Here is a 144,179-nt window from a genome sequence, read left to right on the forward strand (position 1 = left end):
GTCTGCTCCCAGCCTGCCTCCGCCGCCAGCTGCCTCCAATAGCTGATAAAAGGGAGAAGAGATGGGGGAGAGAGAGAAACAGAGAAAAACAGAGAGAGAGAGAGAGAGAGAGAGAGAGAGGGGAGGGAGAATGGGAGTAATTGTGCAGTCTTTTCCCCTTCCTCAGCTCAGGGTTAAGTTTTGATTAGAAATTGATGTGAGGCAGTTGTCTTCCACAGATGGTACTCTGATAACAAGGCTTCTGTGTTAGAAGTCCGTATCGGAGACATGTTATGTTGCCGTAACACTAAAGGCCAAATGAAGAAACCGATCACATTTATGGGGGGAAATATGAGAATGAGCTGATATTCTTGAAGTTTCTCTCCATTTCTCTATTAAAGAGTTCCTTTATAGGGTATAATTGAAGTGTTATTGGGGATCATTACCAAAATAATGTGTTTCATGTCACTGAGTTTCTTTTTGTGTCAGATAGGAATAACCCATTCTTTCAAAACAATAATGAGATTCCTATGGTAAGAAATTACTTGGGTGGAGAATTGATGCTACCTAGAAACAAGAAATGAGAGTAAAGTGAGCTAATGAAGAAACAATTACAGAAGCAAAATGGAATTATTTGTGCTGCTTTCTTCAGCAACCCAACACATTTTAGCAGAGTGCCTGTTGATTCAGTCATAGCCTCTGGAGTCATACCCACAAATAAACCCATTTAGTCTAATAATAATACACTACATGACCCAAAGTATGTGGACACCTGCTCGTCGAACCTCTCATTCCAAAATCATGGGCATTAATATGGAGTTGGTCCCCCCTTTGCTGCTATAACAGCCTCCACTCTTCTGGGAAGGCTTTCCACTAGATGTTGGAACATTGTTGTGGGGACTTGCTTCCATTCCGCCACAAGAGCATTAGTGAGGTCGGGCACTAATGTTGGGCGATTAGGCCTCGCTCGCAGTCGACGTTCCAATTCGTCCCAAATGTGTTTCATGGGGTTGAGGTCAGGGCTCTGTGCAGGCCAGTCAAACCATTTCTGTATGGACCTCGCTTTGTGCACGGGGGCATTGTCATGCTGAAACAGGAAAAGGCCTTCCCCAAACTGTTGCCACAAAGTTGGAAGCACAGAATCGTCTAGAATGTCATTGTATGCTAACATGGTTTCATAGAACATCCTCTTAATACTGGTACTGTATACCAATGCTCTTTTGGTCACACTTTATAATAATGTTCAGTAATAAACCATTTATAAGTATTTTGCTAACAGTTTGCTTAGCATTTATTAATCATTACTCCCACATTTGTAAATGTTAGTAAGCTAGTTATTCACACATTTATAAACAACTTTATTTTCTGTCAAATGTAGGGCTTTGGATAAATCTCTGTTTACATATGAAACATCTTATCTGAGCTCTCCCCATATAGATCAAAGGTAAATTCAAGTATAAAAGCAATGCTTTTGTATGTGATGGTTATCTTGAAAGATATATATATATATATATATGAGTTGAAACTGAGTTATCGGCTGCCATAACAAAATATCTTAACATTTATGAGAATATCTAAAAGAGAATGGTTTACCATCACAGTTAACAACTGAGGAAAGGTATGACAGATAGTAGCATAATATAACAATGCCTTTCAGCCTTTTCATATACATTCAGCATGTATGACATACAGTGGGGAAAAAAAGTATTTAGTCAGCCACCAATTGTGCAAGTTCTCCCACAAAAAGATGAGAGAGGCCTGTAATTTTCATCATAGGTACACGTCAACTATGACAGACAAATTGAGAATTTTTTTCCCAGAAATTCACATTGTAGGATTTTTAATGAATTTATTTGCAAATTATGGTGGAAAATAAGTATTTGGTCAATAACAAAAGTTTCTCAATTCTTTGTTATATACCCTTTGTTGGCAATGACACAGGTCAAACATTTTCTCTAAGTCTTCACAAGGTTTTCACACACTGTTGCTGGTATTTTTGCCCATTCCTCCATGCAGATCTCCTCTAGAGCAGTGATGTTTTGGGGCTGTCGCTGGGCAACACAGACTTTCAACTCCCTCCAAAGATTTTCTATGGGGTTGAGATCTGGAGACTGGCTAGGCCACTCCAGGACCTTGAAATGCTTCTTACGAAGCCACTCCTTCGTTGCCCGGGCGGTGTGTTTGGGATCATTGTCATGCTGAATGACCCAGCCACGTTTCATCTTCAATGCCCTTGCTGATGGAAGGAGGTTTTCACTCAAAATCTCACGATACATGGCCCCATTCATTCTTTCCTTTACACGGATCAGTCGTCCTGGTCCCTTTGCAGAAAAACAGCCCCAAAGCATGATGTTTCCACCCCCATGCTTCACAGTAGGTATGGTGTTCTTTTGATGCAACTCAGCATTCTTTGTCCTCCAAACACGACGAGTTGAGTTTTTACCAAAAAGTTATATTTTGGTTTCATCTGACCATATGACATTCTCCCAATCCTCTTCTGGATCATCCAAATGCACTCTAGCAAACTTCAGACGGGCTTGGACATGTACTGGCTTAAGCAGGGGGACACGTCTGGCACTGCAGGATTTGAGTCCCTGGCGCCGTAGTGTGTTACTGATGGTAGGCTTTGTTACTTTGGTCCCAGCTCTCTGCAGGTCATTCACTAGGTCCCCCCGTGTGGTTCTGGGATTTTTGCTCACCGTTCTTGTGATCATTTTGACCCAACGGGGTGAGATCTTGCGTGGAGCCCCAGATCGAGGGAGATTATCAGTGGTATTGTATGTCTTCCATTTCCTAATAATTTCTCCCACAGTTGATTTCTTCAAACCAAGCTGCTTACCTATTGCAGATTCAGTCTTCCCAGCCTGGTGCAGGTCTACAATTTAGTTTCTGGTGTCCTTTGACAGCTCTTTGGTCTTGGCCATAGTGGAGTTTGGAGTGTGACTGTTTGAGGTTGTGGACAGGTGTCTTTTATACTGATAACAAGTTCAAACATGTGCCATTAATACAGGTAACGAGTGGAGGACAGAGGAGCCTCTTAAAGAAGAAGTTACAGGTCTGTGAGAGCCAGAAATCTTGCTTGTTTGTAGGTGACCAAATACTTATTTTCCACCATAATTTGCAAATAAATTCATAAAAAATCATACAATGTGATTTTCTGGATTTTTTTTTCTCAATTTGTCTGTCATAGTTGACGTGTACCTATGATGAAAATTACAGGCCTCTCTCATCTTTTTAAGTGGGAGAACTTGCACAATTGGTGGCTGACTAAATACTTTTTTCCCCCACTGTATGTCTTTAGTGCTGCCTGTGAGACCTTGTGCCAACATTACGCTAACTAATAACCACATACCTCATTAGGTAGGTAGAGGTTATGGGAGCGATATGAGAGCGTTCCCCCTGGCACTCAGTTTAAAGCACACAGCCACAGAGTCCGCCAAAAACCAGGGGCCACACATTGTGCTATTTAGAGCCATATTCCAATATGTCAGGTTCAGACATCCATGATTGAGATCTCCTGTACAGTACAGTAAGAAAAACTTTTCATGAAAGTTGAGCAACTGACAGCTTCTTCTAACATGGTGTCATTTTCTCTTAGGTATGAGCATGTTGCTTTTAGATGAAAATGTTGTTAAGCACAGCTGCATATGTTGAAGAAACTGTATTATCCTTGTAGGTGCCTACTCACAGGTGGCAGGTGTTATTTTGCTGCACTCATAATACCTTCTGACAATTAGCACTTATATAGAGGAATCACCTCAGCTAAGAATGAGCAATGTGTGGATTGAGGGAATGAGAGGAATATGTGCTCTAAAAAAAAATTAAGGGGAAAAATACAACTCTGGGGTTCTCCAGGTTGCAAGTTGTCAATGGCCTCACTACCAGACCATCTTCATTGTGTGGGGCCCTCAATGTGTGTTGCATCTCTCCCTGGGGTTAGGCAGCCTTTGCCACAGTGCCACTCTAGGAGAGAGATGCTTTCAGTGAGGCAGGGGGCTGCTGGTACTGTTGCGTGCTGTTTTTAGCCCAAGTCTGCAGCCTCATTAACGCTGGCTGGTGAACACAGAGACGGAGTGACCAACTGGAGACCAGCATCGTGGTGTTAGGGGTTCAGTTGTTTGCGTCACTGGATGAAATACAGAGGATGAAAAGTTCTAAACATGACACTCGGCAAAGACAATGAAAAGGGAGTCCTATATTTTCTCCATTCTAAGAATTTAGGCAGTGCATTTTACATTTTCAATAAAAAAACACATACACCTATTGAGTTTTTGTGGTATAACACACACCCGCTTTCACATCAGACTTCATAAATCAGCTTTCAACCAATTTACTAAAAGGATATTCAAGTAAAATCTGATATCTAATGATGCTTCACAAGCACTATTACACCCTGACCATGGTATCAATATTATTCGGTTTAAAAAAGTGATACTGTGCACCGCCATCGATTATAATTTTTGATCTTAAAAGCAACATTCACTTTATAATAATAGTTTCTGTCTTTTATTTCTCATCAGTCTACCTCCCTGCTGAGACCATTCCTTGGATTCCTCATTATGAGTTGGGTTAATTAGCCCGGTGCCAGTGTACAGCTTCTTAGGGAATCCATTTACCCATTACTCCACACACACGCTGTGCCTCTTTCTCCAGTCGGTACAGACAGTATGGGAGGTGTGTGTCAGGTTATGTTGGGTGGGGTCACAGTATACTTCGGTCACATTTTTGTTTTGAACATTGTGTTTTCTGAGGTTGAGGTGTCCTCTGTCAGTGTGAGACTTAAAGCTTGTTAGCTTCCTGATCAAAATCCCATTAGAATAACTGGAGTGCTGACATTCCCACAGCCTGTAGTAGTTAATATGGCCATCAGAGAGAATTCATGCCAAAGAAAGGCAATTATGAAGGGAATTAGCAATCTTTCATCCATAACTTTAACATTTCACTGAAATACAGATACATTTGCAGCGCTTCAACTTTAAAGGTACATTTTTTACAGGGTGGTGTCAGCATAATGATTTAGACATTGTTAAATTATGACATTTTCCTCCTCACTCATACGTCAAAAGTGTGATTTTTTTGTAACGTTTTTGCCGATGGACTGACACGTTACATTACAGTGGTATCACACCAGGGTAACATCCAAAGAACATCTTACATAAGAACTTGTTGATTTTGTGGTTATTTAAAAATAGAAGTATTACCACATAAATATGTAAGTACAGTACAGTACATTCTCGCCTGATAAACAGTGATAATTAGCACTGTAATGTAAAGTGCTATCTTTACCATTTCTTGTTGGCATCAAAGCAGTTAACACCATGTGTGAATGAAGGAAACTACATTCTAAGAATAACTGGCCGACATGTTTAGTCTCTCAGGGGAGCTGAGAACCAAAAAGAGGGAAGTTGAGATTTTGGCAGAGACAAATGCATCGGAAAAAAATTGTATCCTGACATTTTGATCAGCATCAAGGCAAATGTAATTCATGAAGTAGAGAGAGATAGAGAGTCCCTTTCCAATCTACAGTTATTTTGATCATCTTATCTCATTCTGGCACAGTTTTTGGTGTGGAATGAGAATTGAGCAGCCGGCATAGGGAAATGTGTTCTACTGTAACGCAAAACGATCTCCAACAAAAGTCAAAACAAATAGCCATAAAAACTCTTTCTGCATATGCTGTATCAGTACTAGTGACTAATTCTAGGTTAATTGTAGAGCATTATAGGGAGGGAACCGAGCAGCTGTATCATATTATTTCAATATAGCACGTGTTGTGTGACAAAACTGCACATTTTAGAGTGGCCTTTTATTGTCCCCAGCACAAGGTGCACCTGTGTAATGATCATGCTGTTTAATCAGCTTCTTGATATGCCACACCTGTCAGGTGGATGGATTATCTTGGCAAAGGAAAAATGCTCACTAACAGGGACGTAAACAAATTTGTGGACAAAATGTGCATATGGAACATTTCTGGGATCTTTTATTTCAGCTCATGAAACATGGGACCAACACTTTACATGTTGCATTTATAGTTTTGTTCAGTGTAGTATTCTCAGCTCCTTGGTGCCAACAGCTAGTGAGCACAATTACCCCAGTACATTATTCACACGTTTAACTCGACAGGTCCCAAAATAAAACCAGAAGGTCTGACAACCTGGTGAAGGTACTGAGAATGAGGCTTCTGTATATTTAGTGATTCTGAAACCTAGTAGCCTATATCATCATCTGTTATGTAAGGATTAGCATGGTAATCACAGATGCATATGGCTCATAGACAAAACCTTGATTCTGTAGCCAATATCTCCATTTGCCTCCATAATCATCATACCGTGTTTGAATTGGGTGTGGTTTGGCAGCGACAATGACATCATTACAATGTGCACATGTGTAACGTGTAACATGTGGTTTGGCAGAGTCAACATTACCAATAAGCTGCTAAATGCCAAATGCTTGTGGCAGAACAATACTCACAGAAAATACTCAAACAAAAATAAAAACAGGTATCTTGGTAGCTAGTCCCTTTCCCAGAGGCTAATGCATGGATAATGGACACAGTACAGGACAGCATTCAGGACTGGGTAGCTTAACCCAGGAAAGAGGCTCCCATCAGGACCACAGCCTTTAAGAGATCAGTCAAATCTAATAGGAGGTGCTCAGGCTTTTCATAGGCCTACAGAATGGTGGGAGCCACAGAACGGTTATGGGATCATAGGGACTGGTGGAAAGGCTGTGGTCTTGGACCAGACTGTGTAGATGTTCATACATTGAGAGCTGAGAAAACGCAGAAGCGCTCTCAATTGAACACATAGGATTATTATTTGTATTATGATTATTATTATTAACACACCAGCTCTCTCGTTCCTTTGTGATGACTATAAATGTAATGTTATAATGGTAAAAAGCAGAGAATATTGAGTGTGTTTTTATACTAGCTACACACAGTAGGTGATGAGACCACTGAGAGACTTGAAATGACCTCCCCTTAATTAGTAGAATCTCTGGGCTCTAATGGATGTTATGTGTGTGTGTGGTGTGTGTTCTCTGGAGGCAGTGGGTCTGACAGCACAGCACTGATTCTGTGGATATGTCTGCAACGTACAAGGACTAAATCATGAAAGGCACTCCCAAGGCATTGACCGTTATCGCAAAAGACGCATCCATCACAGCCAAACCCATTGTTTCTCTATTCTCTGTGTAGCACACAACATCCATATAGTAAATATTATGACCTCCAATCCTTTCAATAGCCACCCTGGGCCTGAGTTTCTATATTTCTTCATCTGAAATTAAATCAAAGGATGGTTGATATTGGTGTCGGTACTGTACATTAGGTTGTTAAAGGGCTGAGATTGGAGTATTCTTCATTTGATTTCCATTTTCTCCAATTTAGAATTACATTGATTGCTAATAGATGGGCTTGTGCCATACTGTCCTCTCCCAGAATAGATTACACAAAGAACTCTTACCTTTTATACTTTCTAATCATTCTGATCCACCGGATGTACAGTAGCTGTCAACATAAACATTTAATTTACATGTATTTATTTATTTTGCACTAACTCTCTTGCACTGACTCTACCCACACACTCACACATACTTACACTGACATCCCAACACACACACACACACACACACACACACACACACACACACACACACACACTACATACGCCCACACAGACATAACATGTGCACACATGCATAATGACGCCACACACACACACACACTTTCACACTCACCACATACGCTGCTGCTACTGTCTATTATCTATCCTGTTGCCTAGTCACTTTACCCCTACCTATATGTACATCCCATGCACATCGACTCAGTACTGGTACTCCCTGTATATAGCCATGTTATTTTTACTTGCTTTGTTATTCGTTATTCACTGTGTGTTTATTCCTCGTGTCACTATTTCAATGTTTTATTTTATTTTTTATCTTTAACTCTGCATTGTTGGAAAAGGACCCGTAAGCATTTCACCATTAGTCTAGACCTGTTGTTTACGAAGCATGTGACAAATACAATTTCATTTGATTTGATACACAAGCTAATGGACTTTTATGGAATTATGGAATTGTATTTCCTGCATTTGGGGGAAATTGCAAGTTGCTGAAATGTTGCCAGGGGAACCACACGCACTGGGCTCTCAAACATTCAACCTGTGAATGTCAAAGCTATTTCAAGTGGATATTTGTCATTTTTAAGTGTTTCTTCTGTGCTTTGGATTTCCCCCAATGTGAAAAATAAAACTGGCACCCATTTATATCCAGTTGAGAAGTTAATGATCACGACCTCTCATTATTCAAGACTTTCAGTCATGCAGTGCTTGAAAGGTAATTCCAAGTTAATTCATGTATGTATCATCCCTCATTCCATCTAGCAAATAGCATTCCATGAAGTGGCTGCTTGGCACTATGATTCTGGTACCAAGAACAGAGTTTGAACACTCACTGAAAAGGTAATTGAAGATTAGCACTTCAATAGTGTTGTTTGCTAAATCAAGGAGAAGTCTTACTAAAATGTATTAGTAGATCCCATACTGATAGGATGTACATTATACTGTAGAGTTCCATAACACGCAAACAATCTCACTGGATTTCTTCCAGAGACTGGCAAACACTGTAAACCCCCTGGATTAGATTCTCTCAGTAACATGAGTAGAAGGTCAAGGTTAGAATGAACAAAGTTGCCCAGGTATCCCAAACTCTCTTTATTACTCTGCCAGGTTTATTTGGGGAACCGCAACTGCATATTGGAGTCATAATGCAAAATAAATCTAGTTACATTTTTTTTCCTCCCTCAAATAATAACCTCGGTCTCCGAACGCTAATTGAAAAACAACCCTGGAAATCTTCAAACTGTCATATCTGAACTCTTGCCTGAGAGAACAATGGGAGAAGTTGGACTAACATTTTCCCAATGGCAGAGGTGAAGCTTTAGCCTTTGTTTTCTTTAAGCAGAGTCTTGGTGCTTAACGGAAGCCATGACAAATAAGGAAAGAAAGAAAAAAAGAAAAGAAAGAAAGAAAGAAAGAAAGAAAGAACTGATAGAAAAAAAAAGAATCTGTGTTAACCAGTCTGTCAGCCATGAAATTACACAAGTCAGCTCGTCACAGTGCCTCAGCCTAGACCCATAATTTGATATAATTAACCCTGCATCTCTCCTAGCCCTTTGGCTCTCAGTCATGACCAGCAGCTGAGAGTAGAAATTATAGTGTTTCTTCTCCTTCACTTTCCCACTTCCTGTCTACAAGTGGTGATACATTTTCGTCTTATTCACTGATGAGTTGGTTCTCTGTAACCCACTTTCTTGGTTGAGTCACACTCACTCACTTGTGTGAGTACTTCTCACTCACTTGTGACTGATTTCATTATGCATAATGAAGTGTCATGAACCTGTTGATCTGACACTGTTGAGTCTTTATGCTGATGAAAGAAAGACTTAGTGGCCAAAATGTGTCCTTCTGACTGCTGTTATGGATTACAACAAAATAAGTGACCATGTTACAGTAGTGGTGCATGGGTAAAATCACTGAGGAAGCCAAAATGCTTGCTCGCTAGCCTAACTTCCATTTGTGGGCAACGTTAGCTAGTTAACATTAGCCTTATACATCTAGCTACATATTGAACTTCCATCCTCTCAGGCCAGGGGCACAACAGTGTATGAATTAATGGTTGGATCAGAATCACTGTTATAATCATTGGCCAGTACGGAGAATTAAGTAAACCACAAGTCCAAATCCCTATCTCCATCCATGGCTAAATTAGGAAAGGGCCAATTTTAGCTAGCTGGCTAGCTAGTCACTGGAGGACAACAACACAACGAGATGCAACAATTCAAGTTTTTCTGTAAATGACGTATGCTCTCAATGGGATTTGATAGGAGTGACGCCAAATCCAAGCTGCCTTCCCTTGACACTTTTTTTTTGGTGCGCCAGGCCAATTCACAGTTGAGCTCGCTCAGCTTAGCTCAATGCTGATTGGCAAAACAATTTGTGAAGGGAGGCCAGATGCATACTGGCTTCCCTTGCCTTCAACGCTACGGGTGGCAACAATGTCATACTCGTTTGGACCAGACAGCATCAGATAGATGGCCCACACGTAGAGAGACAGAGGGGCGCTGTTTCGCTCTCTCGGATGCATTCTCCTGTGAGATACATTTAGCCTCTTATGAATTGAAGGAAAATTATGAAACACAGAGAGACGAAAGATAAAACATATTTTTTGGGGGGGTAAATGTTTTTGAGAAGCTTGGCTTCCCTTGGCATCCTTGAATACACGCCACTGCCATGTTATTTAGGGATTGCTGTCTTCATTCGTTTCAAGCAGCACTAGGCCTGCAGGAGATAATAACAAAAACCTGTATCACTTTACCATAGAGTAGACTAAATATCAGAATTGATTTGAGACATATAGGCCATGCTATGATGTTAAGACTATTGTTATTTCTGACCCGTACTATTTTTGGATTAATGCATCCTGATAGAAGATCAGTATCATAATATCTGTATTTCGTATCCTGCTCTGTTGTGGTGTTTGTATTCAAGTCACAGCGAGGCTGCAGTCTAGCTCACTCTGCTATAATTTCAAGGACATCACCTCACAGGGGAGCCTTGGGGGAGGCACAGTGATCTGTCACTACTAGGATCACAAGACAGGGATTCATTTGTGAGTAAATTTGCTTTTCATTAGAGTCCTGTACTACAAAACAAGTCAATGTAAAACATAATGACAACACATAAGAAAAACATTTAAGATATATGCATCATTTGTTTGTGGCTACAACATATTGGGGGAATAATACCAAATTGATTGGCAATAAAGACGCATGTCTGTCTAATTGTATTGGCTGTCTCGCGCAGAATTCTGTTTCTGCTCTCCTGCAGAAGTAATGTTGAAGGTATGCAGAAACACAAATTAATTATACCAAACGTCATGGCATTTTGGTCCAATTGCTTGAAAGAGTTATCAAGTCTTCTAATTTAAACTAGATATGCTGGATCTGGAGAGTGACCGGAAAATTATAGAACTTCAAGGTGAAAGTATTGCCAGAATATGAATTAGACTATAGTGAAAAGTTTATCATGATTGTATAACATACCGTATTTCAGAAAATAAATTATATCAATGTATGAATGAATCTTACGGAACCCAGGAGGTGACATTGACTGAGATTTTCCGTAGAATCCAAAGGCCCTGCAAACAAATTGCCCAACGTACCAAACATGTATATTTAAGCGTTAAGGCCCGAGGGGGTGTGGTATATGGCCAATATACCACAAACTCCCGAGGCAATCAGCATTCAGGGCTCGAACCACCCAGTTTATAATATACAGTATACACTGGGTATACAAAACATTAGGAACACCTGCTCTTTCCATGACATAGACTGACCAGGTGAATCCAGGTGAAAGCTATGATCACTTATTGATGTCACCTGTTAAATCTACTTAAATCAGTGTAGATGAAGGAAAGGAGACAGGTTAAAGAAGGATTTTTAAGCCTTGAGACATGGATTGTGTATGTGTGCCTTTCAGATGGTGAATGGGCAAGACATAATATTTCAGTGCCTTTGAACGGAGTATGGTAGTAGGTGCCAGGTGCACCGGTTTGAGTGTGTCAACAACTGTAATGCTGCTGGATTTTCTATGCTCAACAGTTTCCTGTGTGTATCAAGAATGGTCCACCACACAAAGGACATCTAGGCAAAGACAGGCAAGTGGTCGAAAACGGGTCATTGATGAAAGAGGACAAAGGAGGCTGACACGAATTGTGCAGAGCAACAGACGGGCTACAGTTAGTCAACTGATAGTCCAGTACAACATTGTTGCCAAAAGACCCATAAAAGAATGCACAATTCATCATACCTTGACACGAAGGGGGTATGGCAGCCGACGACCTTACAGAGTTCCACTTATTTTCAACAAAAACACTGAACACTGGAGATTTGGAAAAACATCAGGAATGGTCCACCACCCAAAGGACATCCAGCCAACTTGACAATGTGGGAAGCATTGGAGTAAACACTGGCCAGCATCTCTGTGGAACACCTTCAACACCAAATTGAGGCTGTTCTGATGTCAAAAGGGGGTGCAACTCAATATTAGGAAGGTGTTCCTAATGTTTTGTACACTCAGTTTATATTTTATATGTAAATATGATAGCCTGCCTGCTGCCTGCTTCAGTCTGACCCAATAATAATAACAACCAAATACATGTAGTATTCTTTCTGAAATGTAGATGACAAAAATAGAAGGCTGTCTGGGACTGCCTTACCAAACTACATTGACAAGAAAGACCCCATTCCTCCACAGCCACCACGAGGCAAGCGCTCAAACAGAGAGTAAGAGGCGAAGCGAGAGGTTTTAGTCTAGCCAAAATCTGTCCAAAATAAGCCCAATGCGTTTCTATTTATTTTGCGCCTTCCCGTCCTTGGGACAAGGACTCCCATTGTCAGGGCGGAGACATTATTATCTCGTCATTATATACAGCTCTCTGGCTCAGCTATCCACCTATAAACAAGCTGACAGCAGAATCCAGCTGATCACTGACAGGACAGCAAGGGCACGAACAGCTCGAAACCAGAGGCAGCGCGCGCATGGACACGGATGTATTGTTGGCAACATTACGCAGCACAAGAGTGGTGGAAAGCACTGAACAGAGTCGATAGTAGGTGAATTATAACTCATTTGGCTTACAAGTGTGTGTCCACATACCTAAAGGTCATTTTAAAACCTTATTCTACACACCACATTTTTTAATTTTCATCAGAGTCGATTCTGTAGCCTACCTTTCCCTTTCGACGGGATTCCAGACATCATCAACGGTATTCCAGAACCGCCGGCATCAGACAGACTTCTCTTCACAGGGACAGTTGAAGAAGTCACGACGAAGACAGGAAAAACACTGAAATATGTAGCCAACTGGGATATTTAAAGCTGGACACGAGCGTAAAAACTTCCTCAACGCAACACGAAGCCGTTCTTTCAGTTTTTTTGTCCAAGAGGAGAGAAAATGATTCCACCCGCTAACATCATGCAGGAGGAGAGTTTGGTCAAGAACGAGCGCGAGCAGCACGAGACACCTCAATCACCAGCGCCCAGCACTAGTCGACAGGAGACAAAGGTAGTGTACCCAAGAAGGTCGTTTTTAGGTGATGCACCCATTCCATGAATTAATAGATTGTGGAATGGTCTTAAATAGATAAAGAGGATGCATGAATGCCTCTCAATCTGGACATGTATTTGACAAATTTAGCCTGTTCAATTAATTATATATTTTAAATGGCTCATATATTGGACATGGTCATACTTCGCTCATGCCCCATGGTGGAAACAAAAACATATTCACACTGTATATGGCACCGAAGGGGATGGCTGCCGTTTTATGAACTCTTAACCAACGGTGCTATTTTGTGTGTTTTTTCAAATTGTTTGTAACTTATTTTGTACATAATGTTGCTGCTACCGTCTCTTATGACTGAAAAGAGCTTCTGGACATCAGAACAGCAATTACTCACCTTGAACTGGACAAATAATTTTTCTTTAATGAGTCGGACGAGAGGGATTTGCTCCAGACACCTGACAGGGTCCTCATCCCCGTCATTTGCAGTAGAAAGAAAAGTAGATATCGCGGAAGGAGATCGGGGTGCTTGGTAAGGAGCCAGCGATGAGTGGCTAATCTGCCTTTGCCATCGATACTATTGGCCAATTTACAATCACTTGATAATAAAGTGGACGAACTACAGGCACGAACATCTCATAATAGGCTGTAGACCACACTATCTACCAAGAGAGTTTTCATCTATATTCTTCGTAGCTGTCTATTTACCACCACAAACCGATGCTGGCACTAAGAGGGCACTCAATCAACTGTATATGGCCATAAGCAAACAGGAAAACGCTCATACAGAGGCAGCACTCCTAGTGGCCTGGGACTTTAATGCAGGGAAACTTAAATCAGTTTTACCTCATTTCTACCAGCATGTTAAATGTGCAACCAGAGGGAAAATACTCTAAACCACATTTACTCCACACACAGAGACACGTACAAAGCTCTCCCTCGTCCTCCATTTGGCAAATCTGACCATAATTATATCCTCCTGATTCCTGCTTACAAGCAAAAACAGGAAGTACCAGTGACTCGTCAATAAAAAAGTGGTCAGATGAAGCAGATGCTAAGCTACAGGACTGTTTTGCTAGCACAGACTGGAATATGTTCCGGGATTCTTCTGATGGCATTGAGGAGTACACCACATCAGTCACTTGCTTCATTAATAACTGCATCGATGACGTCGTCCCCACAGTGAGTGTACGTACATACCCCAACCAGAAGCCATGGATTACAGGCAACATCCGCACTGAGCTAAAGGGTAGAGCTGTCGCTTTCAAGGAGCAGGACTCTAACCCGGAAGCTTATAAGAAATCCCGCTATGCCCTCAGACGAACCATCAAACAGGCAAAGCGTCAATGCAGGACTAAGATCGAATCGTACTAACCGGCTCCGACGCTCGTCGGATGTGGCAGGGCTTGCAAACTATTACAGACTACAAAGGGAACCACAGCCACGAGCTGCCCAGTTACACGAGCCTACCAGAAGAGCTAAATTACTCCTATGCTCGCTTCGAGGCAAGTAACACTGAAACATGCATGAGAGCATCAGCTGTTCCGGAAAACTGTGTGATCACGCTCTCCGTAGCCGATGTGAGTAAGACCTTTAAACAGGTCAACATTCACAAGGCCGCAGGGCCAGACGGATTAACAGGATGTGTACTCCGAGCATGCGCTGACCAACTGGCAAGTGTCTTCACTGACATTTTCAACCTCTCCCTGTCTGAGTGTGTAATACCAACATGTTTCAAGCAGAACACCATAGTCCCTGTGCCCAAGAACACTAAGGTAACCTGCCTAAATGACTACCGACCCGTAGCACTCACGTCTGTAGCCATGAAGTGCTTTGAAAGGCTGGTCATGGCTCACATCAACACCATTATCCCAGAAACCCTAGACCCACTCCAATTTGCATACCGTCCCAACAGATCCACAGATGATGCAATCTCTATTGCGCGCCACACTGCCCTTTCACACCTGGACAAAAGGAACACCTATGTGAGAATGCTATTCATTGATTACAGCTCAGCGTTCAACACCATAGTGCCCTCAAAGCTCATCACTAAGCTAAGGACCCTGGGACTAAACACCCCCCTCTGCAACTTGATCCTGAACTTCCTGACGGGCCGCCCCCAGGTGGTAAGGGTAGGTAACAACACATCCGCCACGCTGATCCTCAACACGGGGGACCCTCAGGGGTGCATGCTCAGTCCCCTCCTGTACTCCCTGTTCACTCATGACTGCATGGCAAGGCATGACTCCAACACCATCATTAAGTTTGCCGATGACACAACAGTGGTATGCCTGATCACCGACAACGACGAGACAGCCTATAGGGAGGAAGTCAGAGACCTGGCCATGTGGTGCCAGGACAACAACCTCTCCCTCAACGTGATCAAGACAAAGAAGATGATTGTGGACTACAGGAAAAAGAAGAGGACCGAGCATGCCCCCATTCTCATCGAGGCTGTAGTGGAGCAGGTTGAGAGCTTCAAGTTCCTTGGTGTCCACATCACCAACAAACTAACATGGTCCAAGCACACCAAGACAGTCGTGAAGAGGGCACGACAAAACCTATTCCCCCTAAGGAGACTGAAAAGATTTGGCATGGGTCCTCAGATCCTCAAAAGGTTCACAGCTGCACTATCGAGAGCATCCTGACTGGTTGCATCACTGCCTGGTTTGGCAACTGCTCGTCCTCCGACCGCAAGGCACTACAGAGGGTAGTGCATACGGCCCAGTACATCACTGGGGCCAAGCTTCCTGCCATCCAGGACCTCTATACCAGGCGGTGTCAGAGGAAGGCCCTCAAAATTGTCAAAGACTCCAGCCACCCTAGTCATAGACTGTTCTCTCTGCTACCGCACGGCAAGCGGTACCGGAGCGCCAAGTCTAGGTCCAAGAGGCTTCTAAACAGCTTCTACCCCCAAGCCATAAGACTCCTGAACATCTAATCAAATGGCTACCCAGACTATTTGCATTGCCCCCCCCCCCCCCCCTCTTTTTCACTGCTGCTGCTCTCTGTTTATCATCTATGCATAGTCACTTTAATAACTCTACCTACATGTACATATTACCTCAATTACCTCGACTAACCGGTGCCCCCGCACATTGACTCGGTACTGGTACCCCCTGTATAAAGCCTCGCTATTGTTATATTTACTGCTGCTCTTTAATTATTTGTTACAATATAAAATTATACGAAATGAACATTTTTTTTTTCTTTTCTTTGGGGGTTATTCTTTCATAAAACTGCATTGTTGGTTAAGGGCTTGTAAGTAAGCATTTCACTGTAAGGTCTACAGCTGGTGTATTTGGCGCATGTGACAAATAACATTTGATTTATATTCCACCCATTCATACATATTTAATGTATTCAGTGATGTATTCCAAAAATGTTAATTAAAACTTTTCTGTCCCATAATAGGCATTCTTGAAGTAGAGTTATATGATTGACAAATTAAGCCTATACTCTGAAATGCTATTCTAGGCAACTATGTTGCAATATAGCTCAATATCCTATCATAACAACATTGTTTGTTCCTGAGTTCATTAAGTCTGAATTGAGTTCTTCCACTTATTGTTTTCAGCCAATAATATAAATGTATGACATTCAACCTTGCCAATGAAAGTACAGTATCATAAACAGCTTAATATTTATGAATAGGACAGACAGATGCAACCTGTGGGAACTATGAGTGTTCCAGCGTTGCAATTGGCATTTTGTCTACAGATTTAAGATCTTAATTTAAGCCAGTTTGCTACAGCAGGAAAATAGTCATGCAACAGCAGGGAAATAACCCTGCAGCAACAGGAAATGGTTAACTATTATGTGGATTACAATTAATGAAGTAATTTTTTATAGGGGTTGATACATTTTTCGTTAGGGCAAATCAAGTCTGAAATTTCAAAGTGGAATTTACAAACTTTAGAAGCCTTTTAAAAACTCATACACTACATGTTTGCATTTCCTGCTCTGCAGGAATATTCTCAGCAACAATAGAGTGATCAAATTAAGACCCTACATCTGTAGTTTTGTAGTCCACACCCATTTATCTGGGTCACCTGTAACCCTGAGTAAGTACTTCAATTAGATGTAAAATACTGGACCAGTCACTATGGTTATAGATTTTAAAGCAGTTACGCTCCCTTCCTGTCCCAAATCTCTCAGGCTTAAGCGGGACACTTTAGACACGCTTCTGGGTTTTCGTAAATGACGGTCTCAAGTTGAGAAAACCATTTCAGTTTTTCCATTTCCTTTCCATGGCAGCCAGTTGCTCCAGCGATGGTAAAATCAGAACTCTTTCCCTTTCATTGTTACATTACTGTAGCACTCCCCATCCCTACACATCAGTAAATGTGGTCACTAGACTGTGCTGTTTGAAGGGATTCTTGGCAGGTATCCTGGCATAGTTAGCAGCTGTGGGCAAGCAACTGTACTACTTGCTTCCTGGTGTCTCAGTTGGGATGCTATGGTTGGGTTCCTTTGAGAGAGGTGCATGACTGTGAGTATGTTGATTGCTTTCTAAATGGATAATGAGCTATTTGGCCAGGTGTCATGACACTCTTTAATAATCAGAAATGATACCTGCTCCCAGAATGCCATTGATACGCTAGGGCAGGGGTATTGAACTCTTACCCTACGAGGTCCGGAGCCTGATGGTTTTCTTTTCTACCTGATAATTAATGGTACCCACCTGGTGTCCCAGGTCTAAATCAGTCCCTGATTAGAGGGGATTGGGGAACAATAAATAAAAAATACAGTGGAACTGGCTTCGAGGTCTAGAGTTGAGTTTGAGGGTTCTAGGGCATTCTAGAAGGTCAGAGTAGTGCATGCAACCATACCTCAACGTGTGATTCAATGCACATGGCACAGACTGTTGATTTCACTCAAAATGCATAATAAACCATTTGTAATACATGTTCATAACGTTGCAGAGAAAAAAGCTAGGCTACTTCTTTAAAGACACTATATAGGGACTCTTTCATTCATTTCTGTTACGAACCTGGCTTTAAACGTCTAGGGTGGATGGACAAGAGACCTGTAACATAATTCATGCAAATTAGTATCGTGACATGAAACAGTGAGAACAAAAACTACACGACAACCATAAACTACCGTCAAACATAAAAGGTTTATTTTTGAACACACGGTAAAGGTTTGGGAAAAAGGGCTGAGCAGGACCCAAGAAATGAAACAATAGTGTAAAAAAAACCTAAACTGATCTTGCCTGCCTCAAGAACCGCTAAGCTACTGCTAATCATACAAAAATACAGTGGGTGGTCCGCTCAAGTCTAACCAGTGTTTTTAGACAGTTTTCTTCTTACGGGTAATGTATGCCCAAGGGCAACTTGCTTAAATTCCCCTTTTCCCAGAAACACACAACAAAGTTACCAAACAGAGTAACCAGCAAATGAGTGAGTACACAAAACACAGGACACCACAGTATCCGTACTCACATACTGAAAATAGTATTCTCTCAACAAACACAACTGACTGGCTTTTAAACAATGGGATGTGTGATTGACAAACCAGAAACAGGTGGTGCAATGCAGAGGAATGTCCACTGATTGGTCCACCTCAGCAATCAGCAGACACCCCAACGACCACCAATCAGGAACATACAGGACACCTGTGATTAGGGCAGAAGGAGAGGAAAAACACAAAAAGACACAGGATACCTGTATCCGTAACACTCCCACCCTTAAAAGAGCAAACCACAATGGTTTGCGACACACGTACCATCACAACACCCAAAATTCAACGATCAACAGCATCCTGACGGGATAACAAAAAACCTAGTTCTTTAAACACGAGACAAAGCATCTGCCAACACATTATCCGACCCCTTTTTGTGGTGGATCTCCAAATTATAATTTTGCACTACAAGTGCCCAACGCATAAGGCGTTGGTTTTGGTTGTACATCCGGTGGAGAAAAACCTAAGGGGTTATGGTCAGTATACACTATCACTGGTAATGCACTGGAACCAACATAAACTTCAAAGTACTGCAGAGCTAACAACAAAGCTAGAGCTTCTTGTTCAATGGTGGAATAGTTTGTCTGACACTTGTTAAATTGCTGTGAAAAATAGCAGACAGGATGGTCCACTCCACTCTGGTCCTGCTGCAGTAGAACAGCACCTCTGGCACTTGCATCTACCTCCAGTTTAAACGGTCGTTCAAAATCTGGCGCAGCAAGAACAGGAGTACTACATAAGAGTGCTTTAGCAGTGTTGAAAGCAGTACGACAATCTTCAGATCATACAAATTTTCTCACCGGACTGAGCAAATCTGTTAATGGAGCAACTACCGCAGAGAATTTTTTACAGAAACTACGGTAGAAGCCAACCATCCCTAAAAAGCGGCGTAGCTCCCTTCTGGTGGTAGGTGCGGGAAATGCATTTATAGCTGAGACCTTGGCATCTACAGGGCGCACCTGACCAAGGCCGACCTGTTTACCAAGATAAGTAACAGTGGCCTTCCCAAACTCGCACTTTGCTAAGTTCAGGGTTAGAGAAGCGGCTGCTAGACGTTCACACACTACCCTTAGAATGTTAACATGATCAGACCACTCAGTTGAATAAATTACCAGATCATCAAGGTAAGCACTACAATTAGGAACTCCAGCCAATACTGTGTTAACCAGGCGTTGGAAAGTGGCTGGTGCGTTCCGCATCACAAATGCCATGACAGCATATTGTAGGAAGTGATCGGGGGTCACAAAGGCAGAGATGTCGGAGGCACGTGAGGTTAACGGCACCTGCCAGTAACCTTTTAGAAGATCTAGTTTGGTTACATAAGTAGCAGCACCAACAGTATCAATACAGTCATCCAATCTGGGTAACGGGAACGAGTCGGGCACTGTGACAGCATTGACCTTCCGATAGTCCGTACATAATCTGCATGTCCCATCAGGTTTAGGAACCAGAATGCATGGAGAACTCCAAGGACTTGAACTTGGCATAGCCAGGTTATTCTCCAGCAAATAACTGACCTCATCCCTCATTATCTTTCTTTTAGAGACGTTGACACGATAAGCATGTTGCTTGATAGGTGCAGCGTTTCCAACATTAATGTCATGTTCTAACACATTTGTGCATGTAGGAACATCATTAAAAAGACATGGAAAGCTGTGTAATAGTCTCACAATATCATCTGACTGTCCGTCCGTCCGTTAAATGAATCAGGCTTGACAGGAGAGACAGCAGCATCTCTGAATTGGGCAATCTAGCACACTGCTGCTGAGTATTGCGCAACTCCAAACCATCTCCGTCCACATCATTAACATGACCTCCCACTACAGCCGTAGCAGCAATAGAGACAGCCGATTCGGCCAGTTTCTCTGGACTGTCTATCTGAGTGACGGGTCTGGTATGGTTTGTCTTCAACATGTTAACGTGGCACACACGAGATTGGCGTTTTCTATCAGGAGTCTGTATCACGTAGTCAGTTTCACTTAATTTCTTTTCAATTACATAAGGACCAGAGAAACGGGCTGACAATGACGCTCCTGGCACAGGCAACAATACAAGAACTTGGTCACCTGGCTGCAGTGAACGAGAAACAGCCTGTGTGTCATAGTGTCGTTTCATCCGTCTCTGTGAGGAAGACAGCGCTTCCTTTGCTAGAGTACAGGCACCATGTAGGCGCTCACGAAAGCGACTAACGTAGTCCAACACATTTTCACAACTCTTGTGATAAAAACTGATCCTTAAGGACTTTCATAGGTCCTCTCATGGTGTGTCCAAACACCAGTTCAGCTGGGCTGAGCCCTAAGGATTCCTGTACTGTCTCACGGACAGCAAACAAAACTAGAGGAACTCCCTGATCCCAATCCTTCTCAGATTCCAAGCAATATTTACGGAGCATAGACTTCAGTGTCTGATGCCAACGTTCAAGCGCACCCTGAGACTCTGGGTGATATGCGCTTGACACACGGTGTGTAACTGACAAGGATTTTAACACTTGTTTGAAAAGTTTAGAAAGGAAATTCGTACCCTGATCAGTTTGTACCACCTTAGGTAACCCAAAAGTTGAGAAGAATTTGATCAACGCTTTACTCACCACCGGAGCAGTAATCCGTCGCAGAGGAATGGCCTCTGGGTACCTGGTGGCCACACACATAATCGTCAACATAAACTGGTTACCAGATTTTGTCTTTGGTAATGGTCCAACACAATCAACCATCACATGTTCGAATGGTTCACCTATGGCCGGTATGGGACAAAGAGGCGCGGGAGGAATAACCTGGTTCGGTTTCCCAGTTACTTGACAGGTGTGGCAAGTCCGACAGAACTGAGCCACATCTTGTTTTAAACCAGGCCAAAAGAAATGTCGCAAAACTCGATCATAAGTCTTGGTGACTCCCAGATGTCCGGACCACTGGTGATCATGAGCGAGGGATAAAACATTTTGTCGAAAGGCTGTAGGAATCACTATTTGGTAAACAGCATTCCAATCTCCGCCAGCGTCAACATGGGATGTCCATTTACGCATGAGGAGATTACCATCAATGAAGTATGCCATGTTTTTCTTCTTTAGCTCCTCCTCTGAGACAACACTAGAAAAACATTTAGCCAGGCTAATGTCAACCTTCTGGTTAGCAATCAGCTGCTCACGAGTGACTGGTAACTGTATTGCCTCAGCAACAAGTTCCACATTCTTCTTCCTTTCTCTGGGCTGTTGGTCAGACTGCACCAGCTTACCAGAGGTAGCACCCGAGCTATCCTCTGTGTCACACTCTCTGAATAGAATCGTGTTCGACAAATCTATCACGTCACCCACTTGTCGTGCTTGAGCACGTGTGACAGCACAAGCGGGGAACACATCTGGATAACCCTGTGCCAGCTCCTCAGAGAGAGACTGGTCACTTTTATCCAATACCTCCAATACGGGTATCACCTTTCCTCCGGCAATATCGTTGCCCATTATAAATGTCACACCTTTTACTGGCAACATAGGACGTACTCCAACTCTGAACAATCCACTGACTAACTCAGAGTGTACGTTCACAAAGTGCAATGGCACGGGGACGAATCCCATTTCAATTCCTTGTACTAACACACTGGAACCACAATATGTATTATTGGACAAGGGCAACACATCAGATAGTATGAACGACTGTGCCACACCAGTATCTCTGAGGATTCTAACTGGACGCTGAGACGCTTCGTCATCTGATATGGAAACAAACCCCTCAAAAATGAACGGTTCATAACTGTGATCTGGGACTGGGACAGGGACTTTCAAACCACATTCACTATGAGGCCTCTGTCTTGATTCCGGCCTTACAACCGTACGAATCAGCCCAACACCCGTTGGCGGCCTGGCGTGCTGAGGCATCCCCTGTTTGCGTTTTAGCAGAAAGCAATCATTAACCATATGTCCCACCTTATGACAATAGAAACAGTGACGCACATCTTTTGGGCGTGCTGGATGTACTGCTGGTCGACTAGGACGAAAAGTTAACAACTCTGCGGCCCTGCTCTCCGTACGAGCCGAAAACACACTCTTATGCGTCAACACAAACTCGTCTGCCAATACAGATGCTTCCGACAGTGAGGATACTTTCTGTTCGTTCAGATAAACTACAATGCATTCGGGTAAGCAATTTTTAAACTCTTCTAACAAGATTAATTCCCGTAGAGAGTTAAAATCAGTTACCTTACTAGCACTGTGCCATTTGTCAAACAGATTTCCTTTGTCTCTAGCAAACTCCACATAAGTCTGAGTAGAAGCCTTTTTATGAGACCTAAATCTCTGTCGATATGCCTCAGGAACCAGCTCATAGGCACGAAGAACAGTAGCTTTGACCACGTCATAATTCAAGCTGTCTTCAAGAGGTAGCACTGACAGAACCTCTTGGGCTTTACCTGTTAATTTACACTGAAGTAATAGGCACCATACCTCTTCGGGCCATTTCAATGCTACTGCTATACGTTCAAAAATACTGAAATAGGAATCAACCTCTGACTCCCTAAAACACAGGTACCAAGGTGATCTGTCTACTAATATCAAAAGTAGCAGATGCCACAGCTGGTGAGGACAGCTCACTAGAAGACATAGTATGAGGAGAGACTAACCTCGCTGTTTCTGCCTCTAGTTCCATTTTACGCATCTCCAGTTCCATCTTACGCGTCTCCAGTTCCTGATCAAGCCTACGCATCTCCAGTTCCATCTTACGCGTCTCCAGTTCCTGATCAAGCCTAATTTGTGCCCGCTCTTCCGCCTCCATTTGGAGCAGTGTCGAGCGGACATCCATCCTGGCATCACTGCCAGTCAGTGGGGAGGGTGGGTCAAAACGGGGCAATGTGGCTTGAGCCTTAGCCTCGTCCTCAGACACCGACGGGCTTACAGGAGCAGCAGCCACATCCCCTACAGGAGCAGCAGACTCAGGCGGCGGTAACTCAAGCACTCGCTCATTCAACAATATCTCTAACACTGCTTTCCTAACTTCTGCTTTCACTAAAACCCTTGATATGGGTACAGAAAAGTGGTCAGCCAAAGCCTGTAGATCCACTCTACGGCAATTCTCAAAACCCTCCCACGTAGGGTTTTCCAAAAATGCATCCAACTCAAAAGTAGCCATCCTAAACTAGCAACACGAGCCGACGATTACTGAACACAAAAAAAACAGGTAGTTACAGCTGCCAAGCTCAACACTGAACCAGACACTAACTAATTTGCATGAGTATCAATGAGATATATCCCGGACGAGCCCCCACATTATGTTACGAACACCGTGGCTTTGAACGTCTAGGGTGGATGGACAAGAGACCCGTAACATAATTCATGCAAATTAGTATCGTGACATGAAACAGTGAGAACAAAAACTACACGACAACCATAAACTACCGTCAAACATAAAAGGTTTCTTTTTGAACATACGGTAAAGGTTTGGGAAAAAGGGCTGAGCAGGACCCAAGAAATGAAACAATAGTGTAAAAAAAACCTAAACTGATCTTGCCTGCCTCAAGAACCGCTAAGCTACTGCTAATCATACAAAAATACAGTGGGTGGTCCGCTCAGGTCTAACTAGTGTTTTTAGACAGTTTTCTTCCTACGGGTAATGTATGCCCAAGGGCAACTTGCTTAAATTCCCCTTTTCCCAGAAACACACAACAAAGTTACCAAACAGAGTAACCAGCAAATGAGTGAGTACACAAAACACAGGACACCACAGTATCCATACTCACATACTGAAAATAGTCTTCTCTCAACAAACACAACTGACTGGCTTTTAAACAATGGGATGTGTGATTGACAAACCAGAAACAGGTGGTGCAATGCAGAGGAATGTCCACTGATTGGTCCACCTCAGCAATCAGCAGACACCCCAATGACCACCAATCAGGAACATACAGGACACCTGTGATTAGGGCAAAAGGAGAGGAAAAACACAAAAAGACACAGGATACCTGTATCCGTAACAGTTTCAATGTGACTTTCATGGTTTTTCCTTTTAAGGCAAAGTTGGGGTTCATAAAGTAAGAAAAGTGAAGTGCCCTATCAAAACTTTCATCAGTCTCTTTGCTAAAACTCTCATTTTGTATAGTCTTAATGACAAACACTATTTAAGATGCCTTGGGAAAATCATAATTCATCATATTCCCTGAGGTGTTTTTGGTAAATTAGGTTTTAGCTTGAAATCCCCCCTTCTCATGGCTCCTTTTAAGCTTGTCCATGTGGCTATTGCTCTTGTGATAGATCCCGTATCAACAGCCAGCCATTTCTCAATGGTGCACCCACAGTCTGGTGTTGCTTGATGCATTTCTTTTCTTATTATGCTGACAACCTTTATGTTAATTTCCAGTCTTGAAAAAGAAAACATTGCATCGTTGAGCATTAATTGTTTAGAAATAGAAAGAGCTGAAAGCTCTTCGTCCAGAAAGTAGTTTGTTTTATTTTTCATAGTAGGGAAGCAATATATAGGTAAACATGTTTTCTATACAATATAATGCATGTCAAATCATTTTAGTTGGGCATCTAATTGAGGTACAGTACATTCTGTTTCATTCCATAGTAGCTCTGTGACTTAATCATAACACAGACAGATCATCCCCTTGCTAAGGGAGGGAGAGAGTGGACAATATATTTTTTATATATCCCATTTAGCCTATTCTCTGACTACTTATTCCAGCCACTAAGCTCATGATAGAGTGGGTAACACACATGCACTGTATGCTCATAAAGTACTGATGTCGAGTGTATTATGTCTCTCTCTGGTCTTAGTAGAGACAGAAGTGCAAAATGCAATGAGAATGCACCTATAACGACACAGGATGAGACCCAGATGCAGACACAGGAGGCAGATGGTTCGAGTCTCTGATATGTATTAAAATACAAGAGGCAGGTCGAGGACAGGCAGAAGTTCGTAAACCAGGTCTGAGTCCGAAAGGTACAGGGCGGCAGGCAGGCTGGAGGTCAGGGCAGGCTGAATGCTATGGCAGGCGGGCTCAGTGTCAGGGCAGGCTGAATGGTCTGGCAGGCGGGCTCAGTGTCAGGGCAGGCTGAATGGTCTGGCAGGCGGGCTCAGTGTCAGGGCAGGCTGAATGGTCTGGCAGGCAGGCTCAGTGTCAGGGAAGGCTGAATGGTATGGCAGGCGGGCTCAGTGTCAGGGCAGGCTAAATGGTATGGCAGGCGGGCTCAGTGTCAGGGCAGGCTGAATGGTATGGCAGGCGGGCTCAGTGTCAGGGCAGGCTGAATGGTATGGCAGGCGGGCTTAGTGTCAGGGAAGGCTGAATGGTATGGCAGGCGGGCTCAGTGTCAGGGAAGGCTGAATGGTATGGCAGGCGGGCTCAGTGTCAGGGCAGGCTGAATGGTATGGCAGGCGGGCTCAGTGTCAGGGCAGGCTGAATGGTATGGCAGGCGGGCTCAGTGTCAGGGAAGGCTGAATGGTATGGCAGGCGGGCTCAGTGTCAGGGAAGGCTGAATGGTATGGCAGGTGGGTTCAGTGTTAGCGCAGGCAGAAAAGGTCTGAACCGGGAGGACTAGAAAACGGACTAGGAAAAAACAGGAGTATGGAACAACACGCTGGTAGGCTTGACGAGACAAGACGAACTGGCAACCGGCAGACAGAAAACACCGGTATAAATACACAGGGGATAATGGGAACAAATGGGAGACACCTGGTGGGGGGTGGAGACAAGCACAAGACTGGTGAAACAGATCAGGGTGTGACAGCACCTGTATTTTATCTATCCCAAGCTAGACATTGCTTTTATAATTATACTTCTCAGCCAGGTCCTATTGAAATGGAGAACAGATATTCCTTAGATAAGTTATCAGCTCATGTCTTACCCCACCTTATCTGTTTAATTCAATTAGACTTGAATTGAAATGGAAAGAGATAATTTGACTTTGAAGATGCCACAATGTATGCCAACATTGTTATCTTGACCATAGTTTCATTTCCATCTCATTACTAAGAAGGTAAACAAACAGGAAAGGTAGCATTTTTCAGTGAGGAGGTTGTGTGTTTCTAAACATTATCGCTAGGTATTTTCTTTCCTAATCACCATCTCCTAGAGTGAAGGCTAGGCTACATCAAAGCTTCAGTGAACTCCCAGAGTACTGTGGTGTGTGGGTGGTAGAGGGCTGGATTGATTGTTTCCAGATTGACCAGAGTAATCAATAGGTCATGATCACACACATGCTGCCGCAACTCCACTCAGTTGATTTGAACTGTTATACAATCATTGTCCACCACAGGTGATTTTAACTTTACGAAACATGAATGATCCTCTGACTGTATAGGCTAATGTGTGTTAACCTCAACACTTTCCAGTCGTAACCTAGAAATCATTGTTGAGGCCAATCTAATAAAAGCAGATCAAATGTAGTTTACGAAAGATCAATCATGAAGGCTGGTCTGAATGCTCGTTTAACTTCATCCGGGAAGCATAACATCATTCACTTTTGTTTCCTATTCTACGGGCATAGTGGGAATGAATACAAACATCATCATCCTCAGCATAGCATCTTGTTGCTTCTCTTCTTTCCTATTAGCCATGTGTGGAACGTCCTTCACCTACAGTATTTACCTTACAGCCTATAAGCACGGCACAATAATGCACATTCCTCACACTTGCTGTTTAACCTATGGGCTCACTCTTGCAATTAGCACCTTCCTCTTTCTCAATCAATGGGTGTAATTCTTGGGATGTATTTATACTGTATGTCAACTTACCCCTGTTCTCTCACTTGCTGTTTTTTGGTAACAGTTTTCAATAACCATCCACCTCACCACCACCAGCAGCTATAATAATCTTAAGGCCCGTCATGTGGGGGGGTTCGATGCCAGCAGCCCTGCATAGGGCTACCTGCCATCACATCATCTGGCTCCGAGGATCTTCCCTCGGAAACGAGGTCATTCCCCAAACTATTTAATAAAATGTCACATTGCAGTCCGTCTTTGTTGTTCATTCAGTTAAGCCTGTACTCGATTGAACAGCAGGGACAAATGCACCTAAATAGCAAGCAGAAAATAGCCACTCAGTGTTGGGTCCCCATTACAGAGCCAACCCTGTCCTGTGTAATTGAACATAATGTTTTTTTATGAGTCCATTCTCTGATCATCATTCACCATCATTTATAAAGAAGTGCTCTTCAATGTGACGCTGCAGGCACTGACTGGACAGATACGGAAGCAATGAAATGATCGTTTGGTGGCGAGTCGTTTGGTTGAGACTTTGTCACGACCCAAGTGGGAGCGTAGTAAACGATCCTTTCTCCCGGGTTGCTCTATAAATTATAGTTTAAAAAAGAGAAGCAGTAATGAAATTGATGCAGGTTGTGGCATGGAATTGCCGCCCAGCATGGTAGAAATAATAGGCTACCTCCATGATGCATAGCCTAACCCGGGAAATTAAGTTTCCTTTCGAGGTGTGGGACCGGACCTACTGGATACAGAGTTTTTCACAACAACAACAAAAATCAGGTTGCCTTGGCAATGTAAGTGGCCAATATTGAGCATCAGAAAGCTACAAATGAATGAAAAATCATGAATGGTTGTCTCTTTCAGTTGAGGCAAGACTAAATGTGAGTTTTCTTGGAACAGCCCAATGAGAAGTCATAAGGAGTAATAGTGCAGAACAGGACTTTACCACACATTGTACAGATGTAATGCTTATAGTGATGGCAATTTCAGGAGCAAAGATACCCATACATACTACAGTCATGATGCCAGTTTGACTGAATTTGTATAGTCAATTACTCTCTCTCTCTCTCTCTCTCTCTCTCTCTCTCTCTCTCTCTCTCTCTCTCTCTCTCTCTCTCTCTCTCTCTCCAGATGCAGAAGCTGAAGCGCTCCCTTTCCTTCAAAACCAAGAGCATGCGCAGTAAGAGCGCAGACAATTTCTTCCAGCGCAACAACAGTAACGCCAAGCTGTCGACAGAGCTGCTCTCGGACAACAGCAGCATCACGGGCCAAATGAGCGTCATCGGGGTTACGGTGGCCCATCCTGTCCACCATGCCCCCCCTCGCTCAACCTCCAACCTGGTGATCTCTAATGCGCCCCCGGCCATCCCATGTGCCCCCCCTTCCTTGGTCTACTCCCCGGGACGCCACCCCCTCGACATCGACCCCACCGGACACGGCTTCATGGAGCACATCTTCAAGAAGCCCACCTTCTGCGACATCTGCAACCACATGATCGTAGGTAATGGTCACCCTTCCAACCCAAACAAACATTTGCACCGTATTGTATTGCAGAAAACATCAATGCAGATGATCTGGAAGGTGTCACTTATCCAGTGACTCTCGTTGATGTTTTGAAATGCTCCTCTGTAATTACTGCATATGATATTCCAATGATTAAGAGAAAGCATTGTTATGAAACCACCCCTTTCTCTGTGGGCTGTAGGTCTATCCATAAAAATGTGTCAGGGGTTCACAAGTGTCATAGAGTCATACTGTATCCACTAGCTTCATTCCCATAGTGGATACAGTGGATACCTCCCGAGTGGCGCAGTGGTCTCTAGCTGTGTCACTAGAGATCCTGGTTCGAATCCAGGCTCTGTCGTAGCCGGCCGTGACCGGGAGACCCATGGGGCGGCGCACAATTGGCCCAGCGTCGTCCAGGGTAGGGGAGGGAATGGCCGGCAGGGATGTAGCTCAGTTGGTAGAGCATGGCATTTGCAACGCCAGGGTTGTTGATTCGTTTCCTACGGGGGGATAGTATGAAAAAAATAAAAAATGTATGCACTCACTAAAAACTGTAAGTCGCTCTGGATAAGAGCGTCTGCTAAATGACGTAAATGTAAATTTTTTCAAATGTAACCATAGGGACAGTGGAAATGTGTCGGAGCTGTCCAGGAGCTGCAGCATGAACAGGGTGCTTAGTGAAAGAGGTCAGTCGGTCTCTCTGTGTCTGACAGGCAGCACAGATCCATATGGCGGTCCCCAAACAGATGCTCCACCTTCCCTGCCCCCTTGTTAGGCACCATGCAGGCAGGGACCACTGGGAGCTTATGTAACAAGGTAGTAACGAGGGTCGCTTCAGACCATCTGCTAAGCCAGTGTTTGACAGCCTCTCTGCTAGCCAATAAAACAAAACAGACGGTAGGTAAGGACCACGTGCTTTTGGTGTTGTTTGATGTGTTGGGGAGATGGGATTACCAGGGGATTTGTTTCCTCTCTGAGTTTTTGAGAACAATAGTGCTTTATTATTATGTAAAAAGTACTTTGTTATTTTGTATGTCTGTACATAGATTGAGAAGTGGACTTAGTAGATTTCACTGAAGATTTCAATGAACCCAATATTTTTTCTTTCAACACTCATATATGAGTTCTGGACACTTTTTGTTTACTGTATTATCACAAAGGTGACATGAACTTCTAGAGGTTATCATGAAAGTGTATAAACCATGAATGAGCTGTCTGGTCTTTTTAATGCATGGAATGCCCATTCCCCATAGCTCATAGCCCATAGCCAGTGACACATATCGAGTGGCGCTGTGCTGCTCACAATTTGTCCAGCTCTGATGAGAGCATGTTTGATGGTCAACACTGAGACCGCTCCTGGGCTGTGGTGGGAGAGGTCAGCTGATAGCCAAATGAGAGAGAGAGAGAGAGAGAGACTGTTTAATGAGCCCAGGTGGAAGGAGCGTTGGCTGAGGTTCAGCCCAGATGTCTATCTGTCATACTGAGACTTAGTCAGAGAGTCACAGAATGGCAGCCAGAGATGCTATGCATCAATTAAGGGGCCTGATGAACTTTCCTCAGCGATCAATGCATCTCTAATGCCTGTCTAGACTGTAGAAAGTTGGAAAGTAAGTGCGGGTAAGTAAATTAGAAGACCTGTTGAGAATTTTCTGCCAGGAGTCAACAACAACCTTTTTGCACTTTTTGCTTTTGTTGCATAAAATATTTCAGAAAAGACCACGCTATACTCTCTAGCACTCTCTCTCCCCCTCTCTCCCTCTCTCTCTCTAAAGGTGATATTATTTTTTTGACTGGCCCCAAGCACTTGAAAGATGTATTGTGCGTTGCACCCTCAAATTCTGATGGAAATAAGCTTCAGTCGACGAAGGCTTTTCAAAAAGCCATTTAATTGACTAGAAGGCTCCTTGTGTTCCGCGGATGTAGGCTCTCTTATTGAACGTGATGGGAACTCCACAGCAGATGGGTTGCCTCTGATTGAGCACTGCACGTTACTCGGTTATTGATTAAAGGGCCTTGCTGCAAATGACCTATTAAATAATAGTCTACCTTGTTACTGGGGAGTGAATAGGAGAGCTATAGGAGGGTGACAGAGGGTGGAAAGTAATTTACTGTTGAAAATAGGTTATAAATAATCGTCCAGCTTTTACTCAATGCCTCGATATGAATAATATTCTAGCCGTAAGCTGTATGTATGCGTGTGTGTAAGAGTATTTAACTAACAAACTTTGATTTATACAGCTTATAAGGCATGTATGGAGGCTCGTTATGTGCGGGTTGACTCATAACGCGCAGTCCCCGCAGTTAATCCACGGGGTGGACGGGTTTAGGGTCAATAAATATTGTGGGGCTAAAGGGCGGGTGGGTGGCGGACGGTTTGAAAAAAGAGAAACAATACCTTAAAAAATCCATAAATGTATACTTATTGTGCAATTTACATAGGCTACATTGAGGTTTTTCTTTAATTACTTTAGGCTATCTGGTATTAGTGCATAAGCCTAAACTTCAGGGTTTAATTGTACGTGCGCTAAATAGCCTACACAGCTAATCGCCAAATAATGATTTTGGGAAGGGCAGAAAAAGTTAACGTCAAACCACGGATGCAAAAAGGACATTGTCGAAGTTTTAATTCAATTAGACAAAAGCTGCGAAAGGAGAGTTGAAAATAAGGAGAAGGGAGGGCCAGAAAAGTAATGTTTGGGAAAAATTTGGTGAAGTGGTAAAAGAGGATGATAGCAGTGCCGGCTATGTTATGTGTGATGATTGTGAGGCTCTATACAAATTCAACAGTCACAAGATGGGACTTCAAATAGGCCTATGGCATGTCAAGGGAACTATAGCCTACTGTTTAGATGGGTTAAATGGAAACTGAAATCTGGACATTGACTAACCAGAATAAACTCAAATTTTTTGGCAAACTCCAAAGTCCTCTGATAATACTAGTCCCGTGCGAATTGAAATCCCTGTGTTTTGAGAGAAATGTTTGAGTTTGACAGGTGATGCTCGCGGTTTGACCAAGAAAACAATAACTGATTCGATAAATTGAATGAAGTGCTGCGCATAGCCTATATATGAAGGGCCTTTCACAGTGAATTATTTTGTTTATATGTTTTGTGCGAATGAATTGAACATCGCCAAATGCATCATAAAAAAATATTGCGCCTCTGGAATAACGGACATTCTGGGGTAATAAATACATAACCAACGCTCTCTAGTAATACTAGTCCAGTGCGAATAGGGCTATAGCCTTAATAATAACTCCTGCAGAATTAAGCATTTCTTGCTGTAAAATTATACACCAAATGTATGCAAAATTTGGACTTGGGAACAAGAGTGGAGAAATATGATTTATTTACTTCTGCATCTTGAGAGAATGCAATGCTCAGTTAGATACCATCTGTAGAGGTGCTATATTCATCATAAAAGCATCATAAAAGCTGATAGTATTTCAACCACATAAAATATGCATCGAAGCTGAACTGAAATCTTATCAGAAACACGTTGGGTCGTTTTCACAGCTTTCTTTTTCCTTACAACCGGTCAAACTGATGTAATTTGGTAATTTTGCACAGAAAATCTTTCCCGTTTATTTGTTTGTTTTATTGTATTTTCTCTCCAGTCCCTAAACGTCTTTGCTCCGCGAAAGATGACAGAGAAAACTTCACCGATGTCAACTAGATTGAAGCATTCGTTCTGTCTATCTATTACATTATTCTGTTGAGTAAGGGTTTATTTAGTCTTCTAGGGCAAATTATAATGACAAAAGAGAAGCTACATGTAGGCCTATCTAATTATAAACAAGTTGACTAACAAATAGCCTACCAAAATGTCGGACATTATAAGCAGAAACATATCTAAATCAGGCAACAACAAGAAATGCTACACCCTGTCAAAAAATTGTTCTGCAGTCTTTAACTGTAGCCTATAGCGCATTTTCATTTCATCACATATAGTCGGGCGGTTGCGGATGGCTTATTAGCAATTGCGGGCGGGTGCGAGTGAACAAACAGCTGACCCGCGCACTGCTAATGGAGGCGTTATTGCTCCAGGAAAGAAATAGGGAAATATAAAACAACACCATTCTAAGCCAAGAGTTCAAAGAATAGCACCTGCTTAAATCTACAGTGCCTTCAGAAAGTATTCATACCCCTTGACTTGTTCCACATTTTGTTGTGTTACAGCCTGATTTCAAAATGGATTAAATAAATGTTTTCTCTCATCCATCTACACACAATTCCCCATAATGACAAAATGAAAACATGTTTTTAGATATTTTAGCAAGTGTGTTGAAAATGAAATACAGAAATATCAAATTTACATAAGTATTCACACCCCTGAGTCAAAACTTTCTAGAAGCACCTTTGGCGGCGATTACAGCTTTGAGTCATCTTGGGTATGTCTGTATCAATTTGCACATCTGGATTTGGGGATTATCTCCCATTCTTACTTGCAGACTTTCTCAAGCTCTGTTAAATTAGATGGGCAGCGGCAGTGAACAGCAATCTTCAAATCATTCCACAGATGTTCAATGAGATTCAATTCTGGGCTTTGGCTGGGCCACTCAAGGACTTTTACATTCTTCTTCTGAAGCCATTCTAGCGTTGCTTTGGCTGTATGCTTGGGGTCATTGTCCTGTTGGAACGTTAATCTTCGCTCCAGTCTAAGGTCGTTTGCACTCTGAAGCAGGATCTCATCAAGATTTGCCTGTATTTGGCTCCATTCGTTGTTCCTTCTATCCTTACCAGTCTCCCAGTCCCTGCCGCTGAAAAGCATCCCCATAGCATGATGCTGCCACAACCATGCTTCACGGTAGGGATTGTGTTAGACGAGTGATGAGCTGTGAGTGTTTTTTTCCAGACATAGCACTTTGCATTCAGGCCAAAGAGTAAAAATGTTTGTCTCAACAGACCACAGAATATTTTGCCTTTGGTGCTCAGTCTTTCACGTGCCTTTTTGCAAACTCCAAGCGTGATGTTGTGTGCCTTTTTCTCAGGAGTGGCTTCCGTCTGGACACTCCCAGATTGGTGAAGTGCTGTAGAGACTGTTGTCCTTCTGGCAGGTTCAACCATCTTGGCCAAGGAACTCTGTAGTTCTGTCAGAGTGGTCATTGGGTTCTTGGTCACCTACTGTAAGTCTACACCTCCCTTGGATTTCTTTACATTTTATTGTGTTACAAAGTGGGGTTGAAATGGATTTAATTGTCAGTTATTTGTCAACGATCTACACAAAATACTCTAATGTCAAATTGGAAGATATTTTTTTTAAGGTTAATGAAAAAGAAAACACTAATATACCTTGATTAGATAAGTATTCACCCCCCTGAGACAATACATGGTAGAAACACCTTTGGCAGCAAATACAGGTGTGAGTCTTATTGGGTATGTCTCATAAAAGCTTTGCACACCTGTATTGTGCAATATTTGACTATTATTCTTTTCAAAATTCTTCAAGCTCTGTCATGGTGTTGAGGATCATGTCTAGAAAGTAATTTTTAAGTCTTGCCATAGATTTTCAAGCTGATTTAAGTCAAAACTGTAACTTGGCCACTCAGGAATATTAACTTCTTGGTTAGCAACTCCAGTGTAGATTTGGTTTTGTGTTGTGGGTTATTGTCCTGCTGAAAGGTGAATTCCTCTCCCAGTGTCTGGTGTAAAGCAGACTGAAGCAGGTTTTCATGTAGGATTTTGCCTGTGCTTAGCTCCATTCCGTTTACTTTTATCCTGAAGAACTCCCCAGTCTTTGCCGATTTCAAGCATACCCATACTCGCGTCATCAGAGTGCGCAGCTGAACACTGTATGCTGGAAACACTCAGTTTGATGTTTCTGTTGTTTTTTGCATGGATTCTGCGACGCGGTTAGCTTTTAACAGCTAGGACCGCTATTTCTTGTCCCAGAATCCCACTTAACAGACAGGTTGAAGCCTGCTTGACAGAGCCGCTAACATTAGCTAGCTAAGCTGCTAGCTAAGCTCCTAGCTAAGCTCCTAGCCATCAAGCTAACGAAGTTAGTCCCAAATGAGTTGTGCAATGGAGCATTTTTTGTCTGGAGAAGTAAATAAACGTTTCCAGCGCTGTAGGAGCTGCATCTACTACGCTTTGTTTCGGGACAAGCTGGATCCCTCTGAGTTCCAATGCGGCAATTGTTTGCTTGCTGAGGATTATAGGATGGAAGTGGCTTCCTTGATCAAGCAGGTCGCCAGTCTACGTAAGAAACTGGGGAAAACGCAGAGTGGAATGTTTACCTTTTCTACACCGGTGGCTGGACGGAGTTCGCGCTTATTGGCTGCATCTCTGCCTTGCCATTTGTCGTTGTCCTAATGGCCAGTGTTGCCCGGAGTTCGTTCGCCAGGGGAGCCATCTCCTACCTCTCCTCCCCCATCTGATAGCGGAGTCGAAGGAGCACAGGAAGAGGAGCATGCCAATCAACGATGGTTGCATGTCACGAGCCGTGGAAGCCGAAGACAACGTCCTCCCGCAAAGCAGGTTACACTCCCAACGAGAGGCCCGGAGCGGATACAAACAATGAATAGTTTCGCCGCCCTGGAGCCTGATCTTCCTGCACCTTCGTTTAGGGTACCTGTGTCTGCGGACACTGTGCCTACTCCTTCCCCTACAATTTAGAAGTCGACGTCGGCAACCTTCTGTCCTTGCTCTGGATCGAACGGGGCTTCTCCATCTGTCAGAGGCCTGCACCAGGCGCCGGGAGCTACGGGCTCAAGTTATCCTGCCTCTCGCCTGTCCTTCTGGGAGTGGGAGTGGGCAGATTTCCTCGTCCTTCTCGCCAGCCATGATTTTGGGCAGCTCCATGGCAAGAAATGTCACTGTTCCTGGTGCAAAAACACTGTCCTATCCCGGAGCTCTAGTAAATTACATTACTAAGCTGCTCCCGAATGTTCTGCGCCAGGAAATGGAAATCGATTCTATCGTAGTCCATGTGGGTTTTAATTACATTATGAAGGACAGCTCGGAACAGTTGAAACTGGATTTTAAAGAGGTGATTGATTCTCTGCTAGACACTAATAAAAGACCCATCATATCTGGCCCTGTGCCCTCTCTGAATTGTGGCATTGAACGCTTTAGCAGGATTCTTTCTCTTCACAACTGCCCACGTGATTATTGCAGCTCAATGGGTGTAACCTTTGTTGAAAATGTCGATACCTTTTGGAAACAAAACACGTTTTATAAGGAGGATGGGATCCACCCAAATAAATGTGGTTCCTGGATCCTTTCACAGCATTATAAGGCTGCGTTGAGATAATGACTTATCAATGACCTAAGCCCAACTCAGTTAATCCCTACCATTGTGTCTCTGAGTTGTCATAATGTTTCAGCAAATGTACATTATCCCAGGGGCATTGGTAGACACAATGTAAGTAACCTAATTTATGTCCCCCTAACTGCCCTGAATGCCTCTGCTGATTTTACAGCTATTGTATGCAGTAATCATGTGCCTATGAACCAGAGTTATACTGTTAGCACTGAGGCGGTGTGCCCTAGTAGGAAGTCCACTGTGTGCAGCTCATTAACATAAATAACATGAGCATGTCTACTTCTGCTAAGCTTCCCAGTAAAGCAATGACAACAATCAAGCATCCCAGAAAAGTGCTCAAAATAGCCCATGTTAACATATGTAGCTTAAGAAACAAGATTCATGAAATCAATAACTTGCTAGTAACAGATGACATTCATATTCTGACTATCTCTGAAACTCACTTAGATAATACCTTTAATGATACAGTGGTAGCAAAACATGGTTATAACGTCTACATAAAATACAGAAATACCAATGGTGGAAGTGTTTCTGTTTATATTCAGAAACACATTCCTGTAAAGCTTAGATAGGATCCCATGTTCATCTGCCTCACCTAAAGCCCTAACAGTCAGTATCTGGATAACATGTGTGAACTGCTTGTTAATGTATGTGATATCAACAGAGGTATATTTTCTGGGTGATTTTTTAATATTGACTCGCTTTCATCAAGCTGCCCACTCAAGAAAAAGCTTCTAACTGTCAGGTTATCAGTCAACCGACCAGGGTAGTTACAAACAGCACAGGAATGAAATCATCAACATGTATTGATCACATCTTTACTAATGCTGCAGAAATGTGCTTTAAAGCAGTATCCATATCCATCGGATGTAGTGATCACAATATAGTAGCCATATCTAGGAAAACCAAAGTTACAAAGGCTGGGCCTAATATAGTGTGCAAGAGGTCATCAATAAGTTTTGTAGTGATTCCTATGTTTTTTATGTAAATCATATTTGTTGGTATGTGGTGTGTAATGAGGAGCAACCAAATGCTGCACTTGACACATTTATGAAATTGCTTATTCCCGTTACTAATAAGCATGCACCCATTAAGAAAATGACTGTAAAAACGGTTAAATCCCAGTGGATTGATGAGGAATTGAAAAATTGTATGGTTGAGAGGGATGAGGCAAAAGGAATGGCAAATAAGTCTGGCTGCACAACCGATAGGCAAACGTACTGCAAATTGAGAAATCATGTGACTAAGCTGAATAAAAAGAAGAAAAAACTATACTATGAAACAAAGATAAATTATATAAAGAATGATAGTAAAAAGATTTGGAGCACCTTAAATACAATTTTGGGCAAAAAGGCAAACTCAGCTCCATCATTCATTAAATCAGATGGCTCATTCATCACAAAACCCACTGATATTGCCAATTACTTTAATTATTTTTTTACTGGCAAGATTAACAATATTAGGCATGACATGCCAGCAACAAACGCTGACACTACACATCCAAGTATAACTGATCAAATTATGAAAGACAAGCATTGTAATTTTGAATTCCGTAAAGCGAGTGTGGAAGAGGTTAAAACATTATTGTCTATCAACAATGACAACCTACTGGGGTCTGACAACTTGGATGGAAAATTACTGAGGATAATAGCAGATGATATTGCCACTCCTATTTGCCATATCTTCAATCTAAGGCTACTTGAAAGTGTGTGCCCTCAGGCCTGGAGGGAAGCAAAGGTAATTCCACTACCCAAGAATAGTAAAGCCCCCTTTACTGGCTCAAACAGCTGACCAATAAGCCTGTTACCAACCATTAGTAAACTTTTGGAAAAAATTGTGTTTGACCAGATACAATGCTATTTTACTGTAAACAAATTGACAACCATCTTTACGCACGCTTATAGGGAAGGACACTCAACAAGCACGGCCCTTACACAAATGACTGATGATTGGCTGAGAGAAATTGTTGATAAAAATATTGTGGGAGCTGTTTTGTTAAACTTCAGTGCGGCTTTTGACATTATCGATCCTAATCGGATGCTGGAAAAACGTACACTACCGTTCAAAAGTTTGGGGTCACTTAGAAATGTCCTTGTTTTCGAAAGAAAAACTAATTTTTTGTCCATTTAAAATAACATCAAATTGATTAGAAATACAGTCTAGACATTGTTAATGTTGTAAATGGCTATTGTAGCTGGAAACGGCTGATTTTTAATGGAATATCTACAGTGGGGAAAAAAAGTATTTAGTCAGCCACCAATTGTGCAAGTTCTCCCACTTATGAGAGAGGCCTGTAATTTTCATCATAGGTACACGTCAACTATGACAGACAAATTGAGAAAAAAACTTCCAGAAAATCACATTGTAGGATTTTTTATGAATTTATTTGCAAATTATGGTGGAAAATAAGTATTTGGTCACTAACAAAAGTTTCTCAATACTTTTATATACCCTTTGTTGGCAATGACACAGGTCAAACGTTTTCTGTAAGTCTTCACAAGGTTTTCACACACTATTGCTGGTATTTTGGCCCATTCCTCTATGCAGATCTCCTCTAGAGCAGTGATGTTTTGGGGCTGTCGCTGGGCAACACAGACTTTCAACTCCCTCCAAAGATTTTCTATGGGGTTGAGATCTGGAGACTGGCTAGGCCACTCTAGGACCTTGAAATGCTTCTTACGAAGCCACTCCTTCGTTGCCCGGGCGGTGTGTTTGGGATCATTGTCATGCTGAAATACCCAGCCACGTTTCATCTTCAATGCCCTTGCTGATGGAAGGAGGTTTTCACTCAAAATCTCACGATACATGGCCCCATTCATTCTTTCCTTTACACGGATCAGTCGTCCTGGTCCCTTTGCAGAAAAACAGCCCCAAAGCATGGTGTTCTTTGGATGCAATTCAGCATTCTTTGTCCTCCAAACACGACGAGTTGAGTTTTTACCAAAAAGTTCTATTTTGGTTTCATCTGACCATATGACATTCTCCCAATCCTCTTCTGGATCATCCAAATGCACTCTAGTAAACTTCAGACGGGCCTGGACATGTACTGGCTTAAGCAGGGGGACACGTCTTGCACTGCAGGATTTGAGTCCCTGGCGGCGTAGTGTGTTACTGATGGTAGGCTTTGTTACTTTGGTCCCAGCTCTATGCAGGTCATTCACTAGGTCCCCCCGTGTGGTTCTGGGATTTTTGCTCACCGTTCTTGTGATCATTTTGACCCCACGGGGTGAGATCTTGCGTGGAGCCCCAGATCGAGGGAGATTATCAGTGGTCTTGTATGTCTTCCATTTCCTAATAATTGCTCCCACAGTTGATTTCTTCAAACCAAGCTGCTTACCTATTGCAGATTCAGTCTTCCCAGCCTGGTGCAGGTCTACAATTTTGTTTCTGGTGTCCTTTGACAGCTCTTTGGTCTTGGCCATAGTGGAGTTTGGAGTGTGACTGTTTGAGGTTGTGGACAGGTGTCTTTTATACTGATAACAAGTTCAAACAGGTGCCATTAATACAGGTAACGAGTGGAGGACAGAGGAGCCTCTTAAAGAAGAAGTTACAGGTCTGTGAGAGCCAGAAATCTTGCTTGTTTGTAGGTGACCAAATACTTATTTTCCACCATAATTTGCAAATAAATTCATTAAAAATCCTACAATGTGATTTTCTGGTTTTTTTTTTCTCAATTTGTCTGTCATAGTTGACGTGTACCTATGATGAAAATTACAGGCCTCTCTCATCTTTTTAAGTGGAAGAACTTGCACAATTGGTGGCAACGGTACCCCCCTGTATATATAGCCTCCCTACTGTCACTTTATTTTACTGTATATATAGCCTCCCTACTGTCACTTTATTTTACTTCTGCTCTTTTTTTCTCAACACTTTTTTTGTTGTTGTTTTATTCTTACTTTTTTTGTTTAAAATAAATGCACTGTTGGTTAAGGGCTGTAAGTAAGCATTTCACTGCAATGTCTGCACCTGTTGTATTCGGCGCATGTGACCAATAAAATTTGATTTGATTTGATTTGACTAAATACTTTTTTTCCCCACTGTACATAGGCGTACAGAGGCCCATTATCAGCAACCATCAGTCCTGTGTTCCAATGGCACGTTGTGTTTGCTAATTCAAGTTTATCATTTTATAAGGCTAATTGATCATTAAATGAAAATCCTTTTGCAATTATGTTAGCACAGCTGAAAACTGTTGTGCTGATTTAAAGAAGCAATACAACTGGCCTTCTTGAAACTAGTTGAGTATCTGGAGCATCAGCAATTGTGGGTTCGATTACAGGCTCAAAATGGCCAGAAACAAATAACTTTATTCTGAAACTCGTCAGTCTATTCTTGTTCTGAGAAATGAAGGCTATTCCATGCGAGAAATTGCCAAAAAACTGAAGATCTCGTACAACGCTGTGTACTACTCCCTTCACAGAACAGCGCAAACTGGCTCTAACCAGAATAGAAAGAGGAGTGGGAGGCCCCGGTGCACAACTGAGCAAGAGGACAAATACATTAGCGTGTCTAGTTTGAGAAACAGACGCCTCACAGGTCCTCAACTGGCAGCTTCATTAAATAGTACCCGCAAAACACCAGTCTCAACGTCAACAGCGAAGAGGCGACTCCGGGATGCTCACCTTCTAGGCAGAGTTGCAAAGAAAAAGCCTTATCTCAGACTGGCCAATAAAAATAAAAGATTAAGATGGGCAGTCTGAGAGATGGCCTCCCACTCCTCTTTCTATTCTGGTTAGAGCCAGTTTGCGCTGTCAGCCAAGAGCGACAATGCCACCACAGCGTGATTGGATGCCATGGTGCCATCACTTCTCCTGATATAATCTGAAGCTTCTTGCCAACTCACCCCACCAGCCACCATTCACCACCATATGTCATTACCCAGCTGAAAGGGCAGTGGGGATGGCTTGTAAGATGGAAGTATCTAGGCACTTGGCCATGGCTCATCCTACAGTGGGTTGCGAAAGTATTCACCCCCCTTGGCATTTTTCCTATTTTGTTGCCTTACAACCTGGAACGGCTTTAGATGTGCCAAGTGAACCTGCAACCACAACACTTCAATAACACTTGACATAAGATCTTCTCTAAGCATTACAGGGATATGGCTCTGGATATATACAGCAACACCTCCCCCATAAGCTTTTCTCTCTCTTCTATAGATGTTATATCCTTGTATTGCTATTGCTGTATCATCAAATGAATTATCTAAGTGAGTCTCAGAAATTGCTAATATATGAATGTTATCTGATGTTAGCAGGTTATTGATTTCATGAACCTATGAGGGCTATTTTCAGCCCTTTCCTGGGTAGCTAATCAGAGATAGACATAATATGGAAAAGAGCAAACAAAGCAAGATATAAAAAGATACATTCAGCAGTCCATTAATCAGTTGGTGTGTGTAAGTGTGTGTGTGTGTGCTGTGGGGTTGAAGCTACGAACCCATAGGCTTGGCTCTCTCAACTCTTCCAGTCTTTTGGGAGGGAGGGTGGACAATGAGCCTGTCATAGCAGATGTAAGCAATGTCCCCACGCGCTATGTCACCTTTCATGGCTGAGATAAGTTCTTTCCTCTTCTGGTGCACAGCTTCAGGATAGTCATCATTGAGCAAGATATACATTCCTCTCAAGTTCTTGGCTCTTTCCAGAACACCTACCTTGTCCTTGAACCTTAGGAACTTGACCACTATCGGCCTGAGCCTGTCACCTGGGCCGGTGGTGGGTTTCCAGTTCTGTGAGCGCGCTCCACCTCAATCTTCCTGTGGTCCATCTTCAATTTCTCCGAGATCATTTCCCTAACTTTGTCCTCAGATTCTGTCCAGGTCTCGTGGAGATTCTGCAATTCTGTCCACAACCATGTTGTTTCGCCTTGATTGTCCTTCGAGATAATCTGATTTCTCCGTCATTGTTATCATGGATTCACATACAGAACTGATGTCCTCTCTCAATGACTTACAGATTGCTGTCATCTTGCCGTTCTCCTGTTAAAACTAATCGAGCTGACCCTAGGGGAAATGCAAACTGTTCTTCAGGTCCTGGACACCTCCGGTCAGGTCATCCATTATTTTATTAGTTGACTCCATCAGTATTTGGACAAAACACTTGAAGCTATTTTCTTGTTGTTGTAACAACTGCTTGTAGAACTCTTTTTGGTTCGTTTAAAAGATCCTTCACCTGTGATAGAGACACCACTGTCCTCAATGGTACTCCCGTCGGCTTTGGTCTTCGTCATGGTAGCGACGTATGTTGCGCTGTTACTCCTCACAGTTCCAGACAGGGCAGGTCACAGGGCAGATTGAAAACAACAACAAACAGCAGGGATCTAGACAGCCACAAGCCCGGGACAATCCGAGGTCCCAGCCACAATTGCTAACCGCGTCGTGGGCTGCGTTCAAGCCCTCAAGAAAACCCTGCTAGCTTGATAGCTGCTACGCCAAATAGCTCCTCAGACACGGCCTTGGTCAGCAAGATCACTGGACAGCAGTGGAGGCTGCTGAGGGGAGGTCGGCTCATAATAATGGCTGGAATGGAGCAAATGGAATGGCATCAAACACATGGAAACCATGTGTTTCCCCAATTAATGTGCCACCAACCTCTTGTGCTGGACAGAGAGTAGCAGTCCCAGCAACTGATGCCAACCACGTCGCGGGATCCAAACTCAAAAGATAGCTACAGTGAGGGAAAAAAGTATTTGATCCCCTGCTGATTTTGTACGTTTGCCCACAGACAAAGAAATGATCAGTCTATAATTTCAATGGTAGGTTTATTTGAGCAGTGAGAGACAGAATAACAACAAAAAAATCCAGAAAAACGCATGTCAAAAATGTTATAAATTGATTAGCATTTTAATGAGGGAAATAAGTATTTGACCCCCTCTCAATCAGAAAGATTTCTGGCTCCCAGGTGTCTTTTATACAGGCAACGAGCTGAGATTAGGAGCACACTCTTAAAGGGAGTGCTCCTAATCTCAGTTTGTTACCTGTATAAAAGACACCTGTCCACAGAAGCAATCAATCAATCAGATTCCAAACTCTCCACCATGGCCAAGACCAAAGAGCTCTCCAAGGATGTCAGGGACAAGATTGTAGACCTACACAAGGCTGGAATGGGCTACAAGACCATCGCCAAGCAGCTTGGTGAGAAGGTGACAACAGTTGGTGCGATTATTCGCAAATGGAAGAAACAAAAAATAACTGTCAATCTCCCTCTGCCTGGGGCTCCATGCAAGATCTCACCTTGTGGAGTTGCAATGATCATGAGAACGGTGAGGAATCAGCCCAGAACTACACGGGAGGATCTTGTCAATGATCTCAAGGCAGCTGGGACCTTAGTCACAAAGAAAACAATTGGTAACGCACTACGCCGTGAAGGACTGAAATCCTGCAGCGCCCGCAAGGTCCCCCTGCTCAAGAAAGCACATATACATTCCCGTCTGAAGTTTGCCAATGAACATCTGAATGATTCAGAGGAGAACTGGGTGAAAGTGTTGTGGTCAGATGAGACCAAAATGGAGCTCTTTGGCATCAACTCAACTCGCTGTGTTTGGAGGAAGGGGAATGCTGGCTATGACCCCAAGAACACCATCCCCACTGTCAAACATGGAGGTGGAAACATTATGCTTTGGGGATGTTTGGGGACAGGACAGGACCACTTCACCGCATCAAAGGGACGATGGACGGGGCCATGTACCATCAAATCTTGGGTGAGAACCTCCTTCCCTCAGCCAGGGCATTGAAAATAGGTCGTGGATGGGTATTCCAGCATGACAATGACCCAAAACACACGGCCAAGGCAACAAAGGAGTGGCTCAAGAAGAAGCACATTAAGGTCCTGGAGTGGCCTAGCCAGTCTCCAGACCTTAATCCCATAGAAAATCTGTGGAGGGAGCTGAAGGTTCGAGTTGCCAAACATCAGCCTCAAAACCTTAATGACTTGGAGAAGATCTGCAAAGAGGAGTGGGACAAAATCCCTCCTGAGATGTGTGCAAACCTGGTGGCCAACTACAAGAAACGTCTGATCTCTGTGATTGCCAACAAGGGTTTTGCCACCAAGTACTAAGTCATGTTTTGCAGAGGGGTCAAATACTTATTTCCCTCATTAAAATGCAAATCAATTTATAACATTTTTGACATGCGTTTTTCTGGATTTTGTTGTTGTTATTCTGTCTCTCACTGTTCAAATAAACCTACCATTAATTATAGACTGATCATTTCTTTGTCAGTGGGCAAACGTACAAAATCAGCAGGGGATCAAATACTTTTTTCCCCTCACTGTAGCTACTAAGAAACTTTTCAATACACTTTCAAAACAACAAACTTTCCAAAACAACAAACCAAGCTCTCCCTCGTTCCGCGTTCAACAGGAAGTGACGTGAGTGATCACTGTTTCATTGTCTCAAAATGGCCACACAGGTTTGCTATGCTGTCAATCAGGCACCCTAAGCTATCCGGATAGACATTGCAGTGATCACAATATATTGTGATCAAGGCCAGCCACAGTTTCCATTAAAAACGGTCATAAAGAGTACACAGTAAACGCAGTAAAAACGGTAATCCATGCCTTCCAAGTCATACTAGTATGAGTTCACTTTGTTGTAACCTTGACATTTGACATTAGCAGTAACCTAACCTTGTCCCCAGGCCTATGAAGTCTAGTGCACGAGACTATCAGTAACCTGACTTTGCTTGACCGAAATCTCTACAGGTGTAGGTTTATAGTGGTGGAGGTGGAGGGCGCGGCTCTGTTGCGACCTGCAGTGTGTGTGACGTTTGGTGTGGCGTTATCTTATGTTTTTAATCTTATGTTTTTAATTTGTACACTTAGTGGCGTTATTTTATGTTTTTAATTTGTACACTTAGTTTACAAACATTCTGCCAACCATGGATTTCCAGTGGTGGGGTGTTGGACTGATCTTGTTGATCGTGTACATACCCGCTACGAACGGACTAAATAATGAAAACGCTGCTGGCAGCGGAATCCAATACAGCAGGGAGTTTTTACTACAATGCAACTCAAATACGAACGCGATGGATATCCCAATGGCCCATCTAATACCTGATTGTCTGCGAGTGGATAACAAACCCAAATGCAAACGTGGAAAACGCGGGGGAATCAGACAACGACTTAAAAAAATTAAGAACAAACTTCCCTTACCCACCATCTTGCTGATTAATGCCCAGTCACTGAGGGGGAAAGCGGATGAGTTGTCAGCGAATCTGCGCTTCCAACACGAATATCGGGAGGCCTGTTTGCTGGCATTTACTGAGACTTGGCTGGATGACAGAGTCCCGGACAGAGAAGTGGAGCCGGCCGGCTTCACCCTGGTCAGAGCGGACCGCGATCTGACAGTCACAGGGAAACTTCACGGCGGGGGCGTCTGCCTGCTTGTCAGGGACCAGTGGTGTAAATCGATCCTGGTAAGAGAGCGACTCTGTACCCCCGACATTGAACTGCTTTCTGTGTCACTGCGACCTTACTATCTGCCCCGTGAGTTCCCCCAATTGTTTGTTACCGTTGTGTACATTCAACCAAAAGCTAATATAACAAAGGCATCAGAGATTATTTATAATCTGTCACAGAAACTGGAATCCATCTCCCCCGACGCACCCAAATTTATTTTAGGGGATTTTAACAACTGTACCTTGCACAAAGTCTTGCGCACATACCATCAGTATGTGAAATGTCACACTAGGAAAAATAGGACTCTTGATTTGTGCTATGGGACAATACCAAAGGCGTTCTCTGCCACCACCAGACCTCCTCTGGGGACATCAGACCACAATGTGGTCTACCTCAGGCCAATTTACTGTCGCCTCCTGGAGAGGGAGAAACCCACAGTTAAAACTGTCCAGATCTGGAATGACAACAGTATCACTTGTCTCCAGGGGTGTTTTGACTGTACAATGTGGGAGGTATTTGAGGACAGCAGCTCTGATCTGGATGAACTCACAGAGGTTATTTCAGACTATGTAAACTTCTGTGTTGAGTCAGTTGTGCCTACTAAGACCTGTAAAATCTTCCCTAACAACAAGCCTTGGGTATCAAAACATCTAAAATCACTACTTGATAGGAAGAAGGCAGTTTATGCTGGGGGTGATAGACAGGCTTTAAGAGATGTACAACGTGAGATAAAAAGACAGATACTGGTGGACAAGGAGGCATACAAGCAAAGGGTGGAGAGGACCCTCTCCTCAGGAAACGCAAGGGTGGCCTGGCAAGGGATTAAATCCATGGCTAGTGCCCCCCATATAGGCAGGGGAAAAACCAGTGCTGACCTTGGGGGATATGAGGGCCAGAACATGGCTAATGAACTGAATGTTTTCTTCTCAAGATTTGAATCAGACAACTTCGTGTCGGAGGTAAAACAAATGAAAGCATCATTACAAATGTTTGAGAGAGTTGTTGTTCAACAGTCTGATGTTCTAAAGTTGTTCAGGGGATGTAACACATACAAAAGCCCAGGCCCAGACAAAATAAGTGGGCATGTGTTAAAGCACTGTGCTGAACAACTGGCTGGTGTTTTTACAGACATTTTCCAATCTTCACTCAACCAGCAACACGTTCCAGTATTGTGGAAAAAATCAATAATTATACCAATTCCTAAAGTATCAAATCCCTCTGTGCTGAATGACTATCGCCCTGTCGCTTTGACATCCTTAGTTATGAAATGCCTTGAGAAAATTGTGAAAAGTCATATTCTCAGTGTCACCCAGAAGCTCCTCGACCCATTTCAGTTTGCCTATCAGACCAGCAGAGGAGTTGATGATGCCATTCTTACCCTCCTTAACATGGTCTATAGACATCTAGAAGGTGCCAAATCTCATGTCAGGGTTCTGTTTGTTGACTTTTCTTCTGCCTTCAACACAATCCAGCCTTACATTCTGGCACAGAGACTCATTCGGGACTTTTCCTTAGATGGGGGGCTGGTTTTGTGGCTGTTGGACTTCCTGAGCCAACGCTCACAGCGAGTCAAAATAGGTCCCCATGTGTCGGATATACGCAATACCAACACAGGCTCTCCTCAGGGATGTGTTTTGTCCCCACTTCTGTACATCTTATACACTAATAGTTGTACTAGTTCCCATATTGACAGACACCTCGTTAAGTTCGCTGATGACACTGCCTTGATCAGCCTGTTGCATGATGACGAGGAACATCATGGCCCGGTCCTAGATGACTTTGTAGAGTGGTGTGAGGAATCACACTTGGTCCTCAATACTAACAAGACCAAAGAGATGTGCATAGACTTCAGGAAGCGTACAACACCTACCTCTGCAACATCTATCAGAGGCCAGAATATAGAAAATGTAGAGGAATATAAATATCTGGGTGTCTTTTTGGACAGTAAGCTTCAGTGGAGTAAATGTACAGACCAGATCTACAAAAAGAGCCAACAGAGACTGTACTTTCTAAAAAAGTTGGGTTCTTTTAATATAGACTGTACTATATTGACTCTGTTTTACAAATCCTTTATTGAGAGTATTTTAACTTTTTGTATTGTTTGTTGGTTTGGCAATGCCACTGTCAGTCAGAGAAACATGCTGAGAAGGATTATTACCACAGCAAGTAAGGTACTTGGAGTCAAACAGACAGGCCTGGATGAGATCTTTAAGGTCAGGGCCCTCCGTAAGGCTCACAAAATCATTTTAGACCCAAGTCACCCCCTGTACCTGGACTTTGAATTACTCCCCTCTGGGCGTAGGTATAGGGCACCCCTCAGCAGGAAAAATAGAACGAGACAATCATTTGTGCCAGGTGTGATATCCCTCTTAAATAGCTCGGGCAAATGTTCCCATTGACCCCGTAAGGCCAGCAGGCTAGTCTTTGTTTTAAATGTTTTAAATGTTTTATTTCTTATTTCTTACTTTTATTGGTGCGTGACTGTTATTGAAAGTTGTATTGTCAATCTTGTTTTGTATTTAACGCCACTTTAAATGTGTACATGACACTGCAACAAAATTTCCCCATGGGGACAATAAAGTAAGTAAGTAAGTAAGTAAGTATAGGGCTCAGGTTCCTCTCTGGTTACAGTTGCTGTTGGTTTGTTTGTTGCCTTGTTGTTGATTGTGATCTGACAAGGATCCTATTCCTCTGGTATCCATCTCAGTATCACTAACAACTACTGTTGTTGTCTATTAATGAGGCTTGGTCAAACAACACAGGACAGATTGCAGGATAAGAACCTAGCTTTTCCCTCTGGTTAAAGTTGTTTTGGACGGATGAGGGATGTGAAGTTGTGCTCAGTCATTCATGACCTGTTAAGACCCAGTCAAATGGAAAAATCAGTTATGATGATAATTGCGTCATCATTAACCTTTTTTATAGGTAGGTGCTCATAGATACTACTTTGTATGAAACTACAATATACAAATAGTTATTAAATGTATGCAGATATTCAATAAGTGTTACAACAATTTGAACTCATACTAGTATGGCTTGGAAGGCATTGATGACTGTTTTTACTGCGTTTACTGTGTACATATAGGACAATTTTTTTATGGGAACTGTTGCTCTTTGCCGTTTTGTTCATCCCTGCTCTTGAAGTTCTACATTTTAGGTGCTGGTACGCCAATGTAGTCCATACCGGTGTGCACCAGCTCAATTCAAGCACTGATGCGTTGAGAGTCACATGTCTACAAGTCATTAAGTAAGGATCATTTCAGTTTGACGAGGGGCAGAGACACAGAGCGTCTCATCAGTCTAGCCTGGACATGGCCTCTCCAAACTTGAGCTGTATATCTCATGTCAGCGCTCATCCTATGGATCAGGTTTTACTGCTGTAATTTGGGCCTGTATCACATCTCACCACTAATCCAGATTCCACTGTTAATTATGAATGATGGCTGTGCAGGAAGTCAATATGGACACTGATAGAACTCAAACAAACCAGGGCTCACTCTGCCTCGATGCGATGTGAAGGAATCGATCAGGCTTTTGTGTGTTCACATATTCGCACGCACACAGTGTCTGGGCTGCATGGGCTTGTGCTCATTGATTAATGAATTGCTGGAAGGAAATCGTTTTGCCAGACAAATGGCAAATGACAGTGGGGCTTCACCATGGCATATTTCTTACAGTCGAATAGGGAACTCATATGTTGCATTTTAACATCATTATGTGAGCACCATTGTCGATGGAATGAAATATCAGTTAGGTTTCATACAAACATGCTAGTGTAAAGTCTACTCTACAAAGCCAATCAATAACATGGGCAGAAAAGAGAGGGAAAGGGGTTGATAAGGAAGTGGTATAGACACAGACACCAGCTTGGGTGTGGACTGTGTGATAATAAAATCCAGTATTAAGGACATTTAGTGGTAGTTAACTGCAGTTTATCAGGCCAGCCACATGCTACATGTCATTAGCATGGTATATGTGGCTAGGATTTAAGCTATATCTTCATTCAAAAGTACTAACCTTCTATGTTAAATCTAATTGACCTCAGTGAAGCTGAAACGACCCTCTGCTCTGACATTCCAAGGGTCAAAGGTTGAAAATGAGAGCCCAGTGATAAGGTCCTCAGTGACAAATGTCTTTAAGAAAAAACTAACTTTATTCACAGACAGCCATAGCGTGCTGCTGATTCCCGACCCAAAAAATACCATTCATAAAAATGTGGCAGCCAGTCAGAAAGATGGTGCCAAGCATCTGCTATCATCACCAGGGCTCCTTCACCCAAACAATTCTCTCTCTTTCTCTCTCTCACTGTCTGTTTCATAACTTCCGAACGCAATTAAGCCTAATTAATCTTCATTTATGCCAACGTCTGTGACTCAAACATCAATGAAACGCGGCAGCTTAGACACAGAGACAGGAGGTATCATTCCGCATGGGGATTTAAAAAAATGTGTAGCCAGACTAGGGGAAAGATTTTGAATGTGAATGGAAGCGCATCTAGACACTGAGGAAAATAGTATTAGAGTAAGTTGGGTCCAATTTAATCAAAGTTTGAGAGGAAGTTTGGGGTAAATGGTTTGGGGTTGAGGGAGGTCATATTTGTTCCCTTTGTTTATTGAAGACTTGATTTAATTACCTTAGCCAGACGGACAAGTCTAGATAAGTCTGGTCCACTGCACTCTCAAGGTGAACGCTGCTGTGGCTCAGATTGACAGCACTGCAAATGGGCAATGTCTTAGTAGTACTTAGTAGCAATGACTGTGATTACAACAGAATGATAGTTAACTAACCTGTCCTCAATTCCTCTGCATGTAGGCTGGTGAAAGCAATCATGACATAACATGGTAGTTGTGATTGAATCCCCTTTCTTATGTCATGGAAAATGCTGAGTGAATTGAGTCATGAAATTGTACTGTGTCATGGAAAATGTGGAATGAATTGTGTTTTGGAATTATATTCTGCCATGGGAATTGCCGAATGGACTGTGTAATGGAAAATGTAAATTCAGCCAAATAATTTATGAACACATCACATAACTTTGATGTCTCTTTAAAGATTATTGAAATGGACTTCATGTTGTCCTTTTTCAACAGGCACCACCTCCAAGCATGTGGTGATGCTGGCAGGCAACACAGCCAAGCATGGCCTTCGCTGCAAAGCCTGCAAGATGAGCATCCACCACAAGTGTGAAAAAGGAGTGGGATCGCAACGCTGCCAAGGCAAGCTGGTAAGAGCCTCAACATCGTCACAAAATGTAATATACACTGAACAAAAATGTAAATGCAACATGTAAATAAATGTTGGTCCCATGTTTCATGAGCTGAAATAAAATATCCCAAGCATATTTCTCTAAAATGTTGTTCACAAATTTGTTTACATCCCTTTTAGTGTGCATTTCTCCTTTGCCAAAATAATCCATTCACCTGACAGGTGTGGCATATCAAGAAGATGATTAAACAGCATGATCATTACACAGGTGCACCTTGTGCTTGGGACAATAAGGCCACTCTAAAATGTGCAGTTTTGTCACACAACACAATGCCACAGATGTCTCAAGTTTTGAGGGAGCGTGCAATTGGCATGCTGACTGCAGCAATGTCCAACAGAGCTGTTGCCAGATAATTGAATGTTCATTTCTCTACCATAAGCCGCCTCAAATGTCGTTTTAGAGAATTTGGCAGTACGTCCAATCAGCCTCACAACCGCAGACCATGTGTATGGCATCGTGTGGGCGAGCAGTTTGCTGATGTCAACATTGTGAACAGAGTGCCCCATGGTGGCAGTGGGGTTATGGTATGGGCAGGCATAACGAACACAATTGCATTTTATCGATGGCAATTTGAATGCACAGACGTACCGTGACGAGATCCTGAGGCCCATTGTCGTGCCATTCATCCGCTGCCCGCATCACCTTGTGTTTCAGCATGATAATGTACGGCCCCATGTTGCAAGGATCTGTACACAATTCCTGGAAGCTGAAAATGTCCCAGTTCTTCCATGGCCTGCATACTCACCAGACATGTCACACATTGAGCGAGTTTATAATGCTCTGGATTGATGTGTACGACAGTGTGTTCCAGTTCCCACCAATATCCAGCAACTTCGCACAGCCATTGAAGAGTGGGACAACATTCCACAAGCCACAATCAACAGCCTGATCAACTCTATGCGAAGGAGATGTGTCATGCTCCATGAGGCAAATGGTGTTCACACCAGATACTGACTGGTTTTCTGTTCCACACACCTACCTTTTTTAAAGATAACTGTGACTAACAGATGCATATTTGTATTCCCAGTCGTGAAATCCATAGATTAGGGCCTGATGAATTCATTTCAATTGACTGATTTCCTTATATGAACTGTATTTCATTAAATCTTTGAAATTGTTGCATGATACGTTTATTTTTGTTCAGTGTAGTTGTTTTTATTAAAACACATGGGGTGTTTTCAGAAAGTATTCAAAACCTTTTACTTTTTCCACATTTTTGAAATTCTTGCATTTATATTTTTGTTCAGTATAGAACTAAATGTAGTACTATACTAGTATTTATACTGTATGTACTGTATCTCTATGGACATCATCACCAGTGTCATCATTATTGTCGTCATCAATTACATCACTGTCATCATCCATAGAGATACATATACTGTATGTTCTATCACAATGTCATCATCATCAGTGTAATCATCAGCATTCTCCCCAGCTAGCCAGAGAACATATTGAAAATATTGTATTAACGTTATCAGCAGTGCCATCAAGCTCTCTTTGTGCCTACAGAACAGCATGTGTCCCCACATAAAGCATTAATCCAAGGTCAATAGGTCTGGACCCGAGGCATCTTTTCATTGCATGTAATTTATTGACGTGCTACAGTATATGCCATTCTGTTAGAAGTACACCATTGGGATTGAAGCCTGTTGCTTAGTGTTATTCACATGTTCATATATTTGTCTCAAAAGTCCCAACAGAATACCAGATTAAAGATGTGGTGTGGAACATATTGTTCAGCGAGGCACAACTCCACAGAGGTTAATGTACTCATCACAAAGACATGAAAGATAGATTAGTAATGCGGCACTGCAAATACAGTATTGAATAATCATGGTGCTACCATATGAGTCAAAAAAAATTCAGCAACAGGATGTTCAAGGATACAGTTTGTGAGAAAGGGGGAGTGGATAGTTGCAGAGAATACCAACACCCATCCGTCATTTCGCCGTCGTCCACTGTACTCAGGGGAACTGGCAGTCACGACTACACTGGGGGTTTTAAGTCATTCACATCGAATCACACGTCCCACACAGAAAATATACAGCATGTGCGGTTCTGTGATGTGTGATTGCCTTGGCTCTCCAGTGACTAACTCCTCCAGAGTCCAGGTGTGCCTGGCCTGCATGGGAGGGAGTTTACTGGGATTGACAGGGAATTACTGGGAATAACTAGACATTACTGAGTTTAAATGGAGAACTGACCAGTAATGGGTGGGTTTGAATGAAAATGATCAGGATTGACCTTGGGTTCAGTGAACCTTGTGAACCATGAGACTGTATTGGATACAGGAAGACACGTGTTCCCTTTGCCCTCCTTTTATTTTCTTCCATGAGCTGCCCAATGCCTTGAGGATGAGCTTTGTAGAGATATGGATCAGCTTTCAGGAGTGGAAAATGAGGTTGAAGGGTAAAGCATAAAAAGAGAATATACTCCCAGTGGGGCTCGCCTCTAAATGAAGGTTTCTCTAAACTTGGCAGGTTGTATTTCTTCAACCCTGCTTATTTCTCTTGGCAACAGAATTTGGTCGGAGAAAAAAGAGAATACATTGCTGCTTGGGACTATCTTGAAACCAAATATATATCATGATGTGACGTTTGAGTTTAAGATCAAAATATAACAGTGAAACTGTGACTATTGGGCTCCACTTGAGAGGTGCTTATAGAGTTGAAGAGTTGCTTATTTTAGCTTCTCATTATGAGCCACGGCACATTGAGAATTAATCAAGGCAGATTACTTATGCAGATTGCTTGAACACGGTTGATCATACAAAATGTAAACAAACAAAATGAGGCCTCTCCTCCTTTGTGCAGTGGAGGCAGAATGATTGTGCTAATTGTAGGACTAACGCATCATCTGTGTAGCTGCCAAAAATCTAAACACAATACAAGTAGATTTCATTGTCAGATTATTATCCCAGTAAGGAAATTACCTTTCACTGTATATGATGCCGAGTTGAATCTGTCCTTGTTTTGATAAACATAGTTATTGATAAACACCTAGTGTAGCCCTTTCCTGCGGTCAAATGACCTAGTGGCCTCATGGATGGAATGTTATTAATATTTTCATAATTTCATGATTAATAAACATTATTTAAAAAACCAGCTGGAAATCTGGTGTTTCTATGTAAAGCGGTTTTGTTATATTTCAGTCTTCTGTGATGTATATAAAGTGTAATATTAGGATGCAAACTCAAAATGTAATACATTTCAACTCTATATCTGAGCATTTTTTAAGCCCATTTTATTTATTTATTTATTTAACCTTTATTTAACCAGGAAGGGCTCATTGAGATTTAAAATCTCTTTTTCAAGAGCGTCCTGGCCAAGATAGGCAGCACCAAGTCATTACAAAAAATTACAGACAGACAACATGAAAAACTACAAGTAATCTAGTAAAAACCATTCATGAATTCACAAGAGTATAACAATATCAAAAATAGCAAATTAAAAACATTGACAGGTCAGGGAATCAGCCTCAAAATCCTTCATCAGAGATTTAAAAACACCAATCGGGACAAGTTCTTCCAGTTTAAAATTATTTTGTAAGGTGTTCCAAGACGATGGCGCAGAGTACATAAAAGACCTTTTACCAAATTCAGTTCGGACATTTGGAACAGTTAGCAGGATAAAGTCCAGTGAACGAAGAGAGTACCCACCACATTTCTGAACAATAAAAATGCCCAAATAAAAAGGTAGTAAACCCAAAATGGCTTTGTAAATAAAAGTATACCAGTGACTGAGCCTACGAGTGACTAGAGAAGGCCAGCCAACCCTGGTATACAAAGTACAGTGGTGCTTAAGGGTTTTGCAGTTTAAAATAAATCTCAAAGTACCATGATAAAGAGTGTCAATTGATCTCAAACACTGAGCGGAAGCATTCATATATAAAATATCCCCATAGTCTAGTAAAGGCATAAATGTAGCTGATACTAGCCTCCTTCTGGCTTCAAAAGAAAAACAGGCCTTATTCCTAAAATAAAATCCCAATTTCAGCTTCATGTGTGTGAGGTGAATACTTTTGTTTCAAAGTAGATTTGTTTAAGACTACCAAGAAACACTGTGTGAGCCATGATTTAGCCAACTACAGTAAAATGGTAATTATTCCACCTACTTGTCTTATACAATCATGTATTGCACTGACATTACCATCCTTGCCTCAGATTACTCTATCTTGGGTGAGATACTGAGACTCTGAAATTCAGAAAATTGAGGCTGTCCACTGTCATTTTTCTGGATATACGAGGGACACATCTCTGATGGGAAATATTGATTTTATGGGAGACGGTAAACACAGAAATGTCATGGTTAGATAGATGATAGATGTCGGGAGGAGTGTCCTTGTTTGAACTTGGTATGTGGGGAATGGAAAGTGACTTAACTGCAAAGAAACTGGTATACATCTTCGTAATGACTCTGGGCCTGTATTCAAAAAGTGTCTGAGTAGGAGTGCTGATTTAGGATCAGGTCCCCCCTCCTGTCCATATAATCTTATAGATTATGCTCTAAAATGCTAAACTGATTTGTGATCAGCACTCCTACTCTGAGACTATGTGAATACGGGCTATGAAATCTGGCACTCTGCCAGCTGAGCTGTACAAACTGTACACAAACTACTCAAAGTAACATAATTGATGCTGGACTAATCTGCTCCTGGTCCAGGTGCACGTCTTCAATCAACCCTCAATAAACTATTTAAACTAAACATTACATAATATTGTTTAGCATGGCTGATGTAGGGAGAGTGATCAGCAGGCAGTTTAAGGGGGAAATAGGAAGGACAAGTCACAGAGTGGACTAAAGTGGTGAATGGGTTTTAACCAGTTTTTCTCGCTTGGGATATATCTAAAATGGCTCCTCTGCTTTAGCCAACTCATTATTGTCGAGCCAAACAATGATGTTGCGTGGCTGAATGCAGAAACACTCTGAAACCCAGACTAAAGTACAGTATAGACAAATACAATTTGATTTGATGTATACAGTGCATGTGGAAACTAACAGAGAAATTAGGTTATGCAGTGGCTCTAATGTATTTTGCTGGTGGTGTGCTGTGCTGTCTGTTGACGTATCGATCCATCACTCACTATGATGTTCCTGCCCTCTCTTAACCTCTCCCTCCCCCATCCACAGCCAAAGGGCTTTCGACGGTACTACAGCTCCCCACTGCTGATAACGGAGCAGTTTGGCTGCATCAAAGAAGTCATGCCCATTGGTAAGCGCGCTCTCTTTCCCTTTGCCTTGACAATACTCTAGAGATGTCACTACAAACCAAGGTGCATGAACAGTGGAGTAAACTGAGGATGAGAAGATACTCAGCAATTCTTGGCAAGACAATGGAAGTTTCCTTAAAAAAAGTATATTTTGTTGTTGAAACCATCACGTTTCAGCAAATGCCTTCATCATTTACTGAAACAAGACAGAGGACTCTATATTCCTTTCAAAATGACAACATGAACAGTAGGCTACATTGATACACAACTAGACTATCATGGAGGGGTTCTTGTTGTGTGATTGCTTTGACTGAAATTAGATTTTCTCTATGTCTCCTCCCAGCTTGTGGCAGTAAAGTGGACCCGGTGTATGAAGCTCTCCGGTTCGGGACATCTCTGGCACAGAAGAACAAGAGGGCCAGTGGCTCTGAGTCCCCCCATAGAAACTCTGTAAGAACAACAACAACACAATGTATTAATGAAACTACCTCATCAGCAACTCACCAGCTGACAGTCATTTAGGACACTACCCCATCAACCGTAGCGGTGTGCGGGTAAAATCACTGAGCAAACCAAGCCGGTAAAAAATACATATTACAACCTATGTTGTGATAATTGCGTTGTTTGCTCTATAACCCATTCGTTCATACGCCACCTTGATGTACAATAAGGCCGTGACTACAGTCACACAGTGGCGGAATAAATTCAACTACACATATGTTTGTTTCATCACAAAACCGGAGAGCAACATCTGTCCAGTGAAGTCCACAAAGCAAATATTGCATGTAACAAACAGTTATATCACCTGTAGCATGGTCAAGTAAGTTCATCTTTTCGACAGTTTACTAAACAACTTCTGATTTAGAACCACGGAGTTACCGCAAGTCACCACAAAGACAACAGGAGCACTGCCTCCGCTATTCCAGCACCATTTCAATGTAAACATTTAAACATCATCAAATCAACAAGGCTATATATGCTTAGTTTAATACACTGAAAACACATTTAAAGATAACAAAAACAATTTAGTCCAATCAATGTTGCTAAATATCATGTGGCTGTCCATGGTACTGATTTATCTGTGTGTGTGTGTGTGTGTGTGTGTGTGTGTGTGTGTGTGTGTGTGTGTGTGTGCGTGTGTGTGTGCCTGTGCGTGTGTGCGCAAGTAAACAATTTTTTTTGACTTACCCTACTTGTAGACTAGTTGAACGCCAATGCCATCCTCCTCTCTTTCATGTTGGCAAAACGGTCTATGGCTCAGTCATACAGTACACTTTTAGTTTTTGTTGTCATAGGCTACCTAGCTAAAATGTTTGCTAGCCTAAGTTCCTCGCATGGGCAACAATTAACCAGCTAAGTTAACTAGCTAGCTAGTTAACGTGAGCCTACTAGGACACATCTAGGCTACATATTGAACTTCAATCATCTCAGGCCAGAGGCACAACATATTAATTTATTGTTAGATCAGAATCGCCATCATAATCATTGGCCTGTACAGGGAATTAAGTCAAAAACACAAGTCCAAATCCCCATCTCCAGCCATGGCTTAGGAAAGGGCCGATTTAGCAAGCTAGCTACTGCAAACGGTGTTTGAGGTCCCGGAACGCCCAGTCAGCAGCTGGGGACCATGTGAACGGAACCTTGGGAGAGGTGAGTGCAGACGGGGGGAAGCCAGGGTGCTGTAACCCCGGATAAAGAGGCAATAAAAGTAGGTGAATCCCAGGAAACGCTGCACTCTGGACGTAGGCTGGGGCCAATTCACCACAGCTCGAAGGCCGAGGAGATGAGTGGTAGCGGGTAGCAGTTCTTCACCGTGATGTCGTTGAGGCCCCGGTAGTCGATGCACAAAGAAGAAGGCCCCGGTTCTTCTTCTCCACAAAGAAGGCAGAAGGACGGATGAACCCGGCAGCTAGGGAGTCCTCAATGTAGGTCTCCATAGCCTTGGTCTCCGGACCCGACAGCTAGTACAGTCGTCCCCGGGGCGGAGTGGTGCCTGGGAGAAGGTTGATTCCGCAGTTGTAGGGTTGGTGCGGCGGAAGCGAAGATGCCTGTGCCTTAATGAACACCTCCTGGAGTTCCTGGTACTCCGCAGGAATGGTGGAGAGGTCCGAGGCAACTTCCGAGCCCCCAGTAAGACGTCCCAGGGCAGGCTGCGCTGACTTCAGGCAATGAGTGTGGCAGAACGTGCTCCAGCCCATGATGGCACCAGTAGACCAGTCAATAAAGGGGTTGTGTTGCTGGAGCCAAGAGAAACCCAATACCACGGGAACCTGAGGAGACTTAATTAGCAGGAATTGGGTTGTCTCGCTGCGGTTCCCTGATACTCGTAGGTTGATGAGGGTGGTATTTTGGGTGACCCGGCCTATAGAGCGCCCGTCCAGCGCTCTAACGTCCATGGAGAGTGGCTGAGTGGGGATGCCCAGCTCAGACACCAGGACAGCGTCCATAAAGCGCTCATCGGCCCAAGAGTCAATGATAATCCGGAGAGATTTAGACTGGTTCCCCCACAGCAAGATGGCATGAAAGGGAGTGCAAGTAAGGGGAGAGGAAAGTTATCCGTACTTAAGTACTCACTCCTACCGGTAAGCCTGGTCTTTTAGTGGACAGGTGGACACAAAATGACCAGTAGTCCCGCACTACAGGCAACTCTTCGTGTGAAGCTTGCATTTCCGTTCGGCTGGAGACAGCCTAGCTCTGCCTAGTTGCATCGGCTCGGGAAGAGGTGAATCAGCAGACTTCGGAGACTCTCGGGGAACTCGGGTAGCCTCGGGTTCTCTTGGCAACGGAGCCATCGGGGACTTCCGGGATGCCTCAGAGTCGAGGTGGAATCCTTGGGCGAGCGAGTGGAATCGGACTTCCTCTCCTTCCTTCATTCCTGTAGTCGCCCATCGATTTGAATGGTCAAGGCGATGAGCGAGTCGATATCCGTCGGTAGTTCCCAGGCTGCAAGCTCGTCCTTTACATCCTCCGATACTCCGTGCAGGAACGTGTCGAACAGCACTTCTCGGTTCCAGGCACACTCAGCTGCCAACGTGCGGAAATCCACTGCATAGTTTGCCACACTGCAGGATTCTTGCCGAAGCTGGAGTAACTTCCAGGCAGCCTCTCTCCCGGACTATGGAGCATTGAAAACCTTCTTTACCTCCTGCATGAACTCCTCCAGACTGAAGCATACGGCCGACTGCTGTTCCCACACTGCTGTAGCCCAGGCGAGAGTCCCCCCGGACATCAGCGTGATGAGGTACGCTATCTTAGAGCGGTCTGAGGGGAAGGAGGAGGGCTGCAGCTCGATGATGAGCGAACACTGAGCGAGAAATGCCTGACAGGTTCCCGACTCTCCAGCGAAGCGTTCCGGGGGAGGTAAGCAGGGTTCTCGGGAAACCGGGGTAGCCGCGCTGCTAACAGCTGGGTTACTGAGGGGCTGGGAGGTTACCGTTGTGGTAGGCTGCCTAACAGACAACCCGCGGAATTCTTCCAGCAATGTGTTAAACGCTCGTTCATGGCGTTCGGCCAAGGTCTGGAACCCTTCCATGAGACCACGAAGCGACTCTTCGTGCCTTCCAATGGTGGCTCCTTGGGAGGAGATGGCGTTGTGCAGCTGGTCCGAGTCTGCTGGGTCAGTCATGGCCAGTTCGTACTATCACGTTTCAGGAGAAGACCCAGATGCAGACAATGTCGAAGTAACAAAAGTTTATTACAAAAACAGGGGGCAGTCAAACGACAGGTTAAGGGCAGGCAAAGGTCAGTAATCCAGATCAGAGTCCAAAAGGTACAGAACGGCAGGCAGTCTCAGGGTCAGGGCAGGCAGAGGTCAATAATCCAGGGTGGTGTGACAAGGTACAGAACGGCATGCAGGCTCAGGGTCAGGGCAGGGAGGAATGGTCAAAACCGGGAAAATTAGAAAACAGGAAATTGAGAAAGACAGGAGCAAGGGGAAAACCGCTGGTAGCCTTGACGAAACAAAACGAACTGGCAACAGACAAACAGAGAACACAGGTATAAATACACTGGGGATAATGGGGAAGATGGACGACACCTGGAAGGGAGTGGAGACAATCACAAAGACAGGTGAAACAGGGTGTGCCAGAGTGACATTATTAGGCCTATAAAGGAGCATCGCTTTAACAAATCCTCCTTCAGAGTCACATGCAGGTAAAACATTTTGATTTCTACATAGTATCTGAAAGAGCATATTCTGCTGTTTCTATGACACTTACCTTTTTCAAATAACTCTCAAAATTCAAGAGGTGCAGCTCTATTTCCAAATTTAACTTTTTCCAAGAATATCCATGCTGTCCATGCATTCAGTACATGACCACTCGCGTGGCAGCATTGCTCTGGCCACTAAGCAAAAAGTAGTAACATAATACACTTACAATTAAAATATGCTATTCTGTTGTCAATGGATGAATGGGCGATAGAAACCAGTTAGAAACTGACTCTGTACCGGTACCCTATACTGTATATAGCCTCGCTAGTGTTATTTTACTGCTGCTCTTTAATTATTTGTTATTTCTTTGGATTTTGTGTTTTTTACTTCTCTATTTTTTACTAAACACTTATTTTTCTTAAAACTGCATTGTTGGTTGGTTGGTTGGCTTGTAAATAAGTAAGCATTTCACTGTACGGTGTTGTATTCGGCGCATGTGACAAATACAATTTGATTTAATGGTGCATGTGACTTCAGTTAAGTTTTGGTTAGCCGCAGATGTCGAAACCAAGTACTTGCTCAATGGCTTTCCATACCTGGAGAAAGATTAAACCAGGCCAGCGGGTGAGCGATTCTCTGAGACTGTGGTTTTGAGACTCGTGGAGCCTTACATGGGCAAAGACAGAAATGTGACCATGGACAACTTCTTCATATACATTTCCCTGGCAGACAAGTTGATTGCAAAGAAGACTAGCCTGTTCAGAACAGTGAACAAACAAAGGCGGGAGCTGCCCCCTTCTGCGCAAAACAACATACCAGTCGAGCTGTGGTAAAGCAACACTCATGGAGTACAGATGTAAAATAAATAAGTGTTTGCATCCTCAGCACCATGCATCCCACTGTTGCCATCGGCAGTGACCAGAAGAAGACGGTGACAGACTACAATCGCACAAAGGTATATATCTCTGCCATATACAGTGGGGCAAACAAGTATTTGATACACTGCCGATTTTGCAGGTTTTCCTACTTACAAAGCATGTAGAGGTCTGTCATTTTTATCATAGGTACACTTCAACGGTGAGAGACGGAATCTAAAACAAAAATCCAGAAAATCACATTGTATGTTTTTTAAGTAATTCATTTGCTTTTTATTGCATGACATAAGTATTTGATACATCAGAAAAGCAGAACTTAATATTTGGTACAGAAACCTTTGTTTGCAATTACAGAGATCATACGTTTCATGTAGGTCTTGACCAGGTTTGCACACACTGCAGCAGGGATTTTGGCCCACTCCTCCATACAGACCTTCTCCAGATCCTTCAGGTTTCGGGGCTGTCGCTGGGCAATACGGACTTTCAGCTCCCTCCAAAGATTTTCTATTGGGTTCAGGTCTGGAGACTGGCTAGGCCACTCCAGGACCTTGAGATGCTTCTTATGGAGCCACTCCTTAGTTGCCCTGGCTGTGTGTTTCGGGTCGTTGTCATGCTGGAAGACCCAGCCACGACCCAACTTCAATGCTCTTACTGAGGGAAGGAGGTTGTTGGCCAAGATCTCGCGATACATGGCCCCTTCCATCCTCCCCTCAATACGGTGCAGTCGTCCTGTCCCCTTTGCAGAAAAGCATCCCCAAAGAATGATTTTTCCACCTCCATGCTTCACGGTTGGGATGGTGTTCTTGGGGTTGTACTCATCCTTCTTCTTCCTCCAAACACGGCGAGTGGAGTTTAGACCAAAAAGCTCAATTTTTGTCTCATCAGACCACATGACCTTCTCCCATTCCTCCTCTGAATCATCCAGATGGTCATTGGCAAACTTCAGACGGGCCTGGACATGCGCTGGCTTGAGCAGGGGGACCTTGCGTGCGCTGCAGGATTTTAATCCATGACGGCGTAGTGTGTTACTAATGGTTTTCTTTGAGACTGTGGTCCCAGCTCTCTTCAGGTCATTGACCAGGTCCTGCCGTGTAGTTCTGGGCTGATCCCTCACCTTCCTCATGATCATTGATGCCCCACGAGGTGAGATCTTGCATGGAGCCCCAGACCGAGGGTGATTGACCATCATCTTGAATTATTTTCTAATAATTGCGCCAACAGTTGTTGCCTTCTCACCAAGCTGCTTGCCTATTGTCCTGTAGCCCATCCCAGCCTTGTGCAGGTCTACAATTTTAACCCTGATGTCCTTACACAGCGCTCTGGTCTTGGCCATTGTGGAGAGGTTGGAGTCTGTTTGATTGAGTGTGTGGACAGGTGTCTTTTATACAGGTAACGAGTTCAAACAGGTGCAGTTAATACAGGTAATGAGTGGAGAACAGGAGGGCTTCTTATAGAAAAACTAACAGGTCTGTGAGAGCTGGAATTCTTACTGGTTGGTAGGTGATCAAATACTTATGTCATGCAATAAAATGCAAATTAATAACTTAAAAATCATACAATGTGATTTTCTGGATTTTTGTTTTAGATTCCGTCTCTCACAGTTGAAGTGTACCTATGATAAAAATTACAGAACTCTACATGCTTTGTAAGTAGGAAAACATGCAAAATCGGCAATGTATCAAATACTTGTTCTCCCCACTGTACAGATAGCCTTTCCATCTGCCAAACATCAAATATTGTCCCCTTTTATTATATTACGTTCATATTATTATTATTATTATTATTATTATTATTATTATTATTATTATTATTATTATTATATATAATTCTAACCTTATCTATTTTATTTTATGTAATAGGTTGGTGTGGGTGCGCTCGACCAGATGGCAAGACTGTTCTCTGTAAAAGGAGGTACTCGCAGCTGTCCTGTTGCTGTGTTCTACAACGTGCTAGACATGGGTGCTATCAACGCACACGTGTTGTACAAGCAATGCCTTGACAAGACAGTCAGCAGGAGAGATTTCATCATGGATCTGGCATGTGAGCTTTGTGAGAACCACATGAACGCCTAGAAAGAAGCTACAGCCATCAAGCAGGCTGCCAAGGTAGCAGGTCCTGCTCGCCCTCTTCACCAAGCACCACAGCTCCCACTCGGGAAAAAGAAAACACAATGTCAAGTCAGCAGGTGCACACGAAAGAAGGCCCATGAAAACTGTATGCAGTGCAACCGATTTGTTTGTGGGGCTTGCTCACACAAAGCCCCGAAGCTGTGTGCTGACTGTGGACCCGAAGCATAAAGAGAAGACGCGATTGATTCATGTGTAAAGGCACGGGTATAAGGGCACAATACAGTGTCCGATACAATCAACAAATGACTGTTTTTATATCTTGTCATGAATACATTTCCACAAATATTTCTTTATGCAAGTAATCCTTTACAATTGTTCATGCACTGGTGCTTTTGTTTAGGAATAAAGCACCTGGCTGGTTATATTATTATTATTATTATTATTATTATTATTATTATTATTATTATCATCTTTTTCGTTTTTTCTATTACTAATCGAATCTACAAATAAAGTTGATAATGGATTACACTGTAATGTTTCTATTGTAAGGGAAACTAAAATAGGCTATAGGCCCACGTTTTTTCTAGGACTTTGTAGAATTATACAAAACATATCCTTGACTCGATCTAAACTAATTTTTTATTTATTTCTATATTTCCACGCATATTTCTTCATGCAATTAATCCTTTACAATAGTTTATGCACTATTTATCAATAATTTATATATCAAGCATGTTTGCGCACCTTGCGGGTTGATATGTATCTGAGGCATATGTTCGCCCCGTAACGTTCCCTAGTGGATACTTATATGCTGAAAGGCCAGGTGGTTCTAGTGTTAAGCGGGCACGCAATGGATTATGGTCATAGTAGTTAATTACCACATTTTCTGCACTAAACTATGTCGAATATTGGGTGTTTTGAAACTACAACTCCCTACTACATCGCACAGTTCAGGCTTGATCTGATTTATCTCTACAGAAACTACACATCGAGCTCACAGAAGAAGAAAAAACATTACGAAATGGAATTCAAATAATTGAACCAATTAGTTGTTTAAAAAATGAAAAATAACAGACATTTTGGAATAATCGCTCAGCATTAATCTTTACCTACTGTGAGTGAATAAGGGAATGGAAATGGAAAGGGGATACCTAGTCATTTGCACAACTGAATGCATTCAACCAAAATGTGTCTTCAGCATTTAACCCCTCTGAATCAGAGAATAAGTGTAGGACAGATACTGGCACGTAGGAAACATGGTGGTGTATCTGTGCTCCGGCACAGTTGCGTGGCTGCTGTTACACCGGCTTAATTGATTAGAGTTTGATCACTAATTTTAGCCTGGGAGCATGGATGACGGGTCAAGTGAATACATTATGTACTTTATATATTCTGTCATATTCAGCTGGACTAGTGGTATAGACGAGAGCCACACATTGAAGTACGTGCCAAAACTAGTGTGCTCTGTCTCTTACAGCAATGATTGGAATGCAATGATTGTACAATTGAGACAAAGAACATATTGAAAAGCTACAGTACAACAGCTTCAACACAGGTGTTCTTGTTGTATGTTTACTCCAGCTCTTTAATATCTGCCTTGAGCGATGATAGTGTACTCGGATACAGCCACTGTCGAGTAAATATGACCAATAAAGGAAATCTAGGGGGGATTGGAATGATGACTCCAGGAGAGATATCTGCTCATAAAAAACGCTCAGATTAAAGAGCTTTTAGACAGAGAGGAGGACTCGAAGACTCTACAGTTTATCTGTGTAAATTTCACATTAACTGTACTGCGACTTGAATTAGCCCTTTCTAAAAGGATGTCTCAAAGCAACCAGGGCAGTCCTGTCAACGGCAACTGCTATGGTGTGGGTCTAAAGTACTACGGGTTTAGACACTGGGACAATGTGATCACAGCAAGGGTTACCGTCAATGATAGCAGAGGGCATTTCCAAGTAAACTAGGCTCACCCACCCCTTTTATTTACCACTACAGACGATAATAATGACCAACTGTAGATTTTGATCCCATATTGCTTTACTTCCACATTCAGTTGATTGGATCATCAGTGTTGTTATGATTCCTCCAACTGTTGCCCAGTCATAATATTAGTCAATGTTTTTGAGCTCCATTGAGCAGCTTTTGTAAATTCAAGATAACATCAAAGCTTTTTTGGTGGTCCTAAAAGTGGACCTACATCTAGACAACCCTCTACGATTCTCAGAAGTGTGGCAAACATTATAATGTTGTAGAAAGCAGTGTTTCTGTGTGTGTGTGTGTGTGTGTGTTCTGGGTACCTATCTACTGTATAACGGGTGATCTGAATGACTGGTATCAATCTGTCAGTTAGATGTAATAGCTTCTATCTGCTCCCACAGACCAGTGACTTAGCCCAGGTTCCAGAAGAGGCCATCGCTCACAGCAGTCAACATGAACTCACCAGGAAGCACAGTGATAATGGTGAGTACTGTACACGGTGTACCCAATGGTGTAAAGTACTTAAGTAAAAATACTGTAAAGTACTACTTAAGTAGGTTTTTGGGGTATCTGTACTTTACTTTACTATTTCTATTTTTGACAACTTTTACTTTTACTCCACTACATTCCTAAAGAAAATAATGTACTTTTTACTCCATATATTTTCCCTGACACCCAAAAGTACTCATTACATTTTGAATGGCTAGCAGGACAGGAAAATGGTCAAATTCATGCACTTATCAAGAGAACATCCCTGGTCGTCCCTATTGCCTCTGATCTGGCGGACTCACTAAACACAAATGCCTCATTTGTAAATTAAGTGTTGTAGTGTGCCCCTGGCTATCCGTAAAAAAACAAAAACAAGAACAAATAAGAAAATGGTGCCATCTGGTTTGCTTAATATAAGGAATTTGAAATGATTTACAGTGCCTTGCAAAAGTATTCATCCCCCTAGGCGTTTTTCCTATTTGTTGCATTACAACCTGTAATTTAAATTGATTTTTATTTGGATTTAATGTAATGGACATACACAAAATAGTCCAAATTGGTGAAGTGAAATTAAAAAAATACCTTGCTTCAAAAAATTCTAAAACATAAATAACGGAAAAGTAGTGCGTGCATAATTCACCCCCTTTGCTATGAAGCCCCTAAAGAAGATCTGGTGCAAACAATTACCTTCAGAAGTCACATAATTAGTTAAATAAAGTCCACCTGTGTGCAATCTAAGTGTCACATGATCTGTCACATGATCTCAGTATATATACACCTGTTCTGAAAGGCCCCAGAGTCTGCAACACCACTAAGCAAGGGGCACCACCAAGCAAGCGACACCATGAAGACCAAGGAGCTCTCCAAACAAGTCAGGGACAAGGTTGTGGAGAAGTACAGATCAGGGTTGGGTTATAAAAAAATATCTGAAACTTTGAACATCCCACGGAGCACCATTTAAATCCATTATTAAAAAATGGAAAGAATATGGCACCACAACTAACCTGCCATGAGAGGGCCGCCCACCAAAACCAAACCTGACTCAGTTACACCAGCTCTGTCAGGAGGAATGGGCCAAAATTCACCCAACTTATTGTGGGAAGCTTGTGAAAGGCTACCCGAAACGTTTTACCCAAGTTAAACAATTTAAAGGCAATGCTACCAAATACTAATTGAGTGTATGTAAACTTCTGACCCACTGGGAATGTGATGAAATAAATAAAAGCTGAAATAAATCATTCTCTCTACTATTATTCTGACATTTCACATTCTTAAAATAAAGTGGTGATCCTAAATGACCTAAGACAGAGAATTTTTACTAGGATTAAATGTCAGGAATTGTGAAAAACTGAGTTTAAATGTATTTGGCTAAGGTGTATGTAAACTTCCGACTTCAACTGTATGTACAGTATTTATTCATGAAATAGCTTCTCTACCAAAGCTTGTAAAATGAATGCTTAGGTTTATTCCAGGACATTCTCTGTCTTCTCTAGCTTTTAATTTTTTTAATGTTTTATTTATTTAACCTTTATTTAACCAGGTAAGCCAGGTTTAATGTCTTTGATAATTTAAGTATTTGTCATTGATATGTGGTGATTTATTGAATGTTTTGTGTTCCAGTGTTCACATCACTTGAGAACGGGACGGAGCCCATTCCCTATTGCCATGTGGCCGAGAGGAAACCTGATGATTCACCGGTAAGGAGCCCAAACACTGAACATACAGTATAGTATGAAGATGGCGATGGCGCCGTACTGGATTGCCTCCGTTTTGCAAGCTCTGACCCAACTTTGCTATTTTGTGATTCTTTTGTAGTTTATTTTTACTTTATTTTCACTAAATGTATCCGCTATCATTTCTTACAACCGACAATAACTTTTGAACATCAGATTGGCAGTTAATTACCTCAATTCCATCTTTGACTTCGACTCATCTGCCCTGGGCTCTTTCTGTAATATTGTCAATGATCTCAAGGCAGCTGGGACCATAGTCACCAAGAAAACAATTGGTAACACACTACGCAGTAAAAGCCTGAAATCCTGCAGCGCCCGCAAGGTCCCCCTGCTCAAGAAAGCACATATACAGGCCCGTCTGAAGTTTGCCAATGAACATCTGAATGATTCAGAGGAGAACTGGGTGAAAGTGTTGTGGTCAGATGAGACCAAAATGGAGCTCTTTGCCATCAACTCAACTCGCCGTGTTTGGAGGAGGAGGAATGCTGCCTATGACCCCAAGAACACCAACCCCACCATCAAACATGGAGGTGGAAACATTATGCTTTGGGGGTGTTTTTCTGCTAAGGGGACAGGACAACTTCACCGCATCAAAGGGACGATGGACGGGGCCATGTATCGTCAAATCTTGGGAGAGAACCTCCTTCCCTCAGCCAGGGCATTGAAAATGGGTCGTGGATGGGTATTCCAGCATGACAATGACCCAAAACACACGGCTGGACAAGATTGTAGACCTACACAAGGCTGGAATGGGCTACAAGACCATCGCCAAGCAGCTTGTTGAGAAGGTGACAACAGTTGGTGCGATTATTCGCAAATGGAAGAAACAAAAAATAACTGTCAATCTCCCTCTGCCTGGGGCTCCATGCAAGATCTCACCTTGTGGAGTTGCAATGATCATGAGAACGGTGAGGAATCAGCCCAGAACTACACGGGAGGATCTTGTCAATGATCAAAAGGCAGCTGGGACCTTAGTCACAAAGAAAACAATTGGTAACGCACTACGCCGTGAAGGACTGAAATCCTGCAGCGCCCGCAAGGTCCCCCTGCTCAAGAAAGCACATATACATTCCCGTCTGAAGTTTGCCAATGAACATCTGAATGATTCAGAGGAGAACTGGGTGAAAGTGTTGTGGTCAGATGAGACCAAAATGGAGCTCTTTGGCATCAACTCAACTCGCTGTGTTTGGAGGAAGGGGAATGCTGGCTATGACCCCAAGAACACCATCCCCACTGTCAAACATGGAGGTGGAAACATTATGCTTTGGGGATGTTTGGGGACAGGACAGGACCACTTCACCGCATCAAAGGGACGATGGACGGGGCCATGTACCATCAAATCTTGGGTGAGAACCTCCTTCCCTCAGCCAGGGCATTGAAAATGGGTCGTGGATGGGTATTCCAGCATGACAATGACCCAAAACACACGGCCAAGGCAACAAAGGAGTGGCTCAAGAAGAAGCACATTAAGGTCCTGGAGTGGCCTAGCCAGTCTCCAGACCTTAATCCCATAGAAAATCTGTGGAGGGAGCTGAAGGTTCGAGTTGCCAAACGTCAGCCTCGAAACCTTAATGACTTGGAGAAGATCTGCAAAGAGGAGTGGGACAAAATTCCTCCTGAGATGTGTGCGAACCTGGTGGCCAACTACAAGAAACGTCTGACCTCTGTGATTGCCAACAAGGGTTTTGCCACCAAGTACTAAGTCATGTTTTGCAGAGGGGTCAAATACTTATTTCCCTCATTAAAATGCAAATCAATTTATAACATTTTTGACATGCGTTTTTCTGGATTTTTTTGTTGTTATTCTGTCTCTCACTGTTCAAATAAACCTACCATTAAAATTATAGACTGATCATTTCTTTGTCAGTGGGCAAACGTACAAAATCAGCAGGGGATCAAATACTTTTTTACCTCACTGAATAGGCTAGGCCTACTATAATTATTTCTCAACTTTCCTAATATTAAGCACGTTGCTTCTCATTAAAACAGGAGTATAGCCTACCTGGCTGGCATGAAAAAGAACCAAGGGAAAAGCGTCCTCCATTCGCTATTTAAGTGCATAGATGACATATTTTTTTTTCCGCTGCCCCTGTTTTCGAAACAGGCGCATGATAATGGTCCATTCTAAATCAAAACTTTCACACAGATATTATTTAGTATATGTAAAGAAAAGATTAAATCAATAATAGTGTGATGGTTGACAATATTAGCCTATCACTTGTGAATTATATATTATCACTTGTGAATGATGCCCTGCTTAACGCAAACAACACATGCTTTTTTTGCATCTTTTTCAAATCATAGTCGCACACCTCATGTAGCCTAGCCCATAGGCCTATATGTTTTGATCACAACTAAAGTGGCCAAAGAACTTCTTAAAATTAAGCACATTTATCCGCTTTACAATGGGTGTAGAGCCTAACTGGCATACATAAGCAGCGCGTGAGTTTCAGGTTTGGGGAAGATACTTTCACCATAAAAAATAAATAATAAAAGCATTACATGCATAATCACTTTTGAGAATAGTGTTTTCCTGCTAATGGAACATTCACGCTTATAGCCTACTGCCATGTGCGCTTTGCTGCGCTTATAATGTGAAGAAATAGCCTAATAGTTTATCAACATTTTAAGCTAAACGTTCTCATCTGTTGCGTCAGGCTCACTGCTTAAAACAGTTTTTTTGATGCTAGTGGTTGTATTAATTTGGGATCTATCGCATCCCACAACTATCCCGGACTATGTTTGGAATATTTATTTCTCACACAGAATAGAATAGGTCAACTTTTGTGAATGAGAGACTGATGAAGTGTGTACAGCCTGCGCAAAAAACAAAGCAGAGCTCATACCTTTCATGCAACTTTTTTCAAGTCATCACTAGAGTCGCATCATGCAGTCTTAGAATGTATAAAAAATCTAAACATATAGCCCAACATTTGTATCACAACTAAAGTTACATAAATCATTCTAGATTAAGCATATAGGAGTACCTGTTTCTTTGTTAAACGCTCAACACAGAATAGCCACATGTGCACACTCCCTCAAATCGTTTGGAGAAAATATCCTTTCTATTTTATTCAGCTATGTTCAATTGTATTCTTCATACTATAAAATAATGTAAAATAATTGTATAAACAAGCAGGAAAACTTACATCCAGAGGCTGCTTTTCTGGTTGCCGGTGATTTTAATGGTGCGTCATTAAGACATGTGATGCACAATAGAGGTTGACACCTGACCATTTCATAAAAACAACAACTCTGTAGGCTAGGCCTAATATAGTTTACTTAATAAATATACACTACCAGTCAAAAGTTTGGACACACCTACTCATTCAACGGTTTTTCTTTATTTTTAAAATGTTTTATATTGTTGAATAATAGTGAAGACATCAAACTATGAAATAACACATATGGAATAATGTAGTAACTAAAAATGTGTTAAACAAATCAAAATATATTTTAGATATTAGATTCTTCAAAGTAGCCACCCTTTGCCTTGATGACAGCTTCGCACACTCTTGGCATCCTCTCAACCAGCTTCATGAGGCAGTCACCTGGAATGCATTTCAATTAACAGGTGTGCCTTCTTAAAAGTTAATTTGTGGAATTTCTTAAAATAGCCACCCTTTTCCTTGATGACAGCTTTGCACACTCTTGAAAATAGTAAAAAATAAAGAAAAACCTTGGAATGAGTAGGTGTGTCCAAACCTTTGACTTGTACTGTATATATTTGTTTAATGGTCATTTCCCCCCTCCCCCTTCCGTCGGCTCACTTGCCTCGCTCCAATTGTTGCCAGTCACTAGGCTACCTCAGATGCCAACCTACATCACTAGGCTAAATGATGAAGCCTTCAAGGAATTGCAATGTCTTGTTGCAGCCAAGGACCCATCACTAACATTAACATTAGAGCCAAAGCAAGAGTGATGTTTTAGCTACATTTGATGGAGTTGTCTTTGACAAGGAAGGAACCGATTTACAGGGCTTGTAAAAAAATGCTGTGGTTTAATCAAATAGGCTTCCAACCGAGAGCGGGACAAGCAGCCTGAAGCGGCATAGCTGCTCTACTCCTAACAACTTTACCGTCAAGCCCAATTGTTTGTGTATTTAACTAAACCCATGCAATCTGAGGTGAAGAGTGAAATAAAAATAGATCGACTTATCCAGTACTGCCGCTGAGGTTTTTTATTTTTTATGTTCATGTTGTAAATGTTCATATGTGTGCAGTGCTCAGCTCTAGGCTACAGATTTATGCGGGTGCTGAGCAGAGCATTCTGCTGGGGTCTCTGTCCTCATCCTTCAGTCTTAATCGCTCTAAATTTAGGTCATTTAGAATATGCTCTTATCCAGAGCAACTTAGGCCTACAGTCAGTGCATTTAACTAAAACAGGTAAGACGACCCCAGGTGGTGAGGGTAGGCAACATCACCTCCGCCACACTGACCCTCAACACGGGGGCCCCACAGTGGTGTGTGCTTAGTCCCCTCCTGTACTCACTGTTCACCCACGAATGCGTGGCCACGCACGACTCCACCAACATAATCAAGTTTGCTGACGACACGACGGTGGTAGGCCTGATCACCGGCGACGATGAGACCGGAACAACAACCTCTCTCTACCTCAACGTCAGTAAGATCAAGGAGCTGATCGTGGACTACAGGAAGGGGGGGGCGAGAAGTCACGGTCACGCCTCCATCCACATCGACAGGGCTGCAGTGGAGCAAATCGAGAGCTTCAAGTTCCTCGGTGTCCAAATCACTAAGAACTTAAAATGGTACACACACACACACACACACACACACACGCACAGTCGTGAAGAAGGCGCGACAGCGCCTCTTCCCCCTCAGGAGGTTGAAAAGGTTTGGCAAAAGGTTTTACCTTTATACATACAGTATCTACCTCTATCGATCCAGTATCCCTGCACATTGTAAATATGGTACTGGAACTGACCCTGTACAGTGCCTTCGGAAAGTATTCAGACCCCTTGACTTTTTCCACATTTTGTTAAGTTACAGCCTTATTCTAAAATTGATTAAATATAAAAAAAATCTCAGCAATCTACACACAATACCCCGTAATGACAAAGCAAAAATAGGTTTATAGAAATGTTAGGCAAATGTATTAAAAATTAAAAACAGAAATACCTTCTATACCTTAAGTAGTCAGACCCTTTGCTATGAGACTCGAAATTGAGCTCAGGTGCATCCTGTTTCCATTGATCATCCTTGAGATGTTTCTACAACTTGATTCGAGTCCACCGGTGGAACGTTCAATTGATTGGACATGATTTGGAAAGGCACACACCTGTCTACAGTTGAAGTCGGAAGTTTACATACACCTTAGCCAAATACATTTAAACTCAGTTTTTCACAATTCCTGACATTTAATCCTAGTAAAAATGCATAGGTCAGTTAGGATCACCACTTTATTTTAAGAATGTGAAATGTCACAGTATGAAAAATGTATGCACTCACTAACTGTAAGTCGCTCTGGATAAGAGTGTCTGCTAAATGACTAAAATGTAAATGTAATGTCAGAATAATAGTAGAGAGAATTCTTTATTTCAGCTTTTATTTATTTCATCACATTCCCAGTGGGTCAGAAGTTTACATACACTCAATTAGTATTTGGTAGCATTGCCTTTAAATTGTTTAACTTGGGTCAAACGTTTCGGGTAGCCTTCCACAAGCTTCCCACAATAAGTTGGGTAAATTCTGGCCCATTCCTCCTGACAGAGCTGGTGTAACTGAGTCAGGTTTGTAGGCCTCCTTGCTCGCACACGCTTTTTCAGTTCTGCCCACACATTTTCTATAGGATTGAGGTCAGGGCTTTGTGATGGCCACTCCAATACCTTGACTTTGTTGTCCTTAAGCCATTTTGCCACAACTTTGGAAGTATGCTTGAAGTTTTTTATTTAGGTTCCCAAAATGCAAAATATGTCCAATTGTGATGACATTCTTACAATGTTTGTATCAGGGTGCACAGTGTTGAGGCACTGTTGAGGAATTTGTTTGTACAACAATTCATATAAAAACACATATGGCAAGTATATGTAATCACATGACAGTTTATTAGGCATTGGTTGTACAAACATAGTTTTATTGTATTTTGTTGATATTCACAATTGAACCTGGGAATTTTGGAGTGTTTTCCCCGGAATTAATGCACTGCACCACTAGGATTGGATTTATACACAAATATAAAGCTGTTCGCACCTTTACTCTAACTTCCAGGTTGTGGGTTTTGTCTTTGCAGAGAGAGGATAACTAAATCAAAAAAAAAAAATAGTATCTTCTATTATTTCTTACTCAACCAATCCTCATTATATAGTGTAAAGATGGGATGTTTTGACTTTTATTTTCCTTACGAACTTAATTTGTTTAGATTTGTTTAGTTTAGATTTTCTTTCTTCCAAAAATAATAACGTTTTGGAGTATTAAGGTATTATAAGCAATTTTATATTACTTTTCACAATGCAAATTGTTTATAATAATAATAATAATAATAATAGGCCTTTAATCTGTTACATTCACTGATAAAATTGACTCAATTTGACCGCCAATATATTTTTGGCAGTGATTTTGTGGTTCCGGGAACCGCTGGCCTACAGGGATGGCAGATCGCAGGTTCAAATCTACTTGATGGCCTTTCTTTTAAAAAGCTGTAACTATGTTTGGACAATACCCTAATCAAATATCATGAGAGAAGATTGAAATGCCATTAGTGTACAAGTTTGGCAACTTCATATAATAATGTTACACTACACTATCAATGTAAGCAGAACATTGCAGCAATGTTTTCAGAACTACTTGCATTATTGTTGAAGTATGTTTTTAGAACATTATTAATAATTTAGAATATTATTTTATAACATCATGCCATAACATTACAGAATAACTTTATAAGATTCTCGAAGGAATGTTTCTTATTTAAGCATTAAGGCATGAGAACCCCGGGGATTATTGTGTGATAACTCCCGACTAAGGCCTGTTCTTAGGCCCGGGTTCGAGGGCCTTATTGCTTTTATAAAACATTTGCCAACATATTTATTAAAATATTAATGACATATTTTAACTAATTTTTTGGTTGGTTGTTAGTTATTTTCTCATGTTTTGACCCTGTCGTTAATTCTAATAAACCTATTCAACATTGCTATGCTAAACAAATAATTGGCATGTAGCAAGCTAGCAGAGATTCAATGATGATGAGAGACAATAACTACAATAAATAATGATTTAATAGATATCCAATAGGCCTACATAGGCAACAACTATTATGGTTGGTGAGTCCGAGCTAACCAAGCTAGTTGTGATGTTAATAGTGACGTTTCCGTTGATGGCGCACGAGTGGAAGAACAGTCCATGGTCCTGGTGCTGGTTGGTGACAGTCAGTGCATGCTTCTTCTTTGGCGGAGAATGGGACGTCCCACTCACATCATTGCCAGCTAAAATGTCACTCCAGCGCTTTCTGTTCTCCATGTTAGGGGCTGCTAATAACTCTTGAGTGAGCTCTCACACCGATGGCCACTCACAGCCATTATTTCCCTTGCCTCCAGCCCCGCATCGGAAAACCTTTGCATTCTGAATTTGCTACCCAAGCAGGCTGGTCGTTAGTTATCTTCTCATGTTTTGACCCAGTCATTAATTCTAATCATTATATTTATTTGACATTGCTATGCTAAACAAGGTGTTCCACAACTCCTGCATATCAACCAATCAGCATCCAGGATCCAAACAACCCGTTTTATAATTGTTGTTATAGGTGTTAGTACTAATATCTCCATCAACATTAGCTGAATATTCCAGGAATGTTTTCTCAGAACTTCTATTGCTCCAAAATGTTATCGCTGAAGTATGTTCAGGGAACATTATTGGAACAGTCATGTCATAAAATTACACTATAACTATATGGAATGAATTCGCTGCATGTTGTTTTGTGTGTTTTGGATGACGTCTCTATGAATATCAGCACAACGTTCCTGTAATGTTTTCTTAAAACCTATTCAATTGAATCTGGACATAATTGCTTAAGTATGTTCAGGGAATATTTTTGGAACATCATGTCATAATGTCACACTATAACTTTATGAGACCATTATAGGAATATTCCCTCCTTGTTGTTATGGGTGTTTTGAGTAACATATCCATCAACATTAGCAGAACAATCCTGTAATGTTTCCTCAGAACCACTTATATTGCTCCCACATTTTGTTGCGGCAGTACGGTCTAAGAACATTACAGGAAAATTGTGTTATTACATTCCCTGGCAACATAATGAGAATCTTAGGGGAATGTTCTGTGGTAGTTGTTACAGATGTTGTGAACAACATTTTAGTGAATGTTAGGAGAACATTCCAAGGATATCTTATTCTTAGAAAATATATTTGGTGATCAAAAACATTCTTTGAATGTTTGTGGGACGTTATCATCCTAATGTTAATGCTGGGTAGACAGAACCAGAGAGAAGAGTTCATATTTCTCACAGACCTTTTCCTACTGTAAATTACTTTAGTGCTACTCATTTAAAGGGCAATTCCACCACTTTTCAACCTCATTTTCATTATCTCCAACACAATATCATTGTATACATATTTGAAAATGGCGCATTTCAACGTTTTGTAGAAAAAAATATAAAGTTCAAAAGTTCTATCCGATGACATCATCAAAAGTTAAGACATTTTAAAAACAGTGATTTTCAAACACTATGAGATTCGCAATGACCTGTGGACCAAGAAAATACAGGTTGCAGGTTTTGAAAATCACTGTTTTACTTACTTTTAATCCTACCCTGTGATGTCACAGAGAAGCATTTTTTAGGACCTTTCGTCCTATCTTATTAACCAAAGAATAAAGATAGAAACTTGCTGATTTCACATACAGTGCCGTGAAAAAGTATTTGCCCCCTTTCTGATTTTCTCTATTTTTGCAAATAACAAAAAAATTGATGCTTATTTTGATTTATTTAATTAACAAAGTTATGCAACACCCAATTCCAAAGTTATGCAACACCCAATGGGACCCATCTCGTCCAAAAAGTTGACTCAAGTTTGCCAAAAAGTACCTGGAAGCATCTGGATGATCATCAAGACTCTTGAAAGAATGTTCTATGGACAGATGAGTCAAAAGTTTAACTTATTGGACGACATGGGTCCCATTATGCCTGGTGAAAACCCAAACACTGCATTCCACAGTAAGAACCTTATACCAACGGTCAAGCATGGTGCTGGTAGTGTGATGGTTTGGGGATGCTTTGCTGCCTCAGGACCTAGATGACTTCCCATAATAGGAACCATGAATTCTGCTCTGTATCAGATAATTCTACAGGAGAATGTCAGGCCATCCATCAAGTCTACCTGAAAATGGCTAAAAAGCAACACATTTTAAGTTTTTGAATGGCCTAGTCAAAGTCCAGACCTATTCCCAATTGAGATGTTGTGGCAGGTCTTGAAATGAGCAGTTCATGCTTGAAAACCCACAAATGTCACTGAGTTAAAGCAGTTCTGCATGGAAGAGGGTACAAAATTCCTCCACAGCGACGTGAGAGACTGAACAGCAACTACAGGAAGTGTTTGGTTGGTGTCATTGCAGCTAAAGGTGGCACAACCAGTTATTGAGTATAAGGGGGCAATTACTTTTTCACACAGGGGCACTGGGGGTTGCATAACTTTGTTTATGAAATCAATTAAATAAGTATGTAATTGTTGTGTTATTTGTTCACTCAGGTTCCCTTTATCTAATATTAGGTTTTGGTTGAAGATCTGATAACATTCAGTATCATACATATGCAAAAGTAGAGAAAATGCTTTTACAAATACTTTTCCACAGCAATGTATGTAGACACTGGTAGGGTGCTGGAGATAATGAATATGAGGTTGAAAAGTGACGGAATTGCCCTTTAATTCCTGCCAAAGTACAGTGCATTCGGAAAGTATTCAGACCCCTTGACTTTTTTCACATTTTGTTACGTTACAGCCTTATTCTAAAATGGATTAAATTGTTTTTTCCCCTCATCAATCTCGACACAATACCCCTTAATGACAAAGCAAAAACAGGTTTGTAGAATAAAAAAAAAAATATATATATATATATCACATTTACATAAGTATTCAGACCCTTTACTCAGTACTTTGTTGAAACACCTTTGGCAGCGATTACATCCTCGAGTCTTCTTGGGTATGACGCTACAAGCTTGGCACACCTGTATTTGGGGAATTTCTCCCATTCTTCTCTGCAGATCCTCTCAAGCTCTGTCAGGTTGGATGGGGAGCGTCGCTGCACAGCTATTTTCTGGTCTCTCCAGAGATGTTAGATCGGGTTCAAGTCCATGCTCTGGCTGGGCCACTCAAGGACATTCATAGACTTGTCCCGAAGCCACTCCTGCATTGTCTTGGCTGTGTGCTTAGGGTCGTTGTCCAGTTGGAAGGTGAACCTTCTCCCCAGTCTGAGGTCCTGAGCACTCTGCAGCAGGTTTTCATGAATGCTCCGTTCATCTTTCCCTCGATCCTCACTAGTCTCCCAGTCCCTGCCGCTGAAAAACATCGCCACAGCATGATGCTGCCACCACCATGCTTCACCGTAAGGATGGTGCCAGGTTTCATGCAGACGTAACGCTTGGCATTCAGGCCAAAGAGTTCAATCTTGGTTTCATCAGACCAGAGAATTTTATTTCTCATGGTCTGAGAGTCCTTTAGGTGCCTTTTGGCAAACTCCAAGCGGATTGTCATGTGCCTTTTACTGAGGAGTGGCTTCAGTCTGGCCACTCTACCATAAAGGCCTGATTGGTGGAGTGCTGCAGAGATGGTCGTCCTTCTGGAAGATTCTCCCATCTCCACAGAGGAACTCTGGAGCTCTGTCAGAGTGACCAACAGGTTCTTGGTCACCTCCCTGACCAAGCCCTTCTCCCCCGATTGCTCAGTTTGGCCGGGAGGCAGGCTCTAGGAAGAGTCTTGGTGGTTCCAAACTTCTTCTATTTAAGAATGATGGAGGCCAAACCCTTCCCCGGATCTGTGCCTCGACACAATCCTGTCTCGGAGCTCTACAGACAATTCCTTTGACCTCATGACTTTGTTTTTGCTCTGACATGCACAGTCTACTGTGGGTCCTTATATAGACAGGTGTGTGCCTTTCCAAATCCTGTCCAATCAATTGAATTTACCACAGGTGGAGTCCAATCAAGTTGTAGAAACATCTCAAGGATGATCAATGGAAACAGGATGCACCTGAGCTCAATTTCGAGTCTAATAGCAAAGGGTCTGAATACTTATGTAAATAAGGTGCTTTTTTAAAATTTGTAATACATTTGCAAACATTTCTGAAAACCTGTTTTCACTTTGTCATTATGGGGTATTGTGTGTACATTGAAGAGGATTATTATTTTTTAAATCCATGTGAGAATAAGGCTGTAACGTAACAAAATGTGGAAAAAGTAAAATGGGTCTGAATACTTTCCGAATGCACTGTATATCAGTGGAATGCTATAGTGTTTGATTGTGTTTTTTACTCATCCAGGAGGCCCCCTAACACCCAGATACTTTAAACAGGGCCAGTAGAAAGATAAAATGGATGTAACACTAGAGAGAGAAAATGGTTGAGAAAATGGTACGGTGTGGCACATGTGGGTGTGTGAAGCGGCCTGTCTGTCTTACACTAGTGGAACAGAGTAGAACACACAAACATGAATAAGGATTTGTTTGATTTTAATACTGTTTTATGAGGTCACAAATAACGTCTCTCACGAGGCGCCTGCCTCATTAACAGACCCTTTGTCTTGGGTGCTGCGCTCTTTTATGACCAAGCACAAACGCATTGAAAAAGACTGCTGGCACATTGAACACAGGTATAAATACATTCTACGAGAGCTGTTCGTGACAAATCATAACTTCTGATCAGGAAATGGAAAATGCAAAGCTAATGTTTCTTTGTGGAGCCCAGTGGCTAATTATTTTCTCAGTCCCTATTGTTTGTGCATGCTGCAGGATTTTTTGCCCACGGCTATCCTTAGTCCAGTGCCCATTTGTCCTACGGACTAACACATTGACATCATATAATTCTAAAGATAGCACCAACTGCTCTGGAGCTAATAACAGTATGCTATTGAAAGCCTCTGAGAAATATCTGTACTGTGCTTGCTGGCGGGCTGTAATCTACTCTGCCCCTTTAGCCTGAGAACTGATCCTGAGCCAGTTCTTGCTGTGTGTGTGTCCATCTGTGTGCTACTCTTGGCCAGACTCCCATCACTTCCGAATTTCCCAGGAGTTAGGAGAAAAACATATCTCCCTTACAGACGAATTATATCCCTGCCCACACAGATATGAATAAGCTCTCACCCTAATGTTTATCTATCCAGCTCTGGTCTGCGCAATATTTATTATCTGTGTGCAGCTGACACGTTACAGAATTCATTGTTTTTCTCTGAAAGTTGGCAAACCAGTGCAAACTCCAGATTGCCCACTGTAATATTGAATATTTTATGGGCAAATCTCAGATATATTTATTTTGCCCTCTCTCTGGCTTCTACGATGGTAGAATGACAAAGTTCTAGAAGAACTTTCATATTTGTAATATTTCTATCCAGCCCCTATTTATAATACATTTGACATGTTTATCCTTAATGTCAACTTTGGAAAAGACCACAAACACATAGAGTACAGATAAACACAAAGATATACAATCAAACATGCACTACATACACACAGCTTTTTTCACACACACACACACACACACACACACACACACACACACACACACACACACACACACACACACACACACACACACACACACACACACACACACACACACTGCAACACATACAGTAAATGTTTATTCAAAGCCAATTACTTTGTGGCGAAATCCTGCATGGAGCCTTCACTGTTTGCTGCCACTTTAAGAGTGCATCAGCAGTCAGGAAGGAGAAAATAAAGATAGCACTTCCGGCTCAGTGTGGGAGCTCTCGGTTGTGTAATTTAAATTGATTTTTATTTGGATTTCATGTAATGGACATACACAAAATAGTCCAAATTGGTGAAGTGAAATGAAAAAATTAACTTGTTTCAAAAAATTATAAAAAATAAATAACGGAAAAGTGATGCGTGCATATGTATTCACCCTCTTTGCTATGAAGCCCTTAAATAAGATCTGGTGCAACCAATTACCTTCAGAAGTCACATAATTCGTTAAATAAAGTCCACATGTGTGCAATCTAAGTGTCACATGATCTGTCACATGATCTCAGTGTATATATCTGTTGCTCATCTGTACCCCAGTATCTCTATTTGCACATCATCTCTTGCACATCATTCCAGTGTTAATACTAAATTGTAATTATTTTGCACTATAGCCTATTTTATTGCCTTACCTCCATAACTTGCTAAATTTGCACACTGTATATTAATTGTATTTCTGTTGTATATTTTTTTTTTGTTTTTTTTTTTGTTTTACCCCATATGTAACTCTGTGTTGTTGTTTTTATCGCACTGCTTTGCTTTATCTTGGCCAGGTCGCAGTTGTAAATGAGAACTTGTTCTCAACTGGTTTACCTGGTTAAATAAAGATGAAATAAATAAAAAAAAAATATATATATATACACCTGTTCTGAAAGGCCCCAGAGTCTGCAACACCACTAAGCAAGGGGCACCACCAAGCAAGTGGCACCATGAAGACCAAGGAGCTCTCCAAACAGGTCAGGGACAAAGTTGTGGAGAAGTACAGATCAGGGTTGGGTTATAAAAAAATATCAAAAACTTTGAACATCCCACGGAGCACCATTAAATCCATTATTAAAAAATGGAAAGAAATGGCACCACAACAAACCTGCCAAGAGAGGGCCGCCCACCAAAACTCACGAACCAGGCAAGGAGGGCATTAATCAGAGAGGCAACAAAGAGACCAAAGATAACCCTGAAGGAGCTGCAAAGCTCCACAGCGGAGAATGGAGTATCTGTCCATAGGACCTCTTTAAGCCGTACACTTTAAGCCGTACACAAGCTGGGCTTTACGGAAGAGTGGCCAGAAAAAAGCCATTGCTTAAAGAAAAAAATAAGCAAACACATCTGGTGTTCACCAAAATACATGTGGGAGACTCCCCAAACATATGGAAGAAGGTGCTCTGGTCAGATGAGACTAAAATTGAGCTTTTTGGCCATCAAGGAAAATGTCTGGCGCAAACCCAACACCTCTCATCACCCCGAGAACACCATCCTCACAGTGAAGCATGGTGGTGGCAGCATCTTGGAAACAGGGAATTGGAAACTGATCAGAATTGAAGGAATGATGGATGGCGCTAAATACAGGGAAATTCTTGAGGGAAACTTGTTTCAGTCTTCCAGAGATTTGAGCCGGGACAGAGGTTGTAAGGCAACAAAATAGGAAAAATGCCAAGGGGGGTGAATACTTTCGCAATCCACTGTATGTGCAACTCTGCAGAAGTCTTGTTTATTTTCAGCTTGCTTAGTTTGTAAAGTGTTTAAGTCAACAGCTAAGACCCTCTCTCTCTCTCTTACTCTCATTTTCCCTCTATCGTTCCAGTGCTTTACACTGCAGCAGATTTTCTTTTTTTCAATGCGCTCCTTTTGATGTTCAGAGTCGCTGGACTATTATTGCCTTGCCAGACGTATTTGAATGAAGAATGGCGCCGGAGGGGATGGCTTCTGTTTTACGGGCTCCTAACCAATTGTGTTATTTTGTGTGTTTTTTCGTGTTGTTTGTAACTTATTTTGTACATAATGTTGAAGCTACCGTCTCTTATGACCGAAAAGAGCTTCTGGATATCAGAATAGCGATTACTCACCTCGAACTGGACAAATATTTTTTTATTTAATGAGTCAGACGCAAAGGATATAATGTTGCTCCTAGACAAGGACCAAATCCCCATCATTCGCATTAAGAAAATAAGGAAATACAGGGGTGCAGATCAGGGTGCCTTGTGAGAATTAGTCGGCTAGTGGGTAACCCACCTCTACCATCCGTTCTATTAGCCAACTTGTAATTACTGGAGAATAAACTGGATGAGCTCCGTTCGAGACTATCCTACCAACGGGATATTAAAACCTGTAATATCTTATGTTTCAACGAGTCGTGGCTGAACGACGACATAGATCATATACAGTTGGCTGGGTTTTCCGTGCATCGGCAGGACAGAACAGCTACTGTATGTACGGTAAGACGAGGGGTGGGGGTGTGTGTCTATTTGTCAATAACAGCTGGTGCACAATGTCTAATATTAAGGTAGTCTCGAGGTATTGCTCGCCTGAGGTAGAGTACCTCATGATAAACTGTAGACCACACTGTCTACCAATAGATTTTTCATCTATATTTTCGGTAGCCATTTATTTACCTCCACAAACCGACGCTGGCACTAAGTCCGCACTCAACGAGCTGAATAAGGCCATAAGCAAACAAGAAAATGCTCATCCAGAAGTGGCACTCCTAGTGGCCAGGGACTTTAATGCAGGCAAACTTACATCCGTTTTACCTCACTTCTACCAGCATGTCACATGTGCAACCAGAAGAAAAAAAACTCTAGACCACCTTTACTCCACACACAGAGATGCGTACAAAGCTCTCCCTCGCCCTCCATTTGGAAAATCTGACCATAATTATATCCTCCTGATTCCTGCTTACAAGCACAAACTAAAGCAGGATGTACCAGTGATTTGCTCAATATGGAAGTGGTCAGATGATGCGGATGCTACGCAACAGGACTGTTTTGCTAGCACAGACTGGAATATGTTCCGGGATTCATCCAATGGCATTGAGGAGTATACCACCTCAGTCACCGGCTTCATCAATAAGTGCATCGACGACGTCATCCCCACAGTGACCGTGAGTACATATCCCAACCAGAAGCCATGGGTTACAGGCAACATCCGCACCGAGCTAAAGGCTAGAGCAGCCACTTTCAAGGAGCAGGACACTATTCCGGACACTTATAAGAAATCCTGCTATGCCATCAGACAAACCATCAAACAGACAAAGCATCAGTACAGGACTAAGATTGCATCCTACTACACTGGCTCTGATGCTCGTCGGATGTGGCAGGGCTTACAAACTATTACAGACTACAAAGGGAAACCGAGCCACGATCTGCCCAGTGACGCGAGCCTACCAGACGAGCTAAATGCTTTTTATGCTCGCTTTGAAGCAAGCAACTCTGAAGCATGCATTAGTGCACCAGCTGTTCTGAACGACTGTGTGATCAAGCTCTCCGTAGCCGATGTGAGCAAGACCTTTAAACAGGTCAACATTCACAAGGCCGCGGACGTGTACTCAGAGCATGCGCGGACCAACTGGCAAGTGTCTTCACTGACATTTTCAACCTCTCCCTGACCGAGTCTGTAATATCTACATGTTTCAAGCAGACTGCCATAGTCCCTGTGCCCAAGATAGAGAAGGTAACTTGCCTAAATGACTACCGCCCCGTAGCACTCACGTCAGTAGCCATGAAGTGCTTTGAAAGGCTGGCCATGGCTCACATCAACACCATCATCCCGGAAACCCTAGACCCACTCCAATTTGCATACCGCCCCAACAGATCCACAGATGACGCAATCTCAATCGCTCTCCACACTGCACTTTCCCACCTGGACAAAAGGAACACCTATGTGAGAATGCTGTTCATTGACTACAGCTCAGCGTTCAACACCATAGTGCCCACAAAGCTCATCACTAAGCTAAGGACCCTGGGACTAAACACCTCCCTCTGCAATTAGATCCTGGACTTCCTGACGGGCCGCCCCCAGGTGGTAAGGGTAGGCAACAACACATCTGCCACGCTGATCCTAAACACGGGGTCCCTCAGGGGTGTATGCTTATTTCCCTCCTGTACTCCCTGTTCACCCACGACTGCATGGCCAAGCACGACTCCAACACCATCGTTAAGTTTGCTGACGACACAACAGTGGTAGGCCTGATCACCGACAACGATGAGACAGCCTATAGGGAGGAGGTCAGAGACCTGGCAGTGTGAGGGTTGTGAAGAGGGCACGACAACGCCTTTTCCCCCTCAGGAGACTGAAAAGATTTGGCATGAGTCCCCAGATCCTCAACGTTTTACAGCTGCACCATTGAGAGCATCCTGACCGGTTGCATCACCGCCTGGTATGGCAACTACTCGGTATCCAACCGTAAGGCGCTACAGAGGGTAATGCGTACAGCCCAGTACATCACTGGGGCCAAGCTTCCTGCCATCCAGGACCTCTATACCAGGTGGTGTCAGAGGAAGGCCCAAACATTTTTCATAGACTCCAGTCACCCAAGTCATAGACTGTTTTCTCTGCTACCGCACGGCAAGCGGTACCGGAGCGCTAAGTCTAGATCCAAAAGGCTCCTTAACAGCTTCTACCCCCAAGCCATAAGACTGCTGAACAACTAATCAACCTACCTGCATGTACAAATATTAGACATTGCACATTGACATTGACTCGGTACTGGTACCCCCTGTATATAGCCTCATTATTGTTATTTTATTGTGTTACTGTTATGACGAGTTTCTCTGGTATCGAGTACTTCCGGATGTAAGAGAGTAGTTAAACACTTAGATGGAGAGTTGATTCATAGTTATTTGATATTTACAGTACTGGATTCACATGACAAGCGGTACGGGCGTAGCCTATAGTCATCCGAATGACTTACATAGAAAACCTCTGAGTTTATATAATGCTTTCCGAGCTACTTCCATCCAACAGTTGCCAACCATTATTGAGTGTCAATCATCTCCTACAATAGGATCCCCCTACATGGTATTGTGTGGCACCCTAGCCAGGCTATTCCATCACATACTCCTTCTAAGATTAGCACAAGTGGCCCCCATCTATCTTAGCACGCAGACCTTCTGGCACCCACCAGTAACATAAATAACATATGGTGTTGTCACGGATTCAGCCGAGGCTGCCCCTCCTCCTTGCTCGGGCAGGCTTCGGCGTTCGTCGTCACCGGAGTACTAGCTGCTACCGGTCCATGTATCTATGTTCGACTGGTTTTGTCTTCATTGGTCACACCTGTTTCCCATTATGTAGTTACAGTGTGGGGGAAAAGTATTTAGTCAGCCACCAATTGTGCAAGTTCTCCCACTTAAAAAGATGAGAGAGGCCTGTAATTTTCATCATAGGTACACGTCAACTATGACAGACAAATTGAGAAAATAAATTCCAGAAAATCACATTGTAGGATTTTTAATGAATTTATTTGCAAATTATGGTGGAAAATAATATTTGGTCACCTACAAACAAGCAAGATTTCTGGCTCTCACAGACCTGTAACTTCTTCTTTAAGAGGCTCCTCTGTCCTCCACTCGTTACCTGTATTAATGGCACCTGTTTTAACTTGTTATCAGTATAAAAGACACCTGTCCACAACCTCAAACAGTCACACTCCAAACTCCTCTATGGCCAAGACCAAAGAGCTGTCAAAGGACACCAGAAACAAAATTGTAGACCTGCCCAAGGCTGGGAAGACTGAATCTGCAATAGGTAAGCAGCATGGTTTGAAGAAATCAACTGTGGGAGCAATTATTAGGAAATGGAAGACATACAAGACCACTGATAATCTCCCTCGATCTGGGGCTCCACGCAAGATCTCACCCCGTGGGGTCAAAATTATCACAAGAACGGTGAGCAAAAATCCCAGAACCACACGGCGGGACCTAGTGAATGACCTGCAGAGAGCTGGGACCAAAGTAACAAAGCCTACCATCAGTAACACACTACGCCGCCAGGCCCCTCTCATCTTTTTAAGTGGGAGAACTTGCACAATTGGTGGCTGACTAAATACTTTTTTCCCCCACTGTATACTAATGATTTACTTAAATCACTCAGTCATCTTATAAATCATAACCAAAACCAAATTACTTATCTCAACCAAATTTAGAATGACAATGCTTAGTGATTCACATGGTCCTTATTAATCAAAGTTAACCCTCAACTTAGCACATATCACCACTCTCAGAATGTACACTTATATTACATACAGTATAACAATCCAGAATGCTAGTATTACCTTCATCGTCATGAGAATAACTACAGATCATTATCTCAATGCATTCTTAATCCCCATTACTACAAATTTAGATAAATCCAAACGAATTATGGACACAGCTGACCAACCCCTTCCTTCCCCGGCACTTAAATCTTCTGGCGTCTCTTCATTATCTTCTTCAGACAGCTTCATAGTTCAAAATGACTTGCCCATGACAATGTCCCAACTTCAATGTCTCATCCGAGTCACCACCATCTCTACACCCCTTTGTGTCTTGTCCATTTGCCAACCAGTAAACCAACAACATGAGACATGTTGTATTTGAACAGATCTTTCTCCATTCTCACTCAATGGTGGACTCCTGTCCCACTCCCTTGAGATAAAAAACATGAGAGAAAATCTGTTGATAGCTTCGATTGGCTGTTGTAGACTGGTTGCAGGTAGAAGTGGTGCTGTACAGGAACGTCTTCAACGCCTCTGATGTTCATCTTCAGCCGGTTCAGAGTTTTTTTTTTTTTAGGTTTACAACTTTCTAGGCCAAATTATCCCTACTATGCGTCAAGACACCATCTGTATTTACCTCAAGAGAAGACAGAACATAACAGTTTAGTTGAGTTCATTTCTAATCCAAGAAATCCATGTAGTATCTGAAAGTCTGATTTTGCTGATGTTTGCAAATGGTGTAATAGATTAACTTTACTCTGCTTTGCTGAAACATCTGGAAAGCATTACTACATAGGCTTCTTGGAATAGAGGACATTTGGAGATATGGGGAGGCCAGGGATTGGTCTATCAAAAACCACCCATCTTATGTTACATAGGATATAAATACCATGTTTTGAACAAAGGACAGAGAGAATAACATATTAGAGATTGGGTCAGTTGTTCTCCAGATGTCTGCAGGAGTCTGTAAATTGATACTGTAATCTTTGATGTAATAACCCATTATAATCAAGGACAGTGTCAGCGGAATTCTTGTCATCACAGCAGATCAGCATCGTTGTCTCGACACCACAGAATGGCGATGAGGATTTGGGACGTGTTGCGTCTTTTCTCAGCATTCCCTTCATGGGCGCCGAGCTGACTCCCGCTCAAGAGGCATGCAGATACGGTGAGCTTTCTCACAAACTTTGGGCGCTGGTCAGTTCGTGTGCTTGTGTGTGTGTGTGCGTTGAGGAGATGTACCGTCAAAGGACTTGTGTGTGCGCTTTGCTGTTATTTGCTGTGGGATGAGAATCCGTTCTACATTTCTAAATTTGTTTGCGTTGGGAACAACGCAAACAGGGGGGAGTGTCTATAGGAATTGTTAACACTGGGCACACGGATATTTGGCTTGAATAAAATTAAAAGGAGTGTCCAGGGATAGCATGAAGGAATAAGGCCAGGAAATAAGGAAAAAGTATACTTTTAGGACGTCGCTGGTTAAAGGAAGCCCTCAAACGAGGCGATCATTAGGATGGGCCGAAAATCCTGAAAACTCACTAGGTTGATTTTTAAGGTCAGTTTGTGGAAGATACATTCCATTGTAAGTTACCTCTCGACATGTAGTTGACGAGGTATGTGTTCAAAGTAACCTCTCATTGAATATCTGCAACTTGAGGTAGCAGAAATTTAGGAAGGAACAATGAGAAATAAGGAGCGACGGTATTATGCTTAGTGTATTGTATGAACGGATGCATTCCTCTTGAATTGTGTGAGAGGCAGATAGCCTATGCGTGTGTGTGTAAAAGGGGAGGTCTCTGCTGTGTGTCAACTAAGGCTATGATAACAGGGGTTTTAGTTTTTTGTAAGGAAATATTTTAGTTAAGGTTAAAACCTATGAGCCCCTGGGAGGACGTTAGATGTAATGGATAAGAAAATAAGTCTACAGATTAGATTAAAAGATGTGAAGATGGAGGAGAGAGAAAATAGATTGTGGTAAAGTTAAGAAACTTCGAAGTAGGATGTGTGTTTTCTGTTTTATGTTGGTTTGTGCGTTTTGTTCAGTGTTACTGTTTGTCTGTGTTGGAAATAACGGAGGGACAGCTGGTCTGTCTGCTTTCTGTTGTTTAGCTTGGAGAGAGCTGCTTGGGAGAGCTCCTCTCGCTTTGAAATCGCACTGGTGAATGAGCTGCGCATGCGTGGGATTTAATGAGTTTAGAGTTACGTAGAGCAAATATGCCACTCCCCTGCCTGCACTGAGCTGCTGTGACACGCAGATTTAGTGCTACAGACAGAGAAGGAAGGGGGAGATTTTGAATACACACGGATAAAGTATTCTGTTTGATAAGTGGTTGTTGCTTACCTATCAAACTATTTGATTGAGATGCATTGAATTTATAAATGAGAAGATATGTTGACAGATTAAAAATAAAAAATAATTAAATGAATAAATAAAATAAAATGTTATTGTGCTATTTATAATATTCCTGAGTTAAGCTGTTTGCTTATTTCTTAGCGCGAATGAGAACATAGGTATGCATAAAATACTAAATTGTTGTCTGTTTCCTTTGTTCTCCTGTCATGTGAGAGACGAGAAGGAGGAGACAGAGAGAGAGAGGAGGTGCTGACCAATGCGTCACGCGACAGTGTGTGCTGCCGTGGATCCAGTCCAATCAAGGCCAGTACTGTTCTGTTCACAAACTTACTTTCCCATACAGGATATTGTGTGTGCCTAGCATATTTCATCTTGTGACAATTTAACAGGGACTTGGCAACAGACTGATCAATTGATGTAATTAAGAATTGCACATTGGAGTTTTTTGTGTATGGGTTGGTTTGATTAGAGTTGTGTTGGAAATCCAGCACTGACATTATTCTATAAAATTAAGGTAATTGGGTGATTATTAAGCAATTGGTTTGTGAGTGCTGTAGTGTTGCTGGATTACAGGTCTTTCTTTTTTGGATTGCTCTGAAGTTGACTACTTTCCTTTACTTTTCCTGATTGGATGTGGTAAGATTGCCACTAATCAAAAATTTGGTAAAATAAAATAAAAAGAAATAAGTAGATAAATTGATGGATGAATTAATTGATTAATTAATTAATTGGTTGATTAATTGATTAATTATTTAATTAATTAATCATAAATAAATAAAAAATAAAAAATAGGAGGGATTGATAAACAATATAGCTAAAAGTTTTTTGGGTTTACAAATTAATTGGTTTAAAATAATAATAATAATAATAATAAAATAATTCACAATAAAGGAATATAAAAGAGTTGTTACAATGGGGAAAAAGGACATCAAAACTACGAAAGTAATTACTCCTGTTGATGTAGTACAAAATAGTAATCCTCTAGTTAATTGCAAGGTTATCTGGAAAATGGAATAAACGTTGGCCTGACATTGAACAACCATGGCCAGTGGACGGGACTCTTGTCCCAGACGTGATCAACATAATGAAAGTGCTTGTGTCGACTTATAAGGCAGATTAAAAGAAGGGGAAAAAAGGGGAACAACGTAAAGAAAAGAGACAAAGAGAGCTGGGTGTTCTTAAGCTGTTTGAAAATGAAGGACAAAAACTGATAAAAGATACAAAAGATAAAAGAGACAGGTATAGAGAAAATGGCAAAAGAGGTGAAGGTAACAGAAAACTAATGGCAGAAGTCAATACACCTTTCTCACATATGGATTCAGCAAAAAGACCCCCACCTTACGAGGAAGAAGTAGAGTTTAAGGACGTCTCAGCTTCCAGTGATCATTCAGGAGGGTGATTATTACATCAGAGATGAAGATGAATGAATAATAGAGAGAGGACAAGCAGAAACGACCATAAAGATGAATCCAAACTCCAAAAGTAAGAAGAAAACGAGATGTCTGGAAACTAAGGGTGGAGTGAGGTTCAGGAGGATGGAACTTGAAGATGATGATGATGATGATCAGAGTGATTCAGAAGAGATCATGGGTGGGTATGACCCTGTGATCAGACAGAGGTTGGCCAGAGCGGAAAGAAGGGGTGATGGAAGTTGGAAGAAGAAGGATACAAGAGATTCGATCTCTGTTGAAAGTGAGATGGAGACAGCAATGAAGATTTGGAGATTAAAGGTGCTTCATATTCAAGAGGATTTTATCCTACAATGACTAGCACAGAAGAAATAGAAAAATATATAGATCGATGCATATCATGCCTGGATAAGGCCAATCATTTAGAAGAAGTAAGAGAACTGGAAGAACAACTCAAGAAGCTGAAGATACAGAAGAAAAAACTGCTGAAAAAAGGATCCCAAGAATTGGAGAAGAGGTATACATTGAGGCCAAGACAAGAGAGCACAAGTAAGAAGATGATGCCAGTGATAATTTGAGGACAGAACCTGGAGTATAAGCCTTTGCAGAATACCGATATGTCAGATATACTTGAGAAGCTGAACCACTCTTCAAGATGGAGCATATCCTTGGATTTCAAAGTTGGAAGAAATTACAGTGGGAGCACAGTCTGCCATAGGATACCTTAAGAGACTTTTGGCTAATCTCCTTGGGATTCCAGGTATGGAAGACATTTTTCAGAGAGCTGGACTTCATCGATATGTGGGGATTGCGGTGAATGATCCTGAATTGTTGGCTGCAAGTAGAAATCGGCTGTGGAGAGCACTGAAAGATATGTTTCCAAAAAAATGTGCATCCTGACAACATTCTGATTGACCCACTAGGACAACAAGAAAATCCGAGAGCCTATGTGTCAAGAGTTCATCAAGTGTGGAGAAATATTACCGGAAATTATCCAGATGTGAGTCAAATAGAGCAGTCAATTTTGAGAGCTAAACTACAGATGGGACTGCCCTCATCAGTAAGGAGCAAACTGGCAGAGGTGGTTGGACTTGGAAGCATGACAAAAGGTGTCTATACAGATCATATAGCCCATCAAGTGGATCTGTACCGGAAAAAGGAACACAACCAGAAAGAACAGGACCAAGAAACTCTCAGAAAACTCAATCAAATACAACTGGTGGAGAATAAGAAGGAGAAGAAACAAGCTTTGGTTATGCAGAATCAGTGTGCACGAAATCAACAATCACTGCCACAGCTTCAACTGAACCAGGTCCAACCGCAATTGTACCAGCCACCAATAGCGGTACCAGTTGTTTCATATCCACAGCCAGTTTCTGGACAGACACAGAATTGGAGAGGAAGAGGACGAGAAGGCTTAGGAAGAGGAAGAGGAGGAAGATTTAAGCCATACTTCCAGCAATCTTCAGAAGTGTGTTATAATTGTGGACAGGTTGGTCACTTTGCCCGTGAGTGTAATGGGCCAGGAGGAAACACCAGAGGGGATTTCAGAGGAAGATACAGGGGCCAGTCAAGATCATCTGGAGGACCGGTGAACCCTTATAGGGGCCCGGAGCAAGGATTCTAGAGGTGCCCAGAAGATCCGAAAGGGGGGTGTCAGCTGGTAGCATCAGGACCGGAAAAAAGATCCAACAATTTAGGTGAAAGTAAACAAACGACCATTGGAAGTGATGGCGGATAGCGGAGCTGCTTTTACCTGTGTTCGGCCTGAACATGCTACACATCTCCCTATGTCCAATCAACTAATTAGGACAATCGGATTTGAGGGAGTGAAACAGCTGATTCCTCTTATGGAACCAATTGAGCTCTGCTTTGAAAATCAGAAAATTACAATACCCATACTGGTATCAGAACATACACCTATTGCATTGTTGGGAAGAGATGCATTGTGTAAATTGAACTGTACAATAAAATGTACACCAGATGGCTGTCTGGTAGAAGTGCCAAAGGAAAAGGTTTACCAATTGTTGATGACGACAGAGATGGATTCTTCTTCAGTATTCTGGATTGGAAATCTCAGTGAAGATTTTTTGAAGCAGGCTAAGATATGGGAGAAATTCATTGTGGCAAACATGCCAGATGCGAGGCTTCCGGAATATCCATTTCATTGTACGCTCAAGTATTTCAAGAATGCTGCCCAATCGAACTCAGAGGAATGGTTGAGTCATCAACCAAAGAAAGTTCAACTCAGCTCATGTTGCATAATTTTAGGACCACAAGGAGCAGCTATGAAGATAAACACAGACGATTATCTGGATAAAGAATTTGAGATTGAGAAGAGTGTGCCACATGTGACCTTGTTGGTTTCTGAAGACTATGAGCAGAAGCATATAGGAGAAATGATGACAGAAGCAGAGAAAGCTGTTTTCGTACCAATGAAAGAGAATTTGGCGATTTGGAGGAGTGAAGATCAGCGATTTCTCAAAATCATGATTTCGGCTCAAGGACAAGGAGAGCCACAAGCTGTACGGATGACACATGAATCTATTTGCAGTGCGAAGATGGATTCAGACCCTATGAAAGAGGAGATGTTGCAACAAGTTCCAGAATGTTTGTGGTCTCAAAACAGTACTGATATTGGACTTGTGAAATCAGCCCAATTAAGGTGAAAGTTGAACTTCGACCAGGAGCAAAACCTCCTTGGAAGAATCAGTATCCATTGAAAGATGAAGCAATCCAAGGGATTGAACCACAAATTGAAGGACTTTCGAAAGCAGGTGTTTTGAAGACAATAAAAAATCCTCAGAGTAACATGCCTTTGTTGCCTTTGGAGAAACCATGAGGGGTTGATAGTAGCGCCTCTAGACCTATTAGGTCTGATGATTCAGGAAGCACATGTGTTAGCTAATGTTGCAAGGGGGAGGTTAGGAGAAAGATCAGAAAGGAGTATGGTTTTTGGGAACCATATTTGCTTTAACAGGTTGACTATGTCATAGGCAGGTGCACAATCTGTCTGAAAAATTATGTTTGCAGGGGTGTGACTGTTATTCCTGGTTACATTCCTACACCAAGAGGTCCTAATATGTCCAACTAAGCTAAAATATGCTCAGTCGGTTGCAAAGTTCTTGTGTGAAGAAGTCATAAGCAGGTGGGGACTTCCTGATCAAATATCCTCAAATTAGTGGGAGAGAGTTTTGTGGATAAATCAGTGAAATGGTTTTTGAAAAAATTGGGGAAAAGTCAGAAAAAAGAAAAAAAAGTTATGAAAACTAGGGTTGAAATAACTCTAGGAAATTTTGAATATCTGATTGTGGGATAATTATATTATTGTGATATTTAGTGTTTTGTTATGAATCAAAAGGGGGAAATGGAATGTGATTCATATATATATCATTCTTATATTATTGTTGATATTGATGTTTTTAATTTGCATGTGTTGTTTTGCAAAAGATACTGGTTGTTTTTTTATTTTCTTCCAGAAGTATATGGGTATGTGTAGAGTGGGATTCAAATACTCAAACATGGACAATATGAATGGACTGGAGGAAGTGGAACAAGGAAGGTGTGGAAATGTTCAGATTCCATCATCGACGTTGCATTGAAAGTCGACACTGCTGAGGAGATGCAGTGTAGTGGACTACATTCCAGTGTCTGCAATGATATATAGACATATTTGTATGTGTAATACATCATTTGTGTCATATTCTTTCTGTATTAATTTTTGAAGAATGATGTTTTCTGTTGTTGGATGCATGTGGGGACCTCAGATGTTTTTGATTATTTCGTGGATGCTTAGGGATATTGGGTCTAGGCAGGGACAGAGAGAATCCACAGGAGGGTCCGATGGGTCGACCAGCCTGAATGTGGACATTTTTGATTGTATTTTGTTTTCTGAGGTTTTCATGTGTATTCAATTGCATCATAGTACTTTGTATCCAAGATGGCATAGCAGTGCGGTCGTGTTTTCTGTAGTGTCCTTTATGTAAATAGCCTGTTTTTTGTTTTTTTGTCTTTTTCGTATATATTTTTCAATCTCACTTTCCATCCTTTAACTAAATATACTTTCCTGCAACCCGCCTCACCCAATGTGGAACGGATTCTGTTGTTTCTTCATACATTTTTATCCAGAACCTCTGGCTGAAACTAGCCAGCTAGCCAGCTAACTAGCTACTTGCTATTAGTAATATATAATATTAGCCACCGTTTAGCGGTATGGCCTATTTATTACCTTACCTCCATAACTTACTACATTCGCACACACTGTATATATATTTTCTGTTGTATTTTTGACTTTATGTTTTGTTTACCCCATATGTAACTCTGTGTTGTTGTTTTTATCGCACTGCTTTGCTTTATCTTGGCCAGGTCGCAGTTGTAAATGAGAACTTGTTCTCAACTGGCTTACCTGGTTAAATAAAGGAGAAATAAAAAAATTAAAATAGTTTAAAATGCATTGATAAAGATTTATAAATTGATCTGGAGTACTTAGGTGGTCGCCTGGGGCAGAGGGGCCGTGAGATAATTTTCCTGTCTTGATTGATTGATGGATATTTGGAATGAAAGCTGCCAGACAGGTTTTTCGCTCTTACACTCCATAACATTTTATTTACACTCCATAACAATTTATTTACACTCCATAACAATTTATTTACACTCCATACAAAAATTTGTCTATATAAAAATGTGTTTATTCTCCATAAATTTTGGTTTATTGCTAAAGTTACTCAAGAACAATTTATTTTTTTGTCATAATCCTATTCTTTTTGTTTTCGAGACTTAATTAGTCTCGAAGGGGGGAAATATGTAGTATCTGAAAGTCTATGATTTTGCTGACGTTTGCAAATGGTGTAAGAGATTAACTTTACTCTGCTTTGCTGAAACATCTGGAAAGCATTACTACATAGGCTTCATGGAATAGAGGACATTTGGAGATATGGGGAGGCCAGGGATTGGTCTATCAAAAACCACCCATCTTATGTTACATAGGATAGAAATACCATGTTTTGAACAAAGGACAGAGAGAATAACATATTAGAGATTGGGCCAGTTGTTCTCCAGGTGTCTGCAGGAGTCTGTAAATTGATACTGTAATCTTTGATGTAATAAACCATTATAATCAAGGACAGTGTCAGCGGATTTCTTGTCATCACAGCATATCAGCATCGTTGTCTCGACACCACATCCATATAAGCATTAACTATATGATAAATGATTATGTTTTACCAATTATTCTTAATACCAATTTTGAATATACTCCCCAATTTCTGTTAGTGAAACCCTCCACAGACAGAGAAATCAATGGTCTGAAAGTCAGGTGATTCTTGAAATTCTGGAAGATCTTGAAGTTCTTGGATGTTCTCGAAGGTCTGTCCCTCCGCCGAGGGAATCAGCCAGAACACGTAGCTCATTAGTAGCATTCCCCTTGCCATCATCTCCCATCACCTGATCCTTGTCAGCTCCAGCGTCCTCAGCTCCCTCATCTCTAGGTCGTTGGTTTCCTCGTAGTACTCTGTTGCAGTGATTTAGATGATACCAGGTTGATCTCCCCTCTATCCGTACATCCATTGGTGTAGCCTGGGTGATGATGTATGGTCCTTTTACAGTGAGGGAAAAAAGTATTTGATCCCCTGCTGATTTTGTAGATTTACCCGCTGATAAAGAACTTATCAGTCTATAATTTTAATGGTAGGTTTGAACAGTGAGAGACAGAATAACAAAAAAAAAATTGTTTTTAATGCAAAATTTGCATTTTAATGAGGGAAATAAGTATTTGACCCCCTCTCAATCAGAAAGATTTCTGGCTCCCAGGTGTCTTTTATACAGGTAACAAGCTGAGATTAGGAGCACACTCTTAAAGGGAGTGCTCCTAATCTCAGCTTGTTACCTGTATAAAAGACACCTGTCCACAGAAGCAATCAATCAATCAGATTCCAAACTCTCCACCATGGCCAAGACCAAAGAGCTCTCCAAGGATGTCAGGGACAAGATTGTAGACCTACACAAGGCTGGAATGGGCTACAAGACCATCGCCAAGCAGCTTGGTGAGAAGGTGACAACAGTTGGTGCGATTATTCGCAAATGGAAGAAACAAAAAATAACTGTCAATCTCCCTCGGCCTGGGGTTCCATGCAAGATGTGGAGTTGCAATGATCATGAGAACGGTGAGGAATCAGCCCAGAACTACACGGGACGATATTGTCAATGATCTCAAGGCAACTGGGACCATAGTCATCAAGAAAACAATTGGTAACACACTACGCCGTGAAGGACTGAAATCCTGCAGCGCCCGCAAGGTCCCCCTGCTTAAGAAAGCACATATACAGGCCCGTCTGAAGTTTGCCAATAAACATCTGAATGATTCAGAGGAGAACTGGGTGAAAGTGTTGTGGTCAGATGGGACCAAAATCGAGCTCTTTGGGATCAACTCAACTTGCCGTGTTTGGAGGAGGAGGAATGCTGCCTATGACCCTAAGAACACCATCCCCACCGTCAAACATGGAGGTGGAAACATTATGCTTTGGGGGTGTTTTTCTGCTAAGGGGACAGGACAACTTCACCGCATCAAAGGGACGATGGACCGTCAAATCTTGGGTGAGAACATCCTTCCCTCAGCCAGGGCATTGAAAATGGGTCGTGGATGGGTATTCCAGCATGACAATGACCCAAAACTCACGGCCAAGGCAACAAAGGAGTGTCTCAAGAAGAAGCACATTAAGGTCCTGGAGTGGCCTAGCCAGTCTCCAGACCTTAATCCCATAGAAAATCTGTGGAGGGAGCTGAAGGTTCGAGTTGCCAAACATCAGTCTCGAAACCTTAATGACTTGGAGAAGATCTGCAAAGAGGAGTGGGACAAAATACCTCCTGAGATGTGTGCAAACCTGGTGGCCAACTACAAGAAATGTCTGACCTCTGTAATTGCCAACAATGGTTTTGCCACCAAGTACTACATCATGTTTTGCAGAGGGGTCAAATACTTATTTCCCTCATTAAAATGCAAATCAATTCATAACATTTTTGACATGCGTTTTTCTGGATTTTGTTGTTGTTATTCTGTCTCTCACTGTTCAAATAAACCTACCATTAAAATTATAGACTGATCATGTCTTTGTCAGTGGGCAAACGTACAAAATCAGCAGGGGATCAAATACTTTTTTCCCTCACTGTATCTTTAACCTATCCCTTTTAAAAATACCTTCTTGAGAATCCTCATTATCTGTCCATGCTGATAAATCACTGATATATGGTTCCCCATAGAAAAATCCTCATTTACTTAACATCCATTCACACATGATTTTCACTACTTTTAAAAGAGACTTGTTTTAAATGCGGATTTGTCTGTAATAATTTAGTCATTTCCTTTCTCTCTCTTCGAGGTAAATGACGCTCTGATTTACTCTTAATGGTGACTGTCTTTCCAGATATCGGTCTACTAAGTTGGCTATCCATTACTTTTATTAGTTCATGCAATATTAGTAATCAAATACTTGAATCAAATCCCCAACTTGATCTTTATTAAAATGTCTTTGCCTATTTTGTCATTGGTGCCATGATTCAACATGCTTAATTGTATCTACTCTGATTCTTTATGCAGTATGAGTTATTGTTCTCTCTCTCTTTCCTGACCGTTTTGAGTAATTTCACAAAGGACTGCTTTTTATGATGATTTACCAGACCAAAGGCCCGTAACCTATTCCTTTTATGATGATACAACACATCATAAGTCCATAACCTATCTCTTTATAATGTTTCTATACACTAAGGGATTCCTGCGCCCAATCTTTTTAATCCAATCTCTTTATAATGTCAATACACATTAAGGGAAGTCCTGCGCCCACTCGTTTATCCTCTGTTGCTTTTTACTCATTACTCTGAACACACCCTGTTTTTGAATCATAGCACCATGTCATTGTCTAATTTGATATTTCTCCTTACATCTGTTTATGTACTTGAATACCACTCATCTATTCCCTTCAAAACAATATTTAATTTTAAACGCTCGTTACAGCTCAGCTTTACCACTGATAAGCAGAATTTAACCTAATCAACAAATGAAAGTCTGCTTACCTGTTAGTTCGGCTGTAAACCGCATCCTGTTTGTTTAGACACCAATCTGTTCTGATGAGTTTCTCTGGTATCGAGTACTTCCGGATGTAAGAGAGTAGTTAAACACTTAGATGGAGAGTTGATTCATAGTTATTAAATATTTACAGTACTGGATTCACATGACAAGCGGTACGGGCATAGCCTATTGTCATCTCAATGACTTACATAGAAAACCTCTGAGTTTATATAATGCTTTCCGAGCTACTTCCATCCAACAGTTGCCAACCATTATTGAGTGTCACTCATCTCCTACAATAGGATCCCCCTACATGGTATCGTGTGGCACCCTAGCCAGGCTATTCCATCACGTACTCCTTCTAAGATTAGCACAAGTGGCCCCCAATCTATCTTGGCACGCAGACCTTCTGGCACCCACCAGTAACATAAATAACATATGGCGTGTCCTTATCCTCTCTCCCACATACATCTCATGAGTTTAAATACATTAACAAATACTGTATAAAAATACGTTATATCAGTTACTTTTTTTACTTTAGTTAATTTAGTAAATACTTAACTCTATTTTCTTAAAACAGCATTGTTGGTTAAGGGCTTGTAAGTAAGCATTTCACGGTAAGGTCTACACCTGTTGTATTTGGCGCATGTGACAAATAAAATTTGATTTGGGTTGACATTTTAGTTAAAGGGAGGTTGCGTGGAAGTTTATTTATTGTTGTTTGAACTGTATTGATTTGGTGTGGTACTATTGACATTTGGCCGAGAAGATTTAGGACTTTTTAAGGCCTTTGTTTTGTCTATGAACACACCCCCACACACCCATTCATTCCCCCCTCACTCCTCCACTGGGAGGTAATACAGAATATTGCAAATTCTCTAAGGGTTATGACTGGGTTCTTTCTAGTCAATTGTTTCTATGAAGTTGCCTTTGAATTGCTCTGCCATTATTCTTATATGAGGTATTATTAGTTGGGTTACCCCTGTGCTGTGTCTTATCCTTTCTCGCCACTAGCTATCTGGAAAACAGGCTACCCTCTAGGCAGTCTGTTCTGCTGATCTGTGTGTGTCTGGTAGCGGGTCTCTATCTATCCTACTCTTTTCCTTTCGGCAGGGTTAATACCTGCCTGGCGCCCGAACAAAAATATTTTTCTTTACCCTCTCTAACTTTATGTTCGTATTCGTATCTTTTATTATTTATTATTGTTGTTGCATTGTCGAGAAGGAACCTGCAAGTAAGCATTTTGATGGATGGTGTATACCATGTGTATCCTCTACAAATGACTAATAAAACTTGAAACTTGAAATAAAACTTCAAACACACACACACACTGCACACACATATACTATGCAATCTCTCCTGGCCAGCTCGCTGAAACATGTAAAGTGGTATTTTCCACTCTCATCTGGCTGAGGTTAGCACAGCTGGGAGGAGGCCGTTTGTCTGTCTGAAGGCAGGTCTATAAAAGCATGGCACACAGACACAGGCTCTGACTTTGAATGAACCACACACTGCAGGAGCAGATTGCCCCACGGTTCCTCCTGTCCTATCTGAAATAAGAGCCACAAACAACTGGCTGGCCTGTTCAAATTTACAGCCCATTTATTTTCCCATATTCCGAACACACAGACATTTAATGTCCCCATGTATTGAACGATTGAGAACTCATCGCACTACCCTCCGACCGCAAGGCACTACAGAGGGTAGTGCGTATGGCCCAGTACATCACTGGGGCCAAGCTTCCTGCCATCCAGGACCTCTATACCAGGCGGTGTCAGAGGAAGGCCCTAAAAATTGTCAGACTTCAGCCACCCTAGTCATAGACTGTTCTCTCTGCTACCGCATGGCAAGTGGTACCGGAACGCCAAGTCTAGGTCCGAGAAGCTTCTAAACAGCTTCTACCCCCAAGCCATAAGACTCCTGAACATCTAATCAAATGGCTACCCAGACTATTTACATTGCCCCCCCCCACTGCTGCTACTCTCTGTTTATTATCTTTGCATAGTCACTTTAATAACACTACCTACATGTACATATTACCTCAATTACTTCGACTAACCGGTTCCCCCGCACATTGACTCGGTACCGGTACCCCCTGTATATAGCCTCGCTATTGTTATGTTTACTGCTGCTCTTTAATTATTTGTTAGTTTTATTTCGTATTATTTTATATTTAATATTTTTGATTTTTTTTGGTATTCTTTCTTAAAACTGCATTGTTGGTTAAGGGCTTGTAAGTAAGCATTTCACTGTAAGGTCTACACTTGTTGTATTCGGCGCATGTGACATAGAATTTGATTTGATTTTAATCAATGGCTTGTACTTCTCACACTAAAATGTGAGCTTGTAGACCTTATTTACTGCTCCTCATATAACCTCTAATGCTTCACTATTTCTCATTGGCCTTTCTTCAGTGATCTCCGCTTTCCCAATGTAATGGCCACCATACAGACACATACAGTACATATATTATCACCTAGCGCTAGCCATCGGAGTCGAATGGCCCCCAGAGAGCTGTTGGTCTGCCATAATGGATCCCCTAAAGTTTCTGTTGTGCCTTACTGCCTTTTAACCCAGAGCCAGCAGAGCATTGCCAGAGAGTAACTCAGCTCATCCATCACTAATATCAGGTGCCCACCTGGGTGATGCATGCTGGCCATTTTGGACTAGGACATCCCAGGACACGACACATCATAGCTATGCAGTACCATAACTGCAGTCTGGGAGGAGAGGGACTTTGAGTTGTTGTTATTTCTGTTGGAATGGAATAAGACCATTTAGCAAATGTACAATACATTGCGGTCTCTACTTTGCTATGATTCTCCCTCAATTCATGACACCAAAATATTTTCTCCTGTATGAGAACTACAATGAGAACAAGTTTGTTGACTGGTTGCATTAATATTTTAGGTAATTGTGAACTCGCGACTAATTGTGACAAAAGTAGAAAAATGTCTTTAGGTGTGGGTGTGTGCAATTACATTAGCAAAATGTGTCTGCGATAATTGGGTTAGCACTTCTCTAACAACATCCTCTCCGCCCCCGCTTTTATTGTCTTTTAACTTTCTGGCCGATTATGAAAACAGAAAAACTAAACAAGGGGATGCTTCATGTTGATGATATAATGTTGTGGAAACTTTACAGTAGCAGGTGGCAGAACGACTTGAGCAATTCTCCCTCCTTCAATTGGAACAACAGCTCATTATAATCTTGGAATAATCAAAAGGAAACATAGCTCCAAGCAGCAATGATTGGGGTTCACAGGATGGCAGAAAGGACACAAGATTAGTTGGATAACAAAGCAAGCACTCTATCATGTAGGAACTATCTTCCTTTATGTGCAATCAGTGAAAGCATTACCGTGTTGATATAAATCTCAGTTGGTACACTCAACATTAGCATTCCCAAATAGTTCAATGGACTCTCATAGCAGTAATATGCTGACTGCCTAGCGGCAGGACTCATTCTCATTTTACAGAATAAAATTACCACTTTTCACTACATTCAGACCACATAATAGGGCAGCAATATGTGATTATACAGATCATATACTAATCACGATATTTCACATTGTTCATCTGCATAATTTAAATCTAAGATGCAAAATGGATGTCAAGGGGAAAAAATGATCTAAGAAATATTACAAAAGTTAATTCATATTTCCTTATTTTTTAAGATATAAATTCCAAACTTAACATGGTTCATCATGGGCTCCCGAGTGGCGCAGTTGTCTAAGGTACTGTATCGCAGTGCTTGAGGCGTCACTACAGACCATCATGGTAATGTCTTTGATGACCCTAAAAAGTTAAAATTTGATAGTCATTTTACATTTGAGTCATTTAGCAGACGCTCTTATCCAGAGCGACTTACAGTTAGTGAGTACATACATTTTTCATACTGGCCCCCCATGGGAATCAAACCCACAACCCTGGCGTTGCAAGCACCATGCTCTACCACCTGAGCTACAGGGGACTATAGGCCCATGTGAAGTGGATTTACAAAGGATGAAAATTGATACGTAAAATCTGATTTCCTGATTGATCAATAACTCAGCCATCTCTTAACCAATCCCTTAGCTGTTTCGGGCCTACATACCAAATTTGGTGTTATTTGGACTCATGATAAGATTCTTTCCAACATTTCCAAGATGGTGGAGAATCTGGCCTGACGGACCTTATGGGTCCTTGAGGCAAATTCGTTCAGCATGAGGAAAGTCACCTACATACAAATGTTCAATTCTCTAGGTCAAACGGGGCAGCGGATATGAGGGTTTAAGTGAGACTGATTATAACAGCGCCACCTATAGGCCAATTGGTGCCATTCCTTTTTACCAAGTTACTCATGGCCTCTAGTGTTAATTCAAATAAAATATATACAAAAATAAATTGATCACAAGGTCATACAAAGGTATAATCATTGATAGGTATGCAGAAGAGCTGCTTAAAATAAACATATATGTATTTCTTTATTTTTACTGTTTTTTACATTGTAGAATAATAGTGAAGACATCAAAACTAATCAAATCAAAATATATTTGAGATTTGAGATTATTCAAATAGCCACCCTTTGCCTTGATGACATCTTTGCACACTCTTGGCATTATCTCAACCAGCTTCATGAGGTAGTCACCTGGAATGTATTTCAATCAACAGGTGTGCCTTTTAAAAGTTAATTTGTGGAATTTCTTTCCTCCTTAATGCGTTTGAGCCAATCAGTTGTGACAAGGTATGGGGGGGATTACAGAAGATAACCCTATTTGGTAAAAGACCAAGTCCATATTATGGCAAGAACAGCTCAAATAAGCAAAGAGAAACAACAGTCTATCATTACTTTAAGACATGAATGTCAGTCAACACGGAAAATGTCAAGAACTTTGAAAGTTCCTTCAAGTGCAGTCGCAAAAACCATTAAGCGCTGTGATGAAACTGGCTCTCATGAGGACCGCCACAGGAAAGGAAGACCCAGAGTTACCTCTGCTGCAGAGGATAAGTTCATTAGAGTTACCAGCCTCAGAAATTGCAGCCCAAATAAATGCTTCACAGAGTTCAAGTAACAGACACATCTCAACATCAACTGTTCAGAGGAGACTGTGATTTTTATTTTGTTTTATTTAACTAGGCATGTCAGTTAAGAACAAATTCTTATTTACAATGACGGCCTACACCGGCCAAACCCGTACGACGCTGGGCCAATTGTGTGCCACCCTACGGGACTCCCAATCACAGCCGGTTGTGATACAGCCTGGAATCAAACCAGGGGGTCTGTAGTTACGCCTCAAGCACTGAGATGCAATGCCTTAGACCGCTGCGCCACTTGGGAGCCCTTCATGGTTGGATTGCGGCAAAGAAACCACTACTAAAGGACACCAATAATAAAAAGAGACTTGCTTGGACCAAGAAACATGAGCAATGGACATTAGACCGGTGGAAATGTGTCCTTTGGTCTGGAGTCCAAATTTGAGATTTTTGGTTCCAACCGCCGTGTCTTTGTGAGATGCGGTGTGGGTGAACGGATGATCTCCGCATGTGTATTTCCCACCGTAAAGCATGGAAGAGGAGGTGTTTTGGTGTGGGGGTGCTTTGCTGGAGACACTGTCTGTGATTTATTTAGAATTCAAGGCACACTTAACCAGCATGGCTACCACAGCATTCTACAGCGATACGCCATCCCATCTGGTTTGGGCTTAGTGGGACTATCATTTGTTTTTCAACAGGACAATGACCCAACACACCTCCAGGCTGTGTAAGGGCTATTTGACCAAGAAGGAGAGTGATGGAATGCTGCATCAGATGACCTGGCCTCCACAATCCCCCAACCTCAACCCAATTGAGATGGTTTGGGATGAGTCGGACGACAGAGTGAAGGAAAAGCAGCCAACAAGTGCTCAGCATATGTGGGAACTCCTTCAAGACAAGCATTCCAGGTGAAGCTGGTTGAGAGAATGCCAAGAGTGTGCAAAGCTGTCATCAAGGCAAAGGGTGGTTATTTGAAGAATCTCAAATATATTTTGATTTGTTTAACACTTTTTGGGTTACAACATGATTCCATATGTGTTATTTCATAGTTTTTCTACAATGTAGAAAATAGTAAACATAAAGAAAAACCCTTGGATGAGTAGGTGTGTCCAAACCTTTGACTGGTACTGTGTAATAATATAACAATGTAAAATGTCAACATAAATAGTTAGATACTGACTGATTTGTGTTCCAAAATGGCTTAGCATACAAGAAAGGAAAGAGGAAAAAAAAGGGTAGTCACTTATGGCAGAGCATTAGTATCTAAAATTCCAGTGATAGATAGTGATCTTTTTTTTTTGACAATGTTTCCAAAGTTTCTGTCTGCCAAATTAGAATAAAAGTTACCAATGTATGCTTGAATTATTTGACCATGTCGCTGTGAACACCTAATAAATAAATAATTCATTTCCTCTTTGATTCGATTAGTGAGTAACAAAAAGCTGTGGTCGTTTTTTGCATGTGTATACTCAGACAACCTGTTTGGTGGATTGTGCTGACAGCTTCTGTGTGTGGGTGTGTGTGTGCCTGTGCGTGTGTGTGTGTGTGTGTGTGTGTGTGTGTGTGTGTTGCTTTGTAGGAGAGGAGACGGCTGCAGAAGGACATACTGCAGCTCAACACCTACGTGGCTTTGTTCACATTCACACCCCAGGAAAGTGAAGACCTGGAGATGAGGTCAGTGGGATCCACACACACGCACGCACGCACGCACGCACGCACGCACGCACGCACGCTCGCTCGCTCGCTCGCTCGCTCGCTCGCTCGCTCACTCACTCACTCACTCACTCACTCACTCACTCACTCACTCACTCACTCACTCACTCACTCACTCACTCACTCACTCACTCACTCACTCACTCACTCTCACACACACACACACACACACACACATTTTCTTTGTAATCATATTGTGTTAACAATTACCTTTGCTCCTTTTGAATGTCTAACACATACTGTGTTTACCTAGATAAGCAGGCAGGCGTCACGGAATGCATGCTCTAATCACTGCTCAGTAGATATTTGTCAGTGTTCTTCTCTAATACAAGATGAACAAACATTGTCTTTTTTGTTACGCATGATAATTTCATTTTCTGTGATTTGTGTGATCTTCCGTTTTATACCTGCTCAGTTTAACAACCGTAAGACCATCTCTTAATCATACACTCTCAGAAAAAAAGGTATCGAATTGAACGTACAGTTTTTCTCAATCGTGTACAAGCATTTTTTTGAACAATATTGTTGACACACAACTCTGTGGCCTTTTGCGAAACAGTACATGTGTTTTCAAAATGTAGTTGCCTTCTCAAAACATAAATACATTAATCAAAAAATTGCAAATACATTCATCAAAAATATTAATTAAAAAGATTAACGCAAACGTACATATCTCTTGAGTACAAGCAGACAAAACAAAGTTTGTAAAAAATACAAGTAGATCAATACATTTTCTTTGCGGTCACTAAATCATGATGATCAAAATTGGAAGTACAACTATCCAAAGGTGCAGAATTATGGGCAATTACTCTCCTTTTCATGCATATTTCACCAAACCATTTCATACACATCAAATATTATTCCTGATTTTAAAAAGGAAGAAGAAAAAGCACATTGTGTAAAGGATTCATTCTTTGGTATCATCACAATCCAAATCCATGTATTCAATACATAGACTGGTTTGCTCATAGTTTTGTAGACTTTCCATTGGCGCACAGAAACACAATTCACAATTGAAATAAGGAAGGGTGAATACAATGGAGGAACACAACTGATATGAATGTATTGGCCTCCACACCAAAGCAAAGCTCTAAAATGAAGGTCACAATGTTAGAGACGATAACTTAGGAGTAACCCAAAGTTACTTAGAAGTAACCCAACTTCAGTCTCTGCATCTCTGCATGTCCGCAATATTGTAAAAAATCATACAAATTTGACAGGCCCCATTTGCCTAGATACAGTATTTCTCTATATTGTACATGGTATGACACTGATGGGGTGATTTAGAATTTTGTGCAGTACTAGTTCACTGATTGCCGGAAACAGTAAACACAATTGCACACATTTCTCTTCTGATGAAAACAATGTGTTAATATTCGGTGAACAAAACACTTCAAGCAGCAATCAGCAGTTGAAACAAAGCAATCTCCCCACCCCTATTTCAGTAAAAAGCTGACCATCTATGATATCAAAATTATAGTTTTTAACCATGTTTTGAGGCTATATAGTGTGTTTAAATGTACTTTGTTTACAAGCATAGGAGGAAAACAAGCTTATATTTTGGGTTCTAAAGTTAAAAACATTGATGTTGCAAGTGCAGATTTCCCCTTTAACAGTGCATTTTGTATTCACTGATGACATTTGAATTTAAAGTTTAGGAAAAGGTGGTCTAAGATATGCAAGTCAGGTACAAAGCCAAGAAAAGTATCAGAAGTTCTGTAAATGTATTTAAGCATTTGATCAATGCTATTCTGCTATAGATACGTTTCAACACAGATCCAAAAACTGCTTGTACGTGATTAAGAAAAACTGTAAAGCTGAGATCCGCAAAAGTTGAAACAGCGCCACTGGTCGCCCCAGGCGCATTTGTTATTGTTTTTGTGTTGTTAACTAAATGGAGGTGAGGCGCGTCCAAACGGAGGTGAGCAGCGTGGTACAAAAATGTACAGTACATATTCTTCTGTTCTATCATGCGTGCAAAAAACAGTGTTTGTTGTTTGCAGTAACTTCTTTGTTGTTGTAATATCCCAAACTAACGTGGCAGTTTCACCATTAACACTAGAACCGCTGGGCCTTGAGGGCCCTTCTTTGAGCTAATGAACGGTTATTATGACTGCAACATTCTGAAGGTGTAATCAATACATTTCATATATGCTATCGCAACAATAATAATTTGGTTGTGTTTATGAAGGTCTTATGTAACATTAGATACAAAAAAATATTTCAAATAACACAATTGCATTTTCATTAGTTTATGTTACCATAGGCTAAATGCTAAAACAAAAAAATATATAACCCCAAAAAATTATAGTGTTCAAAATGTTATGCGGTTGCAGTTTCTTATTATAACAAAAAAATATATATATATAATGCATTCGGAAAGTATTCAGACCCCTTGACTTTTTCCACATTTTGTTACGTTACAGCCTTATTCTGAAATTGATTAAATTGTTTTTTCCCCTCATCAATCTACACACAATAACCAATAATGACAAAGCAAAAACAGGTTTTTATATTTTTTAGCAATTTTATATTTTAAAAAAAAATGAAATATTTCTATTTACATAAGTTTTCAGACCCTTTACTCAGTACTTTATTGAAGCATCTTTGGCAGCGTTTACAGCCTCAAGTCTTCTTGGGTATGACGCTACAAGTTTGGCACACCTGTATTTGCGGAGTTTCTCCCATTCTTTTCTGCAGATCGTCTCAAGCTCTGTCAGGTTGGATGGGGAGCGTCGCTGCACAGCTATTTTCAAGGTCTCTCCAGAGATGTTCAATCTGGTTCAAGTCCGGGCTCTGGCTGGGCCACTTAAGGACAGTCAGAGACTTGCCCGAAGCCACTCCTGCGTTGTCTTGGATGTGTGCTTAGGGTCGTTGTCCTGTTGGAAGGTGAACCATCACCCCAGTCTGAGGTTCTGAGCGCTCTGGAGCAGTTTTTTATCAAGGATCTCTCTGTACTTTGCTCTGTTCATCTTTCCCTCGATCCTGACAAGTCTCCCAGTCCCTGCCACTGAAAAACATCCCCACAGCATGATGCTGCCACCACCATGCTTCACCGTAGGGATGGTGCCAGGTTTCCTCCAGACGTGACGCTTGGCATTCAGGCCAAAGGGAGAATCTTGTTTCTCATGGTCTGAGAGTCCTTTAGGTTCCTTTTGACAATCTCCAAGCGGGCTGTCATGGGCCTTTTACTGAGGAGTGGCTTCCGTCTGGCCACTCTACCATAAAGGCCTGATTCGTAGAGTGCTGCAGAGATGGTAGGCCTTCTGGAAGGTTCTCCCATCTCCACAGAGGAACTCTGGAGCTCTGTCAGAGTGACCATCGGGTTCTTGGTCACCTCCCTGACTAAGGCCCTTCTCCCCGATTGCTCAGGTTGGCCGGGCGGCCAGCTCTAGGAAGAGTCTTGGTGGTTCCAAACTTCTTCCATTTAAGAATGATGTAGGCCACTGTGTTCTTGGGGACCTTCAATGCTGCAGAAATTTTTTGGTACCCTTCCCCAGAGCTGGGCCTCGTCACAATCCTGTCTCGGAGCTCTACCGACACTTCCTTCGACCTCATGGCTTGGTTTTTGCTCTGACATGCACTGTCAACTGTGGGACCTTATATAGGCAGGTGTGTTCCTTTCCAAATCATGTCCAATCAATTGAATTTACCACAGGTGGACTCAAATCACGTTGTAGAAGCATCTCAAGGATGATCAATGGAAACAGGATGCAGCGAAGCTCAATTTCGAGTCTCATAGCATAGGGTTTGAATACTTATGTAAATAAGGTATTTCTGTTTTTTATTTTTATACATTTGCAACATTTTCAAAAAAACCTGTTTTCACTTTGTCATTATGGGGTATTGTGTGTAGATTGATGAGGAAGAAAATAAATTGCATCAATTTTAGAATAAGGCTGTAACGTAACAAAATGTGGAAAAAGTCAAGGGGTCTGAATACTTTCCGAATGCACTGAACAAAAATATAAACGCAACATGTAAAGTGTTGGTCCCATGTGCTGAAATAAAATATCCCAGATATTTTCCATATGCACAAGAAGCTTATTTCTCTTACATTTTGTGCACAAATGTGTTACATCCCTGTTAGTGAGCATTTCTCCTTTGCCAAGATAATTCATCTACCTGACAGCTGTGGCATGTCAAGAAGGTGATTAAACAGCTTGATCATTGCACAGGTGCACCTTGTGCTCGGGACAATTCAAGGCCACCCTAAAATGTGCAGTTCTGTCACACAACACAATGCCACAAATGTCTCAAGATGTCTCCTGACTGCAGGAATGTCCAACAGAGCTGTTGCCAGATAATTGAATATTGAATATTATTGAATAAAACTTTCCCTACCATAAGCTGCATCCAACATCGTTTTAGAGAATTTGGCGGTACGTCCAACTGGCCTCACAACCGCAGACCACGTGTAACCAGGCCAGCCCAGGACCTCCACATCTGACTTCTTCACCTGCGGGATCGACTGAGACCAGCCACCTGGACATCTGATGAAACTGAGGAGTATTTATGGCTGTAATTCTGATTGGCTGGGCCTGGCTCCTCAGTGGGTGGGCCTGGCTCCCAAGTGGGTGGGCTTATTCCCTCCCAGGCCCACCCATGGCTGCACCCCTGCCCAGTCATGTGAAATACATATATTAGGGCCTAATGAATTTATTTCAATTGACTTTTTTCCTTCTATGAACTCAGTAAAATCTTTGAAATTGTTGCATGTTTCGTTTATATTTTTGTTCAGTGTATATACCCCAACCACCAAGATGCACAGTCAACAAGATGCACGGCCAAATGATGAAAACATCAGTAGCCTAAACATCTTTATAAGCACCAAGTGTGCTTGATAAATAGTGAAAATCAGCACAAAAGCAAAAATGGCATTATAATGAGTATACTGTTAAGTGTCGATATGACGGCAGTCAAAAATAGTCTGTTATTGTCAGCTCGTGCTTACATGGTGTGCATCTTCACGCAATGGCATCAGTTGGAGCATGTCCATGTCACATAAACAACAAAAGCTGGTGAGTGCTTTGCTGATGTTGTTTTTTGCTTGAGATGTAGGGCCTGCTCTCTCAGTCAGGACATTTTGTGCTGATAATCGGCCCGTAGCATTGTCACCGGCTGGTTGTATATGTGTGAAATTAGTTACGGTATAGTTTAGGTTAAATTTCTAGGCATTTATCGAGGTGATTATCAACTGTGCACCTTCAACTGTTGGGTGATGGAGGGGAGCAGGTCCTACTGTCGGGAGAATGAGGGGCATTCAAGAAATGGCATGCCCTCCTAAACTGGTTATAACTCTAGCCCAAAGGCCAGCAGATGGCGATATTGAGTCGTGTCATCTTACCGTCCAAATAGATTGTATGCAGCCGGCAATACATTCGTATCCCTCGTGGACCGGATCATACCTAAAACATTCTCCATTCAGGCTGCATATGCTTCGATTTCCTCCTTAACTTTATTTAATGTTGAGAAGGCGAAAAAAACGAAAATGCTAAAATTGTCTGCAACTCAAACATATATAGCTACAGATCTTCCCTGAGAACAGTCTTGGATTCCACTAATGCGATGCTGCTAATGCAGCAGGTGCAAAAGAAAAGGAACCCCTGTTCTGATAGTTTCAACCTGATTGGCTGAACGCGATTCACAACATCCGGGATTAGCATTTAGCTACTCTAGCATGGTGGGGGAAAATTGTGTTTCTTGGTGTAGTAACAAACCCCCACCTCGCAACCCATGCGACCCCAAAATGTTCACACCCCTCTTGTTTGCGTAGAGAACATTTTGCAGTTTTAAAGTTCATTTCCTGCAATTCTATACAACGCTATGAGTCCCACATAGTGGTTAGTATCAGCGGATACAGAAGAAATAAACGAATCCAATGCAAAAAAAAAACACACAATGTTTAAAAGGGGTTGGAAGCACTAAATCACGCCGGCGTGATTGTGGGGCTCATAGCGTTGTATAGAATTGCAAAATGTTCTCTATGCAAACAAGAGGGGTGTGAACAGTTTGGGGTTGCATAGGTTGCGAGGTGGGGGTTTGTTACTACACCGATAAATGACTATATCCATCCGGACCTTTGCCACCTAGGAAATTAGTGTGACCGGACCTTCTCAAATAGTAGTTGAGTATCCCTGCTATCGAGGTACCCTGTAAGGTACGTCCATTGTACCATTAGTTATAGGTACTGTTAGGTTCTAAACGAACAGAGTAAAACTCACGGACGATTAGTAAAGCTCAACCAAGTTTATTCACCCACTGGGTCCCACAGCTGCATAAGACAAAGACATGTTTCCACCAGCACAAGTATATATACCCCAATTTGGGTGAAGTATCCTCCCTTCCCTCTAAACATTACATGTTTATTGCTAGGCAGGAAGTTAAGTGATGCGGGCAATAAACTGTTCCTTCTCCCTTAATGTGACCTGACCTCATTCCTCACTCCTCACTGATCCACAGCTATCCACCCTTATCAGTGACTGCAACCATGTGATTGCTTCCACCATATACATTCCTCCTACAGATAACAATTTACTTCTGGTGTAGAAACCAGACTATGGCACTTCTCATTTCCATAGGATACTTGATAATTAACAATAACATGTTATGCCAGTACTTACACGTCCTGCATTCCTCTCTCTCCCTCTGTGACATGATTAAGGATATTTCTAGTTTATAAGTCAGAACCCATCAGTACATAATTGTACCCTTGCAGTTCGTACCTTCAAAGATCCAAAAGGTACAAATGTACCTTTTTAGGGTACCACCACAGTGACAAAGCTGTGTGTTCCTATTAAGTGGCAAAAATGTACCTCTTCTCTATACCAAGACCCTCACTTGTACACACTTCTCCACCATCCCACTTCTGACATCAATGTAGCAAATTCAGTGGGTAGCCCCGACCGGGACTCGAACCTGGGTCCAGCAACTGTCAAGCCAACAACTTAATCATTACGCCAAAAGGTCTGTACCTCTTGGCAAGGTCGCTCAGTGTTGGCTTGCTACAATATTAATGCAGCTCTTTGTCACATGCTCTTGTGAAAGCCTTTATAAGGTCTTTAGAACTGGCAGCAGACATGCTCAAACTTTAACTAACATAAACATAGACCACTGAAACTGGTACAACACTTCCACTCAGGAGTGGTCAAAAATAACTCACTGAAAACTACGTCCCTACTAAGCCACACCTCCAAGGATTGTACTTTTATATTCAAAATATTGGGGACAAAAATGTACCATAATACTACATAATCCACACATGTACCCTAAAAGGTACTGAACCGTATCATGTGAGATCACTCTGAAGGTACATTATGTGTATTTATATTTTTGTACCCCAGGGAACAATACTGTACCCTAACTGTACCCTAATTTCACAGAGTGTAAACCAAACATTCACTGAAGAAAATGCATTAGATTATAAAAGATATTGTTACATGAATACGGTTGTGATTTGACCTGATGACAATATGATGTGATAGAAAGATGGTTATGAGACAAATGTCTCTGTCTCTGATATTTTCTGAAACCTGTGGTAAGCTGCCAATTGTCTGGACTACCTAAACGTTAACAGATAGGGAACCCTTTTTTATGGCACTTTTCGATTCGCCCTTACAAAATAAGGGTTTCTATCTCAACAGCCCTTGGCCCTAAGTATCCATTTTACTACATCGTTCCCTCAGTAATCCTGATAGTCTTCTCTCAGACACTCCAATATTCTGAGACAGATTTCAATCATACCACACTTAATTTGAAATGTATTGACACCCACAGCACAGCATGACTCCTAGCCCACAAATAGCTGCTGTACAGTTGCCCACTGCTGCAAGTGTTGTTTTAAATGTTTTCCAATGAAAGCCAAGCTAGACAGGATCAAGGTCTCAGGATCCCAATACAGACCTTAATCAATACTTTAGACGGACACAAAAAAATCACAATGTAGGCACCCTCATCAAAAGCGGGAACATTTCAATCTCTTTTTACATTACATGTTGTGAACATTTGACACCTGGCTTGTGATAACTTTCTTTGGCATTTTTTGATTAGCCTATTGCTACATGATTATGATGGTGATGATGAATACTAAAAGCATGATTCCAAACATATTCTGATTGGCTATATACGTAATTGTTCAAAATCAACTGTCTTTTTAAAATTAATTAATTTGTTCAAACTAAACAGTCCTGATTAGGGTAGCAAAATTCCTGTAACTTTCCCAAAATTCCCATGTTTTCCAGAACTCCTGGTAGGAGGATTCCCGGATTTCCTGCTTATTCCCTCGTAATTCCAGGAATCCTTTTAACCAGGATATATGGAAAATGTATATATATGAAAAGCAACCCTAGTCCCAATTCAATAGACATCATGTTTAAAAGAGACGTATGACTTGAGGAAGCAACAAGTCGTAAATGAAACAACATTATTTCAGGTTTGTCTTTCTTATTGTCAGATGAGATCTCATTTAGAGCACCAGAGCTCTATTCTCTCTGAGTCACTCAGAGAGCATTTTCAGTAACAGTCCTCTAATTAGACCACAAGAGATGAATGACAGGCAGGAAACATTTACACTGCCTGTTGATTCTCATTGGTTGAAAAATATTTGTCAAGGCTTCGCAAAGGCTTTGAATGGATAACAATGAGGACACATAAGGAAGGAAAAACAATAGGTGAAAACTGAGGCATCGTTTGTATGGCCATTAACAGACAATAATAGAGTGCAATTGAACAGTGTGAGGAGGCGGCAGAGGCTGTTTTCACTGACTTCAGCTACCCTGTAGGAAACAGCAGTAGCCTGTTTCTGAATCATCATATCCTGTCCTCCAGGATATCCAACAGTCTTTTGTCCTCCAATATTTATACTGATATACCAGCAATATGTTTAAGCAATAAGGCCTGAGGGGGTGTGGTATATGGCCAATAAACCACGGCTAATGGCTGTTCTTAAGCACGACGCAATGTGGAGTGCCTGTATACAGCCCTTAGCCGTGGTATACTGGCAATATACCACAAACCCCAGAGGTGCCTTATTGCTATTATAAACTGGTTACCAACGTAATTAGAGCAGTAAAAATAAATGTTTTGTCATACCCATGGTATACGGTCTGATATACCACGGCTTTCAGCCAATCAGCATTCAGGGCTCGAACCACCCAGTTTATATTTTAGATCATACACTGAGTATACCAAACATTAGGAACAGCTTCCTAATATTGAGTTGCACCCCCCCATTTTGCCCTCAGAACAGTCTCAATTCGTCTAGTCATGGACTCTACAAGGTGTCAAAAGCGTTCCACAGGGATGCTGGCCCATGTTGACTCCAATGCTTCCCACAGTTGTATCAAGTTAGCTGGATATCCTTTGGGTGGTGGACCATTCATGATACACACAGGAAACTGTTGAGCGTGAAAAACCTAGCAGCGTTGCAATTATTGGCACAAAGCTGTGCTCCTGGCACCTACTACCATACCCTGTTCAAAGGCACTTAAATCTTTTGTCTTGCCCTTTCACCCTCTGAATGGCACACATACACAATCCATGTCTCAATTGTCTCAAAGCTTAAAAGTCCTTCTTTAACCTGTCTCCTCCTCTTCATCTACACTGATTGAAGTGGATTTAACAACATTGTTCACTCAATGTACGTGTTTGTCTGTTCCTGTGACATAGATTTTTAATACGCAATTTATTTCCAATTTAGACCCGGAGACAGAATCGTACTGGCGGACGACTCCAATGATGATTGGTGGAAGGTATGAAAGTGTTTCACTTTTGGAAGACACTGTTTATATTAAGTGCTTTGTAACACCAGAACACTAGTGGCAACTGAGCTGCCACCAATGGGAAGGAGACGAAACCTTAACTTTGCTGGAGTATTGAAAGACATCATCTTGAGATGTTTTGAAACATTACGTGGTGTGTTGTAACACCCCTTAATCAAGTGTTGCGCAACACCTTGCCGGAAATGGTTAAACACTATTTTGGTGTTTCAAGTTGTATTTAGTGCAGAATTAGATGCCTTCTCCTTTGGTGTCGTTCCCTCTCTCTATAGCTTCTAAACATTATTATGGTGTTTCAAATCCTGCCTAGTGCAGAATTACATCTCTTCCTCTGGAGTATTTTTATGTTTAACATTGATTTATGTATCTTATCATTTGCCAGTTTAACCCATTATGGTAGGCAGTGCTTAATCCACCAGCAATAACTACAGGTTTTACAGCAAGCATTGCATGATACTGTATTTGTCTCTACAATTAAAAGTTGGAAATGTGGGAATGGGTTGTCGTGACGTGACTTTCATTAATATGATGACTGTTATTTATCGAATCAACTAACTATGTTTAATTGTTACTCGATTAAATTAATCATGTAACAATTAACTCATTAGGATTTGGGGCACCACGGAATAATTTGTTTATAGAGTTACCATCTCCCGAATTAAACTCTAAAAGGTATTTACCTATCAATATGAATAAAACAGTCAACGTATCAATCATTACCTCTTATCAGTCGTCATTCTGAATGGTCGCAGAATTCTTGGATCCACAAGATCCCAGCTTTACCTTTGATTCAGCACTACACAAATTGACTGAATTACTTATTTACTAGCTAACTAAATAATAACACAGAATACATACATACTTAATACATGAGAAAAAGCCCTCTTGGAAAGGAGGTTTTGGTTGGGTCTTCGCTCAGCTCACTTGTTATGCTCTGATTGTCCACCAGAGGTCACAATGTCCTTATTTTTTCTGGATTGTAGTGGAGTGTACTCAGAGCAGATACTCTGTGATTGTCTGCGATGGGATTTTCTCCTTCCCACCTTGTGTGGTTAGTCAAAGTTCTAGATCACTTTACACGCACAGCTACAGACTGGCAATGTTCTGGTCTAGTGAGTTTATCTTCTTCTCCTCGTGTTGAGATTCAAAGTTCTAACCATTTCAAACGTGTGGACTACCGTCTCCACGCTTTCTGGTCTTTCTGGTCTAACCATTTTAAGCCGTGTAGCCACAGCTCCACGCTTTCTGGTCTTTCTGGTCTAACCATTTTAAGCTGTGTTGCCACAGCTCCACGCTTTCTGCTCTAATGTAAATTTCATTACCAAGGCTTTTTATGCACTCTGGTAAAAGGGGCGTTCCTACTTGCTGACACGGTCTCTGAGCTCACTCAGGGCGTGTCTAGTCACCGTGCATAGCTTATATGAAAACCTATGATCTCGTTAGAAAACTAAAATCACATTCCTATCAGAGTGTTAAGGTGTCAAGACCGGCTATAAACCAATTTTATTTCTTAACCATTTGATAGACACAGTCTGCCCAAAAAATTTGTGTTTGCATTTTGATGCTGCCTTTTAAATAATGCACTGAAACTCCAAAAAGTGTTACACTCTCTTAAAAAAACTGTATTCAGATTGAAGAACCACTTTGAGTGTTTCAGAGTACTTCTATTCTGTTTTAAAACACTTTCAAAGCACTTACATTGGGTTTACCCCCTCCAAACACCAGATCTCAGGTTAGGTGCACTACTACTACTACTACTTTTCATGGTGTTTTGAGTCTTTCTATTTTTACAGTGCACCTAGTACTCACACTTAAACCACTACACCACACACAAGTCTGCTGCCATGATAGTATAAGTAGTAGCTGTCATGATGTATGACATTTCCTCTGGATGATGGTTCCAGGGCGTGATCGAGGACAGGATCGGTTTCTTCCCAGCAGCCTTTGCTCACCAAGTGAAGGCCGGGGACAGAGTGTTCAGGTGTCACCGGACGTTCATCGGCTGCAAGGAGCAAGGCCAGATCACCCTGAAGGAGGGACAGGTACGTGATCCCACTGTTATATTAAAATACAATATGGCAAACTACTTTGCAACAAAAAAGGACCCACTTATGCATTGAAATGATACACAAGCAAACATGATTGTTATTATCCATTGTTAAAGAATGTTTATTGTTAGTCCCTTAATTGTTTCCATGTATTACTTTATTTGGCGCAGCTCATGATCAAGCCCCAACTACAAGTGGGCATCAGACATAGTTCCTCCTCACACCAATTCCCATAGGCAATGGCAATCCTGGCCACTCAGTCCACAGGTTCACTCCTGGAACATTCACTTCAAAGCTGGCCAATTGGGAGTCACCGCCTCTCAGCAGTTTCCATGGCATTACCATTTTGCCATGGCAAATGGCTTTGCTGTCTCAAATCCTTTTCCCATAATGCTTTGCAGGGGCATTTTGGGATTCAGAGGAGAGTTCAGGCTAGTAACGCCAAATGGAGATGCATTCATTCCAAACACTTTGAAGATGAGTCAGTGACCTCATAGCTCTGCCTCGATCCCCAATGAGTAGCAACATCCACTCTATCCAGTCACACAGCCAATATTTATTACAGTGGCCCTAAAGCTACTTTGCCCCTTAGGGCCAATGTGCATTGTTAATTAAATGTGTGTTATGATTAGTTTTCTCTGGCATCAAGTAATTCAGTATGCAAGAAGATACTTAAACACTTACATGGAGAGTTGATTCAAAGTATTTAATATTGCGGTACCGGGTTCACATAGCAAACGGCCCGTGAGTGGCCCATTGCTATATTAACTACCTGAACAAAGGTAATCTCTTAGCTTATATACTTGTTTGCAAGCTAATTCTATCCAACAGGTGCCAACCATTACTGAGTGTCATTTCTCGCCACATATAGGATCACCCTATATGGTATCGTGTTGCACCCTAGTCAGGATATTCCATCACATACTCCTTCCAAGATTAGCACCAGTGGCCCCCCAGCTATCTTGGCACGCATACCTTCTGGCACCCACCTTGACAGAAATAAATACATGGAATGTCCTCATCCTCCAAATCCTTATGCAGCTCTCAATATTCCAAACATGAACTAATCCTGTATAAAAGACGTAAAATCAATGTGTTCAAATGTATTTTGCTTGTACAAAAAGCAACCAAATTACGAGAGTATTCTTCTCTGTTTCACCAGATTTGTGTAAGCGGTGAGGATGAACACAGTGGCTTCATCCGAGTTGCCAGTGGAAAGAAGAGAGGCTACGTGCCCTGTGATGTCCTGGAGAACATCTGAGAGAGAGAGAAATAGAAAGAGCCGGAGAGAGATAACGGGAGGAAGAGAAGGAGAGAGCGGAGGGAGGAGAGGCACAGTGGAACACTCCCATGGTGCACAGGGATGGCTCTGACAGTAGTTCTGATCAGCCGCCAACCTCTCAGGCGCGGGGAGGAGGATGATTGTAGTTACAAAATGGCCACCTGAGACCATGGAGGAAACCCTCTGTTGAGCTGTGACTCCAAACTCCAAAATGTTGCTGTTGCCATTAAGGGAATGGCTTTGTCAGAAGTCAGAGCCAACCTTCCCATTTCCTTTCAGTCAGAAAGGGAACATTTTGAGACGGATCAGATAACCTGAATTTCTGGTCACAGGGAGGAGGGAGAGTGGGGTCATTGTATCACTGGATTTGGTTTGATTTTGTTTGATTTAAATAACTACTGTGCATTGTTTGTTCTTTGTGTGACTTCCCATTGGAGAATACAGGTGACACATCATGCATGAATGTACTAAATGTACTCCTGTGTCTACCAAAATAAGCATTTGTTTACATACTTTTTCAGCCTCTTTCTTTATGCATACATTCTTGCTTATATAGCGTCAGTTGCAGTATGTTTCAACCGCCTGTTTATCCTATGCCCAAATGTTCAAACACTTGTTCTCTATATCAAATAGTTGCCTATAGGCCTAGATTCTACTCTGAAATAATTAAATAATATTTTATTCACATTACTTTGATGCAAGCGGTTGAGGTTACAAACAGCGTATTTATTTAGACAAGTCCCTTTTCTTCTATGCTCGTACAATGGCTCCAATGAGCCTTGATAGCCTCTAGCTCACAATTAAAGGCCCATTCTCCTGAGACAGAGTTATTTTATCAGACCCTCTGATACAAAGAATTCCATACGTTGGTTTTGTCACTGGAGAGGAACAACAAAAAGAATCAGACGAAGCAGAAATGTGTCAAGATTCTGAGGGGAGTATTTTTCAAAGGAGTCAGACGCAATCAAAGATGAGGAATTCCTTTTTCTTTCAAAGAAATACTGTAGCCTTTTGTACAAATCTAGCTAGCGATGTATCTAGTCTAGCTGCTTACCCATCGTAAGACAAACAGAGCTTTGCATAAAAAATTCTGACTCATGAAAACACTACAAAGGACTACAATGAAGATCTTTTCTAAAACCTGTCAAAGAGATTTGAATATTTATATATTTTGAATATTTGAAAACAATGAATACCTAATTTGCTAATTGAAGTCTGATGATAATGTTCTCTTCAGGTAGTTTCTTGTTTTGATTTGTAAAGGATAATGGATTTGATAAGAAAGGATGTGAATTTACTATAAGAAGTGGGCAACCTCTGATAAGTGGTTGTATTTGAATGTTTGTCATCAAATCTGCATACCTGTTATTTCAAGGTATTTAATCACAATTGTTTCAGTGAAACTCAAGTTAATGGGGGTATATGACATCTAGAGTATAACAATTAAACAGTATCTTCAGAGCAGCTTCAATGCATGAGCTACATGAAATTTGGTTTTGATTTACATTCATGTATGCTTACTCCAATTGCACTAAATGGTCACTCAGATATGTCTATACACTTATTCCAATGTAAACTTTCTAGCAAATGCTGGAGAACATTTTACGTCAGCTCAAGACATGCTTGTTGACATGTAACACAACTCTATCTATCCCTTTATTGCAATATTATCACACTGTGCTATTCCTTTCTCTTCACTGAGATGTTCTTTTAAGATTTCTTGTTCATCATGTATATTTGTTTTCTGTTTTAAAATATTGTTACAAATGAACTGTTAATGGAAAGGTATGTTAGTAAATGTGTCTCTCTCTAAGCTCATCAAAGCTGCACTGAAACTTGGCTTTATTGGATGTCAAAGTCCACTGTATTGTATGCACAGAATCAAACATATATTTCTGATCAATTTATTATCAGCATTTTGTGAAACTTTTACAGAATATATAAAGCACATTGACCTTAACTCGGGCTAGATAGCTTTCTCTTCAAACACAGGGCACTCAACTCAATATTAGGAAGGTGTTTCTAATGTTTGGTACACTCTGTGTAATAGTAGCTCAGAGACAACCCTTGGTTAACCTGGGGTCTGCTACGCTCCCAGTGAAAATCGACCGTGACGAAGAGGCTGCTGTCCCCCTCGTCCTCATCTCCTTCCCTTCTTGAGCTCCATACACATTTTCAACATGAGAAACAAGACAGTATATCCAATGGTATGTAAAGGTAGAGCATGAATATTACCAGAAAATATCAACGTGACGCCCATGTTCTTTCTGTTTCTTATGAGGGAATGTGAATCCCTTTATTTCCCTTGGAAATATATTTCCCTTTGAAATCTCTGGTAATGCAATAATTGACATTTTCATTAGCTCACACATTGGAACTGTTAACAACTACATGCAATGTGGCAATCTAGATTGATCACACATTTTATGCGGAAGAAGAGCACCATCTACAGACAGCATAGTGAACATTGTGTTCTCATGATTATACTGCAACATAGCATCATTACGTTTTTCATTTCTCTTTATACATCTGTCACTAACTATTCATAAAACCCCCACACAGATAGCCGTGCCTCCGATTCTTGCACCCACTCGTTAATTAGCTGATGCTAATTGGCTCATCATTTGCTCAACTGGACCTAAATTATCTTTGCCCCTATCAAGCTATGATTTGTATGCTAATGAAAACAGCTGGATTGTGACTCCCATACATTTATAATGCAGCAGGAGTCTATAAAGTATTTTCATTATGTTTTGTAACAGAATGTCTATCACAGCATCCCAAGGACTGTGACAGTCATCTGAAGAACATTACTTCAGGGTGAAGTGGTATTAACTATTTTCTGTCTGAACCTTATTGTGATCAGTCGACTTTCCAATCCGATGAACATGTTAGGAAGCCACTCTGTTCATGTTCATTCCCCTCAACCTTGACAGCAGCAGAGGATAAACCATGAGGTCCATTATTAGGAGATGGTTTCACTGCAACTCTCAGGTTCAGTAGGCACAATAGGCAGTTGTTCAGAAGTGTAGTGGCTGTGGCTGCTGGATAATTATTCTGGCAGGAGGCAGAGACAATTCTAAAGACGTGCCCTTGTCTTGCTCCCCTGTTCTGTCTTTGTCATGACATCCTACATTGGTGTTGGCCTGACATTAGCCTGACATTTAGCATTTAGAGTGTTGCAGGATGTGCTACCCAGCTTGGTGAATGCAACAGGTTGACATCAGTAATAGGAATAGCTGTATAACAGTGTTAGATAAGTAAGCATCTGTCATTTCACATTGCATGCATTTGGACTGGTGTTTATTTGACATATATCACACTTTGTGGTGCAATGGTGTGGGTCAGTGGAGGCTCTTCAGAGGAGGAAGGGGAGGACCATCCTTCTCAGTGAATTTCATAAAAATAAAAATTGGTAAACATTTAAAAAGTTATCCTTTTTAGATAAAACTATACTAAATATAATCACATATCACCAAATAATTGATTCAAACACTATTTTCCAAAGAATGTCTACAGTCCCCTCAACAGCACTTTGTAGGGTAGCACCATGCTGTAGCCGGAGGACAGCTAGCTTCCGTCCTCCTCTGGGTACATTGAGTTCAATACAAAACCTAGGAGGCTCATGGTTCTCACCCCCTTCCATAGACTTGCACAGTAATTATGACAACTTCGGAGGACGTCCTCCAACCTATCAGAGCTCTTGCAGCATGAACTGACATGTTGCCCACCCAATCAAAGGATCAGATAATTAATCTAGTACTGAAAGCATAACGTACAGCTAGCTAGTACTGCAGTGCACAAAATGTGGTGAGTAGTTGACTCAAAGAGAGAGAAAGACAGTAGTTGAACAGTTTTGAACAAATGAATTTCTTCTAAAATGTAAGAGAAGCAAGAGAGAAATAGAGAGAGATTTGGTCTTTTTATTTTTTTAAACTTTCAGTTTTACTTAACGTTACTTAGCTAGCAAATGCAGCTAACTAGTTTAGCCTACTGGAACACCCTGCTCAAACAGAGGGATGCTATGTTAGCTAGCTGGCTATGCCTTTCCAACACAGCACTGGAACTCTTCCAAGTCAAGGTAAGCTTTTGGTTTTACTAATTTATTGCCACCGGGTTCCGCCGGTGTAACTGCTTACTGACTGTACACTGTAACATTACTGTATGATTGTAGCGGGTTTACTAACGTGTTAGTTCTATTAGCTGACTGACTATGACATTACCCAGCAAACATATAGCCAGCGAGCCAGTAGCGGTCCACCGGTGGCAAAGTTAGCGGCCCACCGGCGGGCACCGCCTGCAGTTCGCCAGCGTTTTGCTAATCGTTTTTTCCAGCGGACCACCAGCGGCAACCACCACTTTTCCGACAGAGGTCCGCTACTGGGCCGCTGGTTCATAATAAGTATATGTTGGCGGTCCACGGTCGGTCCCCTGTTCATATTATCAGTATCTTTCCACACAGTAATGAATCCAAAATAATGTACAAAACTGATTAATCGTTGCAATTTTAACGATGAATATGCATTTTATACATTTTATAATTTTTTTAAAATAAGTATTACACAATTAGTAATAATAATAAATATATATATATAGATTTAGGCTTTCTAATTGTTATTACAGAAAATCATGTCCTGTACTACGAAATAATGTGTATGTACAGTACAATACAATATACACAGACTAACAGAAAATTGGCCTGTCTTTCTTTCCTACCCCCTTCTCTGTCAGTAGCTCCCTTCAGAAATGTTGCGACCACCTCTTGGAGGTTCCCCTCTGTTGCCTTTTTGTTCTTTCTTATTGCTCCTGAAACCACAGAACAATTCTTATCAATATTTGTTCTTCATAAATGAACAAGGTCAAGAACTATTTAAACACATCATGTTTCAGATTCAAAACTGTCTCCACGTTTAATCAAAGATGTCTATATTACCAGAAAGTGAATTCATAGACTAATAAAAACTTACTGTGAACAATGCTTTTTAAAGCTAGCTGCCTGAAACAGATCTTATGTCCCAAGCCAGTCCAGTTACAAAGCCTGGACAGGTCGTTGGAGAAAAGGCAGGCAAACATCCTCCTCACTGAGTCTTAGATGGACTTGCCCCCTTTAGCAGCCAAAAACCTCACCTGTAAAATAAATTGTCCATAGTTAGTGGTCTATAGAGCAGTGAACCATACAGAAACTACAGGTCTAAAGTCCCTCCAAAGAAAAGCAGTGGGGAGCTCTTCCGAGTCACAGACTTCATAAGCACCCACTTACTTAACATGTACAATACCCCAATAGTCTGCACTTTATTTAATCCCATAAACAGAGCCCTAACAATGATAAAAAAGTGTAGCTGTCCAAAATCCTCTGGTGTTAACTGTATTTAGTGTGATACCATGTTCTTGCCAATTACCAAAAAAAATTCCCAGCAAGCCGATGTTCAAGCTCCTCCAGCATCAGCCTGTCTTTCAGAGGAAGCACAATATCCTCTGGCAGAACCATGTCCCCATGCCCCCATGAGTCCCATTGGTCAGTTGCATTAAGAGGTTCCTGTTTTTACTGTGGTCTGGTACTGCAACTCTCTTCTTTCTTTTAAAGATCAACATTGTTTAACATTCCACTTTATGTAATTATGGAGCCCCTCACACTACAACTAAGTAGCACAAATTGCAGTTACCTTCAGACTGACGAGCAGCAGGGCCCAGTGATGAGGAGGATTGAGCTGTTTGAGATGAGAATTTTCAAAATAACTACCTAAGAATGCAGCTAATAAGAATACTTCTTATTTTTATTTAAATGTGTCTTTACAGAATTGCTGCTGGTAGTAGCCATACTTTGCTTTTCTAATACACTGTATGCTGTAACAAGTGTACAGTGGAATACTTTAAATTACTGTGGACTGCTGCCAGAAAATCTTCTGAAGAGACACGGGAACAGGGCCTTGATGATTCTGTTACAAATTGAGCACAATACACAAATCTAGAATGTAGAATGTAAAGTGGTTGTCCCATTGGCTATCATAAGGTGAATGCACCAATTTGTAAGTCGCTCTGGATAAGAGCATCTGCTAAATGACGAAAATGTAAATGTAAAAATGTAGAATTTCAGTTAAAGTAAGTATCGCTCACATCTCGTCTTGGGAAAAGTATCCAGAAAAGTATCCAGATACAGTGACTTGGCTAGATATTCCCAAAGGGAAACCACTTTCACAAGGGCAAAGGGAAGCCCCCTTTGCAACAATGTTTCCCACAAACTGCATCTGGCCGTATGTAGTAGCATTACTAGCGCTAAAATAGCGATTTGTAAGTTAGCTACTGCTGGAAGAATGAAGCACATCTTAATCAGTCAGCTATCGTGTTTCGCAAGTGAACACATGGAGTGAACAAGGCAAGTTTGTTCATGGCTAGCTAGCGGTGAACTTTCCCCGTTGGACAACGGTTTGATTGCAAGGAATCGCTTTCGACTACTTGCTAGCAAAGATAACAAACACTTTCTATTAACGTTACATTTTCTGTCACATTTCTCCGTTATTTATATATCCTACTTGTAATATATATTTTTAATTAAATCTAACAAATGGTTTGTGCTGATAATCGTTGCATGAAAGCAATAATTATTGTGAAACACACCCGTGGTAACTTGCTGACAGAAGATGTGTGTTTGTTATTTTGAAAAGATTAACATTGTAGAGCATTTCTCCCTTTACACCTCAGATAATATGATTGGCAAGATCAGGTACCTTCAGACTGGGAGCAGCTGGACCCTGTGATGAAGAGGACTGAGGACCTGTTCAGATCAAAGTTAAGCATAGTTATTTGTCCTATACATCTGAGTTTACAGCCAAACTATTTCAGCATTCCTTCAAAAAACACATTATAACATTATTAGTTCTTAAGCATAATGTTATGTGATATACTTCATTACATTCAGTACGTAAGAGGCACTTACCCCCAGCAGAGAGAGTGACAAAGAGGGTCTAGAAGATACTGTTGCAAATGGTGCAAATGAAATGCAGGTTGTGAACATTAGACTTATACTTTGTATGAATTAATTAAATCTTGCATATACTTTTTTTGTGTGTGGAATCAACCCTTTTTTGGATGAATTTGGGGGTGTTTGGCGCTTGTGGGTTATGGCTGGTTATGGTTATGATCAGCGTCAAACCCCTCAAACCCCTCAGAGACGCCTGTAGGATTTCGCCTGGGAATGACAGCAAGCATGAAGTTTTCAGAGTAGTAGTGAAGTGTTTAGATTCCTTTTATTTCAAACACTAAATCTTACTTTTTCTTTCTTTGGTGAGACTCTGGCTTTGTTTCCAGGCTTGAGCGTTTTTCTGCTTTCTCATATGAATCTGAAAACATCACGAAACAGGAGCTTATCAGTTCATCTGTAAATGTACTCACTCTTTGTCTTCAGTAATTACACCTCCCATGTATATATGTCAGGCCGTTCGGGCGACATCACTGCCTTCCTTAACCTCTCTTGGCTCTTGTATGGAGGCCAATAACATTTGTCCTTGATGCACCAGGTTTTTGAAATTCGGGAAATGAACCACAGCAAACATGGTACTGTGAACAAAAAAGCAAATAGGAGCACTCAATTAGATTAGTTTACTCAAACATTTCACAATAGTAACATCTAATTGTAGGTGATGATATTAATTAACAGTAATTTTGATCCAAATGTGCAAATTGTCCAAACAGATCCGCAAGGTAGATGGATGATTTTAAATATGTTATTGGACCATAAACAGATATGGCTCATTAACCTTTACGGACCAAATAATGATGATCCACACTTCTTTGACAATATATATAATAAATTATCAACCCTGCAAGCAATACAATACTCTATTATTATGGTGGGAGATTGTAATACTGTTTTAAATAGCTCAATGGACTGTAAAGGAAATCACACTACAAACTATCACCCTCATGTTCTTAAGGAAATCATGAATGTCATGGATACATTAGAACTAGTAGATATATGGAGGCTTAAATATCCTGACCTAGTGAGATATACATGGCGGAGACTCAATTAAGCTAGTCGTCTTGACTTCTTTCTTATGTCATTCTCGTTGGCACCAAAAGTTTAAAAAGTGTTGATAGGGGACAGAATGCGGTCGGACCATCATATAATAATATACATTACTCTTACTGAATTTCCACGTGGGCGAGGATATTGGAAATGTAATCAAAGCCAATTGGATGTTAACTTGTTTTTAACTAGGACAGAGGAATTGATAACTGATTTTTTCCGACATAACATAGGTACAGCAAATCCCCTTATTGTATGGGACACTTTTAAATGTGCCTTTAGAGGCCATGCAATTCAGTACTCATCTCGAAAACAAAAGCAATTTAGGTCAAAATAGTCCATACTAACAAAGGAAATAGAAGGTCTAACATAACAGATAGATAGCAATAAAAACTAACATAGAGGCTCTGAATAAATTAGAGGAAAAACAAAAAGAAATGGAGAAACGTATTCAAGAAAGATCAAGTGTAATATATTATCAAAATAAAGCAAACTGGATGGAATATGGGGAAAAATGCACCAAATTATTTTTTTATCTTCAACATAGAAATGCTACCAAAAATAATTTACTGAAACTGGTTACAAATGATGGAGTCACCCATGATTCACCAAATTATATTTTGAAGGAGGAAGCAAAGTACTTAAAGCATATGTTTTTATTTCAGTCACCTCCATCTCCTCTAACTGAAGCTAATTGTAGGGATTTTTTTCTATTGATAATGTAAAATTAACAGCCATACAGAAAGACTCATGTGAAGGTGAAATTACAGAGGAGGAACTTCTGGATGCAATTAAAGACTTTAAGTCTGGGAAAACTCCAGAGTTGGATGGCATACCAGTCAAGGTATACCAAACCATTTTTGATATACTCAGAGGACCGTTATTAGCATGTTTTAACCATTCCTATGTAAATGGTAGATTATCAGACACTCAAGAAGAAGGTCTGATTTCATTATTACTGAAACAGAATACAAGTGGGAAATATAAAGATCCAGTCCATTAAAACAATTGGAGGCCCCTTACACTTCAGTGTTGTGATGCAAAAATTCTAGCAAAATGTATAGCGCATAGAATTAAAAAGGTATTGTCAGACATTATTCATTCTAATCAGACAGGTTTTTTACATGGATGATACATTGGAGATAATATAAGGCAAGTACTGGAAACAATAGAACACTATGAAAAATCTGGGAAACCAGGCCTGCTGTTCATAGCAGACTTTGAAAAGGTATTTGATAAAGTACGACTGGAGTTTATATATAAATGCCTGGAGCATTTCAATTTTGGAGAATCTCTTATAAAATGGGTTAAAATCATGTATAATTTTACATTATTTAGCAGACGCTCTTATCCAGAGCGACTTACAGTTAGTGAGTGCATACATTATTTTTTTATTTTTTCATACTGGCCCCCCGTGGGAATCGAACCTAAAACCCTGGCGTTGCAAACGCCATGCTCTACCAACTGAGCTACATCCCTGCCAACCATACCCTCCCCTACCCTGGACGACGCTGGGCCAATTGTACAACATTAACAATGTCTACACTGTATTTCTGATCAATTTTATGTTATTTTAATGGACAAAAAAAATGATTTTCTTTCGAAAACAAGGACATTTCAAAGTGACCCCAAACTTTTGAACGGTAGTGTAAACTGGTGCTTTTTTGGGTTTCGAACCTGTTCATAACTTTATTTTGCTGGTCGGAACAGTGGAATGGAATGACAAAAAAGAATTGTTATCTTCAGAACGAAACAATTGGAAAATAATTTTGGTTCCAACACTTTTGTTTTTATTATTATTTTATTTTTCATGGTATTCAATTGGTAGTTACAACCTTGTCTCATCGCTGCAACTCCCCAAAGGGCTCAGGCGAGGCGAAGGTCGAAACATGCATCCTCCGAAACATGACCCGCCAATCCACGCTGCTTCTTAACACATTACTCGCTTAACCAGGATGCCAGCAGCACCAATGTGTCAGAGGAAACACAATTCGACTGAAAACTGAAGTCAGCTTACAGGCGCCCAGCCCGCCACAAGGAGTCACTAGAGCGGGATGAGCCAAGGAAAGCCCACCGCCAAACCATCCCCTAACTCGGACAGCACCACCCTATAGGGCTCCTGGTCACGGCTGGCTGTGACACAGCCTAGGATCAAACCCCAGGCTGTAGTGGTGCCTCAGCCGTGCGATGCAAAATTACAAACTTTGTTATGCACATGCGCTGTATGAGCCTTAAACCTGTAAATGTCCACTGTCTGTTTCTCTCATGTAAGAAGAAGCCAGTGTTTTTCCTCTCTTGTTTTTGAGTAACTTGGTCACGTGGCCAAAGACAAAGAGCCTCTGAGAGTGACCACAGTTTTTGGTCCATCCTGTTCTTTTCGTATCTTTCAAGGGCACAGCTGTGTGGAGGTATGAAAAGAACAGAGGCTAGCTTGAGCAGCAGCGACAATCAGCAGAAAGGAGTAACAAAACTGGCGTTATCATTTGTTTGTACGCTATGTAAAAAAAAAAAAAACATGATCTCACACACCTGCTAAACTGCCACATACACAAAGGTTATAAAGGTTACCCCACTCTTGTTTGTTGGGCTCTTAACTCTGCACTGTTGAGTGGATTGTTAACTACTCCAGATTTGCAAACCTTATAATAACGTTTTTGTTTGAAGAATCTACAGTCTCTCTTCCTTTCTGGTTAGAATTTCCACAACAACCAACTCGGGACACAACCCTTGCTTTTAACATACAATGTTTTCAACTTCACTTTAACTTAACATACATGATTACATATTCATTCAAACAGTTATTATTATTGTCCTCACCTGAGATTTGAGCTCCCAACCTCTTGGTTCACGGCATTCCGATCTTCATGCTTCACCACTATGTCTGTGTTAGTAATAGTAGAGAGAATGATTTATTTCAGCTTTTATTTATTTCATCACATTCCCAGTGGGTCAGACGTTTACATACACTCAATTAGTATTTGGTAGCATTGCCTTTAAATTGTTTAACTTGGGTCAAACGTTTCAGGTAGACTTCCACAAGCTTCCCACAATAAGTTGGGTGAATTTTGGCCCATTCCTCCTGACAGAGCTGGTGTAACTGAGTCAGGTTTGTAGGCCTCCTTGCTCGCACGCGCTTTTTAAGTTCTGCCCACAAATGTTCTATAGGATTGAGGTCAGGGCTTTGTGATGGCCACTCCAATACCTTGACTTTGTTGTGCTTAAGCCATTTTGCCACAACTTTGGAAGTATTCTTGGGGTCATTGTCCATTTGGAAGACCCATTTGTGACCAAGCTTTAACTTCCTGACTGATGTCTTGAGATGTTGCTTCAATATATCCACATCATTTTCCTTCCTCATGATGCCATCTATTTTGTGAAGTGCACCAGTCCCTCCTGCAGCAAAGCACCCCCACAGCATGATGCTGCCACCCCCGTGCTTCATGGTTGGGATGGTGTTCTTCGGCTTGCAAGCTACCCCTTTTTCCTACAAACATAACGATGGTCATTATGGCCAAACAGTTCTATTTTTGTTTCATCAGACCAGAGGACTTTTCTCCAAAAAAGTACGATCTTTGTCCCCATGCGCAGTTGCAAACCGTAGTCTGGCTTTTTTATGGCGGTATTGGAGCAGTGGCTTCTTTCTTGCTGAGTGGCCTTTCAGGTTATGTCGATATTGGACTTGTTTTACTGTGGATATAGATACTTTTGTACCTGTTTCCTCCAGCATCTTCACAAGGTCCTTTGCTGTTGTTCTGGGATTGATTTGCACTTTTCGCACCAAAGTACGTTCATCTCTAGGAGACAGAACATGTCTCCTTCCTGAGCGGTATGACGGCTGTGTGGTCCCATGGTGTTTATACTTGCGTACTATTGTTTGTACAGATGAACGTGGTACCTTCAGGCATTTGGAAATTGCTTCAAAGGATGAACCACACTTGTGGAGGTCTTGGCCGATTTCTTTTGATTTTCCCATGATTTTCTGAGATTTTCCAAGCTGTTTAAAGGCACAGTCAACTTAGTGTATGTAAACTTCTGACCCACTGGAATTGTGATACAGTGAATTATTGTCACGGTTTCGGCCGAGGCTGCTCCTCCTCCTTGCTCGGGCAGGTTTCGGCGGTCGTCGTCCCCGGAGTACTAGCTGCCACCGTTGTATGTTTCATGTTCGTTTGGTTTTGTCTTGATGTTGTACACCTGTTTCTAGTTAGTCTTCATTAGTGTCCTATTTAGTTCTCGTTGTGTGTGTCAGGTGTTGTGTGTGATTACGCTTCTGTTTGGTTTTCTGTGCTACGTGTTTCCCTCCGTTGTTTGGAGAGGTTTTTCGCACATGTTAGTGCGCCTTTTGTTTGACGCCTGTGTGCGCCTTTATTTCGCCTCCGGGCTTGTTGGGCTCGTGTACTAAGTGAATATTTCACTAAAGTCTTTTGGACTTAGTTTCTGCGTCCTGCGCTTGATTCCTGCACCACACCCACCTTCAGCACCCGTTGACAGAATCACACACCTTATATATGGAATCAGCAGGAGCAACAGCCACACCTGAGTCGCTGGAGGAGCATGTCCGCGGCCAGGATGACCAGATCAGACAACTGGGGACCGCTCTACAGGATGTCATCAACACCCTGCACCGATGGGAGTCCAGAGGGGTACCCACACCTCCACCTACCTTGCCACCCCCATCGGCCGGTCCACCAGTCCCAGGTCCGGAACCCAGTGGGATTCGGCTCTCGCTCCCGAGGGCGTATGACGGCACAGCTGCCGGGTGTCAGGGGTTCCTCCTGCAGGTGGAGCTCTACCTGGCCACTGTACACCCGGTGCCCTCGGGACACGAGAGCGTTTCCGCCCTCATCTCCTGTCTCACGGGCAAGGTGTTGGAATGGGCCAACGCCGAGTGGAGGAGGATAGACGCCACCACCATCTCCTACGCAGAGTTCTCCCGTCGCTTCAAGGCCGTGTTCGACCATCCACCTGAGGGCAAAGCGGCGGGGGAGCGTCTATTCTACCTGAGACAGGGGAGGAGGAGCGCACAGGCGTTCGCACTGGAGTTCCGGACTCTAGCGGCAGACGCAGGGTGGAATGAACGGGCCCTCATCGACCATTTTCGATGTAGCCTACGGGAGGACGTTCAACGTGAGTTGGCCTGCAGGGACACCAATTTCACCTTCGACCAGTTGGTCGACATGTCCATCCGTCTGGACACCCTGCTGGCCACCCGTGGACGTCCCGAGTGGGGTCCGTCCATTCCACCCTCCAGCACCTCCGAGCCGAGCCCTATGGAGCTCGGGGGTGCTGGCGCTAGAGAAAGGAGGAGGAGGAGCCCGAGGGGGCCTGTCCCCTGCACCAATTGCGGTCGTGGAGGGCACACTGCGGCCAGGTGCTGGGGAGGGTTCCCAGAGGGAGGAGACAACAGGCCACGCACTGGGGAGCCTTCCCAGGTGAGTAGAAGCCCCACTTACCCCGAGCTCTCTGTTGTACACTTTTGTATACCTGTTTGTTTTCCACAGGTTGCACCTCATTCCCAGCATAAGGCGCTAGTAGATTCAGGCGCAGCTGGGAATTTTGTTGATCGAAAGTTTTGTTTAGATTTAGGGATTCCTCTCCTGCCTGTTGACAAGCCTTTTCCCGTTTATGCTTTAGATAGCCGCCCGTTGGGGTCGGGGTTGATTAGGGAAATCACAGCGCCACTTAGGATGTGTGCGCAGGGGGGTCATGAGGAGACTATACAGCTATATCTGATCGACTCTCCTGCGTACCCGGTGGTGCTGGGAATTCCCTGGTTAAGTACCCATAACCCTGCCATTTCGTGGCAACAGAGAGCTCTCAATGGGTGGTCTGCTCAGTGTGAGGGGCGATGTCTGGGTGTTTCCGTGGGGGCGACTTCGGTGGAGAGTCCAAACCAAGTGCCCGCACTGCACATTCCGCCTGAATATGGGGATTTGGCTATCGTGTTTAGTAAAGCTAGGGCGACGCAGTTGCCTCCTCATAGACAGGGGGATTGTGCGATTGATCTCCAGGCAGGAGCAGCGCTCCCACGGAGCCAAGTGTATCCTTTGTCTCAAGAGGAGAGAAAAGCTATGGAGACTTACATAGCCGAATCTTTGAGACAGGGATACATACGGCCCTCCACTTCTCCCGCATCCTCAAGCTTCTTTTTTGTGAAAAAAAAAAGATGGAGGGTTGCGCCCGTGCATTGATTACCGTGGTCTCAATCAGATTACTGTGAAATACAGTTATCCACTCCCTCTGATTGCGACCATGACGGAGTCATTGCACGGAGCGCGTTTTTTCACAAAACTGGATCTCAGGAGCGCGTATAACTTGGTGCGCATTAGGGAGGGCGACGAATGGAAAACAGCGTTTAGTACCACGTCGGGTCATTTCGAGTATCTCGTCATGCCATACGGGTTGATGAATGCTCCATCAGTCTTCCAATCCTTCGTGGATGAGATTTTCCGGGATATGCAGGGGCAAGGGGTGGTCGTGTACGTTGATGACATTCTAGTGTACTCGTCTACCCGAGCCGAGCATGTAGCCCTGGTGCGTCGTGTATTGAGGAGGCTGTTGGAGCACAACCTATATGTTAAGGCAGAGAAATGTCTGTTTTTCCAGGAGTCGGTCTCCTTTTTGGGTTATCGGTTGTCCGCGTCAGGGGTGAGAATGGAGGTGGACCGTGTGTCAGCCGTGCGTAATTGGCAAACCCCAACCACTGTCAAAGAGGTGCAGCAGTTCTTGGGCTTTGCGAATTACTACCGGAGGTTTATCCGGGGTTTTGGACAGGTGGCAGCTCCCATCACGTCCCTTCTGAAAGGGGGTCCGGTGCGCCTGCAGTGGTCAGCTGAGGCGGACAGGGCCTTTGGGAGACTGAAGGACCTGTTTACGTCGGCTCCGGTGCTGGCGCATCCGGATCCCGCCTTACCCTTTCAGGTCGAGGTGGACGCGTCTGAGGACGGTATCGGGGCCGTACTCTCTCAACGGTCCGGCATGCCACCTAAACTCCGCCCCTGTGCTTTTTACTCTAAAAAGCTCAGCCCGGCGGAGCGAAATTATGACGTCGGGGACAGGGAGCTGTTAGCTGTAGTTCAGGCCCTTAAGGTGTGGAGGCATTGGCTTGAGGGGGCTCAACACCCTTTCCTCATTTTGACTGACCATCGGAACCTGGAGTACATCCGGGCAGCGAGGAGACTGAACCCTCGCCAGGCTCGATGGAGTATGTTTCTTGCCAGGTTCGTATTTAAAATCACGTACATCCCTGGGTCCCAGAACGGTAAGGCAGATGCGCTGTCCCGGTGGTATGACACGGAGGAGAGGTCCGTTGAGCCTACTCCCATACTACCGGCGTCTTGTCTTGTGGCACCGGTTGTGTGGGAGGTCGATGCTGAAATCGAGCGGGCGTTGCGTGCTGACCCTAGCCCTCCACAGTGTCCTGTGGGTCAGAAGTACGTTCCGCTCGAGGTTCGGGATCGACTCATTTACTGGGCTCACACGTCACCCTCCTCTGGACATCCGGGTATTGGCCGGACAGTGCATTGTCTTAGCACTAAATACTGGTGGCCCACGTTAGCCAGGGATGTGAGGGTTTATGTCTCCTCCTGCTCGGTGTGCGCCCAGTGTAAGGCGCCCAGACACCTGCCCAGGGGTAAGTTACAACCCCTGCCCGTTCCACAACGACCATGGTCCCACCTCTCAGTGGATTTTGTGACAGACCTTCCCCTCTCTCAGGGGAATACCACCATCCTGGTCGTTGTGGACCGGTTCTCTAAGGCCTGTCGTCTTCTCCCTATGTCGGATCTTCCTACTGCCCTACAGGCACTATTTACCCACGTCTTCCGGCATTACAGGGTACCCGAGGATATAGTGTCTGATCGAGGCCCCCAATTTACCTCCCGAGTCTGGAGAGCGTTCATGGACCGTTTGGGGGTCTCGGTGAGCCTTACCTCGGGGTACCACCCGGAGAGCAATGGGCAGGTAGAACGAGTCAACCAGGATGTGGGTACGTTTCTGAGGTCGTATTGCCAGGACCGGCCGGAGGAGTGGGCTCGGTATATTCCCTGGGCCGAGATGGCCCAGAACTCTCTCCGCCACTCCTCTACCAACCTAACCCCCTTCCAATGTGTGTTAGGTTACCAGCCGGTTCTGGCACCTTGGCAGCAGAGCCAGATCGAGGCCCCTGCGGTGGATGATTGGATGAGGCGCTCGGAGGAGACGTGGAACGCTGCACACGTCCACCTGCAGCGGGCCATCCGTCGACACAAGGCGAGCGCCGATCTCCACCGCAGTGAGGGGCCGGTGTACGCACCCGGAGATCGAGTCTGGCTCTCAACCAGAAACCTGCCCCTCCTTCTGCCCTGCCGGAAGCTGGAACGGCGGTTTGTGGGGCCTTTTAAAGTCCTGAGAAGACTGAACGAGGTGTGTTATGGGTTACATCTGCCTATTGAATATAAGAATATTAACCCCTCGTTCCATGTGTCTCTTCTCAGGCCGGTGGTAGCTGGTCCACTCCAGGAAGGTGAGATAGGAGAGACTCCTCCGCCCCCACTGGACATCGAGGGGGCTCCGGCGTACACCGTTCGGTCCATCTTGGACTCAAGACGCCGGATGGGGGGTCTCCAGTATCTCGTGGAGTGGGAGGGGTATGGCCTGGAGGAGCGGTGCTGGGTGCCGCGGAGGGACATCCTAGACCCGTCTCTCCTGTCGGAGTTCCACCGGGGCCATCCCACGCGCCCTGCTCCGCGTCCTCCTGGTCGTCCCCGAGGCCGGGGTCGGCGCACGGCTGGAGCCGCGCGTCAAGGGGGGGGTACTGTCACGGTTTCGGCCGAGGCTGCTCCTCCTCCTTGCTCGGGCAGGTTTCGGCGGTCGTCGTCCCCGGAGTACTAGCTGCCACCGTTGTATGTTTCATGTTCGTTTGGTTTTGTCTTGATGTTGTACACCTGTTTCTAGTTAGTCTTCATTAGTGTCCTATTTAGTTCTCGTTGTGTGTGTCAGGTGTTGTGTGTGATTACGCTTCTGTTTGGTGTTCTGTGCTACGTGTTTCCCTCCGTTGTTTGGAGAGGTTTTTCGCACATGTTAATGCGCCTTTTGTTTGACGCCTGTGTGCGCCTTTATTTCGCCTCCGGGCTTGTTGGGCTCGTGTACTACGTGAATATTTCACTAAAGTCTTTTGGACTTAGTTTCTGCGTCCTGCGCTTGATTCCTGCACCACACCCACCTTCAGCACCCGTTGACAATTATAAGTGAAATAAACTGTCTGTAAACAATTGTTGGAAAAATTACTTGTGTCATGCATAAAGTAGATGTCCTAACCGACTTGCCAAAACTATAGTTTGTTAACAAGACATTTGTGGAGTGGTTGAAAAACAATTTTTAATGACTCCAACCTAAGTGTATGTAAACTTCCGACTTCAACTGTAACTTTCAAGTGTTACCATGGTATTTTCCTGCCATGGTAGTGACCAAAAATCCCTGATATATTTTTCATTGTACAAGCTACCATGGTACACAAATGAACCATGGTAATAATTTACAAAGAAAAAAAGACCATGGTTTTGTACTAGCAGCATGTAGTGAAACATGAAAGCATGGTAGTTGTTTACAATGTATTATGATGGTCTGTGTCCCACCGTTCTTTGGGGTAAAGTGACCAAAAACAAAGTAATTTATGGTACCCACATAATGTAACATTGATTGTAAACAAAGGGAAACATTGTAACTTGCTGTTTTTAGGGATATGTTGAGAATTACATGATTAAAATGTATCGATGAGATAAGATGATAATTAATACCTTTTTACAAATGTATTTTTTTTAGTATGTTGACTATTTACAGTGAGGGAAAAAAGTATTTGATCCCCTGCTGATTTTGTACTGTCACGTTTCGGCCGAGGCTGCTCCTCCTCCTTGTTCGGGCAGGCTTCGGCGGTCGTCGTCCCCGGAGTACTAGCTATCACCGTTTGATGTTTTCGCCGTCTGTTGGTTTTGTCTGATTGTGTACACCTGTGTCCTGTTTAGTTGATTATGTCCTCTATAAGTTTCCCGTTTGGTTAGTTTTGTGTTGTGTGTTATTGTTCGCCTGTCATCAGGTCGGCTCGTTGTTTGTTTGTTTGTTGTTTTCCCTGTCGTCGCACTATACTGTTTTCGTGCGCCTTGGAATACTAGCCTTTTGCGCATTGTTGCGCATCGTCCGCCTCTTGTTTGTTTTGAGGCCAGTGTTTTGTATATTTTTGGTCGTGTTCAGTAAAGTATTGGACTGAGCTTCTGTGTCTGCGTTTGACTCCTTCACCACATCTACATCAGCCGTTGTGACATGTACTGTCACGGTTTCGGCCGAGGCTGCTCCTCCTCCTTGTTCGGGCAGGCTTCGGCGGTCGTCGTCTCCGGAGTACTAGCTGCCACCGTTCTATGTTTCATGTTTGTTTGGTTTTGTCTGTTTGTAACACCTGTCCCTTGTTAGTGTTTGATTGTGTTCCCTATTTAGTTTCGTTTATTTAGGTCAGGTGTTATGTGTGATTGTTATTGTCAGCTATTGCCTCCGAGGAGTTTTCTCTCTCGTTTGTTTGTATTTCGTGAGTTCGCACTGCGTGCGCTTTTTCTTGTTTTTCCGCACTGTGTGTTGTGCGTAATTGTTCGTGCCGCCCGGTTGGGTTGGCGACTCATTCCTGTTTTGGAAATTACTAAAGTCTGTTGAAGAACATCCTTGTTCCTGCGCTTGATTCCCTTCACTACATCCACACGCAGCACTCTGACAGAATCACACATCACCCATGGAATCAGCAGGAGCGACCGCGCCAACAGCAAGCATGGAGGAACGTCTTCGTGGGCAGGAGGACCGGATTAACCAGGTCTGTCATGCCCTGGAGGGGGTGATGAACACTCTCCACCGATGGGAAACCAGCGGGGTACCCACGACCCCACCTACCGAACCATCCCCATCGGTCAGTCCTCCTGTCCCATCTCCGGAACCCAGTGGGATTCGGCTCTCGCTCCCGAGGGCGTACAACGGCTCCGCTGCCGGGTGTCAAAGGTTCCTGCTGCAAGTGGAGCTCTACCTCGCCACCGTACACCCGGCGCCCTCGGGACACGAGAGCGTCTCAGCCCTCATCTCCTGTCTCACCGGCAAGGCGTTGGAGTGGGCCAACGCCGAATGGAGGAGAATGGACGCCGCTACCACTACCTATGCGGAGTTCTCCCGCCGCTTCCGTGCTGTGTTTGACCATCCACCGGAAGGGAAGGCGGCGGGGGAGCGTCTGTTCTACCTCCGACAGGGGATGAGGAGCGCCCAGGACTTTGCCTTGGAATTCCGGACTCTAGCGGCCGATGCAGGGTGGAATGAGCGGGCCCTTATAGACCACTTCCGTTGCAGCCTCCGGGAGGACGTCCAGAGAGAGTTGGCGTGCAGGGACACCTCGTTGACGTTTGACCAACTTGTCGACATGGCCATTCGGCTGGATACCCTGCTCGCCACCCGTGGACGTCCCGGGTGGGGTTCGCCCATTTCACCCTCCAGCACCTCCGAGCCGAGCCCTATGGAGCTCGGGGGTGCTGGCGCTAGAGAACGGAGGAGTAGGAACCCGAGGGGGGCCGTTCCCTGCACTAACTGTGGCCGTGGAGGGCACACCGCGGCTAGATGTTGGGGAGGGTCCCCCGGTGGAGGAGAAGGCAGGTCACGCATTGGGGGGTCCCCCCAGGTGAGTATGCGCCCTACTTACCCAGAGCTTTCTGTCGTTCACCTAACCTTGCCTGTTTGTTTTCCACAGGTTGCACCTCGTTCCCAGCATAAGGCGCTGGTAGATTCAGGCGCAGCTGGGAATTTTGTAGATCGCCAGTTTTGTATAGAGTTAGGGATTCCCCTCCTTCCAGTTGATAAGCCTTTCCCTGTTCATGCCCTAGATAGCCGTCCGTTAGGGTCTGGGTTGATTAGGGAGGTCACAGCACCCCTTAAGATGATGGCGCAGGAGGGTCATGAGGAGACGATTCAGCTCTATCTGATTGACTCTCCTGCGTATCCGGTAGTGCTGGGCCTTCCCTGGTTGATGACCCATGACCCTACTATTATGTGGCGAGAGAAAGCTCTTAAAGGGTGGTCTGCCCAGTGTGAGGGGCGGTGTCTGGGTGTTTCCATAGGGGCGACCTCGGTGGAAAGTCAGAATCTAATGCCAGCACTGCATATTCCCCCCGAGTATGAGGATTTGAAACTGGTGTTTAGTAAAACTAGGGCGGCGCAGCTGCCGCCTCATAGACGGGGGGATTGTGCGATAGATCTCCAGTCAGGAGCAGCTCTCCCGCGGAGCCATGTGTATCCCTTGTCTCAAGAGGAGAGGAAGGCAATGGAGACGTACATCGCTGAGTCTCTGAGACAGGGATACATACGGGCCTCCACTTCACCCGCTTCCTCGAGTTTCTTTTTTGTGAAGAAAAAGGATGGAGGTCTGCGCCCGTGTATTGATTACCGCGGTCTCAATCAGATTACGGTGAAGTACAGCTATCCACTTCCTCTGATTGCGACTATGACGGAGTCATTGCACGGTGCGCAGTTCTTTACAAAATTGGATCTCAGGAGCGCATATAACTTGGTGCGCATTAGAGAGGGCGATGAATAGAAGACAGCGTTTAGCACGACTTCCGGACACTACGAGTATCTAGTCATGCCATATGGGTTAATGAATGCTCCCTCAGTCTTCCAATCCTTCGTCGATGAGATTTTCCGGGACATGCAGGGACAGGGAGTAGTCGTGTACATCGACGATATTCTGGTGTACAGTCCTACCCGAGCAGAGCATGTAGCCCTGGTGCGCCGAGTATTGAGGAGGCTGTTGGAGCATGACCTATATGTCAAGGCAGAGAAATGTCTGTTCTTTCAGAAGTCGGTCTCCTTTCTGGGTTATCAGTTGTCTGCGTCAGGGGTGAAGATGGAGGTAGACCGGGTGTCAGCTGTGCGTAATTGGCAGACCCCAACCACTGTGAAGGAGGTGCAACAGTTCTTGGGTTTTGCAAATTATTACCGGAGGTTTATCCGGGGTTTTGGACAGGTGGCAGCTCCCATAACGTCTCTGTTGAAGGGGGGTCCGGTGCGCTTGCGGTGGTCAGCTGAGGCGGACAGGGCTTTTGGGAAACTGAAGGACCTGTTTACCTCGGCGCCGGTGTTGGCGCATCCGGATCCCTCTTTACCTTTCCAGGTAGAGGTGGACGCGTCAGAGGCCGGTATAGGGGCCGTTCTTTCCCAACGTTCTGGCACACCACCTAAACTCCGTCCCTGTGCGTTTTATTCTAAAAAGCTCAGTCCGGCGGAGCGGAATTATGACGTAGGAGACAGGGAGCTGTTAGCCGTGGTACAGGCCCTGAAGGTGTGGCGGCATTGGCTCGAGGGGGCTCAACACCCTTTCCTCATTCTAACTGACCATCGTAACCTGGAATACATCCGGGCAGCTAGGAGACTGAATCCTCGCCAGGCCCGCTGGACTATGTTTCTAGCCCGGTTTGTGTTTAAAATCACTTACATCCCTGGGTCCCAGAACGGGAAGGCAGATGCTCTGTCTCGGCGGTATGACGCGGAGGAGAGGTCCGTGGAGCCCACGCCCATACTACCAGAGTCTTGTCTGGTTGCACCGGTGGTATGGGAGGTTGATGCCGAGATCGAGCGGGCGTTACGCACCGACCCAAGTCCTCCACAGTGTCCAGTGGGTCGGACGTACGTTCCGCTCGAGGTACGCGATCGCCTCATTTGTTGGGCTCATACGTCCCCCTCCTCTGGACATCCGGGTATCGGCCGGACAGTGCACTGCCTTAGCACGAAGTACTGGTGGCCAACGTTAGCTAGGGATGTGAGGATTTATGTCTTCTCCTGTTCGGTGTGTGCCCAGTGTAAGGCGCCCAGACATTTGCCCAGGGGTAAGCTACAACCCCTGCCCATTCCACAACGACCCTGGTCCCACCTCTCGGTGGATTTTGTTACCGACCTTCCCCCCTCACAGGAGAATACTACCATCCTGGTCGTTGTGGATCGGTTCTCGAAGGCCTGTCGTCTCCTTCCCATGCCGGGTCTACCCACTGCCCTACAGACCGCTGAGGCTCTGTTTACCCATGTCTTCCGGCATTACGGGGTACCCGAGGATATAGTGTCTGACCGAGGCCCCCAGTTCACCTCCAGAGTGTGGAGAGCGTTTATGGAACGGTTGGGGGTTTCGGTAAGCCTTACCTCGGGTTACCATCCGGAGAGTAATGGGCAGGTTGAACGTGTTAACCAGGAGGTGGGTAGGTTTCTGAGGTCTTATTGCCAGGGCCGGCCGGAGGAGTGGGCGAGATATGTTCCTTGGGCCGAAATGGCACAGAACTCTCTCCGCCACTCCTCCACCCAACTAACCCCTTTCCAGTGTGTGTTAGGGTACCAGCCGGTTCTGGCACCTTGGCACGAGAGCCAGATCGAGGCCCCTGCGGTGGATGAATGGGTACGGCGCTCGGAGGAAACATGGAACGCTGCCCACGTACATCTGCAGCGGGCCATCCGTCGGCAGAAAACGAGCGCCGATCTCCACCGCAGTGAGGGGCCTGTGTACGCACCTGGAGATCGAGTCTGGCTCTCGACCAGAAACCTGCCCCTCCGCCTGCACAGCCGGAAGCTGGGTCGGCGGTTTGTGGGGCCATTCAAAGTCCTGAGGAGGTTGAACGAGGTGTGTTACAGGTTAGAACTGCCTATTGACTATAGGAATATTAACCCCTCGTTCCATGTGTCTCTCCTCAGGCCGGTGGTAGCTGGTCCACTCCAGGAGTATGAGATAGAGGAGACTCCTCCGCCCCCGTTGGACATCGAGGGGGCTCCGGCGTACACTGTGAGGTCCATCCTTGATTCGAGACGCCGGATGGGGGGTCTTCAATATCTCGTGGAGTGGGAGGGGTACGGCCCGGAGGAGCGGTGCTGGGTGCCAAGGAGGGACATATTGGACCAGTCCCTGCTGACCGAGTTCCATCGGGGTCATCCTGCGCGCCCTGCTCCGCGTCGTCCGGGTCGTGCCCGGGGTCGGCGCACGGCTGGAGCCGCGCGTCAAGGGGGGGGTACTGTCACGGTTTCGGCCGAGGCTGCTCCTCCTCCTTGTTCGGGCAGGCTTCGGCGGTCGTCGTCTCCGGAGTACTAGCTGCCACCGTTCTATGTTTCATGTTTGTTTGGTTTTGTCTGTTTGTAACACCTGTCCCTTGTTAGTGTTTGATTGTGTTCCCTATTTAGTTTCGTTTATTTGGGTCAGGTGTTATGTGTGATTGTTATTGTCAGCTATTGCCTCCGAGGAGTTTTCTCTCTCGTTTGTTTGTATTTCGTGAGTTCGCACTGCGTGCGCTTTTTCTTGTTTTTCCGCACTGTGTGTTGTGCGTAATTGTTCGTGCCGCCCGGTTGGGTTGGCGACTCATTCCTGTTTTGGAAATTACTAAAGTCTGTTGAAGAACATCCTTGTTCCTGCGCTTGATTCCCTTCACTACATCCACACGCAGCACTCTGACATGTACGTTTGCCCACTGACAAAGACATGATCAGTCTATAATTTTAATGGTAGGTTTATTTGAACAGTGAGAGACAGAATAACAACAAAAAAATCCAGAAAAACGCATGTCAAAAATGTTATGAATTGATTTGCATTTTAATTAGGGAAATAAGTATTTGACCCCTCTGCAAAACATGACTTAGTACTTGGTGGCAAAACCTTTGTTGGCAATCACAGAGGTCAGACATTTCTTGTAGTTGGCCACCAGGTTTGCACACATCTCAGGAGGGATTTTGTCCCACTCCTCTTTGCAGATCTTCTCCAAGTCATTAAGGTTTCGAGGCTGACGTTTGGCAACTCGAACCTTCAGCTACCACCACAGATTGTGTATGGGATTAAGGTCTGGAGACTGGCTAGGCCACTCCAGGACCTTAATGTGCTTATTCTTGAGCCACTCCTTTGTTGCCTTGGCCGTGTGTTTTGGGTTATTGTCATGCTGGAATACCCATCCACGACCCATTTTCAATGCCCTGGCTGAGGGAAGGAGGTTCTCACCCAAGATTTGACGGTACATGGCCCCGTCCATCGTCCCTTTGATGCGGTGAAGTTGTCCTGTCCCCTTAGCAGAAAAAGACCCCCAAAGCATAATATTTCCACCTCCATGTTTGACGGTGGGGATGGTGTTCTTGGGGTCATAGGCAGCATTCCTCCTCCTCCAAACACGGCGAGTTGAGTTGATGCCAAAGAGCTCGATTTTGGTCTCATCTGACCACAACACTTTCACCCAGTTCTCCTCTGAATCATTCAGATGTTCATTGGCAAACTTCAGACGGCCCTGTATATGTGCTTTCTTGAGCAGGTGGACCTTGCGGGCACTGCAGGATTTCAGTCCTTCACGGCGTAGTGTGTTACCAATTGTTTTCTTGGTGACTATGGTCCCAGCTGCCTTAAGATCATTGACAAGATCCTCCCGTGTAGTTATGGGCTGATTCCTCACCGTTCTCATGATCATTGCAACTCCACGAGGTGAGATCTTGCATGGAGCCCCAGGCCGAGGGAGATTGACAGTTATTTTGTGTTTCTTCCATTTGCGAATAATCGCACCAACTGTTGTCACCTTCTCACCAAGCTGCTTGCCGATGGTCTTGTAGCCCATTCCAGCCTTGTGTAGGTCTACAATCTTGTCCCTGACATCCTTGGAGAGCTCTTTGGTCTTGGCCATGGTGGAGAGTTTGGAATCTGATTGATTGATTGCTTCTGTGGACAGGTGTCTTTTATACAGGTAACAAGCTGAGATTAGGAGCACTCCCTTTAAGAGTGTGCTCCTAATCTCAGCTCGATAGCTGTATAAAAGACACCTGGGAGCCAGAAATCTTTCTGATTGAGAGGGGGTCAAATACTTATTTCCCTCATTAAAATGCAAATCAATTTATAACATTTTTGACATGCGTTTTACTGGATTTTTTTGTTGTTATTCTGTCTCTCACTGTTCAAATAAACATACCATTAAAATTATAGACTGATAAATTCTTTGTCAGTGGGCAAATTTACAAAATCAGCAGGGGATCAAATACTTTTTTCCCTCACTGTATAATTGTATAAGAGTAGCCAAGTCAGTTGAATGAGAGAGAGCGAGACAACTGAAAACTGTATTGAAGAGAGATGCACCAGATTAACTATTTTAAATCTTCAAGGTTTCATACTCCCTGCATTCTTCTCACCATTCTCTATCCAGGTCCCAAGGTTTAAGAGGGTACATTACACTACTAGACCATGTGTGTTGTTGTTTTTCACTATGAGCTAAAGGGGTTTAAGAGGGTTCTAGGCATATGCTTTGCCATTGCAGAGGGAGTAGTCAATGGTACCATGGTAGCTAGTACAATGAAAAAAATATCATGTTTTTTTGGTCGCTACCATGGCAGGAAAATACCATGGCACTGGTGTAAATACCATGGTATTTTCCTGCAATGGTAGTACAATGAAAAAACGTATGTAAATATTCTAAACAAAGTGTTACCATGGTATTTTCCTGCCATGGTAGTGACCAAAAAAACATGATCTTAGCTACCAGGAACTTAGCTCGAGGAACCAATTAGCTATATATAGTATTAACCAGTGGCGATTTTAGCATGTAAATGTTGGTGGGGCAAACAAAAAAAATAACATTTCGATGCACGCCAGCTAAGCCACTACACAACACAACACTAAACAATACATTAATTGGACTATAACGGTGACAAACAGTGCCAACAAACTGTTAGGGCCTACATAAAACTGTCCCAACAGCAGTCCCAACACCTTACCACTGCTACACCTGGCTATCAGCGGAGCCTTGTCTGGCAGCGAAACGGTTCATTCAGCCTCATTTACTGCCTTTAAAAAAAACATAGCTGATATGGCTGACTTACTTAAACAAATGTCGTTTCTACTGACAATTGAGATGTACAAACTATGGCATAAGGGGACAACAAGCGTATAAGAGGCAATCCGTAATTTAGATGAAGACATTAATGAGCGAGCTAGGACGGACGTAGTCAATATAACTATTTGTTCAGCACTTTTTAAATGTACAGCGACAGAATTCAGAACATGGGCCATTCTTACAGTATACACCAGGTCAGAACAGTAGGCTAAATTATGAAGGGAAAAGGGACCAAATTATTACGGTGAGGCACATGGGCTACTAACAGCTTACTACACAACATACACTTAGTATTACTTTCTTAGCTACAGTATGCATATCTCCCTGGCATATTACATCATTTATGCATACAAGATATTTTTGGACTCACCTTGTTGTGCTGTGCTCACTTGAACAGGAAGGTGGCGCAGCGGTACTACGTGGGCAAATGTTGTCACCAAACTTTGTCATCAAAGTCTGGCATTCTCTGGATTTATGGTGCTTTCAAGACAACTGGGAACTCTGAAAAAAAACAAGGTTGAATCATGA

The 144,179-nt window shown here is 42.6% G+C and overlaps 1 protein-coding gene across 1 annotated transcript; it reads left to right on the plus strand.

Annotated features, from left to right (window-relative positions):
* Positions 1 to 12,996: 12,996 nt before the first annotated feature.
* LOC311102372 (SH3 and cysteine-rich domain-containing protein-like) lies at positions 12,997 to 117,728 on the plus strand (the record flags this gene model as incomplete). Its single annotated transcript, XM_084143693.1, has 11 exons — positions 12,997 to 13,107; positions 28,383 to 28,752; positions 50,506 to 50,639; positions 55,811 to 55,892; positions 56,234 to 56,340; positions 65,366 to 65,447; positions 67,074 to 67,150; positions 104,510 to 104,604; positions 114,341 to 114,392; positions 116,324 to 116,461; positions 117,630 to 117,728. The coding sequence occupies 11 exons, from the start codon at positions 12,997 to 12,999 to the stop codon at positions 117,726 to 117,728; spliced, it is 1,347 nt and encodes a 448-aa protein (XP_083999819.1).
* Between the last annotated feature and the right edge of the window lie 26,451 nt (positions 117,729 to 144,179).

The sequence above is a fragment of the Coregonus lavaretus genome, assembly GCF_964263955.1.
Source record: "Coregonus lavaretus genome assembly, chromosome: 27".
NCBI classification, from domain to species: Eukaryota; Metazoa; Chordata; class Actinopteri; order Salmoniformes; family Salmonidae; genus Coregonus; species Coregonus lavaretus.